General features: G+C 43.7%; 11 protein-coding genes across 13 annotated transcripts; 4 read left to right on the top strand and 7 right to left on the bottom strand.

Moving 5' to 3' along the window:
- The first annotated feature begins 12,366 nt into the window (after positions 1 to 12,366).
- lrig3 (leucine-rich repeats and immunoglobulin-like domains 3) lies at positions 12,367 to 32,983 on the top strand. Its single transcript, XM_076076162.1, has 19 exons — positions 12,367 to 13,946; positions 17,916 to 17,987; positions 18,085 to 18,159; positions 23,962 to 24,096; positions 24,246 to 24,389; positions 24,695 to 24,838; positions 24,932 to 25,075; positions 25,872 to 26,015; positions 28,297 to 28,377; positions 28,484 to 28,555; positions 29,042 to 29,113; positions 29,493 to 29,656; positions 30,008 to 30,343; positions 30,432 to 30,713; positions 30,871 to 31,347; positions 31,483 to 31,641; positions 31,737 to 31,877; positions 32,036 to 32,290; positions 32,381 to 32,983. The coding sequence occupies exons 1-19, from the start codon at positions 13,738 to 13,740 to the stop codon at positions 32,608 to 32,610; spliced, it is 3,336 nt and encodes a 1,111-aa protein (XP_075932277.1). The 5' UTR covers positions 12,367 to 13,737; the 3' UTR covers positions 32,611 to 32,983.
- A 20,463-nt stretch (positions 32,984 to 53,446) lies between these two features.
- atp23 (ATP23 metallopeptidase and ATP synthase assembly factor homolog) lies at positions 53,447 to 56,277 on the bottom strand. Its single transcript, XM_076076081.1, has 6 exons — positions 55,876 to 56,277; positions 55,577 to 55,622; positions 55,081 to 55,162; positions 54,840 to 54,977; positions 54,252 to 54,335; positions 53,447 to 54,156 (listed from the first exon to the last, which is right to left on the bottom strand). Exons 1-6 carry the CDS (start codon positions 56,039 to 56,041, stop codon positions 53,953 to 53,955), a joined length of 720 nt encoding a protein of 239 aa, XP_075932196.1. The 5' UTR covers positions 56,042 to 56,277; the 3' UTR covers positions 53,447 to 53,952.
- A 306-nt stretch (positions 56,278 to 56,583) lies between these two features.
- On the top strand, positions 56,584 to 61,749 carry rpap3 (RNA polymerase II associated protein 3). The gene is made up of 17 exons (XM_076076080.1): positions 56,584 to 56,740; positions 56,955 to 57,116; positions 57,203 to 57,373; positions 57,463 to 57,573; positions 57,665 to 57,792; positions 57,942 to 58,063; positions 58,147 to 58,217; positions 58,303 to 58,437; positions 58,620 to 58,747; positions 58,843 to 58,964; positions 59,150 to 59,220; positions 59,391 to 59,483; positions 59,826 to 60,025; positions 60,150 to 60,339; positions 60,678 to 60,775; positions 60,881 to 60,981; positions 61,083 to 61,749. Exons 2-17 carry the CDS (start codon positions 56,964 to 56,966, stop codon positions 61,166 to 61,168), a joined length of 1,980 nt encoding a protein of 659 aa, XP_075932195.1. The 5' UTR covers positions 56,584 to 56,740; positions 56,955 to 56,963; the 3' UTR covers positions 61,169 to 61,749.
- A 166-nt stretch (positions 61,750 to 61,915) lies between these two features.
- Positions 61,916 to 67,632, bottom strand: LOC142932024 (cell adhesion molecule CEACAM5-like). The gene is made up of 13 exons (XM_076076216.1): positions 66,814 to 67,632; positions 66,615 to 66,665; positions 66,223 to 66,471; positions 65,870 to 66,136; positions 65,453 to 65,749; positions 65,090 to 65,359; positions 64,566 to 64,814; positions 64,212 to 64,481; positions 63,690 to 63,935; positions 63,139 to 63,456; positions 62,775 to 63,050; positions 62,412 to 62,660; positions 61,916 to 62,326 (listed from the first exon to the last, which is right to left on the bottom strand). Exons 1-13 carry the CDS (start codon positions 66,863 to 66,865, stop codon positions 62,304 to 62,306), a joined length of 2,817 nt encoding a protein of 938 aa, XP_075932331.1. The 5' UTR covers positions 66,866 to 67,632; the 3' UTR covers positions 61,916 to 62,303.
- A 1,483-nt stretch (positions 67,633 to 69,115) lies between these two features.
- On the bottom strand, positions 69,116 to 71,949 carry LOC142931988 (uncharacterized). The gene is made up of 5 exons (XM_076076172.1): positions 70,476 to 71,949; positions 70,049 to 70,303; positions 69,640 to 69,897; positions 69,286 to 69,534; positions 69,116 to 69,204 (listed from the first exon to the last, which is right to left on the bottom strand). The coding sequence occupies exons 1-5, from the start codon at positions 70,591 to 70,593 to the stop codon at positions 69,116 to 69,118; spliced, it is 969 nt and encodes a 322-aa protein (XP_075932287.1). The 5' UTR covers positions 70,594 to 71,949.
- A 715-nt stretch (positions 71,950 to 72,664) lies between these two features.
- mapk12b (mitogen-activated protein kinase 12b) lies at positions 72,665 to 76,794 on the bottom strand. 2 transcript variants are annotated; one of them, XM_076076171.1, is made up of 12 exons: positions 76,428 to 76,794; positions 75,470 to 75,599; positions 75,227 to 75,285; positions 75,033 to 75,144; positions 74,807 to 74,836; positions 74,463 to 74,510; positions 74,233 to 74,347; positions 74,059 to 74,130; positions 73,799 to 73,878; positions 73,424 to 73,502; positions 73,169 to 73,342; positions 72,665 to 72,899 (listed from the first exon to the last, which is right to left on the bottom strand). In XM_076076171.1, exons 1-12 carry the CDS (start codon positions 76,544 to 76,546, stop codon positions 72,835 to 72,837), a joined length of 1,083 nt encoding a protein of 360 aa, XP_075932286.1. In that variant the 5' UTR covers positions 76,547 to 76,794; the 3' UTR covers positions 72,665 to 72,834. The 2 variants fall into 2 exon arrangements, with proteins under 2 accessions (XP_075932286.1, XP_075932285.1); XM_076076170.1 differs by having other exon boundaries at positions 74,059 to 74,347.
- A 1,432-nt stretch (positions 76,795 to 78,226) lies between these two features.
- Positions 78,227 to 91,425, bottom strand: mapk11 (mitogen-activated protein kinase 11). The gene is made up of 12 exons (XM_076076180.1): positions 91,171 to 91,425; positions 85,549 to 85,678; positions 85,401 to 85,459; positions 85,105 to 85,216; positions 83,916 to 83,945; positions 83,444 to 83,491; positions 83,240 to 83,354; positions 83,077 to 83,148; positions 82,602 to 82,681; positions 82,310 to 82,388; positions 81,963 to 82,136; positions 78,227 to 80,817 (listed from the first exon to the last, which is right to left on the bottom strand). The coding sequence occupies exons 1-12, from the start codon at positions 91,281 to 91,283 to the stop codon at positions 80,744 to 80,746; spliced, it is 1,086 nt and encodes a 361-aa protein (XP_075932295.1). The 5' UTR covers positions 91,284 to 91,425; the 3' UTR covers positions 78,227 to 80,743.
- A 2,964-nt stretch (positions 91,426 to 94,389) lies between these two features.
- LOC142931991 (FYVE, RhoGEF and PH domain-containing protein 4-like) lies at positions 94,390 to 102,322 on the top strand. 2 transcript variants are annotated; one of them, XM_076076177.1, is made up of 16 exons: positions 94,390 to 94,613; positions 96,246 to 96,359; positions 96,551 to 97,082; positions 97,198 to 97,678; positions 97,914 to 98,059; positions 98,562 to 98,718; positions 98,810 to 98,948; positions 99,132 to 99,217; positions 99,525 to 99,668; positions 99,920 to 100,092; positions 100,427 to 100,457; positions 100,543 to 100,638; positions 100,738 to 100,863; positions 100,978 to 101,121; positions 101,209 to 101,346; positions 101,780 to 102,322. In XM_076076177.1, exons 1-16 carry the CDS (start codon positions 94,487 to 94,489, stop codon positions 102,077 to 102,079), a joined length of 2,934 nt encoding a protein of 977 aa, XP_075932292.1. In that variant the 5' UTR covers positions 94,390 to 94,486; the 3' UTR covers positions 102,080 to 102,322. The 2 variants fall into 2 exon arrangements, with proteins under 2 accessions (XP_075932292.1, XP_075932293.1); XM_076076178.1 differs by having other exon boundaries at positions 94,391 to 94,613; positions 99,132 to 99,190; positions 100,555 to 100,638.
- LOC142931992 (DENN domain-containing protein 11-like) lies at positions 102,024 to 111,734 on the bottom strand. The gene is made up of 9 exons (XM_076076179.1): positions 110,935 to 111,734; positions 108,902 to 109,001; positions 108,493 to 108,651; positions 106,339 to 106,495; positions 106,105 to 106,243; positions 105,667 to 105,798; positions 105,377 to 105,527; positions 104,818 to 104,886; positions 102,024 to 104,479 (listed from the first exon to the last, which is right to left on the bottom strand). Exons 1-9 carry the CDS (start codon positions 111,335 to 111,337, stop codon positions 104,284 to 104,286), a joined length of 1,506 nt encoding a protein of 501 aa, XP_075932294.1. The 5' UTR covers positions 111,338 to 111,734; the 3' UTR covers positions 102,024 to 104,283.
- A 26-nt stretch (positions 111,735 to 111,760) lies between these two features.
- On the top strand, positions 111,761 to 116,287 carry arl1 (ADP-ribosylation factor-like 1). Its single transcript, XM_076076181.1, has 6 exons — positions 111,761 to 112,038; positions 112,812 to 112,949; positions 114,188 to 114,269; positions 114,487 to 114,598; positions 115,412 to 115,590; positions 115,923 to 116,287. Exons 1-6 carry the CDS (start codon positions 112,035 to 112,037, stop codon positions 115,951 to 115,953), a joined length of 546 nt encoding a protein of 181 aa, XP_075932296.1. The 5' UTR covers positions 111,761 to 112,034; the 3' UTR covers positions 115,954 to 116,287.
- Positions 116,288 to 118,717: 2,430 nt separating this feature from the next.
- utp20 (UTP20 small subunit processome component) lies at positions 118,718 to 137,945 on the bottom strand. Its single transcript, XM_076076174.1, has 61 exons — positions 137,765 to 137,945; positions 137,392 to 137,472; positions 137,224 to 137,290; positions 136,987 to 137,119; positions 136,703 to 136,891; positions 136,497 to 136,578; positions 136,251 to 136,388; positions 135,953 to 136,108; positions 135,689 to 135,841; positions 135,448 to 135,582; positions 135,287 to 135,364; positions 135,002 to 135,180; positions 134,707 to 134,871; positions 134,366 to 134,454; positions 133,826 to 133,931; positions 133,486 to 133,636; positions 133,334 to 133,396; positions 133,073 to 133,240; positions 132,871 to 132,947; positions 132,589 to 132,668; positions 132,208 to 132,466; positions 131,918 to 132,103; positions 131,668 to 131,758; positions 131,440 to 131,525; positions 130,742 to 130,867; positions 129,672 to 129,838; positions 128,904 to 129,112; positions 128,521 to 128,664; positions 128,354 to 128,433; positions 127,997 to 128,232; positions 127,725 to 127,869; positions 127,511 to 127,598; positions 127,109 to 127,252; positions 126,929 to 126,982; positions 126,685 to 126,837; positions 126,431 to 126,586; positions 126,201 to 126,341; positions 125,963 to 126,100; positions 125,733 to 125,872; positions 125,512 to 125,594; positions 125,089 to 125,417; positions 124,856 to 124,995; positions 124,562 to 124,718; positions 124,370 to 124,468; positions 124,053 to 124,220; positions 123,757 to 123,923; positions 123,508 to 123,655; positions 123,288 to 123,404; positions 122,965 to 123,135; positions 122,582 to 122,713; positions 122,351 to 122,461; positions 122,100 to 122,249; positions 121,814 to 121,996; positions 121,514 to 121,645; positions 121,296 to 121,428; positions 120,877 to 121,058; positions 120,699 to 120,770; positions 120,327 to 120,605; positions 119,568 to 119,694; positions 119,295 to 119,440; positions 118,718 to 119,207 (listed from the first exon to the last, which is right to left on the bottom strand). The coding sequence occupies exons 1-61, from the start codon at positions 137,813 to 137,815 to the stop codon at positions 119,061 to 119,063; spliced, it is 8,457 nt and encodes a 2,818-aa protein (XP_075932289.1). The 5' UTR covers positions 137,816 to 137,945; the 3' UTR covers positions 118,718 to 119,060.
- Positions 137,946 to 139,013: the final 1,068 nt, after the last annotated feature.

Genomic DNA, 139,013 nt, shown 5'->3' with positions numbered 1-139,013 from the left:
TATCCTGCTCCAATCAAAGGTGTTACGTGTCAAGAAATGTCATACTTGTGCACATTATGACCAGGGATAGGCTCTAAAAGCGATTTTTATAAATGCTTTTTTTATATTTCATCTTGACTAAGAGCACCATGGTCATTAGTAATTCAACATCTTGCCAAACATGCTTGGACTGCCAAGGCTGTCAGTTGCTGCAGCAGCATTTTGCCTGTAATCATGCTCAATCCTGAAGTTTTCCTTCCTGATGGGGTTTTTACTAAATATCGCATCAACAAACAAGAGTTCAGGTGTTCATCTCTGAAAATGGAGCGACCAAACAGACTGGAAAACCTGCAGTGAATTTCTTTCTACATTTTCTATGTCTCAGTGTTTTTTTCTTAACTTTTTTCCCCCCCATGTAAACACAATGATTAGTCTCACATGGTGCACTACTCTGTCCTAAAACAGCTCTTTACACAACAATAACACATTTTTAGGATAGCTTTAACCCTGGTAATGTCATCATCACTGTATGTTTTTACTCTCAAATATTTAATGTTTAACTTTCCTTGGTAGCCGGCCTGTATAGACTCCCAGAACAGACAGAATGTAGTAAAAGGTTATCAGACAAGTCAAAAATATATAACTGAATACGTCAATAAAAGCCCGGTGTCTGTGCACTTTGTGAGACTTTGTTAGCGTTAGCTTCCTGGCTAAAAATGTGTTCGCTGAATTTACTGCTACGACAGTAGCAGCACAGTATTTGGATGATTAACATTAGGCCACATGCACTAGCCGGTGTAGCTTAATGAAGTTAGCTTCAGCTAGGTAGCTAGCTGAAAATGCTATCGTGGTGGGTGTGTTTAGCCACCATTGTTTGATTGTATAACTTAAAATATTAATGCATTCAGTTGCATTTTTGACTTGTGTGATAGGCCACCACATTTAGTCTATGCCTCTTGACCGTACATTTTGTAAAACCAGATGAATCACTATCAGATTAAACATCTGTTTAATATTGACTTCTTTCAATACATATGTACAATCTCTGCAGTACCAAACAAATCCATGAGGGCTACACAGCACTTTCATCTCAGCAAAAAGCATGCACTGCTGCTGGTGAGAATTCACATGATCCCTCACAGTTTGAAAGTGTCAACGAAAAGCTCCCAGGTCGTGGATAAAAACACAAACAGTGCAGCTCAGATTATGGAAGCACGGCGCTCCCAAAGTCCCACCAGAAACTCCAGACAAGCCAGCACCGTTGAGCTAGAGGTGCGGCTCGCAAGAGAAATATGTTTTTAGTCTCACAACAGAGTATAGATGAGACTCGAAGGGATTTAGGGTGAACATGATCCGTGAGATAAATGTACAAAAAATAATCTGAATCCAAACACTGCTGTTGTTTTATGAACATTTGTGTTAACATTGAAACTGCTTCACAATTTCACAATGTCTCCTCTGATTTTGATGGGACATCTATTGTGTTAATACTTATTTTTATATTTCTCTAAGTTTTAAATATCCAAACAATTCGACAGCAGCTTGCTGACATGAGGCTATAACCCAACAACCATCTGTGTTTGCTTGTCTGATCGGCTCCCTCTGTCACCTCAGCCTCCTCAGTTTGTATTGTTGATACAACTAAGAATAATATTCATGTGTTTGACTTAAATAAATACGAATCGTAAAGACAAGTTACTGTCAACTAAAATGCAAACACAGTTGTCACACAGGTGTCGTGATTTACAGTAACGAGCTAGTGTGCTCGTTAAATGTCAGAGGCAAAGTGGGCGCAAGTCTCAGCACATTCCAATGGACATGAAACAGTCCTCCGATATATTGTTCATACATGTGAAGTTGTCAATCTTCACTACGCCTCAAAGTCCAGTGAAAGTCAAGTTCGTCTTGCGATTTTGCAGCGCGAAAAATGAGACAAGGACAACACATCGATAGGGATCCACTGGTGGACATGATATGTCCCACCAGCAGGGGGCGGTGTGGGGAATACATTCTAAGGGTCACAAATGAGGTTGTCCTTCAATTAATTCCTTTCAGAGGGCAGAAGACTTTTTCACTTAGGCCCAATCTCAATCTCCACCCTCACGGACTCACAGAGTTTGAGGCGCGCTCCCCCAAAGTCCGTGAGGGTTTAGTTCTGTCCCACTGTCAAATCGTTGAGTGTTTGATTCTCTCGCAGACATTTTGAGCCCTTTATGAACCCTTTCCATAAATCAGCATTAGTTGCAGACTTTGCCCAAGGAAATTACCCACAATTCATTGCAATGGGATGTTAAACACGGGCTAACCAGTGGAAGCATGGATACGTAAAAAAAAAAAAAAAAAAAGAGCACAGCACATGTTTGTACAGCATGTCATATTTAATTTACACAGAAACTAAGAAATTAAGGATTAAAGATGGAACAAAAAGAACACATAAAATCAGAGGATATTTATTTATTCATCAAATATTTAATTTCGTCATTGAAGCTGTTTCGACAAAAACAACTAAATATATTATTGGGAATTACCTCTGAACTTGTGAGGAAAGAGCCTGGAAGATGATCAAATCAGGGAGTAAAAGTATAAAATAAATACCCACAACTGTAGATCATAATTATTGACATTGATATGTTGCAGCAAAGTGCTGGCCCATTGGTATTTAAACCATTTCAAGCTCTTACAGTCTCTCACACTCAACCATTTACCAGGTCACGTCAGTAAATCCTTGAGGGTTCAGGGTTTAAGGCCTTAGGGGGAGACATTGGGATTTGACCTTATTCTCACCAAAGAACACCTTTCCCAAAATATCTGCTGGTTTCATCAGGTGAAATGTGCAAAAGAGACTCAAAGCAACTGAAACAAATCATTTAATGCGAGGTGACAGTGTAACAGTGGAGACTGGACAGAGAACGTTACAGTACTAAATATAAATGTTCAGCAGCCAGCACCGCTTTGTTTGAGTCCAATGAAACACCACAGCCGCCTGCCATTAATATTCATACAGGACATTTACTGTAAGTGCACCCTGCGGAACCCTAGGATCTATTTTTACACATTCTTGTTGTGTGGATGAGCTTGTTCAAGGACGGCAGATATGTGAAACTAAACTATAACAATGAGATTTGTTTTTGCATTTTATAAACATTTGATACATTTTGAATTATAGTATAGTTGTCCTTGTATTTATGAAGTTATAGAGCTACAACACTTGCATTAGAGGAAACAGGTGCACTTCTCCTGCAGTGAATTCATTTTTATCGATGTTAATCTTTATGATTTCTGGTTACAGCTTATTGATTTGCAAAAGCTGCTGATGCGCTTTGATGTGAAGCCTTCAGCAAGGACAAATCGTGAAATCAACAATTGCACCTGCACACCAGCGAAATTATCCAAGAAAAAAGATTAAAAAAGAAAGAAAAACTGAAAAGAACAATGAAAACAAAGGTGAGGAAAAGGGGGGTAAAAAATGTCAATATTATTTATATTTGTCTCCTTTTCATTTCTATAAGAACGTGGGACGATTGGGAATATTATTTATTTTTATTCTGTTCAGAAACATCTGTAGAGTGTAAGTCTAAGTCATCATGAAACCACTGACTCCTGTCAAAGACCCACACTGAACCCTTTTTCATGGACACTTCCTCTCTCCATGATGACAGCAATGCAGGTAAATCACATGAGGAGATTTAGATAAAGCAAAGAGGGGTCCTGGAGCTCTGAGTGAATGCAGACGGGGAAACAAATTCCTCTCCACTTTCTCTACCTCTAGAGGTCACTATGCACCAGAAATCACCCTCACACACTGGTGGGAAGAGCAGGGCCCTGTTCTGATATCATCACATCACCTCTCACATCGTAACTCCTCCTCTGTGTCGGCTGGTGTTTAAGTTAACAGCCTGCGTTCCTCATTTAAGGCCGTATTTAAACCCGTGTGACTGATGAGACCATCGAAGGAAGAAGCTCTCTCCACACCTCGGTGTTTACCTCTCCTGACAGCTTGTTTCCACCAAGCCGGCGAAGACCCCGGCTGTTTGGGTCAGAGGGGCTGCAGCCCGGAGGAGGGCCGCATTCTCACCTCAACACCTCCCTCTGGTGTGGGGGTGAGGCGGTGAGGAGACATCCAACAGCTGTATCCATAGACACCCTCCATCTGTCTCATGCTGCTTTTCACATCCATGTGCCGCCACAAACCTCTGTTGTATTTAGTCCACTTTTCATAAAGATGTCAACTACTCCAAGCAAGACAAAAGAGTTGAGACTCGCAGTTCCTTCTTGGCGTTGGAAACAGTTGCTGACAAGACAATCTCGCCCAAAAGTCTGTTGGACAAAGCCTAGCTAGCTGTTTCCCCTTTGTTTCCTATCTGTATGTTATGCTAAGCTATGCTAACCAGTAGCTGGCTGTAGTTTCATATTTAGCTTACAGATACAAGAGTGATATCGATCTTTATAACTCTTGGCAAGACAAATAAACACATTTCCCAAAACACATGGGGCTGTGGTACGGAAGACAAAGAGGGACTCAACCATTTACTGCCATATTAAGTGATTAACAAGCAATGGTGAACTGGGAGGGGCTTAATTGAGAATTGAGTGAAAATGTCAACATGTCTTTGTTTCATTTTGGCAGCATTCTGCATAATTTTGCCTTGTAAACAAGCATACATTTGATTTTTTTTGGTGTGTTCTGCCAGATTTCCAAGTGTTCCTATACGTACTTGCTGCAGAAACTAATGTTGGCAGGTACTTTGGAAAAAAACATGCAGTCATTTTGAAGTGATGTATAGGCTTCATGCAGCAATATGCAAAGACTTGTCAGTGATTGGTCTTAAGTATCTAACCCTCTCCCACAAAATTAGGTTCCTATACAACTGAACTGCATTTTTAATTACGTTTCGAGGGAAACGTGTTTTCTCACGGATTACGGTCGCAGTTTTGGATAGTTTGAAACACATGGTTAACTTTGTTAATAGACACAAAACAAACGCTGCAACTAAATTTTGTCAGGTTTAGGCAACAAAACTACTTTGTTGGGTTCGTTGGTTTGGCTTAAAATTACTACAAAATTTAACAAAACAGAAATGCCATGATGCCTAAAATATCATGTGACGGGTTTTGTTGTCCTATATTTATTTAGAGCGTCATAGTCTGAAGTTTACGGGCACCGGTATTGGGAGGTGGGAGTGAGAATGTGTTACATTAATACTACAATGAAGGGATACTTTTAGTGGTAACAGTGTATTGTTCATTGATTGCCTGAAACACTTTTTAACAGGGATCTACCAGACTCCAATAGCACATTCTAAGAAATAAAACTGCCTCTTGATTATCGTTTGAACATTGCTTGTGTTTTTTGTTGCTAACACGTCGCGGGAGGACATATTAGATGAATATTGATCCCATCGTTGTTAGTTATTTAATTGAAGCGTAACTGGAGGGAAGAAAAAACTGAAGGAAGGTTGAATTAAAATACTTTTTTTGAGTGTAGAAAAATATTCTCTTGTTGCCTTCACACTGCTTCCATATTTTTTAGCACTACAAGGAATATAACAGAATATCAAAGAAAGACATATACCCTCCCCTACACAGCCCTTTTCTTTCAGGTGGTCGAGCAGGTATCTCCTGCCGCTCCGGAAACAAAGAGCTCAAGCCTGAGTGCCGCGCTTCGTCGGTCACCGAACAATAGGTCAGGATGCAGAAACAGGGGAGGAGGAGGGGGGGGGAGCCTTCAGGAGACAAGCAGCGGGAGGTTTGTGGGGGAGACAGGTTGGGTGAGGGGCTGGCTAGGTGGAGTCCCTGTGGTGCTGCAGAGATGCTCCCCCCCCCTGATTACCTGAATGCTGAGCACACACACCACTAATAATCAGGCTGATTGAGTCTGCCCTGGCAGTTGGAGGGGTGTTGCCCAATCACAACTAATAATGTCAACCACTTGTTGTTTGTGTAAAGTTTCAAAGTTGAATTATCGATCCATTCAGGGCCGCTCAGAGTCCAACATATCTATTCACGAGACATTTTCAAGTGCATATAAGTGATTTGATGTCGGTGTTACATAAGACTTTCAGAAATGTGTGTAAAAGTGACCTCCCTGGATTAAAACAACCAGCAGTCTGGTGACGCTCGGCCCAACGTGTCCCGCTCTAACTGAAAACACTTTCGCCCCCACAGGCTTTCTCCCCCGTTATCTCCCATTAGAAATGTTCACTTCCTCTCTAGTCCATTCAAAATGAGTCACCTATTAACCACACATTGTTTTGAGCAATGACCCCTTTTAACCCATCATTGACCTGACGGCTATGCGGTTTAATCTGACATGCGTTCTTTGAAATGCTAATGTAACGAGCCCCTCTCATGCATTAGCATCATAGTGCTGACATACCAAAGCAGGCCTCTGTTCCCTTTACACCTCCGGCCAGCAGGTGAAGAGGATCACACAGGCTTTGGATAGTGTGTTGACTTTTTCTAACAGGATTCATTTCGCTCTTTTGCCCTGAGGCTGTTGATGAACAAGTTATCGGGATGAAATGTGTGACCCTCAGTCTTACTTGTGTACCCACCACGTGGACCAAACATTGGCCTCTCCTTGAATAACTCATATGATGGAGATTCCTTCCAGACAAACCTGCATTCATATTTGTGTTCGCTCATGATGAATTTCATTTTGTCTTTGAGAGGTAGAGATGTATTTTGTGTTAGCCCAAAGCAGAATAAGGGACACTGCAGCGTCTCTCTTGTGCAACATCTATTAAACAAAACCTCATTTGAATCCAACCTTCCTTCTTCTCTGCAGTTAGGCTTCAATTAGCTTGTATAATTAAAGATCATATCAATATTTATAAAATATATTATTATTATATTAATAAAGGCCTTGAGATATCTTAGTTGGTGGTCTGTTGATGTCCATAAGGTTTGATTTCTGCAAACAGAAAAAAAGTTAAATATGCTGGTGCGTCCTTCCAACCACCCCCACTGTTTGAACAGCTGGGCTTTCTTTATCACCGCTGTGGACCCACCGCTGATTCTTCCTGGCAGGAGGAGCATGGGAGGTGAGTTAAGTGTAGGTGGGGGGTCTAGGGGGGGGGGTTGGAGGCTCTCAGCAGGAAGGAGGTCTGGAGTGACTGCTGCCTTGTTTGGCAGAACACCAACGGAGTCAGGAGAGAAGCGACGCACACAAGAGTCTGATTAAAAGGTCTCTCTAGGAGATCGTGTCCTCTGGAGTTGGATAACCGTGACGCTAATAGAGCAGCCTGAGATATAATAGTCAAAAATAGAAAAACATGTAACGAAGAAAATGCTAACGAGGTTCCAAGGATACAAAGGCGCATCCTCTTCATCTAGAAGATCTGCTGAAGTGGACAAGTGAAGGATTCCGGCCAGAGGAATAAACACAGCATTAGCACACGTATTTGCTGGTCTTTTCTTACCTTTTTTTGACCAGTAAAAATAAGTTTGCACCATGTTCTTTTCGTCCACTGCACCGTACGGGCCCTGATTAGTATCTCTCTCCATGTGTGCCAATGAGGGGGGGAAGTGCAAAAGGCTGACAGGGAAGTTAAATTGGATATTGAACTGACTTGTCTGCATCTCGGTCAGACGGGTTGTTATTGGATAAAAAAAGCACGCCAGTCTAACAAATACAGGAAAACTATGTTACAAATGAGGTGCAATTTCACCTCAGGGGGGAAGATAATTACAATCAATACCAACATCAGGCAAATTGTCCAATTTACGCTGACCTTGAATCCAAGGTGAATGCATATATGCTGGGTTTGCTGTTGTTTTTCCACATTTAGATAACTGATATTGATGTCAGCAATGATTTCCGTATCAGGAGTGAAATGGCCTTTTACACTCAAGAGCGAGATTGTCAAGCTCAGGATTAGGAACCTGCTCCAAATCACCAAAAAAACTGGGTCTCTCTTGCTTGGTTTCCAGGCAGTGTGTGTGTGTTTTTTGGGGGGGGGGGGGGGGATTATGGGGTGAAAGGACACATGTTGACAAATCGTATGGCCATCAGTCTGGGCCACCACACTCCGTGCCAAAGTCAGTCGTCCCATTACTTACGAGAGGCAGGCATCCTAACCGAGCGCCACACACTGCCTCATTTATCCCCACTGACCGGTTCACACAGCAGACATTTTGTTTCGGGCTCCGGGACTTGTAATTGGCAGCGGCCACACAACGCAGACCTTAACACGGGCCACTTTGGAGCCTCTCAGCCACCCGTCAACATCAACCTCACACAGGCTCAGCCTCGACAACACATACACTGTTCTGACGTTTAAATGCCCCTGTGTTGGGCAGCGAGGACATGAATGTGGCTCGACACCTGGAATGAACCTCAACGCAGAACGGCACAAAGATCCTCTCCTCCTCAGACATGATGCACATGTACTTAAAGTAATAACCCCAACTGTTTTATGTTTCTGGTTTGTTTTGAATTAATAGCCAGACCTCCATCCCATTAAACTCATGGAGCTTGGGATAAGATCAAGTTCAACAGTCAGTAAGAAAAAAAAGCAGAGACACAGCAGATTGTTACAATAATAGAAGATTAGGCAACAGTTCTTTTACAACCAACTGCTCTGTTGCAGCTCTCAAACTTGCTGACAAAAGAAATGGCCACCTCAGCAACCCCAAAAGTTTCATTAACCAAATTCCTCCACAATATTTTCTCTAGACCTCCTGTGAGAAGTTGACGTGGCAGCAGACAGTATACATGAGATTAGTGTGAAATAAACGGAAGAAGAACTGGGCTGTTACCTGCATGAACAGATTTTCTTGGCCACTAAACACAACACAATACTGTCAAATAATCATCTTCTAAAGTTGATAAGTTGAACGTGTGAGCAAAAATCAGCATTAGCATTCTTTTGGAGCATTTTTTGTTTCTGGTCATGCAAGTCCAATCACATAACCTTCGGCCTCTGTTTTGGGAAGCATCTGCTTTCTGGCTGCAACATCTTCCACTATGTTCACTAGCTAGTTGCTAACTTTGTCTCTCCGTTGTTTGGAGCTGGGTGGGGAGCTGTAAAATTGGGTTGATGAGAGCTGTGAGACTCAACCAAAACAGTCAAGTTGTGGGCCGTAAAAACCAAAAGAATCAGCTTAAAGACGTTAAAACGCTCCATAAAGCTGAGAGGAACTGCAGAGTTGGGTGATAATATTTTGCTTGTCCGGCCCCTTTCATGTTGTACATATTAATTTCATCCATTGTTAATATGAAAATATTGATTGGAGCAGCTTTAACATGAGTAGCTTTGGCTCAACCAACAAAGAAAAGAGCCACCTATAGAAGCCAAAGCTAAATCAATGGAAAATCTAGCAGAGGTCACAATTTAATGTCACATTTACCTTTCATGAATGAATAACTGTCTCAAAATTGAAAATCAATGCATGGAATGGTTTCTATTCCCCGCTATTCCGCCTTTTTATATAAGCAATATCCATAGAAAACACATATGCACACACAGACATACCTTCCATGCCACTCTGTTTGACTGTATGTTGTTACTGGCAGAGAGTGGTACCTGGAGCGATGATGGGTAGGCATTTTTCAGCACCGTTACTATTCTGAGTATAATATCTGGCGGCCAGCCACGCGCAGCATTAGCGGCCCCGGCGAGCTCACTGCCAACATCTGTACATCCTTCACGCGGGCTGCAGAGGTTCTGGCGCTGCTACTCGTCTGATGGAACAACTCACAGCTCCACATACCTCTAAACCATCCTCCAAACTGTCTGAGGGTGGGGGTGGAGGGCAGTGAGGGGCACGGGAGGTGTTTCACAGCCAGAAAAACATCTATCGTGCAGGCGTCGCCGTGACCAAACAAATCAGCGACGGCTAGAAAATATGATTTCACCGAGAGAGGAATGTGAGAGCTGAGGCACAGCGGCTGCACACTGTATACGCTGTGCAGAGAGAGGGCATTAACGGGATCAGTGCCGTCGGTTGTGGGGACGATTCTAGGGGCCCACAGCTGGCGAGAGCTGATGCGAAAGGCCCTTTAGGTGCTCGGCAGACTTTTCAGGTTGTTCAGAACTTTAAAGGATGAAAATAAAAGTAATAAACAAGTTGATTCGAGACAGCAAAACGAACTCAACCTGTCTGATTTCTTGCCACTTACTTCAAGAAGGGATTTTCTCCTTGGTCTCTAGATTAAACAACTTGTCAAGCTAGAGGGAAGCGTCGTTGCTGTCTGGAGTTGGTTTCCAGCGTGAGGCCTCGGCAGAGGAGACCACGAGGAAGCAATCAGCCCATCGATGAGTGGGCCTGTTGGGACGGTGCGATCCCCCCATCTGCTCCCCCAAAGTCCTGCAGGAGTCTGCAGGGATCTAATCAATCACTACGACATCCCATTCCTGCCCCAGATACCTGCTAAGTTTGTGTTTTTGTTTGCTTTTCCCCCGCTGAGAAGTCCGCACACTGTGGGCGCTGAAAAAAAACGCCAGACTCCTCAAGGAAAAGTAGGCTAGTATCGGTTGTGTTGGTCAGCTGAGTCGAGTGGGACATTTTCTCTGCGGTCAGATGTTCATTTGATTTCATTATGTTTCTGCCAGTTTGTTATAGATGAGCCAATTGGAATCACGCCACGTGGCTCTTATGTTAAATTGAATCATTTGTTCAAATTAAATTAAACGGCTCCTCGCACTAATAAGTTCATATTAATGATGTAACAGACCATAACGTGCAGTAAGTGGAAATAAAGTTTTCATTATTTTTCAGGAGGATAAAGTTAAATCAGGACGTACACGTTCTGTCTCGTAAGTATAGAATCGATACTCTGTTCAACGGCCCAGTTCTTTTCTGGCACAATCCAATTTATTGACACCTTTTAATTAAAAAATCAGGATAAAAGCAAATGGAGCAGCAGGAAAATGTTGCATGCTGTGTTTTGCCATTAGAAACTGCTTAATAGCTGCTGGAACAGGCATAAACAATGTTAAATAAAACAATTGTTATTTTTAATGTTGGAAAATCTTTTACCAAGAATAATTTGTGTATGCAGCATTTTATGTATAAGCAGTATGGGGGCAGGGGGGGTCTTTCCTTTTGTAGTTGCCCCATTTGCCCTTTGGTTTTTTGAATACACAAAGTAGTTGGCTACCTGACCAGAGGATAACCCGAACCTTTGAGCAGCTGTTACAGAGGCAATAAAACATTAACAAGACAATGTTAAAAAGCTTATCACCAATCCGCTGCACTGTAAGAGCAAAGAAACAGCCTCACACCAAATCAATTCAGTCTACTGACGTGTATTTACTCAAAATGATGTCTGGTACTGATGGATGGTGCATTAAATAGATGTTTATTGTCAACCCAACAACCAACCACAACATTAATTCGTTAATGGTGATCAGAATGACTGGAAAATACATTAAACAACACAACACGTGTAGAAGTGTTCACACCAAAATGTTGGCCTACTTGCGAAATGTAGAAAGTAAACTGCAAAGTGCCGCAGATATTTTATAAATACACCATGCAAAATATTTATTTTACCGAAGTTGTCAGATGTAGTGGAGTAAAGGAAAGGTTTCACAAATGTAGCACTGGTACTTTGAAAGAGAAGAACTAACAAACAAAACTTGTGTTACCGTGCTAGGATAGTGCTATAGATATTCTACAGAAAGCTAATTGGATAAAGTCCACACATCTGACATTACACTTGTTTAAATGCTGTTCAATAAGGATGTACACTGGGAAGTTTCACAAAAACACAACAATATACCTCAAATTACAAAACATGCTAAATGAACAAATGACGTCTGTCAGCGCCATCAGACTAGCTTGTGATGCTACAGTGACCTCTTGGCCAGTGCTGCAGATATTAGCAACCAATTTGCATCAGGCTGTTTGGTAGAAACTAGCTGTAGCTGGTACTAAGAACTTATCAAGGAATAACCACCTGGAGCAACCAAACTGCAGATTACTGTTTCCCTTCATGCTTGAAAATGTCATCTCATGCGGTTGTTGACCGCACACCTCAACATATCGGTCCCCATGCTGAGAGCGATACAGATACACACATTTAATGAATACAGAGCTGAGTATATAAGATAAGCCACTTTTTCTCTCCGCGTCCTATTAAAGTGTTTTGTGAATATACAAAGTGACTCTTTGACATTTATTTCTTGTTCAGTTAGCATTAAGCTCAGTCTGACTTTCATCTGTGTGTCAACAGATTAATGAGCTTGTGTCTTCACTGTGAAGAGGAAGTGCCAGCGGACAGTGAAAGTCTGACCTAGGTCAACAGGAAATTGTTGAACACGTTGCCTGGGGGGGGGGGACTCGGCACATCTGCCTGGCCATGAATATCCCGTGAAGGGCCTTTTAATGTGGAAATGAAAGAAGAACACACAGCCTTTTACATTGCAAATGAGAAAATATCAATTGGCTTTCAAGTGTGGAATATCAATTAAAGCCTCTGTTAGTGACTTTGCCTTTAAGGTGAATGAGGTTGTTTTGTGTCCTACAGCAAGGTGGAAGTTGGCCTTCTATCCAATTAGCACTGCATGAATTATGTGCACACTGATTCCTGGTGGGAGAATATTTGGATTTCAAGAGCAATCAAGAGTAGTAATGGAAGAGGTACTCAGATGTTTTACTTGTGCAAAACTAACAAGACTTCGATGGAAAATACTCTTTTGCAAGTAGAGTCAAAACGATCTGTTGGCAGAAAATTCACCGGCAGCTATTTGGGTTTAATCTTTTAATCGTTGCTTTTTTTTTTTTTTAATAGCCTGGTTCCAGCTCCTACGTGTGTTAGTTTTCTTCAACCTCTTTGATAATAGACTGAATATTTGGGAGTTTTACAAACAAAACATGCAATTGTAATGTGTCAGTTTTAGCACTATAGGAAATTATTTTTACTGTTATCAGACATGGACCAAACCATTTATTTAAAAAAAAATCATTGTTAGTTGCTGCCCTAAAGTCCTACATTCCAAATGTTCCATAAATATTAGTATTATAGGGGTTATAATTCAAATGTAAGAACATTATACATTTAAATCAAAATGTGTTGAGTTATTGGCATATTAAAATGTAAGCAGTAATGTTGTAGCTGGTTAAAGTGGAGCTGATTGTGAATGAACATTGTGTTGGGGAACTTGTAGTAAGCCATGCGCCTACTGTTTCTGCTACAGTAAAATCTTACACACAGCAATTTTAAAGGGGACTTTAAATCAGTTAGAAACTAAAACAGGATGCTTTTCTTTTAACATCTTCACATTTTTAATTTCCCCTGACAACAGCTATGTGGATGAGCACATAGCGTGTTTAATGTAAAACTCTAAATCTGGAAAGAAAACAGTAATTTGCCTTTTTTTTTTTTTACTTACACATTGTCCTGCCTGGTAAAAACCTGCAGGATTGAGAGGCGGCAGCATGGAGGGACTACATGTCCCATGCACCCCTGTGGTCCCTCCCCCCGCATACCTCTGGTGTGTGCTCACGCTGCGCTGTGTGGGGATCCTGCACAGCACAAGTTGCCCCAACAGCAGCAGCAGCGAGGCGCACCGCACCAAAAATAAAAGTTTCTCCACCGGAATGGGCAAGTTTCAGAAGACCGCTTTTCTTTTAAATTCCACATCTACGATCCTCAGAACAACAAGGGATTGGATATAACTGTTGATCACCCGCACCAGATTTTGGGATTAGTTTTTTTTGGTGATTTCTCACTTTTTGTTTTTTTGGGGGGGATTGGTTGCGCTTCATCTGAAGAGAAAACTCAAGAGGGGTGTTCTCTTGTGTGTGGCCATGGGAGGGGAAATGTGTTCCCCGACGCAGGCTCGCAGTTTTGCGAGGTTCTCCGTGGTTTTCCTGCTGGTTCTGAGGCTACAGTGCGGATCTGCTGCTCACACAAGGACGTGTCCCCCTCCCTGCGTGTGCGTCGGGGAGCTTTTGGACTGCAGTCGGCTGAAAAGGGGCCACCTTCCAGACAAGATCCCGGAATGGACAGTTCAACTGTGAGTCCAGTTTAAAGGGCCTTTGCGTGCCATAACACCGTGATGTATAACGCGTTTTATTTATTTTTAATTCATTGGTTAATTGCTTGGAAGATATTCTCACACCTCTGCACTTTGTGGGACGCATTGCTTATCTGTTTCCCTTCGGCACCGATGGGATGATCCACATTCCTGTAGTGGTAAAAAGGGAATGGCTTGTAAACAGTGTTGCATGAGAAACAAAAATTGGCAACTTATTTGAATCTAGATCCGATCCAGTCAGTTAATTCTGCACAGCTTTTCCTCCCTCACCTGAAGGTACAGAAAGAAGAATCTGCTCAAGAGTATGTGGCCAACAAATCTACCCTGTTTATCCGACTTAACACCCAGTCATGAATCTATGAATGTGTCTCAATGGGTTTTATTGATCACATTGGTCCTTGCAGCAGCATGTCAGGGTCCTCGAGGCCAACAGGGGAGCCCAAGCAGCCTTTCAGTGTGTGTTTTTTACACATCAAAGTGCAATTGTCAGTCCCTGCTAACCTCCCCATTAACGTGTAAATACTTCTGAATAAATCTCCCAGGTGCCTGCAGGTGGGGGCTTTGAAAGTCAGGCGGTCTCATATATCACTGTAGGGTACAGGTAGTAGTAATGGTGCTACTAGCAGTGTTTTTGTAGTAATTACAACACTATTTGGCTAGAAGTTGTCAGTCTGTCTCCCACGTAGCGCGTACACAATTGCAACTAATAGACACCCATAATGTTTATAATGGTCTTGACAGTGTGGTTTACGTCCACGTTTGCATTCCCAAAGGATTGGCGTCAGATCAGTCTTCAGGTTCCAGCTTCGCACACCTCCAGGCCTTCAAAAGCCATCAATCAGATGCAGTCTGTGTGCAGCCTTGGACTGCTTCCTTGAGTAATGTCTCCATTACTCTCCTGTTTGCCTTCTGGCTCCACAAGATGAGATGAGGCTGAGCTCGGCCTGTTGAAGCAGAAAAACACCAAACACAACTTTTAATGGCATGTTCCTCGGTGTGTTCTCCTTTACAGATAATTATGCGTACTTTTTTTTATTGCCCTGCGTTAAGCTGCAGTACTTGATATTTATCGCCCTGTGTTCGGCTGTTGGAGCTCTTGATTCAGTGCCTTGTCGAAGCCGCTGCCCCGCTGTAGAATTTGAGTTTTTCTCTCTTTCACAAATGTGCTGCTCTGGAAACTTGACATTGCCAGAGAAAACAGACCCAGCCTGAGCCTCATAACCAAGGCCGGCCTTCCAAAGAAAATGAAAAAAAAAAAAAAAGTTCTGGGGGGAAAAATTCTTTTCACTCTAGCATGCTAATTTACGAGTGGCTCTCCAGCACATCTTAAATCCCTTAAACTGCCCGACCCTTTGTTTTCCAGCACCCCATTATTTCTGCTGAATTAGCAACTCCAGAGCCAGCGATGGTACTGATTAAGGAGGAGCTTGTAGGATTAGTTCGAAACAAGCTCGCAGAAAGAAAAGGGGGAAGGAGAAAGTAGGAAGGAGAAGAGCTAGAAGAAGTGGGATCAAGTCATGAGTATCTGGGAGGTTGTTGGGGGGGGGGGGAAATAGGCAACACATTTTTATCTCGCCTCACTTTTTTAAGTTTGAGAATGAGACACGACTGTAGTTTTAACTTAAAAACATTATGTGCATTAATCTAAATCCATGGAGAAGTCAAATGAAACACAAATTTCTCTCTGGAGTCTGTAAACACAGACTCCCTTGAGACTTTAGTGAGCATTTATCAGAGGAATGCTGTTGTTTTTTTTACAGCTACAGAACATCTATTTGGCCAGGTATCACTAGTGCTCAGTAATAAAGACGGGAAGTAAGTTAGGAAGTAGATTTAGCGCCACGTTAGCTAACATACCCGGGTTGGAGCTACCAAGCATACCTGTGTCATAAACAATATGTGTACTAAGGGTAAACCGGTACACCATTTAATTTTGTAATAATTATAGAGCTCTTCAATTCATAGAATGACACGAAACGAGGACACTTCTTACTTTTGAAGAAAAAACATCACACCTCTGGAGGTGTAGGCTATAGCCTACGAACTCCCTTATTAAGACTTTAATGTTCCAGATATTTTCTGAGGATTTTTGGACAAAATATTTTTGGACAAAATATTTTATTTGACCGGGTAACACTAATGACCAGGAGCAAAGTACTTTGCTAATGCTTATTTTTGGTGAAAAAAATTGTAGCTAGCAAGCTAAAGTCTGTCACACTGGCCTCCGTAAATCACAAATGTCACGGCCTCTAATGGAAACAACATGAGAACCACCGCCTCTATTCAGATTTCTGCAAACGTTCGCTCTTTTGCATTCAAACTTTTGGCTAACGTTAACTCACGTCTTTGGCTTCAGCCACAAAGAGAGACATTTACGTCCCATTATCGTAATCTAAAACGTTACTGACAGCTCTAGTGACCTAAAGAAGTGGCTCATTTATTCACTTTTCAGTCTTTGATAAGAAAGCGGTGCTGCGCATTTTCACCCGGCCAGCAGATACAGACCGGAGCCTGTACGCAGCCCTGCGTGTTATCTTGCTCCGCTCAGAGCCCGCTTTGTGAGGGAAGTGGAAGTGTCAGAGCTACTTAGGGTTTATCTAGGGGGAGTATGATAGGACACCTTTCCCATATGGCCCCCAGCGCTGGAACTCCAGCAACAAAAACAACAACACACAGCTCCATGCTTGGAAAGAAAAGCAGCAGGGGGGGGGAGTAAAACTCTGGTTGAGTGGTTTATGAAACTTTCCACCAAAGGACAAAAACAGGCCCCAGAATTTTCGACAGGGGTGTTTCAGACGTATGAAAGGCGTCCCTCTCGCTTTTTTCCCGGCATTGTGAATACATTACCAGTTGATAGGTTCTTCCCCTCCTCCCAGAGCTCCTTGATGGATTCCAGATGAGGGAGGTAAGGAGGAGGAAGGGTAGAGGGTGAGGGGGTGTAAAAAAAAAAAGTGTCTGGCACCGCAGCGTTGATCGTGCGCGGCAGCGTCAATAACTCCACCACTTTATGGCGCACGAGGCCCCGCTTGCCAGACTCCTTGAGCTGCTTTTTAGGCTGCTTTTCAAAACAGACAGCAAAACCAAAAACAAGAGATCCCCCCCCCCAGTGAGCTGCGGCCAAGACTGCTTCAGTCCAAGGCCAGGCGTTGTGTGAAATAGACAGAAACTAAAACCCGCTGTCAATGAAAAACACATGTTTAAAATCTGTTAGATTTGCTTGGAAGTTCAGACACCAGAGAAGAGATCTGGTCCAAACATCGGCCAGTGCTGAAACCTCGACTCCTCGACTTTTTATCGACTTCCCTCGCCAGGTTTCGGCCTCCTTTCAGCACAAAGAGAATCTCGCCGCGCAATAACTTATCAGCTTGTCTGTTTTGGCTCTGCTTCTCAGCGGAGGTCTGGATATGAAGCGAGCTGTTTTGGCATCCATGAGGTTCTCTTCTGTGTTAGAAAGGAAGGGATGAAAAGTTTGTTTTGGACTTTTTCATTTGCAAGAAAATGACTTTAATCAGTCTGGTGCCGGTTCAGTAGTTCATCCTGAAGTGACATGTCTCCAGTTTGAATTCAGTGACACCCAGTCTCAGAAACAGATTAATAAAGTCCATTTAGAACCAGATGAACTACGTAGTTTGAAATTTGTTGAAAACAAAGATGGCGGACAGTTTCTTAGTTGATATCTGAAATCTCCTGCTTGTGACAGTATGGCAGCAATACATCTTATTCTTGCTCACTTTTTCTGACCATTCTGTTTCATTTAATCTCCATCAGGTTTAATTACAGTGACTTTTCTGTGATGCATGCCCTCTGTTCACAGTGTCGAGGCACAATAGCACAGAGAATTTCTATGTAATTACGTTTACAAATGGAAGACTACAGCAGCTGAGAAACAGAGTCCATGGTGTATACTTTACCCTTAATTTTTGCCTCTTTTTCTTTTTCCCCTCACAGGGACCTGAGCCATAACAAATTGCAGGTGCTTGACGGCACTTTGTTTTCCAAACTACAACATCTAAGTGAAATGTGAGTACGCCTTGTGTTCTCAGCACTCTCTCCAAACAGCCTCCATCACTGTCCTGCATGTGGAAAAAAACTGTCTCTTTTTCCTCAATGTGCACAGAAAGCTGAACCACAATGACCTGGACGCAATACCTGATTTGGGCCCGTATGCTTCGAACATCACAACGCTCATTCTGTAAGTAAAACCTTTTCTTGAAGTTTCTATGAACGCTTCTCACTTCAGCCTGGTCTGGAGGATAATCCTCTGCCAGAGTTGTCGTTGCTGGTTAAAGTAGTGAGCTGGGAAGTGGTCCCCCCCCCCCCCCCCCCCCCCACACACACTTTTTCCCTTTGGAGAGCAAACCCTTTTGGCTGATCCGGTTCCCAGACTGGGCAGTCTGAGACATGGCAGCCAGCCCCAGACGGGTCACGTGGGCGAAGACAAATACCATCAACAGAAATGGAAATGTTTTGTTTGGTGGCTGCTGCTGCTGTTGGTGTATTTTTAAACCTGGGGGCAGCGACGTAACGTCATGTGAAAATCCAAATTTGGTGATTTTTTTTATGTGGATGGATTGCAGGTTTCTGTGTGGCCTTTTGTAAACAAGCATCCACGAGCTCCCTGAAAATGTAACCATCATGTGATCTCGGCACATCACTTAAAAGAAGCCAATTAATCCCAGTTTTTGTGTTAATGTGCAGCAGAAACATGAACCAGCAGTGTCTGATACTGTGAGATTATTCATGGGGAAGAAAACCTTTTGACATGTCAGATTTGGTCATGCTCAGACTCTAACTAGAAGATGCCTTGGTATTTTGTTGTGCAATACGTGCTTTCGCAAGAACCCCAGATATTAGTGTGTGAAACCTCAACAATTTGATTTGCTTTCTGTGGCGTGTCTCTCCAAAAACAACGACTAACGTTAAGTTATTGTGTAAGAATGTATCCGTCTCCCGGCTCGATGAGGCGTATTCCTCATCAAGCCCCAACACGACTCTCCGCGGCAGCCACAGGGCACGCCAATTTGTTTGCACGTTTATTGCCGGAGTGTCACTTCCAGCTATAAGTTTCAGCTCAGGACAATGAGCGGGGGTGTTTGCTTTACCTAAGGCAAGCTCTTTGCACCTTAGAAATCATATATGACTGCTTTATTTGAGGGTTGTTTTGTGTATTTCTTGATGTAAGTTTTCCTACTGCATGCGGTTACTCGGATTTTATTCGATTTAAAAATGGATTTGTTCCACTGGCCCAAGAAAAAAGATCATTTTTTCATTATTTGTTCCACATATCACCTGGTGTGAATGGCCGCATTGTTACCTTAATGGTTAGAAAGAGGTCAGCGGTTCATCTGCCACTGCTGCTTTGTTATGCTGCCCATGTTCCCTTGAGCAACTCTGGATTAAATTGCAGAGTTCCTGCACAAACAAATCCAGACTTTGTCCAAACCATAATGTCTTTATATGATTTGTTGTTCAGTTTGGTTCACCCAAAGTCGTGTCAGTCATGTTAACTCTCCCTGAACATGCTCCAGATAAATACAAAAATGTTTTTGTAAACGGAGAACTTCGAGTTACAGAATAAAATCCAACACACTTATTCATCTCAAGATTTTCCTATTTTAAAATAAGATGTCTTATTGTATACTCTCCCTCGGGATTGGACATTTTACAAACAAACATTTATCAGTAAAATGAATTGTTGCTAATAAACTACATTTGTACCATTTTGTTGAACCACGCTCACTGTGGCCACAATTGATAATCTAGTATCTAGTGTAACATAGTAAACACTAAAATGTAGTGTAACAGAAGCACAAGTAGTCACCAAAGTGGCTCAGTAATGTCAGATAAACAGAAATATCCACCTAAACTTTGCTAACATCAGCTTACATTAGCTTACATTTGCCACCATTTGCTTCTGGTCGTACCAGACCAAGTAAGGCAGTAAGCAGCAAAACACCTGAGTGTATTGAACTAAATTAGGGTGTGTTTTTATCAGAAATACAAGAAGTTGATAAAATTAGGAATACTAATAGTTTGCGTCACCATAGCTAATGCTAATTTATTTACCTTCCTGAGTTTTAAATAGGCATTCTAGCTAATAGCTACAAGCTAGTAAGCAACAGTTTCTCATGGTATCCCTCCAAATAATTAGCTAATTCCATGGTCTCTTTTGATAAAAAAGATATGACTGACATCCATAATTATATATTGTAAGTTATGCTTACACTGCCCTTTTGTGGAGGGATCACATTTAAATATACAGAACTATGGTTAGGCCTATGAGCTGCTTTCATTTTAAACATCAGTATCCCTCACAAACCTAAAAAAAAGGCAGCACATTGTGAATCCATTAAACTGCTGTCGGTTAGTGAAGTCAGGAGCATAATTTATTTCAAATTAGTCAGAGCAATATGAAGAAACGGAGCACACACAAAGAAGAAATTCAAATTCACACTTGCTCTCTCACTCACACCGAGTGTGTCGGCCGCCCTCCTCCTTCAGGTTAGGTTTGCGCAGTGTGATTTTTCCATAATTTCTCTCCCTCCTTCAGTTCCTCCGTACTGGGAGGGTAGTAAAGAGGAGGGGAAAAAAAGACCTCGGGGTATCGAATACCACTTATTCAAACAGCCAGTCAGACATCGCGGCAGCTCTTGCCGACTCCTTTGACCTCGCAGCTCCGAGTGAAAACAAACGGCAATAACCCTGCAGCTGGTAGTAATTGAGTCGTGATCATCTTAATTAATTGAACAATTTCCCAGGAATTTATGGAGGGGGTAAACCCCGCCGCCACTAAATCCCTCTGCCTGTGTTCAGGGGGGGTTCAACAAATGACCTGGAGATTCCAGGTCTGATTAGGTGAACCTCTTGGTATGTCTACGGAAATGAGAGCCTTGTTGAAGATGAGAGTTACGAACCAAAACAGCAGCGATTATAGTAATAATCCGTGACATTTTCATAATAGATATATGGGCGATGGGGATTCAGCAACGGCTGCAACCAACGAAGAGTTTCATAAATCTGTTGGTTGTTTTTGATCTTTGATTTTTGATAAAGCAACAGAAAGTTTAATTTATTCTACAGAGCAGACACGCAACAGTAAAGCGGGCTTAGCGACAAAGAAAGGACACATTTTCATAAATCAGAATGCAAAATGTATGTATGAACTTACACAGCATTCATAATTTGAAGTTGCGCACTACAGAAACACATTGACACATCAAGAATTCTACAGCTCCCCTGTCATTTTGTGCGAAGGGCCCTGCAGCCCTGCTTCTCTCTCTGCTCCGACTGCGAGCCGACGAGTTCAGATGATCAGCGATCTGAGTGAGATATACAGTATGTGTGCAGAGTTTAATATGGCGTCTCAACAGCGATCGCAGCCCTGGTTTTCATTACAGGCGCCACTGCAGAGAGAGGGAGTCATCAGATGGCTTCTCAAAACTCTGTTCTTTTTCCAATAGGAAATACCACACACGAACGCACCACCACACATATGCACACACACACACACACACACACACACACTATGAGCGAGACGGTTTTAGAAAAAGCGACTTTCCATTTAAAGAACTTCCCCGATTAAAAGCATTCGATTTTGCTCTGTGCTTCGCTGGAAACACAAATCAACAACAACAACAACAAAAAACTTCTCCATCATGGATCAAAAAAAGGCTTTACCCTCTAACATTTTAGATATTCAAGTTCTAATGAGGTCTGGAAAGTCTGGGAACATGTGCAGATAATGAGTTTTTAGTTAGTTATCCAAAAACAAGAGTGTTACACTGACTTTATGTCATGCATAGGAATCGTTTTGTGTGGTTGTAATCAGAGCAGCGCAACAGCATTGATTTTTCCCGCCTCAGTTTAATAATGAGTACGCATTCTATCAATACTTGTAAAGCCTTGGGCTGTTATTGACACATGGCCCGCCCTCTATTGACTTCCACTAACTGCAGCAAAGCCCTGCAACCACAGTTGTAATGGCACTATAATCACGTTATCCGATAGCGAAGTGAATGCACACATTTCAAGTGTGTGTGTCATTGAAGTGTACAATGTCGGGGCCTGTTTGTGCGTGGAGGAGACCGAGGAGCACTCATTGAGCTGTTGTGGGGACGAGAGGGGGAAAAGGAAATGAGTTCGCAATTGTCTGGCCGTGCAGTCACACAGAGTTCATGGCTGACTACAGAAGAGTGCTGCAGAATAGCCGTAACGAATCGGAGAGGGCTCATAGGATTATGGAATAATAACGTGGCCAGATTTCTGATACCAACTCGAACTCCGGGGTCTGTCTCCTCGTCCTCACAGACAGGAAGTGTGCAGCAAGCCCCTCTCGCTCCGTGGCTTTACTCCCCCCCCCACACACACACACCCGAGAGAAACTGGAAAGACTGGTTCTTTCCCACCAGGCGGCCTCCCCTCTCTCAGCGACCAGTCGGGGGAACATGAAAACCGAGATACAGGTGGTGTGCGGCGCTTTTGTCTGGGACCTGGGGGCCGTGGTGCGTGGAAGGCCCTCTGCAAATCTCCAAACAAAAGAGAGCTGCCTGTGCGCCGTTTCTTCACTGCAGACAACGATCTGTATTGTACTGTCTCCGCGTAGTGACTGAGCACCGAAAACTTTCTGAGTATTTAGTTTAGAGAGATGATGTCAGGGGAAGGTGGCACGATAAGGGAAAAGGCCCTGCATGCCTGCAAACCAAAAGGGCATGGTGCAATTTCCATTGTGCAAGGCATGCTGGCTGGTCCGTGTTCATACACTAAACTCCATGTAACAATATAACAATTTAATCTAGCAATGATTTGATTTTAAACTCTTCTAGTGCATCAGAAAGAGTTTTATTCCGGCGTTGCCCAAACTGCCATCCGTCTTGTGTCTTAGTCGACTCGTGAATCCTCCCCTCTGTGCGTTGGATTCAGAAGATTGCCAAAAGGTGACACAGACTTTCCAGATGGGGAACCCGGTTTACGAGATACGTGCCCTGAGAGCATTCAGTGTGTGTGGGGGAAACGGGTCACCAAGTTCTCTCGGTGTTACCTCACAGGGAAGTAGGTGAGACAGCTCCGTTTCACAGCAGCGTGGTGCCGCGCTGTCTCTCTGCCTGAGGTGGATGAAATGAGTATAAGACCTGAGAGGTGTGTGTCAATAGACGGGTACCTGATTTTGCATATATTCATTAATTATAGAAATAGGAAACCGGTAGTCAATCGATAAATCGTCTAAATGTTTCATGACAGCTGCTGCTCTCGTGAAGCCTGTCCTCGATGTTGTTTTTTCAAGGGGCTGCTGGAAAAGTGAATCAGAAATACTAACAGCTCTCTGGTCAGTAAGGTGTAGCTGGAGGGGGGGGGAACTGTAACCATCGCAATGAATACTGAAAACGAGGCCTGTAGTCTGGTGCATTGGAGGGAATTCCTGCCCCCCCCACCCCTCACTCTCTCTCTCTCTCTCTACTGCCGAGTCTCATACACAAAGAGGGCACTGTACGGGCTCTGTTTATAACTAAGCAGTCCCTGCACTGCAATTTAGGAGGCGTGCAGCTCAGGAAATTGCTGGCCTCTGCCGAGGCATGCTTTCACTGAGGGAATGGTATTCATCAGCCAAGTAATTGGCAGGTTACCTTTTTAAATACCTTGTTGGTAATTACCTTATAAACAAAATCACACATCGCTAAACCGAAAGGTTGTTTGGACTTGGTTTGAAGAGCTCGCAACATTGATCATACCGAGCAATTTGTAGGCATACCTGGAAATATGCATGCAACATCAGCAAAAAAAAAAAAAAAAAAAGTACGACTGTGTTGCACGCTGGGTGGTAAATTGCAGCTTTACAAGCGCGTGAGAGTTTTCCTTCTTTCTTTTTTTTTTTAATACCACACACTAATTGAGGGACTTGACTGTTTGCATATCTGGAAACATGACACCAGTGTGCGCCGCTAGTCCAAACACACAGTATTTTTGTCATTTATTGGAGCGACGGTGTCTGTATTTTCAGAGCAAACAACAGGATCACCAGGATCTCTGTGGAGCAGCTCAGGCCCTTCCTCGCCCTGGAAACGCTCGACCTCAGCAACAACAACATCGTGGAAGTAAAGGCCAGCTCCTTCCCCGCTCTGCCTCTCAAGAACCTGTGAGTGTCTCCAGTTCTGTTTGTGCGTGTTGAACATTCAAAATGCACAAGTGGGTCTGAATGGTGGGAAAAGCCCAAAAGTGTATGCATGTTTCTGTGGTTGCAATACGGCTTTTATTGTGTCTCCTAAATGAATCTTTCTCTCTCAGGTTCCTCAACAACAACCGTATCTCATCACTGGAGACGGGCTGCTTCACCAACCTCTCTAGCAGCCTGCAGGTTCTTCGGCTCAACCGCAACCGCATCTCCACCATCCCGGCGAAGCTCTTCCAGCTGCCCAACCTCCAACACCTGTAAATTTACAATTTACAAACATTGCTTAATTTCCTCGCTATCTCTCTTCCATGGCAAGGCTTTCTCTGATTGGCTGACAACTGACTACTATATCTGTATGCCAGTATATCTAATTTGCTCATATATTGGCATTTTTGGAAAAATGGCTGTCGGCCAGTTGGTGTTATTTTGTGAGTTCCAACATGGTCTTTATGCTATATGTTTTAGGGTACTGTTACATTATACAATACATTGTAAAGTATCTGTATGTTTTCCTTGCTTGTGCTTGTGCGCTTACTCGTCTGTCTGTGTGTGTGTGTTTCAGGGAGCTGAGCAGGAACCGCGTCCGCAGGGTGGAGGGCCTGACGTTCCACGGCCTGCACGCTCTTCGCTCCCTGAAGATGCAGAGAAACGGCCTCAGCCGCCTGATGGACGGGGCCTTCTGGGGCCTCGGCAACATGGAAGTCCTGTAAGCAAAGTCTAGTGCGATGTGCATCGAGTTCTGTACCTCCAAATGTGTCATAAGGTCTCATTGTGTGTGTGTGTGTGTGTGGGCCTGCAGGCAGCTGGACTACAACAACCTGACGGAGGTGAGTAAAGGCTGGCTGTACGGCCTGCTGACTCTGCAGCAGCTCCACCTCGGCCACAACGCCATCAGCAGGATCCGACCCGACGCCTGGGAGTTCTGCCAGAAACTCAGCGAGCTGTGAGTCCACCTCTCCCCCCCCCCCCCCTCCCTCTCATTATTCCCTCCTCACTTTCCATTCACACTCTGAACTCCCAACACTTCTCTGTGTCGCCCTATCCTCCCCTCTGGCACTCCCGCCTGCCCTTCCTCCCACTCCAGTTCCTCTTGTCGCCGACCCCCCCCCCCCCCACCACCACACACACACACACACACACACACACACACAGACAAAGCAGCATCTCTTATGCTCTGCAAGTGAGTGCCAACATTAAGCCAACATGTTACACACCCCTTTGCCTCCTCTCTTTTCTCCCGTCACTTGAACCAACACACCGGCCTCCGGAAGTCCCTCTTCTTCTTCTTCTTCTTCTTATTGGAAATTCCATTATTAGTCGCAGTCTTTCTCTGCGTCAAACACTACGTTACCCACAAACGTCTGCGATCTACCCCCTCATCAACACACATTCCTGGAAGCAGATTGAATGTCCTTTGTTGTGGCTCTTGTTTACAGCAGCGGTCAGTTCAGTGTTTGCAGTGTCTGGAGTGTTTTTCACAGATAGGTTGTTGTTCTCCCCCCCCCCCCCCCCCACCCACCCCGTGTTTCTCTCGCTCTTATCCCACAAAGCTGAGAGTAAACAACCCGCCTGTTGGCTGGCTGGACTTGCTCAGCTATTTGATTTGTTCTCATCTAAGTTTACTCAAAAAAACACATTTGTTTCCCGAGTTCTGTTTTGTTGCATAAATTGATCTCCTCAAACTCGTACAAAACAAGTTGAAATCACAATTTTACATGTTTTTGTTGTCTGTCCTACAGCGACCTCTCCGTCAACCATCTGTCCAGACTGGAGGAGTCCAGCTTCGTAGGCCTCAGCGTGCTGGACGAGCTCCACATCGGAAACAACCGCGTGAGCTTCATTGCAGACGGGGCTTTTCGCGGCCTCTCCAACTTGCAGATGCTGTGAGTTAAATTCAAAAGTTTCATACAAAAATACTGTGCAAAAGGTTTCCCCAATGTTTTTGTCGTGTTTGACTCTGAAGTGACTCGTCTTTTCAATGTGAAGTCAAATAGACTGAATGTAGTCAGTTTTAAACTCACACCTAAACATCTAGGCAATAAATACGGAACCAAAAATCTGATCTCAACTCTGGAAAGAGCTTTTTCATTTTATTACAAACAGAGGACATATCATTTTTTTTACTTTTAACAGATCAAGACTGGCAGTCTGTTTGCTAGTTTTTGTGCTAATCTCAGCTAATCCTGTCTCAAGTCTAGCTCCGAAAAAGGGAATAAGCCCAAATCTTAAAATGTCAAACTATTCCTTTCAGTAGATACTTTGTGTGATTCAGTGTTTCAGCTATCTATAACATTTAATGCAAGTACAAGTCCCTAAAAAAAGTAAGTGCGATCACCCCACCCCCCATCCCCACCCTCTTTAAAGCCCCCTCAACCATCAATCCGCTGCCTGAGAGGAAATATCCTGCCTGATTTGTTTTGGGGATGTGAAATAGATTACTGTGTTGAGGTCTCTCCACACACATAAAAAAAAAAAAAAAAAACTCCGAGAGGCATAACCCCGACCTCAACAACCCCCCCATCTCTCCCCTTCCTCCGCCCGACCCCCCTCTCCCACACCCACATACACCCATCCCCCCCTTTCCCACAGAGGGGCTCCGTAACATTTCCCCTGGTTGGGATTTTTTTTTTTTAACTGGAACCAAATGTAAGCTTCACTGCTGAGGTCACCGTAGGGCAGGTGTGCAGCTAGGTGGACATGGATAGCTTCAGGGCTTCAAATCTACCACCCCCTCCCATACACACACACACACACACACACACACACACACACCCTTCCTCAATCTCAATCAGCCATAACCAGGCAGGTCGAGGAGGAAAATAGCAGTTTGAAAGCATTATAGCAGCTGAGGGATCAAAGGAGGCAATTTCTCTGCGAAATTCTTGGCTTTTAGAGATTTAGCACTCAAATGCTGTGTATGAAGTTGCTTGGTGTATTTTTATAGCAGTTATATAATGTGTCCATATTTTTTCAGCCGTCACAATTTTGAGTTTGATAGCGGAAGATGTTTCGGGCAACGTGAACCATAATCGTCAGGTTCAGTCACTCAAAATCAAACAGCAAGAGCTTTTTCTTGTAGAGCCGCTAAGAAAATCCATTAAAGTAAAGGCAGAGAGACTAATTTCCGTTTGCTGGTTGCACCAGCAAGTTTAAACTTAGTAAAAAGTTACATTATACTGTATCTATCTATTTATGTAACACTAAATTGAAACACACAAACTGGTTCTTGCGAAGAGATTATTTTTTACTAAATATTTACCGTCTGCCAGATGTGACTGTTAGCAAACTGAACCCGCTAGCAAAACATACGTTAGCTTCCTCGCTGTTTGACGCATCAAGGATGAAGAGTAAAAGAGGTTGATGGTTAAGCTAGCCAAATTAACTATGAATTTATGGAGAAAAATTGTATTTTAGAGTTAATTGTAAGATGTTAGTTGGCCAACCTCCCGTCTACTCTTTACTCTAAACGAAGCTAACGTTAGCTTTGTTAGTTGCTTCAGTTAGCTTCACGAACCTTGCAGTTCCTGGGTGTAAATATTTAGAATTAACTATTCTCTATTTAAAAATGGGTTTGTGTGGTTTCATTTTAGTGATGTGTAAACCGGCAGTTAGTTAACACTTAAGTTATAACTTGGCAAATATTAAGGAGCAATGCTCTGCAGGTTTACATATTCATGAAAATAGCTGTCACTGTTGAGGTAATGTGATTAGAGTTCACAAAAAGCAGAGGGTTTAGCAACAGAAATCTAACTCTTTTTCACAGAAAGACCCATAGAAATATAAAATATCACAGATGTTAGTTGGAGGATCTGTGGCTACACTTTTGAGGGTAACTCATACATATTTGAATTGCATGCAGAGTATATTTATCCCCTCAAATTAAGTTTAAAATGCAGCACACATGTTATATTGCAGCATTTCCTTGTAAACTAGTTCTACACAACACAGAAAAAAGCCATTGCAGACTTTTAAAAGCGCCGCAAAGTCCAGGCAGAAACTTCCTGTAAGGCATGGAGCCGCTTTGAATATAATTTGAAAGTCTCGAACATCTCCCCCCTCACAAGAAATGTAAAGCCGCATAAAGTTTTATTACCATCGCAAGTGCAGTTGTTTTCTGGGTGTGGATTTTTTACAAGGTGGTCTGTCTTTGTTTTCTTCGGAAAGGGATCTCCAAAATAATGAAATCTCCTGGCCCATTGAAGACATGAATGGCCCTTTCTCTGCTCTGGACAAGCTGAAAAAACTGTGAGTTCACTATTGACGTTAACATGATGTTTCAGCCTGGACCGGGTGACTTTATGGAACATGAAGCAAAAGTTTGAAATTGATTAGAATCTTGTCTTTTTCCCAGATTTCTCCAGGGTAACCAGATCCGCTCGGTGACCAAGAAGTCTTTCTCAGGCCTGGACGCGCTGCAGCACCTGTGAGTCGGCCTCGAGTTTCACTGATTGTTTCCATAAGTCCGAGCTGTAAACTAAGCAGGGTGAATCACACGGAGACACACAGGCTGTTTGTTAGAGCCGTACACCCAAACTGTCTTCTCCCATTCCTCCGCTTTGATGTGGAATGGAGAAAAAAAACTCCAGCATTAGTATCTTTACATGTGTGCCAGACTATATCGATCACCAAGGCAAGTGGAGTGAACTCTCTGTGTATGTGTGTGTGTGCACAACAGCTGCATTTGATTCTAATTAGAGTTTTTTCCCAGCCGCTGCCAGAGCTCAAAGCAGCCCAGAGTTAGGCCTCTCTTGATTAACACAGCAAACTGCTGCCCAGAGTTTTATTGTTCTGGAGCCCAGACTTTTTTCTCCCCCCTCTCGATTGAAGTTTTTGTAGCCTTCACTCTATACGGCTGATGTACGCAGAAAAAAGCTGCCATCTTACCAGTCCTAATTTCTTTTCTCCTCAGAGATTTGAGCAACAACGCCATCATGTCCATCCAGGCGAACGCCTTCTCTCAGATGAAGAACCTGCAGGAGCTGTAAGTATGAGCATGTTTAAGGACGGCTTTAGTTAGTCTTTCAGTGTTTATGTGGGACAGAGCACCAGGTGAGACTCATTATGGTCTGCTGGGAAAGCCAGCACCAAACAGCGCTTGCTTCAGTGTTATTAACGGCTTCACAGGTTCCTTTGTCTCCTTCAAACTACAGGATAGTGTCTGGTATAAAGCCATGCAATGGAATTTTTTAATTTTTCCAAAATGATTGCGACTTAACGTGTCATGGCGTTGAGCTGAACACACCTTCCTCTGTAGATTCCTCTCAAGACGAAAATCACTGAAAACCAACCATTTAAAAGTGATATTTCTATGTGAATTAAGTTTTTTTTTTTTTTTTTTTTGGTATCTTCTCTCCTGGCAGGCGTCTGAACACCTCCAGCCTCTTGTGCGACTGCCAGCTGAAGTGGCTTCCCGTCTGGGTGGCAGAACAAACCTTCTTGCCCTGCGTCAACGCCAGCTGCGCCCACCCACAGATGCTGAAGGGCAGGAGCGTGTTCGCCGTCGGACAAGAGGAGTTTGTGTGTGGTAAGTGATGCATTCACTTGGAGTAACACCTTTACACACACACACTCACACAGGTTTTCCATTTACGAGCTGACCCAGATTGTTCAGTATTTTCCTCCCCGGCTCCTGGTCAAGCTAATGAGCCTTGTGAAGAGAACGCTATGGAAATGTCCTAGGTGAAGTTTTCAGCTTTCCTCGTTACCATAATAGAGATCTACTGAGGACATATTTCAGTTCAGTTTTTCCCCTTTCAGATCTGCCATCAAAACCCCCCCAAAAAATGCACCAGACATGGCTAAATAGCCGTTTCCAGACCTGAACACATACGTTTTATACAGGCATTTAAAATTCTCCCTTTTGTTATCTTCCCAGACGACTTCCCAAAGCCTCAAATCACCGTACAGCCGGAGACCCAGTCGGCACTCAAGGGTACCAACGTGACGTTCGTCTGCTCGGCGGCCAGCTCCAGTGACTCGCCCATGACCTTCGCCTGGAAGAAAGACAACGAGGTCCTGAACGACGCGGAGATCCACAACCAGGCCCACTTGCGGGTGCAGGGAGGCACGGGGGGCGAGACGGAGGTGACGGAGTATACAACCACCATGGAGCTACGTAATGTGGAGTTCTCCAGCGAGGGGAAGTACCAGTGCGTCATCTCCAACCACTTTGGATCGTCCTATTCCACTAAGGCCAGACTCACTGTCAACAGTAAGTTTGGGATGGGAGAAGCCAATTGGTTGGTTGGTTGATCAAATTCTTAAAAGATTCTAATATAATGTCGTTATCTCATTTCCAGTGCTCCCTTCCTTCACCAAGATGCCAATGGACTTGAGTATCCGTGCTGGAGCAACAGCCAGGCTGGAATGTGCCGCCGTTGGTCACCCTTCCCCTCAGATCGCCTGGCAGAAAGACGGAGGTACCGACTTCCCTGCCGCCCGCGAGCGCCGTATGCACGTCATGCCGGAGGACGACGTGTTTTTCATAGTGGACGTCAAGACCGAGGACATCGGCGTTTATAGCTGCACGGCTCAGAACACAGCTGGAGCCATTTCTGCAAACGCTACGCTTACTGTGCTAGGTGAGGAGCGGCACTTTCGGGGCAAAAAGGAACTCTTTGTTTCGAGCTTCGATTTTAAGTTGAAAAGTAGACTGTACGTTCATGAATCATTCTGATATTTTTGGTTCCTTGTCACACTAACTTCTATTCTATTCTGCTGCTGTGGTCCTCCTTTCAGAAACACCTTCCTTCTTGCGGCCCCTCATGGATCGCACTGTGGCCAAGGGCGAGACCGCCGTCCTCCAGTGCATAGCTGGCGGCAGCCCTCCCCCGAGGCTGAACTGGACCAAAGACAACAGCCCCCTAGTACTGACCGAGCGCCACTTCTTCGCAGCCGCCAACCAGCTCCTCATCGTCGTCGACGCTGCGGAGGCAGACGCCGGGAAGTACACTTGCGAGATGTCCAACGCGCTGGGCACAGAGAGGGGCAACGTTCGGCTGGCGGTCATACCAAATCCCAACTGTGACTCCGGAGTGCAGGGCGGCGGGGGAGTCGGCATGGTGAGCGGGGCCGGATCGGACGGCGACGGGTGGACCACAGTGGGAATCGTCATCATAGCTGTGGTGTGCTGTGTGGTGGGCACTTCGCTGGTGTGGGTGGTCATCATCTATCACACCCGGCGACGCAATGAGGACTGCAGCGTCACCAACACAGGTCGGTGCATGATGGTTGTTGGAGTTTAGCCTTCATTTTATCAGGGTCAACAAAGGGTTCCCTGAAGAAGTATCACCGAATCTGTTCATAGAAAATGAAAGTGTGTGACATAACTTTATGTCCTTGCGCTCCCAGATGAGACCAACCTGCCCGCCGACATCCCCAGCTACCTGTCCTCCCAGGGAACGCTCTCCGACAGACAGGACGGCTACATCCCATCAGAGAGCGGCAGCAGCCATCAGTATATGGCTTCGTCACTTAGCGGCTTCTACCTGCAGCCTAAAGACATGAACGGTAAAACACCTGGCCTTTTCTTCTTTGTCCTTAAATTGAATCACTTTGCAGAGTCACGTTTTTCTTACACGATACGGTTCCTTCAACCCATACAGGTTTCTGTCAGCTTGATACAGGAAGTGAAACAGACATGGAGGCAGCCATCGATCCTCTGCTCTGCCATTATCAAGGTCCCATCGGCTCACTGCTTCGCCGAGAGAACATGTACTCCGCTGACCCGTCAGAAGTCTTCACAGGTCTGTATAATACTTCCATTAAATAGAAAATGTTACTCTTTGACTGTTATTGATGTAGAACATTATATAACATATTATATTTGAAGTACAGTCATCATTATCTTTCTCACTCTCTAAAGGAACTAATATTTCCCTTTTTTTTTTTTTTTTACATTCAGGCTGTTCCATCGATCAAAAGCCCGTCTGCATCGACTCCTACAGCGGCAGCCTGACCAACTCTAAAATGAGGGACTACTTCCTGTCTGAGCATTTTGACCTCTGCTCCTCCTCGGTCCTGATGCAGCTTCCCAACGCCAGTCTCCACCACGGCCCCCCTCCCCAGCAGAGTGACCGCCGGCCATCTGCGGAGGAGGTAGAAGCCAACGACTACGGGATGCCTCACGAGTGTCTTTCCCCCTCCAACAACTTCATGGGTAGGTCTTAAGTCGATCGTTTTTTCCCCGAACTTTTCCGGATGTTCTCTGTACGTTGGTCTGACTTGTCATTGCCCCGTTCTCTCTCAGGAACATTTGGGAAGGCTCCTTGGAGGCCTAATAAGGACTTTTACCCGGGCTTCCCCCCGCCGTTGGTGACGCATAATGGGATTACTCTGCACCAGAACCCCTACGCCGCTCCGGACGCCGATTCCGACCTGGAGGAGAACATTCTCATCAAGGACTCGGCCTCCGACCGGAGCGACAGCGTTTATGAGCAGCCGTTTGACAGCAGCAGAACGGATCACTTAGCTGAGTGACTCATGAAGAGGACGACCAAAAAAAGAAAACTTCTACCTCACTGAATGGACACTTTTGCAATAAAAGACTCCTGAAATGTGCAACGAGTGAATGTAACGGACAATTATGATGTTCCCAGAGAAAAGTAAAAAGGAGCATATTAGCAGCTGTTCGTCAAGGACGCAGCTTCAGCTAAATAATATAGATGAATATATACATTTTTTTATATAAAGTTTATTATATTTTGTAAATTGTATATAAACAGATTCCATTATTTTTGCTTACCTTTTTGTGTACGAGTATTTTGCAGCCCTGCCTATTCAGTTATTCTAGCTTTGAATGAAGCAAATGTTTTGCACATATGTAAACAATAAAACAAAAAAACACCTTTAATGTGTGCTGCTGCATTCACTCAAGAGCTCCGAGTCTTGATGTTAACCGTCTTCATCGTGCAGGACGTGTGTTTGAGATTTCGAGGACGCGGTGCTGCTGGTGGTGGGTGTTGAACGCTGGCCTTCTAGAGCAGAACCACAGACCGCCAAGGACGCCTCAGGTCTGTCATCAGTCAGGCCCCCCCACCAAGAGAGCGAGACAGAGACAGAGAGGATGTTTAACTGTTTGCTATCACAATCTGGTTCCATGTAGTAGTAATGTAGTAGTAGCTGAGAGATCGGTATTAAGCGTACTGGTAATTATAGTATTAAAATGCAGTAGTAGTAGTAATAGTAGGTGCAGTGGCAATATTTGATATTTTAATATGTGCTCAGAATTTCCAAGTCTGTCTTAGAAATAAGTAATAATACCATGCTCACATGCCCATATGTACGCTGGAACTATTACTCCAGCTATGATTCACCGCCATTGTGAATAAGACGACTGCAATCGCTATCATTAATAATGACGCTCTTAATTAAATGCTACTTAAATTATTATATGTAATTCATGTTTAACCCACAAATTGCTGGTTGTTAGAACAATATAGCTCAAACTTAACTCTCTCTCTGTTTGCCGGATGACTCATCCCCTCTTCCTCCCTCCCCCCCCCCCCCCCCCCCCCCCCCCAGGCCTTCTCGCCTGGTGGTTTGTTGATTCGGGCCTCTCCTCTCCAACACGGGGGGAAAAAGGTGTGCTTGTGCGCCGGGACTAGCTGTTGAAACTTGCACTTGGAAAGCGCCCTGCGGCTCCCTGCCGGCCACAGTGGAGTTTATTTACGAAATGGCAGATTCCCGATGGTGGTGCCAGCAGTTTGGATGGGGATTTATCCAGATCCCCATCCAAAGGCGGCAGTTTCAGTCTTGCATTTAATCTGGCAGCGTGAAGAGAACTGGAGTGAAAAAAGTAGTAAAATTAACTTTTTGTTATAATCATATGCAACCTAAAGGTCTGTGTCAGTTTGTGTCTGGAAATGCTGATGATGAGATTTGCTTTTGTAAGACGTGTTATTTCGCTCCCATCCTTCTGGCTGACTAATGTTTAAGTACACCTGGTTGTTGGCTACGCTGCGCCGGTTTCTATGCCTTTACCCCACTGTAAAGGAATGAGGAGGTTTGTTGGAAGTCTTGCCAATTCTTTGAGGAGGCTGCGATTAAGACAAGATGGTGGAGCCACACACACACACACATATCCAAACACCTGGGAAACAGCTGCTGCTGCTGCTAATGCTGAGGCAACATTCAAGCACCAGTCCACGTCTGCCTAATAATGTTATCCCAGTGTGAAGTCGTGTCTGGTTAGAGCAGAAACCATGTCTGACAAACCGGATCTTCCAGGACGGATAAGTGAGGCCGGGGAGTGCTGCTTGATAAACTCAGTGTGGTGATAGATGTCAGACCAGAAGAGACAGAGTTGCTTTCAATAGTCATAGTGTTTGAGAAAAAAGTCAACATACAAAACACTTCATCGCTATGGAACACATTGTCAGCAATCCACGATGCCTTTCTTGCTACTGCTGATAATTAGCTAAATGCGGAGGACAGGATATTAAAACATTATAGTTGATTTCTTGGACACTTGGCACAACACTGACATGACACAACTTTATCACGGTAACATTGCTAACATGTTAGCAAACAGTGGCTTATTTACACATAAAGCACGGATGGGGCAACGTAGCATTCATTTGAAGTTGTGTCTCTGGCCACCTGGTGAATTTACTCTCCTTTTAGCTCTGTTTTTGGTCTCCACCAACTCCTGGGGGAAACATTTGTCTCTTTCACTGCTACTGGTTCAACCTGATCACTCTTTTAGGTGTGCCATAAAACCAAAACAATGAGCTGAAAGACGTTGAAATGTTACGTAGAACTGAGATGCATGGCAGAGTCTGGTGATGATTCTCTATTGGTTCACAGTCATTTGATCCATTTGAAATAGAAAAACATTTATTATAGCAACTTTAAGCATTTTATAAACTATGTTAAATGAAAAACGAAGGCTTCTTTTAGATGAAAAATATTGTTAGAAGGGACTTTGAGATCCATTTCTACACCCACAGAGAATAAAGGAATATGGACCAGACAGGGTTTTTTTTTTTTTTTTAGTGGAGGCATACTCTCGCTCTTCATCAACTAAACTCACACATGTTTTACAGGAGTTGCCAATAGACATGAAGACAATCTCTGGCTCAAGCAGATGTAGGCCTGGCAGGTTGAGGGAAAACAGATAAAGTGCTATGTTTTATTACAAAATTACTCCTGTATTCCTGGATGACTCCTGAAATCTCCTGGATTGTGTTTTGTTGGACATTTTTAACCATGTAACAACATCTGGGGGGATTTTTCCTTCAACTGCTTTGCTCAAGGTCACTTACTTGCAACTGTGGGTAGAGAGTTTCTTCCTCCTTTAGAGTTTAGCAGCTGGAGTGGTGGATTCAAACGCTCTTCTCAACAATACATGATTCCCTGTTTTGTAGGCAAGGTTTGACACTTAACTAAATTCTGCATGTTACAATTAAGCGGGTGGATGTAATTCCCCTCAGAATGGTTTATTTACTCTTGAAGGAAAGTCTCTGAAATTGCTGCAACCAAAAAACAATTTGTGGCCTAGCAAGCGACTGAGGCGTTTCCACTTTTTAAAAGGCGCTGTGGAGCCTGCAGTCTCCTGCCGAGTCTGCAACAAGCGACATACTACACATTTCCAGTCGGGGGGGAAAAACAAAACACCGGCCAGATTGCAGAATAATTTCCCCTCTTTGATTCCGCGTCCAGAAGAAATGAGACAGGAAGTTGACAATTCCTCCAGACCACCAATGACCCCCTGGTTCTCAGATCAGCGTCTAATCTACATCGTCTGACCCCGGAGTGTTAGCAGTCAGACACTGATCCAGGGTCAGCTCCCCAGGCCTTCTCTGCTCTCCACACCCCAGGGACCGAGCCAAGAAAATGAATTTAGCATGCCACGGTCTTATCTCACTGCCAGACACTCTGGATTTTGTAGCTAATTTGCCTTCAATATTGCCAGATGTGGTGACATGCAGACAGATGTTTATTATATTAAATAGCTAAAGGCGGCTTGCAGAAATTATTATTCCTCTGTGACGAAGCTCAGGAAATCAGCTGGAGGACGGGTGTCTGACTTTTAGGACCACTGGGCTCGTTTCTACATTAGATATGCTTTGTCAATGCTAAAATATACACATTTAAAAAATGAGGGGACCCCAGCTTTCGGTATGCGAGGTCACACTCACTTTGGGTCCGACTTTCAAACTGTTGACAAGACAAATCCAACAAGATTTGTGTTGTGTTGCTGTCGCGGGTGGTTTTTCCCTCTCTCCCTGGAGGATCATTTTAGGTTTCCCTCTTATGTGACAAAACATTTCGATCATTCACAGATTATCTTCAAGCTCGGTGAGAATCTTTTGACCATATCGAATCACAGCACCGGCATTCGCCTGGCGCAAACACCAGCTGAAGCCGACCTCAGCTCGGAAATGCCGAGCTGCAGAAATACCACGGTCATATAATACGTTCACACGAGTTGCCATCAGTGTGAATCCCAGCACGGACTCCATAAAACCCCATCAGACCCCATCAGACCCCATCAGACCCCATCAGACCATCTCTTTTCAATCTCCAATCCAGTCAGGGCTCTTTGTATGATTAAAAGCATATACAATGGCTTTGCATCTTGCAGATGTTGCCATAAATCACTGGTTGGCCCTGCCTCTGCAACTGGCTGCCTGACAAATGTTCCACAATAACTGGGGCCCCCACCCCACCCTTCCAGTAAAAGAGAGGAAAAAAGGAAAAGGGGTGAAAGAGAAAGGGGGGGGAAAAGCCTGGAATTTCTACCCGGCTGCTTGTAACTCTCTCAGGACTATTGTAAAGTCTCAGCCATGTCAGCACAGGTGGAAACCTGAGGGGTCATAAAACCAGAAAGAAAAAAAGACCCGCCCACTCCAGGCTTTCTCTTTCCCAACAATGTCTTGAACTCCCCGCTGTTCCGGCTAGCCCTCCACTGTGACTAATTCCACACAAATCTAAAGAGCTAAATCAGTCAGGCTGCTTGTGTGTCTGTGGTCGGCAATAACCGACACCCCCAAGCCTGTAAAAGACACTACCATAATGGCTGAGACCGAAACCGGGCTGTGAATCACAGTCTGTGAGGCATTGGAGGAAGATGCTGTCTGTAGGCACTTTCCAAATCTCAAATCTTCAGCCTTGTACTTTCAAAGGTTTTACACTGATACTGAGAGGAAAGCCAATTAAGAATAGTTGAACCGGACAGTTGGAGTCCAATTTTCCCTTTTCTGCAGGTTATGTCAGCATGTAGAGACTGATTTGAGGGATGGCGGCTGCGATGACATTCCACATCTATAGAAAAGGCTCTGGCAGTGTGGCCTCGTTGAAGGCCAACATACATTAAAAGTAAAGTCCAGGCACTTTTAAAAGGGTGTGACATTTTGCGAAACAAACGCTTTCTTTCTTTTGAAAGATGAGAATATTAAACCACTCCGTTACTTGTTGTAAAGTATGAAGCTATGTTAACCATGTTAACAAGCTATAGTAGCTCATTTAGTCTCTCTGTTGTTTGGTTCTGGACAGTTAGTGAGTGGGTTTATTAGGGTTTTTCTTCCACTAAAAACAGTGAAAGAACCAGCAGAAAAAGCAGAGAAGCTTGGAGACAGAACCAAAACAGTCAATTTGCGGGTTTCAAAACCAAAACAATGAGCTGAAAGACGATAAAATGCTCCGTAGAGGATAAAGGAACTGCACATTTGGGAGATAATTCTCTGTGGGTTTAACACTCTGAGCGAAACTCGTTTGATCCATTGTTAGTATAAAAAAATATATATTGGTGCAGCTTTAATAGTCTTTGTCGTTGTCTAGGCTACTGGACTTTTCCCTGGGTGTACATAGATTACATTATGTCTGACAAAGTTGGGTTCATACTGCATTTTCCAGGCGGCTTTTGAGATTTGGGGTATTTGGTGATGTGTATTTTGATGGGTAGGTGTTAGGTGTGAGGCCTTGAGGTGATGAGAGTTAGAGATTTATGAGCATAGACAACAAAACTGCCAGAGGCTAAGCTGTTTCCCTGCACCTGGGACTCTTAGCCATTCCTTTTTTTTTAACGCTTACAGCTTTACTTATTATATCTCAAATATGTATTTTCAGGAATGCACACTAAGTCAGAACTGCTAGCAGCACATAACCTACATTGAGCAAACCTGCCTATGGTTCCAGTGTCAAGCACCTCACAAGTAATCCCAAACAAATTGCCAATAAGGAGAAAATTAATTGTTGTCTGTCTTTAGTCAAACACTCAGGATGTGTCCAGGCTGGTGGAGGGTGGACACCCTCGGGGATTTTTTTACGAGCCACAAGAGGTCGAAAAACGAGGAAAGGTGACCCTGCGAGTTTAGTTTAAACTCCAGGTGGTTTCCGGTCTTCCTGTCAACACTATCTGTCGCTCCTGCCTCGTTGCATTCCTTCACTGTATGCAAAGAGAGCTGTGACATGGTGGCTGGTGCTGCTGGCAGCCTGCATTGATCTTGTCAATTATTTCGAGCCCATTTCACAGTGTCTGGAAATCTCTGTCAGAGTGGATACGAACAGAGACATGCACAGATAGCAACACAAGGGAAGATACATTACATGAAAACAGACGAATGAAGGTCCACGAACGAGAATATCCTAAACTTATGTGAAGTAAAAGCAATCTAATAAAAAGAAAGGCTGCCTTTGTGATTAAATATTTGTGAGCAGCGCATTTTCATAAATGCACAGTATTGTGTTGCAGCATGTCCAAAACCTGCACTGTGACTCAAATCGACATCATGCTATTAGCATGTGGGCTCTTGCTCTATCCATTAAGATGCTGTTCATGCTGTTGGTTATCATGGTCTCTCATCTTTTTCTTACTGGCTACAGGAAACCTGGTTTTCCAGAGAGCAACTTTACGCTCCCACGCCAAAAATATCTGTATAAATGCTGCTAACTTTAGTTAATATTAGCCACAATACAACTGGTCATACCAGACCAAGTAGGGCAGCAAAACTGTGTATACTGAACCAAGTACGGGTGCGTTTTGTTAATTGTGAACTAAACTTTTTATTTTTAAGATGAATAATGTGTTATTTCCTCCTTCAAAGGTTCCATAGTCTCACTGTAAGTCTTCTTCCTCTCAGGCTGACACTCACGTCTCAAAGACAATTCTTGAACTAAAGATGGAGCGCATAACTCCACACAATTCATGGTTCTCCATTGACTTTGAACTGCGTGGATGTGCCTGATTGTCACTTTAGTCTGCTAGCAAACAACAGAAAAATGCCTAAAAGCTACTGTGTGATGGGATGCACTACTAACACAGTAAAGAACCCAAAACTACGATTTTTTATAAGCTGCTGAACCCAAACAAATGTGCCTTTGAGAGACCAAACTGAGCGGTAATATGGCAAACCTGTGGGATCCTGACACTCACTATGCCTTTAACTATAACTATAACTTTTAGTTATCAACTGCACGCCTGGTAGACAAAGGGTGCTAAAATAATCCTTTGACATGCTGAAATCGGACGCTTTTACAGGCATTTTGTTCGCGTTTCAGCCCTTGGTTGCGTACCGGGGCGTCTCTGGTGGTCAGATTACGCAGGTGCTCCGTCTCTGTATCAGTAGACATTACACACTTCGGGCAGCAGCTGGTGAAAGCTAGATATAAATGATTGCACAAAACTCCATGTGGAGGAAAACTGCAGAGCAAACAGTGATAGCAAATATAAAGACTGAGTGGCCTAAAAATGTCACTGACAACATTTGCAACAGTAGAATGTTGACCAGTCTATCAGTCATCAGTTTCCACATGACCTTTGACCTCCTGGAGAATCAACACTTCAGACGCTCCTGGGTCAAACACGCTGGCACTGAGTGCGTGCTTGACCCCAGACTATGAGCCAAGAGACCCCCTCCACTCACAAATACATCAAAACCTGTCTGTTTAACACCTCTGTTTAACCAATCATCTCTTTTTAAACAGCAATATTGATAAGTTAGAAATCCCAGTTAGCAAATATTTAGTTTAGCTTTCCAATTTTACACTTTTTAAATGTCAAAATGGGTAAAAATGAAACCATTAAACCATTTTTAAACATAACAGGAGTTCAGCTGAAAACAGATGCAAAGTCAGATGTCTTTGTTGGACAATTAAAGTGCATTTACGTATTATTTGAACACTTAATATGAAAATATAGTTTCTCATTCATGGGGGATAAAGAGGATGGGATTGTGGTGTTTTGTTTTTTTTAATTTTCGGAGCCCACCACCCGCCCCACCCCACCAAACTCAGTTTTCAAAAGGCGTGAGTGATGCAGTGCCTAGGAATGATGGGAAAAGCCTCGCACTGACAACGAGCAAACAAACACTAAAGGTTTTTAATTTCAGGCCAAGCCTGCTGTCGACAGCTCGAACAAATGAAAGCAAAGGAAGGAATGAGGACGGATGGGGGGTGGGGGTGGGGAACGGATAGGAGAAAGCCTAACACGACACAACGCTAATCGAGCCTCTTTCTTTAAAAAGAAGAAATATCTTCCACCTTTTGTTGATGCTGAGAGCTCTTTGTAGACCCAATCTGATAACAGGGTGTGAGTGTTTTCATAAGTGAACCACTATTTGTTGAGACCCAGAGCCGCCAAATGGTGTTTGTGAAACCTGCTGTGCTGAATCTCACTAAGGGACGTAACGCTTCCAAACAAAAGTTTCACCTTGGACTGATTATTAGCCTACATCTCGAAGGGATTTTTCGATAGCTTCTCAGGGAATGAATGTTTGGACCGCCACAGTTTATATGTTGGCTGGAATGTCATAGCAATTAACTCATACTTTCTTCATGTGTGCCAGTCATTAATGAGTACAACATGGCCGGCCCCTCCACATGAGATGAATTCAATCTTGGCTTTTTTTTTTTTCTCATGTGGATCCAGCATTTGGGGCATTTAAACTCAAACGCATACAGACAAAGATTAAAATAGCCATGTACAAACAAAAAATGCTTTTTTGTGTGTTTAATAGCCACAAGAAAAGCCAGATTTTGCGTCTCTGTAAGTAAAAAGAGGTCCATACGCGTCTGCCTTTCCAACCTGGTGTGTGACAATCAAACTGCCCAGTACCGTCACACACAGTGAACCCTGCGAGCGTGTTCTGGCAGGCAGTGTTGTGCAAACAAGCGCTGCTTTTTAGAACAACTGAGCTGTAGAATATTTATTGTTTGGTTAAGGTTTCAGTGAGAAATTACGACTTTAGTAGGCGGCATAGGAGCAGCTCGGTGAGGGGGATTTCCCACTTTTCCCCTCAGACCAGCGCCGTCTGAGCCTGATCCATGCACTGAAAGACTGCAGTTTGGATGGATAGTTTGTCTTTGGATGATTCGCTTTGAAAATCAAAGCAGCTATAAAAAAAAAGAATATTTGCTTTTGAAAGCTGTACTGATATGTTTGGTTTGAAGTCGCTGATAGATGATATTTGGTGCATTACATGAGTTTTATTGCCAGAGTTTTATTTTTGTCAGAGTGGTAAAGCCTCTGAAATCACACTGACAAAGTATCATCATTAAAGGGCTCATCTTGTAGGAGGTCAATTCATTCATTTTTAATTGTCAATGTATGATAGACTATAACCTGCTCCACTAAAGACACATGGTTTGTCGACAATTAGACAGGAGTCGATGGTTCAAATTCCTCTGTTGCGTATCGTACCGTTAGCGATGTAGCTTTACTAGCTAGCATGCTCGGAGAACTACTGTGACTGACGGGGAGCTTGCATCTACCCAGCTGACTAGCCTTTTAGTGGTTAGCTAGCTGTTAGCTGTGCCACTCTCTGGTGTGACCGGCTGCTGGTGTCAGCCAATCAGAGACTGGTTCAGAATTCACCGTGTGTGACTGTGACAGAGAACACGAGGTGGATGTTATAGGCAGCGCGATTGCATAAACAGCCAAAGGAATGGCGCGCATCCACACGAGTTGAAAATATTTCAACTTGAGCTAAAAGCTTTTCTTTTGTATCCACAAAACAGCATTAAGAATACAATTCTAAGCCGAGCGTTCTAAAAACCAAACACAACAACAGAATAATAGTAACACGTAGGCTGCACACACAATTTTGCAGCTGTTGAACTCTGGGATGTTTAAGTTCGCTTGATTGAAACCAGTTTAAATAACTGAATAAAATATTAAAACTTCATATCAAAGCAGAACATCATGACTGATATTTAACGGCCCTATACATCAGTCTAACTCTGCTAAAAAAAAAAGTGCTGAGAAATACAAAAATAATCCCTCGCAGGCTTTGACATGTGCTCGCGGGCCCACCCAGAAGAGTTACTGCAGCCATTTTTTCTTTTTTCATAAGATATTTTATCATCGGCTCTGTTGTGCTGAAAACGTACACACGTCCTCCCACACTGACTCAGCGAGCTCCAGATGGAAAACGGAGAGCCATCTCCCCCCCCCCCCCCCCCCAGCGCCAGGACAGGCATCTTTATGCTCTCTTCATAACAAAGATTTTCAAATGTTTTCCAGACTGGATGTCTTGGCACCGTCAGTTCAGTTTGTGAAACATAAATAACACTCCGCCAGGCGGGCAAGGGGGGGGGGGCTCCGGCTGCCCCCCTGATCAGGACAGGGGGACATTCAAATGTCGCTCTTGTTTGCTGAAAATATCCAGATGTTTTTTACGACGTAGCTTCGTTCAAAGTTTGTACGCTTTAGAGCCTTTATAATATTCCTACGCTAAAGTGTGTCTCCAGGGTAATATTTGTGAATTGTGGGGCTATAAACTCCAATCACAGCCAAGCATCAATGAAAAGGGTCATCCGATACGGTAAAGTCAAGGTACGGGTGGGAAAGGAAAAGAGGGACAGAAAGAGAAGGAGGAGAGAAGGCCTGGAGAGGCTACATCTATCCTGGCCTGAATTACTATCATTATTGTAATGACTCTGTAATGTTTTCTTTCCTGGACCAGTAATTGTTACCAAGCCCGCTGTTCAGAGGTGCAGGTGGACAAATTGCTGCCGAGCATTACTTTCCATCATAGCGAAGGAGAGCATAAACAACGTTTCCACCATGCAGGCCTCAAACAGGACTTTTCCCTCACTCCATCGAACTGTTTGGCATTCATGGCTATTTCACTCTCCAAACTATGATCAACAAAGACACATTTTCAAGCACGAAAACAAAGAGGTCTGATAGATTTTGTGCTCCTGTGAAACTACTTGTATATTCCTCAAACCTCCTCTCTTCTGCAGGTAAAAGTCTGATAATATAGTATTTGTAGTACTTGCGGTACTTGTGTAAAATCTATTACAGAATCATTAAAGATCTTTGTTAATATGGAAAGAATGCAGACTTTTCCTTCAAATTCTGCCATTCTCCCCCAACCCCCCCGCTCTCCAGCTCTCCACATGAGGCACAGTTTTGTTGTATCTGAATGTATTGACCCTTTTAAACTTCCACGGCCCATATAACCCATATGCACCCCCGCCCACCACCACCTGCGGCAAACTGTCCATGACTCTTAAAACCAGCCAGATGTTGCTTTGCGTCTGAGATTCCTCTGCTGTTTCATGACAAGGACTCGCAGGATTGAAGCAAATTAGTTTGCTGATGTGATGTTTCTTTATTTAATCAATGCACAAATGATGTTTCATTAAACTGGTCTCATTAGTGAAGTGTTGGAAAGAAAGAACTGGTCATTGTATAAGAAGCCTAGGAACAGTTGCAAAGAAAATCTCCATCATATTTCTAATAAAGTGTCGTTTTATTGTCCTCAACATGAATTGTCTACTTCCACTTTGGTTTGACAGTTCCTACATTTCCCAGAATGCCTTTCAACTACCCCCCCAGCGAACATGTCTGGGCTTATTGCTCTCAGCATTTTTAGAAGTGGGAGGAGAAAACGATGACAGCCGCACTACGCACATCAGTAGAGCAAGATTTTAAAGTAACCAGTAAAGTTATTGTCACGCCTCCTCACTCAGAACTCCACCGGTCTTGTGCTCGCACTGCAATTTGGTCTATTTTACTCTACTGTTGTTGTACAAATTGATCTTCAATGACTGTCTTGGTCCGTGCAAACTGGTAATGGTGTAATGCAGTCTCATCCAAGGTCTTCAAAGAACTTGCTACATGCCATGTTCAGACATTAATGTGACTCTGTTTGTTTTTTTTCCCACCAGCGACTTTCTTTTCGGTCCCAGATGGTCCTCCGTTGAGTTCTTAAAAGTCCTTGCAGGCGAACGTACATCAAAAGGCGAATTCCACATCTTTTGAAAGTGTTGTAGGCCTAATTACCAGAGTGAAAGCAGCACATATGTGGCACACACTGCATCAATCATACAGCAACACCTGATTTTAATCGTCTCGCCATAGCTACAGCGGCCGTCTTGACACCCACAAAACTGCCTAAAAGGGGAAGAGTGGGATATTAAAAACTCTTCATTTTGAAAGAAAAAGGCTCGACGGCGACCGGCTCTCATTGTTTTTAATGAAATGACAAAACACCCTCTCGTGAGTGCAATGTTATAACTCTCTTCCCCGCAGCGAGTCTGAATAATGGAGCCGACATCACATAAAAACACGTCTTTCTTTAGCACCACAAATAAAAAACACAAAAATGTAATTTAGCTTTAGGGGAATTCTGCATTCTCAGACTTGACCACAATAAAATGGTTTTCAACCACAGAAATTGTGATGTTTCTGCATTGCAATTATTAGAAAATACCTGTTTAAGTCTTGTCTCTGGCCACTTTATGAATGTGAATCCACTATTCAATCTCTTTTAACTCTGTTTTTGGTCTCCGCCAACTCTTGAGGGAAATATCTGTCTCTTTAGCTGCTAAACGCTCAACTATACTCAACAGCTAGTCACTAACTTTGCCTGTTTCCTGTTTGGTGCTGGGCAGAGATACTGTGCAGTGGATTTTTAGAGCATTTGGACCAGTGTCCAAAAAAGCCAGATGGAACTGGAGAGTCGGGCGTTATATTATTCTCCCTTTTAACATTATAGATAGTCTTTTCATACATTGTGACAATAGAAATATAGAGTAGAGCAGCTTTCATTTTTTTTTATTGGATCTAACGGCTCAATTTATGATAGTACGTAGTCATTTTGGTCTGACATTTCTTTTTTCTGTTATAATTGTATAAGAGAAAAGCTCTTTTTTCCCAATCCATCTCTGTTTCTGGGCTTGGTAACGATCCGGATCAGCTCCTTGCTGTCACTTAAACTTTCTCTATCTGAGTGTTCATCCCTTATGACATTGTTAAAGCGCTCCTCTTGGCATTCACATGGATTTGGCATGCCGGGCATCATGCACATATGTTATCACGCAGGCTCCCGGCTTATTGTTTTTGGGCCCGCTCCCACCACTGAGCCTCACCATGCTGCATGGGACATGTTTCTGGTCAGTGACTCATGCAGCATGTTGAACCACGTGAAACCACAGCTCTGTGCCCCTGTGTTAGTCTGCCAGGAGGCCTACAGTACTGTCGGAGCATGCCTTACAAGCCGTTTCCATGCTCTCTCAGCGACCAAACTTGCAAACAGCTGCGTTTTCCATCAGAAGTGGTTTCTGGAGAGGTGTTTTTTTTTCTACCCCTGTCTTCCTGAGGGGGGTTACAGGATCTGGGGGATTGGGAGGCAGGGTTGCAGATAAAAGTGAGATGTGCCTCGGACTCAGCGGTACGGTCCATGCACACGTTTATTAGCAACAAAATCTTGAATCACGCAGACAGAAGATTTACTGCGTGTGGAGGCAACTTAAAAAAGGTCGCCATGTCCTGTGGGGCAAACCCAATCAGAGTGTTTTCTTTAACTAATGAACTGTGGGATGAGCCACTTAAGACTCACATTTAGAATAAATACTTTTAGTGAGAAATGTTTCGTCTCGTTCTGACTTCAATTCAGTCTTAAATGTGCTCAGTTTGTTAACTTAATGGGGGCTTTAAAAAGAAAGCACATCATTAATTCTACTGTACTGCCACACCTCCAATATGCTGTGTGTGTGTGTGTGTATTCACTCCATCACACAAGCACAAGTTGAAGTTCAATTTGTGTTTACATTGCGATACAATTTCTGAGCTTTATATACACGTTAATAAATTGGATTGAGGCCGGTGTAATGTAAAGTTTTACCCATAGGGCTGCTTGTGTGAAACAGGAAGCAGCATCAGAGCGACCTCTAGTGGTTCCATACACACATCCAGTTTGGATTTGGGGAGGGGAAGCTGATAGTTTCACCAAAGTGAAGTACCCAAGCTTGGAATTTAAACCCAGGACCGATTCTCAAATGGAAAAATATGCAGCGACAGACATGCCGATGTGCATTTGGCCATATTCAGTTACTAGACTTAGAATATTATATTTTTGTGTGGTTGCAATGACCTGACAAGACTGATTTTCATACACGCTTGCACATGTTTTGCATTGGCGAATTTGGAGATCTGAAGGGAGTCTGACTGGGCCCTCTTTGCAAGCCGACTTCTTTTGTAATAGCAAACAACTCTCTTTGTTCAACTCACCAAAGTCACCAAAGTTCACTAGAGGATCAATGTGTTTCTTTCGCTTGACTATGTGAGATAAATAGAGTGTGTTCAGGTTATACTCTCTGTATGTTTTCTTTAAGTTTACTCTTTAATTACCCGCAGGCTCAGGCTGCGGAAAGTCCCCGATCCAGTGGCTGATCAATAGTGCCGGGCGCGATGTTAAAAGCTGGATAGCGACTGATCCTGCCTGGCCCCGCCGCCGTCTAATGAGTGTGATGTGCAGTGAAGATGCGGGGTCAAGCCGTGCTCACCCTCCTGGATAACGAACCCCATGCTGAGGTAGAGCCGACGCAGGTTAACTCGGGGGAAAAGATAATTAGACAGATTGCTGCGAGAGTTGAAGATGCATTCTCGTTTAGATTTAAAGTAGTGCTCTGATGATCAATGGCAACACTGTGACATTAGTTTGTTAACGGTCTTGCTTCTCTCAGGACCCAAACACTTGCTTGGTACCCTGAATCAAATATGGCGTGACCAACACCGCTAACCTGTCCGATTAACCATGTGCTTGTGCATCATGTGACCTTTGTTTATAACTTGGTCTGCTTGTTACTGAACAGTACCAAAAATGCAATGAACTAAATGTCACCGGACTGATTTTGGCAAAAGAAAGTCGAACGGAGGTGTAATTGTAGCAAAGTCTTCACATCTGTGTTGCTCAAGGACACCCTGGCAGTTTAAGGGACCAAACCCTTGACCTTCCAGTAACAGGACAGTTGGGCTATTTCTACTCTACTGGGCTGTTTCCCACTCTGCTGTCCCAATTCCTTTCTACTGTGTCAGAGACAGGCAAATGTCAGCAGAATATGGCATCAATCCTCCCCTCGCACAGGTCCTCAGTGAAGACGCGGTAATCCCTCTGGTTGTGGGCGTTCAGGTTCAGCTGCTCTGCCGCGGACAGAACTCAACCGTGACAAAGCCACCAGATTGGAGGACAGTTATCTGCACTCGCCAGGAGACGGGACGAGAGGTCAAAGCAAATTGGCTCACCAGAGAGGGGAGTCGACCCTTCAGGCAATCTCCCGCTCCTCCCTTCAATGAATTGGAAGTCCCACCGGCCGCCCGCTCGGCTCGGAGAAAGGCCGGATGCATCTCGCAAATGGGGCGGAGAGGAGGATGAGGTGATCCTCCGATGTCCTTGGAGTTTCGAATGATAAAGAATTAAAAGGGAGCAGAGATTTCGGTCTTAGATGACTTCACAGGGCTGCAGGACTCGAGACAAATCTCCAGACCACTTCTCTGACCTCTTGGTCTATTAAAAACAGATTCCTTCTTGGTAGTGTGTTTTTTGTTTTTTCCTCTTCCATGTTGAACATAACTGACTCTTACGACAAAGGTTATAGTTTTGGATCAGATCCATCTTGATCCATGTTAAAACCCTTTTCTTAAAGCTGCACTAATCAATATTTTGACACAGAAAATCCTCCCAAAACTCTGCAGATTCCCCTCAACTCTACGGAGCGTTTTAGCATCTTTCAGCTCAGTGTTTTGGTGTCACGGCCCACAACTTTACTGTTTCGGTTCCGTCTCACAGTTCTCATCAACCTTATTTCGTGCCGCAGCAGGAAGCTGTTTTCAGAAAAAGAAACCCGCTGATGAACCCGCTGTCTGCACCAAACAGCAGACTGAGAAAGTTAGCAACTAGCCGGTGAACGGGTAGCAGCTTAAAAGACAAATGTTTCCTTCAGGAGTTTGTTTTGAGACCAAAACAAAGCTAAAAGGAGCAAGAATACATGCGTCAAGTTTAAACATTAATGCTAATGTTGCTCAATGTCTGCTGGATGAGTAAACAGGCAATTATCAGCTAACGCGTGTGCCATCAACGCCGTGTTTACATTTGTTGTGCTGCTTAGTGATCAGTTAATGCAGGTTTAAGCGATCCAGATCTGTTACGTCAACTAGGGCTAATATATATAAATAGTTTTCATCTTAAACTGTGTGTGCCAGCACAAACATCACTTGTGGGAGAAACCAAAGTGAGTCAAGGTTAATTAGCCACATATCCACTCCTAAACATAGGTTAATACTGGATTGGTGATGCTCGCTGCACTTTATTCTTCTCTTTTCTGTCATCTTGTTATATTCTTTTCTCTTCCCCTCTGTTTGGTTCTATTCTATCTCTTCTCCTTGCTTCACAGTTTACTTGTGTTTGTGACAGTTTTTCTGTTGTACTTTCTCGACATATCCCTCAGCTTTCAATTCAGTCTACAGAGTTTTATTAAATTGTACTTCTAAATTACTTGTCAAGGTTAGCAGAGCTGGCTGTTAGAATTTATTAATGAGGCCGCACCTTTAGGGAGAGCTAATAAAAAAGAAAATCAGCCCTGCTCTTACCCCGGGACATTGTCCAGCGGTTGTTATGTTAATCACTTAGGCCTAATTAATACCATGCATATCATTAGCAAAATGGGGATTCAAATGCCAGCATGCTTTAATTACTGTTGTAGAAGTCATCTACATATCTGCAGTGAAAGGTAGCCGTCTGCCAGTGCTAATTTACTTGAACCCTTCTCATCTGTGCTGCATAATGAGAAAATGACACGTAGACGTTTCCAGAAATAGAGGAGAAAACAAACAGCTTGGTAGTGTAATCTCATGACATCATCGTATTTAACAACATTGACATCACCTGATTGGCCTACACGTGTTTCAGAGATTGTATGACTGACCATGCAAAACCTGTTCTCAACTCTTCCACAGGATGTTTAGCAGTATCAAGATGATCCACTGTGTGTGTGTGTGTCTCAGGGGGATTTCCTGATATAATCTCCTGTCCTTTCAGTCCTAATAAACGTCATTCAGTGTGCCACCCACAAATCCCTCGACTTACTGCAGTTATTGAGACGTGGGAAAAGGGCACACAACGAACTCACCACCTCCTTCCTTTTCTGTTTGACTTTAAATGACTGAAAACACCACGACCCCGTGTTGTAGAACGGCAATGAATTAACCTTGAACCTGAGATGCATGAAATACACAAAATGACATTAGACATGCCATATCATGCCATATCACTAACTCATGCCATATCACTAACTCTCCTGTAGTTTCAGATTCCACCACTCCCTCCTGCTCTGCAGCAACCCTGTTCCCGCCATTCGCCTCACCTGAGCCTCTCCCCCCACCTCCCCACCTGCATCTCATTCCCTTATTAGTCCCTAATGCTTCCAGCTTCACTTTTCCTCTGCCCTTTGTCTCAAGTCCTTACAGTAATATTTGGGATTTATCAGGACTCTGGACTTCATTTCCAAGACTTGAGGCTTACTGGTAGGTTACAAAATAGTTAACTTTAGTCTTTCTTTCTATTTTTTTTGATTTGCAGTCAACCAACCAAATACTCAGGTTATAGATGTCCTTGCTTTGAGAGAGCCGTGCCAAAAGGTTGCGTTTAAATTACACAAAATTTTACAAATACCAAGATGATCTCTGCCAACTTTAAACAGCTCCTTAATTAATCCTCAACTTGCACACATAATTAATTGATATACATGCCCCCCCCCGCTGCAGTCTCAAACAGTGCTTCCCTGCTGGGGAAGTTAATTGTCAGGTTAGAAGGTTCGCCTCCAGAGGATTTGTGCTGTGAATTATAATGATTTCAACTTTTTCTTCCACAGTCAGTGTCGCTAGTGTTAACTACATAATTAATTATGTATCGCATCCCAAAGTATCACATGCACTGTATTATGCACAATAGATGCGATCTGTTGGCAGTTATGGATAGAAAAAAGTAGGAATATTCATTATTTTATGATGTAAACAAGGATATTGTTTCATATTTCATAATCCTATACTCTGTTGATAATTTGATATTTTTGTGTAAATAAAGTTTTACTAAGAGATAACCTCCCTGATGCCCACACACTGCCCATGATAACATACCCTCTACTGTGACCCAATGTGCAAGGAAGCATACATCCAGTACATAAAGTTGGATAGATATTTATATATATATTGTATGCCTATTACAAGTATTGTCTTCTTCATTTTGTCTTTTTTCATGTTCTTCCACTCCTCATTCTGGATATGTATCCTCACATACCTGTGTTCAGATGTGCTGTCGCCTGATAAAACAAGGTTCACGGCGGCCATCTTTAGAGACGCACTCTTGTCCTCAATCAGCTGAATAAGATTGTTCTCCTCGGGCTACAGAACAGGCGACTGGACTCAATATATTTTCTTTGTTCAAGTGTTTCCCCAGAGTGCTTGAGATGGGATAGAAAAATTACCACCTTGGCCAAAGGATGCCATGTCAACCAGCGTTTCCCCAGGTCGGCTCACGTTCATTCCAAAGTCATCCAAGACATTGAGAAGTAAATGTGTGTGTCAAACATCTTTTCCCCAAAGCTCATCACTTTCATTTTATTCTGAAAATATGTACTGTGCAGAAACATTCATGGTCTTCCTTATAAAAAAAAGGGCCAGAAATACGTATCTCTCTGTACAGCTAAATAATTCAGCAGTTTCTCATTATCAACTCCACCCCCGTGAAGAGCAGACACCTTAAAACTTCACAAAGGCATGTGGGTGTCTTCGCACTCCATCGCCTCTCCGCGCTACAACTAAATCTGGCATTATTCTAATTAATGAGACAAGTTCATTAGTGCTCTCGGGGTTAATGTGTTGTCCTACAGCAGATTAGTGAAGGGAATTCAGTGTTGCTGGAGCATCCTAATTAGATCACAGTGGGTGCAGCCTGCTTGAATAGATGGAATAATGAAAGTCGTCACTCTTCGCAGCGGCAACTTCATTACTGCGCCCTAGCGCTGCTCATAGAAGGCCCAACGTTCACCTGGAAATGGATTAAATTATATGTATCAATAAAGCAGTACCAGCTCTTTCTTGCTTTGGATTGGATGTCCTGATGATGAGGATTAGTGGCACCAACTGCCATCCAAAGGACTGAGATGGTACTGCAGACATGAATGAGGAAAATTAAACTGCCCCTCAACACTAAATGGCAATACACCAGATGGAAATTTGCTCATGTCAAATGGATGGAAGTGGAGGAATAGTGCTTTAACTACATTCTTACTATATGTCTTTGCTTCAACATGCTGCTTTTTTGGCAGCAGTCTCTGTATACTGCTGCGTACACACATCTTATTTTACTTTAAATCTGGACTAATCTGTATGTTTGTATTTATGGAGGAAATGACTGTAATGTGAGACCCACAGAAGTTAGCTAGTTGCTAATCGAAGTTAGCCACCAGCTGGTAAACATAGTGAAGTATCTCGCAGCTAAAGACAGAGATGTTCCCTCAGCAGTTGGTAGAGACCAAAATAGAGCTAAAAGGAAAGTTAATATCAGACTTGCATTCGTTATATGGCCTGAAACACGACTTTAAATGTGCTAGGTGTCTGCTAATAAGCAACTGTTTGCTAACATGTTGCCCGTAAGACCTTTATAAGTTGATGTGTATTTACGCTTTGTTGCACTTAAATTTGTCTTCAAAATATAGGCCTACTTTACTAAATTGTTAAGCAGAGAGAGTAGCATAATTAAGCTGGCAGTATAGCTATCACTGAGGTTGCATCCTTTGTAGTTTTTAACAACTCAGCAATTAAGCAATTTGGGGATGGGATAACATTTACATGGCGGTTATTTTAAAGTGACAGTGTGTAGGCAGAAATAGAATATAATAAGTATGTATGTTTTCTTGCATGTATAATCACCTAAAAATAAGAATAGTTATGTTTACGTTATCTTAGCATGTGTTGTTTATGTCTACATATGGAGTGAGTCCAGCCGCCATGTTTCTACAGTAGCCCAGAAGGGTCAAACCAAACGCTGGCTCTAGATAGGGCCACTTGCGCTTTCTTGTCAGCTACCGTAGTTTCCCTACTCGCTTGGCATACGGGAGAAGTTTCATTTGGTTGCAAACTCATCGCTAGATGTTACCTGTAACTGCTTTGATTCCAGTATTTTTACGTTGAATATATTTGTGAGATTTAAATGCGAGTTTATTTCAAGGTCTTGGACTCCGGTCTATGGTATTCCTTAAATCCTGACCTGAACTCAGTACAAGAGCATGAAATAAGCCAATTTACAATCTTGTTCCACATGTCTAATTGTATCAAATGTGTTTAGTAGCTGGCATTTGATATGTGGACAATTCCAGCAGTCAGTCTTTTGTTTAGTATGATTTATTTATTTAGCCTACTTGAGTGTATGACTGCACAAATCCAAATATCATTCCCTTTTTTGTTTTCTTGTTTGTCTCACATTAATCCCACTGCCTCGAAGCGGTTTTTTATCATTTTCTGTTAAGCTTCTAAAATTAACCTAATCTTCTTTGCACGTCATCCCACCCACTCGCCTTGTCCTTCGAGCTCATCTCCCGTTTTTGTAGTGTTTTCTAAGAGGAGAATGTTGAGATAAGTGGCATATAACACTCCAAAAGCAGACACAGCCAGTGTCTTTGTGATTACAATGCAGAGGGTGTTGTCTTTGAGATAGGGAGAAGAGGAGGAGGAGGAATGGAGGGGGATTATGAGGCTAATTCCCTTATAACTTTTCCCTCATTAATCTCTGTGGAGGGATACGAGATCCTTTAAATGCTAATGCCTAATAAAGATGTCAGCGGTGACATTTTACAGTTGCGGCGCAGATGTGAACAAAGTTGACCGTGTTGTTGTGGAAGAACTTTTCTATCTTTACTTATATTACTTGCCTCACATGTTAATTTGAAGAATTCTCTCTTAGGATTAGACATAAAAGGTGTTATAATCAGCAATGCGCATACTTATGCTTCTTTGGCAAGTCACAAAGTCAAACATTTTGCACCAACGTTGAACGTAACACCCCCCCCTTGTCCTCACAAACAACTCTTTCCAGAGGAATCAAACTTTAATTCAAACACAAGTTGATTTGGTTTAATTTAAGCACAATCTGCTCTATTTACAAGAAATGAGTGGAGGTCAATGTGGCAACAAGATGAAGAACAAATACATCCTCATTTGTCAGCAAAGGACCTTCACAGCAAACACTGACGGACAAAAATCAAATCCTGTATTTCTTTAAAAGCACCCATTGGTCAAATAAAAACAAATGGCAAATAAGTCACTGGGACCTCATCTAATAATTCACACCTTACAATCCCTTTATACAGAATTAGTATAAAAACAATTAAGGTAGAACATGAAATGTACTCTTCCGCATTCTTTTCCTTTCCAAGGACAAATCATTATCCAAATATCCCTACTGAGGGGATTTGAACGTTGACAGTCATTCTGTTGAGGCTTCTATACTGAGCAGGGCCCTGATGCCGCCGAGCGTTTGTCAGCGTCACCGCCAGTCACAGCACCCTTGGGAGTTAAACGAGAACAGGTCGACACTAAAGGTTTGCATAATATCGATCTCTGTTCTCATAATCTCTGTTGGCGAACCCAGCGTCCTTCTTGCCGTGCGGGATTCGTCCAAACGGCGTGTGGTCGTTGAAACACGTGTCGAAGACCTCGTCCACTATTTTCTCCGCCTCCTGTCGGCTGATTTTCCTCACAGCTAGGATGGAGCGAAGGGCGCGGCCTCTGACGCACGCCTGTCCCGAGGGAAAAAACACGATCACAGTGTTAAGACTACAGACACAGCCCTGATACCTGCCAGCAAAAGTCACATTTATCCCAGCGCGGGTACCTGATGATGCTGCTTGAAGCCAAAGTTGAATCTGGAGACTTCGTTGCTAAAGGAGCAGTCTTCACTGAGGTTAGCTGCCCGTATCTGACATAATGACACAAAAAAAGTCTTGTGTGAGCAAGCAAACGCAAATTTTAGGCAGGATAATAACTTTTTTTATTGAAATTCTAATGAAAACATGGGCACATCATTTTCTAACTCACAACAAAACAGTGTACGGAGAAAATGAGATGTGGATGAATGAGATTTATCACAACCCCTTTCCCAGGTCTCAGTCAAATGTGGATACATTGTGGATACATTGTGTTTATGAGGGAACATATCAAAGACTGAAAGAAAACTGCATTCTCCAAGTGATTTCAAGGGACCTTAAGGTTAAGAGTAAACACACACTAGAGCACCAAATGTGTATCAATCCGCTGATGAAAATAGTCCCTAAAGAAAGAGACTACAATGGCATCAGTACGCATTTTTGACTGGTGATTCGTGACAAAAGTAACAATGCCGAAGATTGTAAGACACAGCTGAAACTGAATCACACCAATGTTTACACTGCACATACAGTACATACAACATATTGTCGCTCACCTCAGAACAGGCCAGATGTCTTAAGTTGTCGAACCAGTCCACGTGGGCCCGACAGTGGTCGAAGGCGTGGATGAGCTCATGCGTGACCACTCGGTTCATGTGGGACTGCTGGTGGATGTTGTTCTGACACAAAACAATCTGCGAGCAAAATGCAAAGCTCATTATTGGTGAGCAGTCGCTTTCTCTTAACGCCATCAGAACTGGCTTTTATCTCCATCAATGCCAAGACCCTCTTTCTTACTTGAGAGGACGCCGCGTCAAAGCCACCGCTGACTGACCCGTCACAGTCCTCACAGGAGAAATGTCGGTCTTTCAACACTTTGCTGCGTTGAGAGGAGAAAATAGTCATCTTAATTTGTTTTCTTTTGTGTAACAGTTACAGCTTTAAAGTACCCAGAATTACCCAATATTAACTAGATATTGCAATTAAACATGAAACATATTTCAATGTTTGTGCATGCATGTAGTAGATGCTCAAAACACAAACGATTAAAGGACACATTCAATTTAATTTGAGAGAAATCCTTATTATTCATTCATTAGTCATTATGATAATTATTACTTACAAACTACCACATGTTTATTATTATTAAATAGATAGTAATAACATTAGTAGCATTTGCAAAACTATAATCTGATAAACTATAAGTCCCAGGCTTTTTGCTGGGTTATGAGCTTTACAGTGGAAGGTAATAAACAAAAGAAACACACTTATTTCATTTTTAAATCAAACATACCATCCTGAGCTTTTCATGGCACTGAGGAGGAGTTTGGCATACGGACCTCAGAGAAGCAGAGAGAGAACAGTTAGAGCTGAATGTATGAGGCATTCACTGACAGAAACCAGTGCTAGCGAGACTAGCTAATGCTACACGATGCTACTATTCTGACAGCGTGGCTATAATGTCAACATTGCACGGGTATTTGAAATCACTAACACATTTGACAGCAACCTCTTAGTCAGACATGATATCCGCTGTTCCCTGCTGACATGACATTCCCTCTTAAGGGCTAACAAGCTCGCTACAACACTCACTAGTTTCCGTCGCGAACTGCAGCATGACCTGGCACTTGTGGTTGAACGTGAACAGGCTCTCTGTGAGCGACCTGCCCTTGTATTTTGCCGAGTTTCTCTCCGGGAATAAGTCGTATCCATATTCCTCCTCTTGTTTAGGCTGCTCCATTGTGAGAAATGCTAGCATCAGTTTAGCTACCACTAGCTAGCTAGCAGGAGAGGTCATCAATGTTTGGTAGATCACGTGGTCCCAAGAGGTCAAAGGTAAATTAATGGGAATATGTATTTGTAATCTGATTGTTCTCATACAAAACAAGTCAGGAAATAAAATTCACTTCAATGTAATATAAAAATACATTTAAATTATTTTTGTTCCCCCAACGCAGTTTAGTTGGAGATATAGAGAAGTATAGATCATCTATTCGGAACGTGTAGGCAGGTCGTTACCTCCTAGCGCAATGCGTGGACCAAAGCCAAAAGCGAGCCACCAAACAGTAGACAGTCATGGGGGGGGGGGCACATAATCCAAACCGAGGGCTGCACCAGTTAATAATATGATAAAACCACAAACATGCCAACGTCCTTTGACCACGAATCAAACCGATAACTGTGTCATGTGCAGCTTTCTTTTCGGTCGGTTGTTTGCGGACTTTTACAAACTGACACCTGAGTAAAATGTTATTGTAATAAATGATCGGTTGCGCGGTTGTAACATAGACGATCTTTGGCCCAGTCTCAGCAGCGCAAAGGCTGCTGGTACCCAGGTGTCATGGCTCCGAACGTAAACAGAAAGCTATGAATAACGACACATTTTGTTGTATTATTTAGCCAAAATAACTGCAGCTACATTTTAACTGTACCTATCAGCCGGAAAAACAAGTGCCAGGTATTTTACAATCTTCAAATAGCTACATTATCTCTTACATTTTCTTTATTTGCTCTAATTGTTTGGTATTTTTGCTAGCTAGCTAGCTGCTAGCCGCGCAAAAGCATGACAATGTGATGCTCGTGTTTTCCTCTTGACTGCAACACCGACTTCAATACTACAACTACAGCAACAAATGTTAAGAGTTTCTCTCAAACAAATGTCTGTTTCACAGGAAAAAAACATGTCCGGGGGAAACAAAGCCATTGAGTTACAGCTTCAGGTGCGGCAAAATGCGGAGGATCTGCATAGCTTCATGGCGGACCTGGAGAGCTGGGAGACAGACATAAAGAAGAAGGACGATGAGCTGAGGACGGGAGGACTTCAGGAGGCCCAGGTTTGTCGCTGTTGTACACATCTCAGAAGTAGCCAATGTTCTGGGCTATCTTCAGGTGTCAGTAGTGTGTTGTCTCTTTGTTGTAGAAGACGCTCCCTCCTGTGCGCAACAAAGACTACAAAACAAAGATGAGGGAAAGGAAGAAGAAGAAGAAGAAGAAGGAGCCAACGGGCGGAGGCGACGCAAAGGCTGAGGAGCCCAAGGAAGACTCAAGGATAAAGGCATACGACTATAGATCGTGGGACAAGTTTGACGTGGTAGCTAATGTATTCTTAAAAAATGCACTCAACATGATCGGTGAGGTCATGGAGTAGTTGACTAAAGATGAATGCTTCTCTGATCGCAGGACAAAGCTCTGTCCGAGATGGATAAGGAGGAAAGTCCTGCAGAGTCAAATGAGTCCGACTGCGAGGAAGCGACAGCTGATCAAGAGAAAGCGCTGTCTGAAAGAGAAAAGGTAAACACTGTATGAGAAGTACTGCAATAAAACAAACCCAAGAGAAGAAAAAGTTACCGTTTCCTAAAGCAGATTATACTTTGATGTTCAGGGTAACGCGTTTTTCAAGGATGGGAAGTACGACGATGCTGTCGAGTGTTACACCAGAGGGATGGCTGCAGATCCTTACAACCCTGTGCTTCCCACAAACCGAGCCACCTCCTTCTTCAGACTCAAAAAGTAAGCGGCGTAGGTTAAGAGGCTGCTGTATTGCACTATAAACGATGGTTTAAGTGTTTTTTCAATACATGTAATAACATTAGGAGGATGTGTGGTTTAGAAAGAGGTTTTGTTCCCCTGTAAATTATCAACAACTTTTTTCCTTGCAGGTATGCTGTGGCAGAGTCCGACTGCAACTTGGCGATAGCTCTGGACAGCAACTACTTCAAAGCGTATGCACGGAGAGGAGCAGCACGCTTTGCACTGAAGAAATATGACTCTGCTTTAGAAGGTGACAAACTGTCTAACTGGGTTAGAGAACATCTGTTTAACTTGAGCGCGCTGAGATAACAACACAAATCTGTTTCTGAACAGATTATGAGACTGTTCTCAAGCTTGACCCCGGGAACGGGGAAGCAGAGAATGAAGTGAAAACAATCAAAGAGGTGAGTGGGAAAGGTTTGGGGGGGTTAGCCTATTTTACCAAGTTGTCTCCTCTTTTATTTCCTCTCTTTCCTTGGCTGCTTTCAGACTCTCAGTCATCAGGCACCAGCCGCCCCGAGTGGAGCCCCACAGACACAGGAGGCTCCCACAGCCGACCCTGAGCAGCAGAGACTGATGGAGGAGCAGCAGAGACGACAGGAGGCGGCTGTACAGAAAGACAGAGTAAGCTGTGGTTTAGTGTTTGCCATTTTATTTGCCACTTTTTTAGCTTTTCTAGCTGTGGTTAAGAAGCGTGCAAAGGTGGCCTATAAGGGCAACATTTGAGAACATGCAAAAGAGTGAGGTGTTCTCAACTCAAGCTGTTTATATGGAAATATATGGAGTTTTCCAAATGTGCCTTTCAGGGGAACGCCTATTTCAAAGAGGGGAAGTATGAAGCGGCTGTTGAGTGCTACAGCAGAGGCATGGAGGCGGACAGCATGAACGTCCTGCTGCCCGCCAACAGAGCCATGGCCTTCCTCAAGCTGGAGAAGTAAGCCCCCGAATTTCTTTCTCCAGCACACTTTTGTTTATTAGAGTGAAAAGGTGATCAGACATACCATTGTTTGTTTTCTCTGTTTGCTGCAGGTATAAGGACGCAGAGGAGGACTGCACCAAAGCCATTTCTCTGGACATCACTTACTCCAAGGCTTTCGCCCGTCGTGCCACCGCCAGAGTGGCTTTAGGGAAACTGGAGGAGGCCAAACAAGGTGCTGAATAGAACAGCACTGTCCTTCAAAGGCCAACCGCAGCAACTACATTTTGTCTGTTTTCTTTAACCGTCTGGAAGACCAAAAAGGGATTTGCCAGCAAATTGCACTGAAATAATATGAACATGAATCATTGTTATTGACTGTTAAGTTGCATATAAACATATTATGTGTGTGTGTTACAGATTTTCAAGAGGTGTTGAAGCTGGAACCAGGGAACAAGCAGGCCCTGAATGAGCTCCAGAAACTCCAGATTGTATGTTTTAAGATCCTCTTAGAGACTGAAGTTTATTCCCCTTCTGTGTTTTAAGTCCCTCACGTTATGAGAACAGGCATCAGCAGAGATGCTTGAATTCGGTCTGACTTTATTAGGTTTGATCTTCCACAGACTTCACTTCTGTTTTCTTGATGTCATTCTGTTGTCAGGACGTAACCTCCAGCGGCCTTCTCCAGACACCAGACGGCACACAGAGGAGAACCGTTCAGCCACTAGACAAACCAACACATCTGCGGTCAACGGTGAGTTTTTTCCCCTCAGTGCAGAAGTCTTTTTAGATGCAAATACATTCTGTGCTACACCGAAGGTAGTAAAGGCAGAGATCAGTGGACAGGTCTGGTGCTAAAAACACTGATGTGATCTAAATCAATTTGTTGATTGACATAAAGTTAATCTTTAATATCATTGACTCTCATTAGTTAACTTTTGGAAGTTTATTCCTCATGTATACCACATGCTTTAGCATTATTTGCCCAGCAGGTGGCATGTAGAGTGGACATCTGGATTCTGTAACGTTCATCTCGTGGTATCTTGATCTGGATCGTTTGGCATTTGACTGATTCTGAACATCCGCTGCTCTTCAGAAACCTCTGAGGAGGATCGATATCGAGGAAGTGAGCGGCGAGGCGACGGTGTCCGAGGTGGAGTCGGGTGGGTCCAAGTTCTTTGTCCAGGAGGCGCCGAAGGAGGCTGAGGATGAATCGTCTCCGCTGTCGACGTCACCCATCGCGAAGATGATCAAGATTGAGGAGATAGCAGAACTCCCCTCGCACACGTCTGACCAGTCAGTGGCGCCGCCTCTCTCCTGTGTTACATTTCATTTCTGTCTGTAAAGCACAGAACGTGGTAGTCATTTGTGGAGTGATTATTCTCGGCCTGTAAACAGATGTTTTGCCTCTGTTCCCCAGACTCCCTGTGAGCAGGCAGACCAAACAGCCGGCGCAGAGGGAAGCCGTTCATCCTCCTGAACCGTCGCCAGCCAGCCCCCCCACCTCGACAGGAGCAGACCCGCCTCCTCCGCCCACCAGCAGCTTCCAGCTGGAGGCCGACCTCCGCACGATCGGAAACCAGCCCGAAGTCATCTACAGATATCTGAGGGTGAGCTGCGTGTTTGTAGAATACAAATAAATCATTTACTGGTGACACGGTCATATTTGCATGTTCAGACAGTATATACTGTCAGCACAGCGTTGGTATTGACATATGCAGATTAAGCCAAGTCTCCTGTCTAAGAGCTCTGAGTGCAGTGGAATGGATGTTTATTGATAATTCTTTTATGCTTTTCATGATTCAATACTACTAGATACAATATCTGTGATGAATTCCACACACACACATATTGGTGCTCGACGCAGCCTGAATGTCAGGGTCATCCTGCATTATTTACGTCTCACTGAAGTTAAAAGTCGTCCTTGTTTTTTGTTCTCGTCTCGCAGCAAATCAAACCCGAGGCGTTCACAAGCATTTTCCGCAACTCCCTTGAACCCGACATTCTCAATCAGCTCCTGAGGACACTGCACGGTTTCTATATCAAGTGAGTTTTTAAAGATGCGTCTAGAAGATCTGGCTTTCTGTCCAGCCCCTCCCCTTTATGCATGTAGTATAGTGTGCACCGCGCATTAACAGCAGTCTCGTGCAGGAACGAAGCAGCCGCCGTCACGCTGGAGATCCTCAGCAGCCTGGCGAGTGTCAGGCGCTTCGACATGGCTGTCATGTTCCTGTCGTCCCCGGAGAAGAAAGGTGGAGTCTCCTTGACGTGCCGTTTGCGGTTGACTGATACTTTTCACCCACTCATTCAGTCATATTGATGATGTGCTGTACTACTTTTCTCCCCCCCCCAGTGCTTAAAGAACTGTTTGACTTCCTTCACCAAGCGGAGCTGGAGGGATCATCTGTCGCAGCGTTACAGAAGAAGTACGGTGTGTGACGCCGTGAGCTCTATAGACTTTAAACCACAGGACTACATAATTTTCAAAGCCAAAGGAACAATGTTGTTATATTCTACCACTGAATAAACTTACATTCAATTCACTTTGATTCAGTTGAACTGCTGTGTTATGGAAATACAACGTTGTCTACTTTCTAAAGTCAGAAATTCACAAATTGTTGATTGTAATTCTGACTTCAGTGCATTTTAGAGTTAAAGACGGAGTGTAGAATCCTGTTCCTTATGCAAAAGCTAATGTCATCAATCATCTTACTTGAAAAAATCTGCAATGTTACTGTGTAGGTGTTTAACCATTTACTGTTTTCCATAAATGTATCAGCATGCAAACCTGAAACAACTAGGCGATCATACCCCTACCAGAAGGGACGTTCCATTAACAGGAAGTGGGAGTTTCCAACTTCCCAATATTTTTTGAATGCAGCGCAAGTATTGGTTGGTCTCTGTGAGCCCTGTTTGAATGTTCGTCCCGTTCTAAACCGGCTCAGTTTGACCGTCGAGAACTCTGTTCTGCAAGTACACATTTTAAATCAACAACAATTAAAGGTGTATTTTGTAATGTGTGTGTGTGTGTGTGTGTGTGTGTGTGTGTGTGTGGGGGGGGGGGGGGGGGGGTGGGCTGTTGTTGATAATCACCACTGCAGGTAAAAATTGTTTTGAAATCAGTGTTGCGTTATCTCAGATGTGTCACACGGTGATGAATTGGCACTGGGTAATCAGAAAAAGTACAGAGGTTCATTGTTTATTAAGCATAATAGTGCATAGTGTTTGGCAAGACAAATGTAAACATCATGAAAGAAAATAAGATTAGCTTTGTGTAATTAAAACCCCCCAAAAGTTATTACTCAAGCACACATCATCATTTCTTTATAGCTGTCTAATCTTGTTTCAGGGTCACAAAGAGGTTGGACCCTGTTAGGGAAACGCCCTATTCAAGGTCGCCAGTCCATCACAGTCAGAGTACACAATGCTTGAGCAAATACAGCCGTACGGGCACAGAGAGTGTCATTAATAACAAGATTAACAAACTACAACTTTGCGCTCCGCTGTGTGCCGAGCATTTAGCAGATCAGAAGAATGTATAGTTGAAGAATGAGTGCAGTGTTCTTCCAGTGTTTCAACATCCGCACCAGTGAGGATCTACAGGGAAAAGAGCATAAATCAGAGTCGGATAACGGTTTTAAACTTTGTCTAAATCCTCTCAAATCCTCCAGCGACAGCCTACCTGAGACACTGACTGTCACGTTGACCGTCGCCGTCTCCCCGGTGAATGTGTTCTCAGCCTGGCAGCTGATGGACTCTTTGGAGACTTGGCGGTTCACGGTGATGTCAATCACGCTACCCGCCATCGTCTGCCCGTACACGGTCCACTTGAAGCTGCAGGAAGGAGAGCAGTCGGCCGAGCAAACGAAGCTCGCCGTGACCCCGATTTCAAGATCCCTCGGTCCGGTGATGACCACATACGTCGGTCCGTCTGTAAGAGAAGAGCCACAAAAAACCGACTCAAACAGGCGTCGAGATGCAGAAGAAGTCCATCGATCTTTTGAAGGGGAATCATTTCTTACTTCAACCCCTGATATTTGCTTACCAGGCACCTCCACTTCGGTCACAGCGGAGCTGTTTTGCCCCGTCACCGGGTTGGATGCCATGCAGGAGAGGGCGGCCGCGTACGGAGGTATTACAGGTGTGAAGGATATGGAGGCATTTGTAGACAGTACCGCGCCTTCGTAAAACCAGGTGATGAGGCAGACGGGGAAGCAGTCGGTTGCACATCGCAGCTCTGTTGTGGATCCAGCCTGAACCAACATCACCTCTCCCACCGGCCCTTCGTTGGGTTTCTCAATGAGCACCTCATTTGGCCCGTCTGGGTGTTTTAAGACAACTTATTGAATACTAAGTACTGATGAATGAGGCCACAAGCACACTGAGATCCCCGACCCTGGTATACTCACAGTTTACTTGCATCAGGTAGCCGACAGACAGGGTGGGGGTTCCACCCACAACTATCGCCACCAGCGTGTTGTCGTGGATGGTGCGGTTCTCCCCCTCCACTACCAGACACTGGTACAACCCATCGTCCTCTCGCAAGAGAAAACTGAAGGTGACCGTGGTGTTGTCAGGGGAGAAGTGCACCCTCTCATACGCTGGCATTTGCCGTTGGTTCTTGAGCCAGCTAATGTCGGCGGGTTGCTGAGGGCCAAGGCACTGCAGAGAGAAAGGCTTGCCTGCAACCGGCGGGGCCTGGGAGGTGGGCCGCACTGAGAATGGGTCTGTGCAGAGAGAATATTCAAATATCAAGTGACGGCAAAAGCGATGAATAATAACTATGGCCACAAGGCTCTTACAGTATATCACGGTGGCGGACTGTCTGAGGGGCTCCTGCAGCATGCCAGGGGGCCATTTATCATGTATCTACCACAGGGGAAGCCAGAGTCCACCGGTGCCGTAACACATTGCTCAAACCAATGAAAAGAAATCTGTGGGAGCAATATCGTGGACTCACCGGTGACGGTGAGGTTCATAGTGGCGGTGATGGTGGCGTTAGATAAAGTGTTCGTCGCCTCACAGGTCAGAGGCTCGATTTTAGAGTAGTCGCTAATAGTGAGATCCAGCCGATCGTTCTCGAAAGGCTTCCCCATGAACGTCCAAGTGAAATCACAGGACGGAGTGCAGTCGGCGAAGCACTCGTATGTGTACTGTTTTCCTATTGCCACTGCGCTGTCTCCGGTGATGGTGATGTTGGATAAACCTACAGATGGAGATGACAAGAAGACATTTGAAGGTATTGTGCTCAATCCTCTACTTCAAATGATCCAGGAGGTGGATTTGTGGTACAACATTTACAGATGCATTCTACCACATGAGCGTAGTCAAAATGCAATTAAGGAGTAAAAGCAGTGTCTCATAAGTGCTTCTAAACTTCCCCGTTCTTTAGCTTCAATTTGACCTTTAAACGATACTCTGGATGTTACTCGTGTTTGTTGCTTATTTGTTGTTCTCATTCGAGGTAAGTTCTTTCACATACTCGCCAATTGCAGCTGCAGGGACTTCTCGATGTCGAGATGTGAGACGGTTTCCTGAGCCTTACACGTCACAATTACATCTGAGAGGAAATTGTTAGCAGGCAGAGTGACAGAAAGGGTGCTGCCTTGTGCAGTAATGAGCGTCTCCCCCATCCAGGTAACGAGCCACGAGAAGCTGCAGGAGGGGTGGCAGTCGGCCGAGCAGGTCAAGTTGGATGTAACTCCTGCAGTCAGGAAGGCTGGACCGCTGACATGTATATTTGTTGGTCCGACTGAAAAGTTGGAAATTAGTTTAAGGCATTCCTCTTAAACAAAAAAAACCTGAGTTTGAATTCATTCTTTATTTTTTAAATTACCAATCACTTGCAGCATCTTTTGGGTGGTGACTGATGTTTCCGTAGCGGGATTGACTGCCGTGCAGGCCAGGTTCAGCGTTGGCGCCGGATCCACCAGCTGCAAGCTCAGCTTCGGGCCCTGAGAGGTCTCCTTACCCCAGGTCCAGCTGAACTGGCATGTCGGGTAGCAGCTGGCTGAGCACTGGAACTCATACGGCATTCCCAAAGTCATTACGTCGACCCCGCTGATCACCACTGAGGACGGCCCATCTGCGGTCGGAGATGGGAGAGACAGACAGACTCGTATGGGGCTTGCAAGGTTTCATAATTACTTTCAGGCATTTTATTTATTGCATGCGTTTATTTAATTGAATTGTGGGATAGGCATTTCTATATTGTTACTAGGAGCTCGAGCTAGAGTGGGAGGTCAGTAGTTGGACTTGGCATTGGACATTTAATTCAAAGAGCAGCGATCATCGGATCACCAGATCTACAGCTACACTTCTCAAAACTGCTCAGCTGTGACGACCCTTGTGTATACTCACAGTTGACTTGCATCTTGTAGCCAACAGACTGGATGAGGGGCCCCCCCTGTGCCACCACACATTGGTATAAACCGTCATCGGCCTGCAGGAGAGGACCGAAGGTCATCGTGACGTTGTCAGGGGTGAAATGCACTCTGCCAGAGGCTGGCATTGGCTGTTTGTTCTTCAGCCATGTGATGGAGGCTGGGTTCTGAGAGCCATCACACTGCAGGGAGAAAGACTTGCCTGCCACTGGCAGGTCCTTGGAGGTGGGATTCACCGAGATGGGGTCTGCACAGGGAGAATGAACATGGAAGACATGATGTGATTAACTAAAACCAATTTTATTTTTTTCATAAAAAAATCAAAGTGCCGCAGGCTCACCAATGACAGTTAGGTTCACCGTGGAGTTGAGACTGGCGTGAGATATAGAGTTTGTTGCCACACAGGTCAGAGGCTCAATTTTAGAGTAGTCGCTTAAAGTGATCTCAAAGTAACTGGCAAACTTTTTCTTGTCCCCCTCATGCAAGATGGGTATCTCTATTCGGTCTCCCTGGTAAGTCGTCCCCATGTACTTCCACGTAAAGCTGCAGGTTGGGATGCATGCCGCGATGCATGTGAATGTGTACGTTTGTCCCATCGTCACTGTGGTGTCACCTTCTATGCTAATGCCAGATACACCTAAAGAAGGAGTTTCAGAACAAGGAGTTTGAATGTATTGTGCTCATTTTACAAAAAAAAAAATATATATATATGCAATATAACAGGTGGGGTTGATTTCCATTCAGCTCTTTCACATACTTGCCACCGGCAGCGTCAGAGTCGTAGAGATGTAGAGATGTGAGACGGTGTCCTCAGCCTCACACGTCAGACTTTCAGAGATGATGGTGCTGGTATATGGACTGAAAGACACGGTGTCGCCTTCGAAAGTTTGGAGTGTCTCCCCATACCAGGAAATAGTCCACCTGTAGCTGCAGGATGGGTAGCAGCTGGCCAAGCAGCTGAAGTTGGATTTAACTCCTGAAGTCAGAAAGGTTGGACCGCTGATCCGTATGTCCGATGGCCCAGCTGCAAAGTTTGGAAATAGATTTGGTTGAAGGAAGTGCCGCTTAGAGAACCCATGAATTCGACTTCACTTTGGTCATCACTCATACCCGTCACTTGCATCGTCTTTTGGACAGATGCTGACTTCCCTGTTGCCGGGTTGACCACTGTGCAGGTCAGGGTCTCCGTTGGCTTCGTGTGCAGGAGCTGCAGGCTCAGCACGGGCCCCTGAGTGGTCACATTACCCCTGGTCCAGCTGTACTTGCAGCCCGGGAAGCACAAGGCCTTGCACTGGAAATAATATGGGATTCCCACTGTCACCACACTGACCCCATCGATCTCCAATGAAGACGGCCCGTCTGCAATAGGACACACGAGGATGCACATTTCTTCCGATTCAAAAATATTCAAGGGAAATGAAGCCTGTGTGTTAAGAGTCAGAAAAGAGCAAAGAAAGTAAACATTTGCTGATGCGTGAGAATCACAATTAAAAGGATCTTACATGGGTTTTCCCCCATGGTTCCATCCTCCCCTGTGTCACTTGTAGAAAAACCTTGGTTATGAGAGAAGAGAATACATTAACATTAATCGATTTCCAGTCGCTCATACAACACAGAAGAATTTTCAGTAAAGAATGTCTGAATTAATGAGCATTTAACTGCCGAGATGCTGATTGACGCGAGCAGGGCGGCCTCTCTTACCTGTTAAACAGGTGAGCAACAGCAGCAGCAGACCGGCTGAGTGATGATCCATGATGCTGCAGACAATCCCAACAACTATCCACACTCTTATAACCACCCACACTCTTATAAGGCATGGGGGAGAAAAGGCCTTGCCCACTGTTATCACCCGCTAATTACAAAACACAGACAATAAATGACCTCCATGTTACTGGCAAAGGAGGGCAGCATGTAGCTTTATTAGCTGGCTCTATTCTCTGCAGAGGGCGTGCATGCGGCCGACGTGTTGTGTGGTTTTGTCTTTTGTGGGTTGGCGGTTTCTTTTGTACCTGCCTCAGGCCAGGCCATGTGGCTCCGTCACTTTTTCATTTCTGCCTGCGGTTGCAGATGTAAAGACTCTAAACTCGATTAACTCCAGCGGCCTGACAGATCTGATATGTTTTTGGTGTTTTCTTCGGGGTTCTGTTAATGTACTATCATTACTTTATTTTTATAGTTTGAAATTGTTTAACACGAGTTGCACCCTAAGATATACATGATAGTAATAGTTGCAATAATTGCAACTACAATTATTTCAAATCTATTAGAGGCAAAACTTTTAAATGTTTCTCCCAAACTGTCTCTCGGATATTAGAGAAAACTTTCCCCAATAAACAAAAAGGTTGATTATATTTACATTTCAATTACTGCCAGAGTCCCTATACCTTCTCTCCTACCATGACCTCATCAAAAGGTGTAAATCAAACCTCAGAAATGAAATCGCAGATGATTTACAGGACATCTTTGTTTGATCAAAGCACTAAGGAGTACACACCACAGTGAGGCACTTCAGAAAGTGTCCGTCAGTGGACCGATATGAACCCTGGGTGTGTCTTTAAACTGTCACTGCTGTTTGCCGACATGAGATTACAGCAAAACGTGGTCCGTGTGGGGAGGTATTGCGCTGACCTTCCATTTAGATTACATTTCGACACACACAAATTTCCCTGTAACGTCAATGTGCCTCATCTGGTTGGAAATGAGCCGACCCGTTGAGTGTGATTACACCACTTCTCACCACAGATCTCAGTGGTATTCCATCACCATCCAACCTGCAGGTGGAGCCACGGCTGAATCACGACCATCAAGACCATCTGATCCTTTTGACATCCACACAAGAGTTCCAGTTTAAAGCCTCTACACACACCTACACAGGTGTTTTTTCACTTATTGTGTGATTATGACTCACATCTCCCTCACCCTCCTTATTATACTCCTTGTTAGAATGACAGCTTTATGACTTGTTATTAATTCTTTAGGTTTATTGGCTTTAGGTCATTTCCAGCAAAGCTCCACCCACCAACCTGAGCAGAAGCCCTGACTGAAAACACCTGAGTCTGGTCCCGTATGGAAACCACTACAATGACATTTTGATGCAACAAAGAGATGTTGAAAGAAAGCGTCACACACATATTCATGCTGGGGACCCCACCAGATTTCTGGAATCTGTATATTCTTATTATATTTAACAAATATATATTTTATGATTGTTTTTCTTTAATAATATATGTATGAGTCAAACATATTCTTCTATTTGTGTCATAGACCTCTCCCTATGGTATCGGTTTCTTCCCTGCTGTTACACATCTGGAGCGAGCCCCCTATAGGAAGAGGACATGTTGGCTTGAAGGCGTGTTGCTGAAGTGGGTTAGCACAGCATAAATGTGTGAAAATGAAATGCAATTAGCTATAAACGCTTCATTTTATTTGAAAGATGTAGGCACAGTTAGTAGTACCAGCTATAGGTAGTAGCCATCCTTCTTTCCGGTTATTTAGCCCTCCGGCTCCCTAGCTAGTCGTGACTTGTAATAGCACAATATGATTAGATTAGATATTAGATGATTAGATATGTTGATCCAGTTATTGAGATACAAAAATGGATTTAGTAACATTTTAAGAATCTTGGCTTGTGTGGCGCCCCAAATTGTACATATGGATACTGAAGAAAAGGTCTGAGTCTTGTGGTTCAAGTCATCATTGCATTTTATTAATTTATAGACATCAACATTTCACACACTTGGATATTGAAGTGCTTTTCCACACCTCTCACTGGAAAGTTCAAACAGGGTTCGGCCTCCTGTTGACCTGCCACACCAATGGAGAGAAGAAAGCAGCGTGATGAAACTACCGGTCCATGAGTCAATAACTCTGCACAGCTCAAACACAATTCTTCATCACAAATTCATTCACGGCAAGAAAGATCTGACGGACAGAGACAAAGACGGAGAAAGAAAGAGGGGAGTTATGTAATAATTCCCCCTGCTACATTAGTAAGCCTCACCTGTCACAGTGGCCAGGCAGCAGAAATGATGAAGGCCAGCAGCAGCACAGCCCAGGCCTCTTCAGGACGAGCGGACAGGTTCCGATCTGACCCTGGGCACGAGAAAAGAAACCGGTTCAAGTAACCGCGCACGGCATTGAGAGGATGTACGATGATGCATGTTTAAACCCTACGTGCTAGTTGTACTGTCTTTGAGGCTGTGGCGGTCCTCTTTGAAGCGATGTTCTGAGCCTCGCACTTGAGTGTGACCGATTTCAGCGGATGATCCACCGTCATCTCGATCACGTTGCCCCTCACGGTCTGACCGTTCACAGACGACACGTAGCGACAAGAGGGCAGGCATTCAGCGGTGCACACAAACCTGTACTTTTCTGCAATTTCTATCACGTCGGGGCCTTTGATCTGAACCTTGGATGGACCAGCTGAAAGAAAGATAGTGAGGAGAGGTCAGAAAAAGCTAATACCTGGTTCAAAAACTGCAAATGTACTTATTAATAAAATAATAGTAGTGAAACTCGTTCACTTACATATCACAGCTATGTTTTGAATAGCGACGACAAACAGCCCGGACACGCTGTTGGTGGCTTTGCACATGAGACGTTTGGAGCTGTCCATCTCCTGAGGAGTGATAGACATAACATTCCCCTGACCACTTATCCACGGGCCTTTATCTGTCTTCCAGGCGTAGGCACAAGATGGCCGACAGTAGGAGTAGCAACTGTAGGTGTGGCTCACCGATGGATGCATCAGATCAGGGCCTGAGATGGAAACATTGGCAGGTCCGGCTAAGGTGTGAGGAAGACAAATGTACGAGTCATTAGAAAGCAAAGGCGTTCACAAAGCGCAGAAGTTGTGAATATGCTGTATAGGTTAATTACACAGACGCCAACTCTAACATCATCTCATTCAGAAATAAAGAAATCAGCTGTCACTTACCTAACACTTGCAGTTGCTTTGTTGTCGTGGCGTTCAGCCCTGTGCCGTTACTTGTAACTGCACACGTCACCGTTAGGGCCTCCGCCCAGCTGTTAATAGTGAAGGTTAACACGTTTCCCTGACCCTGGGCACTCTGTCCATCCAAAGACATAGAAAAAGTACATGCTCGGCAGTCGGTGTCGCACTCAACGCTGCTCGGCACACCCACAGTCACGTAGTCCGGACCGACAATTGTACAGTTGATTTTCTCTCCGTCTGAAAATGACACCAGTCACGATTACCACTGTGATCTAGAGACAGGATCCACTTCTCTGTATCGTAATCATACATTTATTGTGGTTTTTTGTTAGTTTCTGGAGGTTCAAATGAATACAGATAGCATCTTTGATATAGGTTTTATTGTTTATTTGAATGTAAAATCACTCACTCTCATTGTCGTCCTCTAGTTCAGGTTTCTCTCCATCTGTAGACAGTGCTGGCTGAAGGCCTACACGGCCAATGAAAACATATTCACGGTTATCTAAAACATTAGCATTAGGTGTCATTGTCCGTTTTTGGCTTTGGAAATGCTACTTTGACTAAACAATCCCAACTCGAGTCCACTTCCAGCTTTTTATTCCAGAGCTTTCAATCGAATCACAGAGTCTTCATCAGCGGAAATAGTGGGTTGTTTTGTCAAATTGCTGTTTCGAAATGTCAAGAATGAACTCAAACGCGGACGCAAAGTCATAAAAGGGCCGTGGAAGAAATAATTAGCTACTCGGCTTGCAAGCCAACAGGTTCATCCCAATAACAGCGGCCATTTTACACGTTCTTCATCAGCAGGTGGTGTGATATGGTTGAAAGGTCACCCAAAAGCTAACAAGTGGACCTTTGAGTTATTTTTGTCAAATATCTTGTTCGAATTGAACAAAAAAAGCTGTGGTGGAAGAAGTATCACACCAATTAATTAAGAAAAAATAACTTATAATTTGCAAGTAATAAAATGCACCCTCTCTTACGCTCAAGCATTTTGCTGCTGCACCTTTACACGGTCTGACCAGTAGCATGCAGTAGTTTGTCTAATGATAGCTCACGTTTGCCTACTTTACTGACATAACTCTTCTATAATTAAAACATGGGCTTGCATTACACCAGTGTTAAAGTGCCATTTGACATGTAAGAAAGAGTATTAAGAATGTGTGTATTAAATCATTGGATTAGAAGTAGCACTTTACTGTTGTAGCTGGTTGAGGCGGAGCTAATTGTGACTACATTAAATAGTGTTGTGTAATTCTACAGCAATACCTCACGTTTTAAAAGCTGATCTTTTTTACAATCTTCATCTTTCAAGTAGCTTTCAAATATATGAAATGGAGTAGAAAGTTTAATATTTACTTCTGACATGTCGAGGACCAGAAGCATAAAGTAACTTGAAATGGAAAACTTAAGTAAAGTACCTGAAAAGTTTACTGTAGTTCATGATCCATTACATTTATAAAGGATATTATACACAAAGTAAAGAGTTTTCCAAATAAAAACACAGAAAACTAAAGTTTTCCCTCCAGCTGTTAAAATCAGCACTTACACACTGAGCCAATGACCACATTATCACAACTAAAAATCAACTCTTCCACTGGTACTTTTGTCAGAAGGGAAATCCTTGTATTACCCGCCAGAAACAGCAGCAAGAGAAGTCTTCTGAGATTTGAGCGTCCTCCGTATTTTCTAGATATGACGGTATTATCCATTGTCCCGTACGAATCTCAGGTGTACGGCCACCAGGAAATAGACAGCCAGCCACTGCACAAGTCAGTCAGTCAACACCCTAACACCCTAACCCGGCAAACAGCTCTTATCAGAGAGAGCCGAGAAGAAACATATCTGCCTTCTTAGTCACTCTAATGGCAAATCCATTGCTGTCTTAATTGATGGCAGATCAAACCCCGTAGAGGGTGACATTTTGCAGATTTTACTCAGCAACAAATAAGAACTATTTACTGGTGAATGTTGGGTCAGTTTTCCAGATGAGATAGATGGTTACAGAGCTACACTCCCGTCTTCGGGCCTCTGGCTCAGAGTCAGTTTAAGGGAGAGTTTTGGAGATTGTAGGATGGTTTAATGGTGAGGAGATTGACCCAAATATGGAAATATTACAGGTCTGATCACTGTAAAAAGGAACTTGTCCCAGACAAATAGGGATTTCATATTGGAAAACACATACGCACAACGAAATGTAACATGGCATCATCTTATTCCAGCTACAGAATAAACACCTAAAATAAAATGTTGGAATTATTCCTTTATGTTGGCCCTGTTTTCATTGACTATTTTAAACATCCTTACATGAAGAGAAATGGTTTATGCTCCCTGCAGTGGTTCATATGATGGTGTGTGTGACAACATTATCCACTTCTGCATTCCCAGCATTTACCTTGGTACTGTACAAAAGGTGACCTCGCCCTTTGTTCCCGAAATACATCCATTATCAGACTAAATTATCAAAATGCAAACAGACAAATTAAAAAGAAAACTGCCACATAATGGATTTACTGACCTCAAGGAGCAGTAGCTTTATGAATTTGAACATGTCGCCTATGGTTGATGGATAAATAATCAGACACACAAACACACAGCTGAGCCTCTTAACAACTGAGCATATCACATTTACTGAAACTTTAACAAACTAATCATATTATTACTTCTACACAAACACAGTCAAAGTCAACAAGAATTTTTTTTTTGGTGCAGATTTGTATGTGTACGCAATGTGTGTACGTGTGCACAATGTGTGTACGTGTGTGCTCTTAAAGTGACGTCTCTCTGGAGTCCCTGGGCGGCCTGAAGGTCAGTATCTCTGTGAAAGTGTGACCTGCACAAACAGAAAAGAGAGGATTACACATCAGCCATTCTAAATCAAGAGTCCGTCCTACTTTCATATCAGAGTTCAACACTTATCAAACTGCTTTTCCTCCCCTGTTATTTCTCCTTTTGCATATTAAGTAAATGGCCCCTTCTGTGTATCGTTACACAGAAGCGTCACGTACCATCAAAGATCTGCAGTGACCTCCTCTGGCAAACAGCAGGTACTGTAACTACACCGAGTATGACCTGCGAATGAACATAACTAACGTTTCTTACGTTTCCACTGGTCCAGCGGCAGGTCCGTGTTGTCCATGGTCTGATCATAAGGCAGCGCCTCAGTCTCCTCCTCGGCCTCTCTGTACTCGCTGAAGAAAGGCAGGTCGAGCGCCTCCGAGGCACTCACCCTCCGCTCCGGGTCCAGGAGCAGCATCTTTTCCAGGACGCACACCGCTGCGTGGCACACATACATGTCAAGGTCAGCACAACTGGGTTTGACGCCGCCGACACCCGGCTAAAGTGTACTGTACGTACCATTTGAGCTAGCTTTGGAGAAAAGGGAGTGCAAGTCTTTTTTTGGCACTTTTGGCAGACTTCTGATGTAGTTTTTGGCCTGTCAAGAGAGGAGGTGGAGAGAAAGAGGATGACAAAGGTTGGTGTGCTAAGGGACTTTTTTATAAGTCAGAGAGAAGATGGGTATGGACAAGATTTTGTTGTGATACTTATTGTCTTTCTATTGACCATTTCATAGCAAAAGGTTTAAACCAAACACTCAGTATTAGAAAGCATTGTAACAACTAGCTCTCTGAGGTTTGAGTGAGTAAACTTTGAACTACCAGCTTTCAACTTTACAGTGAGTGCATCTAGTGTATCTTAAGCGTGTCAGTCCGACCCCAGGGCACGACTTACGTCTTGGCTCTGTAGCTTCACAACAAAGTCAGCCGCTGGGGTTCCTGTAATCTTCATGATTTCTCTGAGCTGGTCCAGGTCTGGCAGTAGCTGTGGTCAAGAATCATCCGTTGCATGGATTTTTTACCTTTCAAGTATGAGCTTTCTTGTATAATGCTTTAGTGTAAACATGTACAGACAGTGAAAACAGGAAAATAGGTAATTAAATGATTTAATGATTAAGACAAAACCAGGCCGGTGTTGATGACAGTCAAGGATACGATCACTTCCTTTGAACAGCGGCTTCCCCAGCAGCATCTCTGCCATGATACAACCTGCCGACCAAATATCCACTGCAACAAGAGAGAAAAGCGTCAGCTCTCTCGTCGTGAAACGGGGTCTCTTCGCCTTTTTTTCCTCCATTCCCGTTGACACAAAATGTGACGAGGGTTTACCAGTTTGTGTGTAGTGCATCCAGTTGAGGATAACCTCGGGCGCTCGGTACCAGCGTGTCACGACGTAGCCGGTCATTTCCGTGTCGGCCTGCCTTGCCAGGCCGAAATCAAGAATCTAAAGCAGGCGGGGGGGGGGGGGGGGGGGAGAAAGAAAAGCAGAGTTGTTGCATTGAAATGTTTAGGTGTGTGGGATGTTCACATTAAAACAACTTCATGTTAAGTTAGAGTACCTTTAGCTCACAGTCCGGGTTGATGGCTAAATTTCCAGGTTTAAGGTCCTGGAGAACAAGATCAAAAGAATAGTTATACATAGAAGTCATCAGAATGCTTTGGGGCAAACATCTGTTATATGTTAACACCTAGAGAGTTTCAGGTAACAAAGTAAAATATTTTATAATGAAATCATCAACATAAAATGAAACAGACAGCGTATAAATCTGTTTAGAAAGGCATGGAAATAAGCGCACAAAGCAAAGCTCCCTGTGTGGGAATCAGGATGAATGGGATCGAGTGTGGAAAAGAGCAAGAGCCCCACCCCCAAAGCTCATAGTCTGAAAGGTCAAAGGTCACGCACCCTGTGAATGATCCCTGCAGAGTGGATATACTGAGGAGAGAGGAGACACAGACACCATCAGCAACTTGAGCTCAACTCGCGAAAAACAAGTTTATGACCCTTACTTGGAGGACACGTGGTAACCACACTTACACATATTTACACTGCTCTAACAGAAACTGTGTGGATGCTGGTGAATGTAACTAATGAGTAACGTGCATGTATCCGCGTAGGCAGCGGTTTTCACCTTGAGTCCTCTCAGCATCTGATAGACGAGGAACTGCACCCTGTCCTCTGACAATCTCTCCATCTTCATCAGCTTGCCGAGGTCAGTGCCCATGAACGGCATCACCAGGTAACTGCAGGGATGAGAGAGGAGGAGTCGGATCACTCCAGAGGAAAAACAACCCGTTTTATAGGCGGCAGCGCTCGAGAACTTACAAGTCACGCAAGCGGTCCAATGCGATCTCAGCAGTGAAAACGTCCAGCAGCCCAATGACCTGATCAGGAGAAATTAAAGCAAAAATAAGATAAAAATAGCTGTCTTTCCCCCTTCAACCTGTCTTATCGGCTTCCTGCTGCCGTCCTATTCCCCTTGTTGAAAAAAACCCCAACAACACACAAGATGCATTGTGCAACTTTAAAATACTTCTCCCTCTTTTGTCTTTCGGAGCGCGTTCTTACGTTTTCGTGCTTCATGTGTTTGAGGAGTCGCAGCTCCCTGTAGGCCCTTTTGGCAAAAAGTTTAGACTGGAAGGGCCGATGGAGTTTCTTGATGGCCACCTGGGTCCCCATCCGGCGGTCCCATGCTGAACTGAAACAGACACGTACATAGGTATCTTATGTAATTCAAAAAAAGAAAGCTTGTGCGGGTTCAATTTCACCAACAAAAACTCAATTGTTGTGTCCAAATTCCATCACTTAAGATGTTTTTCCCGGCAGACATTTGAACATATCTAAATCCACCAAGTGTAATTAATAGCATCTAAATGGAACAGTGCCCCATTAAGGATATGAATTACACCTTTGCCTTTTCTTGCTAGGACAAGAGACAATGTCTGCTGTCTGTTTGTGACTAAAGACAATGCAGTGGTGCATTCTATGTACACTTAATTCGGGCTCTTTGACTTCTTTCAAACAATGAGACTGGGGGGTGGTGCTCTTTGTTGACCCTCGTCCATACAACACAATGCACAGAGAGGCCCTGCAGAGCCAGCTGGTGATACTGCTGACCAACATATCCCACAGCAGCAGCACTGCTGCTGCAGGAATAGCACTAGATTACGCAAGTGAAAGTATTGAGGTAAAAATCTACTTATGTAAGGGTGACTCATTAAATGGTCTAACATGGTACTTTTTTAATGTATGTGTGTTGTTTGTTTCTAATGCATTGGGAATAGGGTCCGTTTCTGTTGATTTCTTTACATATAATACTTAAAATACTACTATAATAAATACTTAGACAGGGCCACCACTCAGTGCTGAATGCAAAAATTCTGAAAATACAAAAGGAGGTGTTTTTGGATGAGAATGCATTTGGTAAATTCATTGAATAATCCGACATAGCATAAACCCTACGGTCAATCAGCTGACATCAAAATTCAACCAAGACTCTGATCGGTAAAGCCGATGTCTCACTTACCACACCGTCCCATAGGCTCCTGTTCCGACCTGCTTCAGGTCCCGGTACCTCTCGGGAACCTCCCACGCGGTTCTGTTTACCTCCTGTCGGTAGTATCCCGTCCTGGCCCGCACAGCCATACCGCACCGACTAGACGAGGCTGAGGTCAGGATGTGGGTCCGCTCATGTAAACAAACTGAGGTTTTTATTTGTTTTTATTTCCAAACGACCAAGACTCGCTGTCCGTCCCGCAGAGAAGACTTTGGTGCGGCGCAAATTCCTCCAGCGGACCCCTTGAGCGCTTTGCGGGGTAGCCACCCCCAACACATACACACACACACACACACACACACACACCCGGACACACAAACACACACACACACAGACATTGTTGGTCATGGCTCCTGGTCGCCAGGGCAGTATATGGGTGTGTCTACAATGTGGGGGAAAAGCCACAAAACATCTGCCCACCCTAAGGTTCACGTTATAGGCCTACCGTATAATACTCCTGTAATATCCCTAGAATGACATGCATGCAGAGATGGCAAACTAGCCTGTAACTTTGCATTAATGATCATCATAGAATGCCATTAAAAATGTGTCCAGATTGCTTAATAATCTGTTTAAATGTATTGATTAGATTGATTATAATGATGTTGTTTTTATTTCCTGTGGTGTCATCGCAATATTACTATATACTTGACGGGACTATACTATAGCATATATTATATTTTGCCATGCTATACTATAATATATTATTATATTCTATACTATGTACCATATATATGTATATATATATATATATATATATATATATATATATATATATATATATATATATATATATATATATATATATATATACATATATATATATAATATGCTATTCTACATTACACTATTCCAAACTAATCTTTACTACATTATTCTGTGCTATACTATTCTAATCTCATTTGCTGCTATGCTATGCGATGCTATTCTATACTACACTTTACTATACTATTCTAGACTATATGCTATGCTGTGATATACTATAGTATACTCTTGTATTCTAGATTATTCAATGCTATACTCTACTACTGTATTATGCTTTACCATACTGACTGGACTATGGCATAGACTATATTTTTCCATTCTTTTCTGTAATACTATACTATACTATCCTATATTATGCTGCTTTACTATATACCGTATTATTCTATACCATACTGTTCTAGACTATAGTATTCTAGTCTTTTATATACTATCTACTATACTATACTATTAACTGGAGTTAACTAGACTAGACTGTACTATACTATTCTGTACTATACTATTCTATTCTATATTTGGACAACCAACTGTATGTGTCCATATGTCACCCCATATGTCACCCCAAAGCCAAGGATAACAATATGCTGCTACAACAGCCTCCACTTTTCTAAGAAGGCTTATCTACAAGTTTTTGGAGCCTGGCTGACCGTTGGCCTGGTTCGCAGTTGGCGTTCCAATTCATCCCATAGATGTTGGTTGAGGTTGAGGTCAGGGCTCTGTGAAGGGCAGCTATGTTCATTCTCAACAGACTGGAATAACTAATGAAACTTGCTTCAGGCAACAGGAAAGGGCCTTTCCCAAACTGTTGCCATAAAGGTGGAAACACGCAATTCACACTTGACATAATTCACTTAATTGGAACAAGGGAAACAATGCTAAAAAATAATTTCCATCCCAAAAGTAGGCCTATGTGGACGGGGGTGTCACAACTTTTGTCCATGTTGTACATCAAAACGACTTAATGTTGCAGAGAATGTATGAGACAAGAAAAGTACTGACAAACAGAGTTACGAGAACAGATGTTGTTTATTCTGTTGAAGACTTGCCAAGTCATGTTACCTGTTGATGATGAATGAGAAAATAATCTGAATCATTTAAAATTGACAGTTGACATTCAGTTTAATGATTTGAAACTCATGGCTACCGTTGAATCACATGCCACCATGTATTCAAAAGACACACCTAACTTGTAACATACATATGGTATACATATACATTCGATTTGCAGTTTGCTTTTCAAATCCACCCCATATACAACATCCACATAAGCACATAACACTTTAACATTCAGAGCTCTAACACGTTGACGTGACTGAGATTGACAGGTTTGATTCACTTGGACTGTAAATTCAATATTTTACATCCAGTGTTAATAGACGACTGGCACAAAAGGCTACTTGTAGCACTCCAGTGACAACCATTACAGGGAAAAAGTAGCTAAGAGTGGGTTTCCTTTCTTGTGTTCTACAAAATGTATATTTTAGTTGTACTAATGTTTCTTTTAGGCAGAAATAGTCTCATTGGTTTGGTTAGACTTGAGTGGGACAAGCCATAGAACCACAGTTTAACTTGCGTGAAGGAATACACACAACATATAAAATACAATTGATCTTAACCTAGTTGGCTAACCATGCTAGCTAGGCTAGTTAGCTAGGGTTTCTTCTTATTCCGTTCATCTCATATCTGCAGCGAACCATGTGTAGCTTATACTCCATACAGTAGTTATACTAGTATGTTAGTATTTCAGCTAGCATAGGTTACAATCAAAGCTAGCTTGTAGCTCTTTAGCTAACCATAAATAGCTACAAGTGCTGCTACTTGGCATTAGAGGGTCAGGTTCTAGAAAACTTATATCTGCTTTACACCTGCTATCCAACTTGTGTCCAGATAGTAGGCCTATACATATTAAGTGTGAGAATGCATTTGCAGCAGTCAGATATAAACTGTATTTATTTGTGCTCCTGAACTATGAGCCTTTAAGCTCCTAATACATACAGTCTGTGTTTATCTCCCAACATTTCAACTGGCATCAGTCAATGAACCCTTCACTTTGACCTTCAGCGTTAAGCTGGAAAACCTGTTGGCTCTGCACACTGTGGGTTAACACAAGCAGGTTATTCCTAAAAATGTGTTCGAATTAAAACTCCAGTCTGCTGCAAGATGAGTGACACAATGTCAGTGAGGAAGCCAGTCGTTTGTTGCGATAATCTGAATATGGATTGAGCTCATGCTGCTTATACAAATGTTACATTGTGAGGGCGTCCAAATCTTGCAATAAGCTACAAAGTTCACTGTTACTGAAATACCCACAAGTGAGGTAAAGAACATCCTCAGTGCTGTTATACTATGGTCACTAATGAATGTGCACACCCTGCATCATGAAAACAAAAAAGAAAATGAGGAAACATGGGAGGCTTTATGGGAGTGTTTGACCGTGTCATTACTTGCATGGAGCTGGGTGATGTATTATTATCCACCATGATTTCTAAGAGCTTACAAAATGCCTGTAAACCTTTTATCGTAAACACAAACCAGGGCTGTAAAAGACTACTATGGAAACCTGATGGGGCGCTGCCAAAGCCAACAGGTGACCAGATATCAGCAATCCGCTGAAACTGTATATGACAAGCGAGGTCGCACTGTAAACACAGACCTTCAACACAGTCATGCTGCTCCAGCTTTGGCATGTATTAATTACCTTGGTAATTAATAGCACAGTTGGTGTTTACTACTCTGTAAGCAATAGAGGATGACTCTCATCTGAGGAAGAACCTTCGTTTTTCTTTGCTTTTGTATAATTTTTTTTACAGCACTTTTAATATAAAGATATAACAGATTGAAAGTTGGTCACATGTCCTGGTAATGCCTCTCTCTGACCCTCAGGCTGCTTTTATAGCAGTGTGGCATATGCAATAAGCAGTCTTAATGGTTATATAATACAATACCAGTAATATTTTGGAGTAATAAAATGCACAAAAATCATGCAGTAGTATGCAGGCTAAATGCTAAGCTGCTCTTGTGACATGACGTGGCATCGCCGCAAGCCTTTAAACATGAATTCCATATATGAAAGCACTGACTGCTTATGGTATTTGTCATGACGAGGGACCAGATGTCGTTGCTTTGGAAATCCTAGTGTGCGTTTTTTGTTTTTTTCTTCCTTCGATACCTTTCTACACAGTTCAGTTCCGTGAAGTTGCTTCCTCGTATGAATCATCACGCCCTCTGCGATCCCTGCCGTTGAATGGTTCCTCATTTTACCCTCACTGAGCGGAAACATAAGAGGAAGCAACTTTGTGGACTGGGAGGCTCCTTCTATCGGATTCTAAAATGCTCCCTGTAAGTTGCAATGTGTGCATCTGATCCTGTGGAGACCGTCCTGCCCCGCTGCACAAATAAACCCATGACAGGCAATCAAACACAGTCACGCTGAGCAGAGGGAATGCAGAGTTTTCTTCCTTCTTCCAATCATTGAGTACTTGGTCCTTATGCAGGGTAAGGGTTGAGGCAGAGCTGAAAGAGGCTTACTGCTCCACCTGAAGGCTACCGGTCTTGCTGCCGGATGCTTTGACGCAGTTCACCTCTTCAAATACCAACTCTAAGCACACACATGAGAGAGAAATAAAGCGAAAAAAATAATGTTAGGAGTTCTGTTTACGATTTGTTTAAAGGCATAAAACACTTCCTTCAAGTTTCATTGTCACAACACAGGATACTTTCATATGTAAACCAAGAGTCCTCTGGTGCAAGCTTTGATTCGGTGCCTTTATAATCGTGCTTGTTCAGCTTGGTACACTGGTCTATCAAAGAAACTCAAAATAAGAATGCAAAGCATGCAGAAAATATCCACCATGACTCACATCGGCTCTGAGCCATTTCACAAACCGTAAAACTCCCTGCAGAAATGAAACGTAATCATATTCATGATGTTAGAAATGGCATCTTTAAATATCTCAAATATTACTTTGGTGGTGTAGTACGCATTCTTGCAACAGCCATGCAAGCTTAAAATCAGCAAAAGCTCTGCAGCTCGAAGCTCACTTTGGATCTGTGGCGTCAATTTGTGCAACTTCCTCCTCTGCAAATCAAAAACTGCCCTTCTAAAATTGTTAATGAAGCAAAGTGAGTGCATTTGTTTGAAAGAAATTGAAAAGTAGACCATATCTGTACATTTTAAATGGCCATTTGTAAGCTGAAAACAAGGCAACACATTCTTACTCCTAACCGTCAAATACCGACACTTGGTCAGTGCCCCTAAGCTTCAAACTATGACGATGTAGGTACCCCTCTAGCGTCAGTTCTGGACATGGCAGGGACAGCGTGTCAGTTTCCACTCGTTACATGCATAGTGTCTTTTCAAATTAACCACTTAGGTTTATAAAAAGAATGTGGTTAACTTAACTGAATCTCATGATTATCGAGTGACTAACGATTCATGTGACTAACAACTCACGTGACAACATGTCAGCGTTTACTTTTAGTTTCGCACAGGACACGGACGGCGGTCTCCTGGACAAAAGGTCCCGTGTTTGTTCGACTCATCGGCTTCCTCCATCATCCACCCTGTGTGGACTATCTCACTCTTTAAACTACGGAAGTTTCTCTGCCTGGTGCGTCGGACGTTGAGAGGCCACTGACCAAGCGTCGGTCTGAGTTGGGAGTGAGACCGAGTTGATCAAGGACAACAGTGGAAATAAGCGTTTCATTGCTCTAGTCTATACACTGTTATAAATCATATATCACCTTTCCATTCTTCTAGAGTTCGGTCTTTACTCTCCAGCGTTTGGTCGTAAGGCGGGGCCTCTGGCTCGTCGTCTGGATCGTGGTACTGTGAGAAGTAAGGGTGGGACAGAGCCTCGCTGGCCGAGATCCTCCCATCACAGTCCAGAACCAGCATACGCTTCAGTAGATCGACGGCTAACAAGAGACAGAACCAGACAGAGAGGTTAGAGACAAAGCTTGAAACCCAAAGGGCCAAACCCGTATAACTGGATTACTCATTTGCGATATGCAGAGAACAACTTGAGCCATTCGAAGCCTTTCAATTGAATTTAAGAAGTTGATAATACAATCCGTGGTGCATCACTCACCCAGTGGATTTGCTCCTCTAAAGATCTTCTCCAGGTCCTGCTGGGGCATGAAGGGCAGAGATTGGATGTACTTCTGTGCCTGCAAATAGAGACCAGTGTTCAACTCTTGTGACAATGTGGATGATTTGTTAGTGATCAATCACCCCAACACCACACTTATTGACTACTCAATCAACAGCCTTGTCAATGGAGTGACAAATCAATCAGAGCAGGTTGCCTGCGTCGGTGGAAGCAATATTACATCAGATCTATTTTTCCCAACCACCCCTCAATTCATTCTTCCCTCTCTCACATGTTCAGAGCAGATCTTCTTTAACAGGTCGGGCGTCGGAGTCCCAACCACCTCCATGATTCTCTTCAGCTGGTCAATATCTTAGTGCAGGAGGGGTTAAGGGCAGTAAGGACTTGACCCGTCATATTATCTTGTCTCGTAGGAAAACGCAGAAACTCTACTTGCTGAGCTCTGCTGAGCGTTCTTTTCTAGTCAGCGTCCCACAAAGATCAGTAAATCAAACTTGTTTTGGCTCTGCTCTTAAGACACAGAATACAACAACTTAGATAATTCAGCCTTTTGTGGTCGCTCCCATTCATTCCCCACTTCTCTCTGTCGACACACCTCCCCTTCCAAAAGGCCCGGGATTGTAATGCAAATCCACAAGAGGTCTGCGTCCACAGTGCACATTAAAGAGGTAATGGAAGGTTAATGCTAAGAGGGGAAAACAAGCTGCAAATAGCAGTGGGCCTTTCGCCATGCTGATAAAGGATACAGTCAGTGCCAGGAAAAAGGACTTTTCCCTTCAGCAGCTCTCCCATAATGCATCCCACGGACCAAATATCAACTGGAACAGAAGACAGAGGTTTAATCCTTTAACTGAGTTTGTGTTTGAAAAAAAAAGCTTATTAAATGTCTATAGTTTGGTGGCATTTTACCATTCTGATTGTAGTGCATCCAGTTCAGCATGATCTCCGGCGCTCGATACCAGCGAGTCGCCACATACCCTGTCATCTCGTCGTCTGTCTGTCTGGCCAATCCGAAGTCAAGGATCTGCAGGACAGGAGGACAGTTCTTTTAATTTATGGAGTTCATAGATTGGGGTGAAGGATTCGCAGGTTTAAACTGAAGATCAGTCTTACCCTCAGCTCGCAGTCCTCATTTACTGCCACATTACTTGGCTTGAGGTCCTGGGAAAAGATAGTAGATCAGACAAAAGAAGGACAGAAACATGATTCAAAGGAGGATGTGTCTGCAGAGAGAGGGATGTATATTAATATAAAAACAGCATAAACCCCTGAGTTTGGAATCTATTTTTGGCCATTTTAACTACATTTGCACAGAGAACACTCATACAGATTCATCTTAAGCATACCAAACAAAAATACTAGAATATTTCCAGTTCAATAAATGTTTCAGCTGTCTAAAACAGTTCAGTGTAAACTCAAGTAAGAGCTGGAACAAGATTTGTCCAACCTCATAGCTACGTTAGGGGTGATACAAGGGGAAAGCTGTATGTTTCTTTTTATTTAAGACCAGGTTATGCTGTTATGGGGTTTTCTTTTCAAACTTTATGGGCAAACACGACAAGAAGGGCAAAGAGAAGGCACTCACTCTGTGAATCAATCCTGCTGAATGGATGTACTGTTCGACAGGCGGAGGGGTGTAGCAGGAGGATGGGGGAGGAGAGAGGGGACATAAAGGGAGACAGGGGTCAACAGTGCAGTTCACCATATTAGCCCCGGTCTAAAGGGAGACTGCTTTTGTCTGTCCCATGGTAACCGTGAAGGCCGAACAGGCGGCCCTGCCGGCTGCTGGATTGATTCAGTGTAAACATGCACAGAATCCACAAAGAATAACAATGTCAAACTCAATATAAATATAGCAAGTGTTGGTTCAATGTAGACTGGGGTGTCCAAATTGTGACAGAAAGGCTGCTGACAGGCGGCACTCACTGTAAGCATTGTATACCAGTGATTCTCAACCAGCACTTGCCAAGGGATACATGGAAAAATTGTAGCTCAACAAATATTTAAAGAAAATATAGAAATTTTAATTTGATATAGTCTGCTGTAACACATAAACATTGAGAGCGTCTGAAGAAAACTAGTAAGCAAGAGAGCGGAGGAGTCTCTAGACAGTTAGCTTAAAGTAATGGATAAATGGTTTGCAAATTGGTAGACAGATGGCAAATTTATAGCAACGTAAACATCAATCTCGCAAACCATCTGCTATCGGTCTGACGATGATTTAGCCTCTGGGGGCAACAGCTAATATTTCTGCGGTTCCGGCGTAGCCAGCAGATTTCGAGTTAACAAATATCCAGAACAAGAATTCTTCTTGTTGAATGGAGTTGGAGTTGAGAGACCAGATTGAATCATAAGTAGCGAGTTTACAGCTAATTTTAAACCAATCAAATTTCGTTCCACCTCTTTCGCTCTCCAGATGGACTGTTTGCCTGCTCAACCGTGATTGATCAATACTACTCGGCCTCCAATACCAAAATCTCGTCCTGTTACCTACAGATTCTGCATTCCTATGCAGATATCTATCTATAGAGATTACCTAAACATTGACAATTCAATAAAGAAAATATATATATAATAATATCCACAACATACAGTTTGAAATCAATTTATTGGACCATGACAGGGAGAGTCCATGGAGGGGTACCACTTCTGTCAGGGCTGTGTGGTGCATCAGACAAAAGCGGTTGGGAATCACTGGTGCATTATTTGCATGCTAACTCATATATCATGCATGCATGGCATACAAGCGGGTGTATCACGATGCTGCGAATTACCTTGAGGCCGCGTAGAAGCTGGTAAATTAAGAACTGCACATGCTCGTCTGACAACCTCTGGAATTTAACGATGTTGTTGAGGTCTGCGCCCATCAGGTTAGACACCAGGTAGCTGGAGACGGGGAGAGCGCATGAGTGAAGGAGGGCTTGGGAGGTGTCAGTAGAGGAGAACACAGTGATGCCTATAATCCCCAAGGATCGCCTCCACCACTGCCACCCTGCCCTCTAATAACGTTGCATTTTTGCTGAAAGGTGGACATGGCTCGCAGTATAACATGAAGGGACAAAAGACTTACAGTTCGTTGAAGTCCTCTAACGCTGCAGCTGGTGTGAAGACGTCCAGCAGTCCTATTACCTGCGGAGACAGAGACAGAGCTGATCAATAACAGAGCGGAAACATGCAGAGTCTGCCCATCTCTGGGTATTTTCACGAGGAGCACTAACATTCTCGTGTTTCATGTGCTTGAGCAGCCTGAGTTCCCGGTACGAGCGGCGGCTGTGGATCAGGGACTGAAAAGGCCGGGACAGCTTCTTCACCGCAACCTTCTGCCGTGAGACGACGTCATACGCCGAGCTAGAGAGAGAGAAAACGGGGAGAAATAAAGTCTGTATGGTAATTATGACGCTACAGCCAGGGGACAGTTAGCTTAGCTTAGCATAAAGACTGGAAACGGAGGGACAGCTATAGGCTGGCTCTTCCCAAGGCTTAGAGAATCCACCTACCACCACATGTTAAGCCGACTCAGCAACATGTTACTACATCTTGTTTGTTTAATCGGTACAAAATGTGTCAAAACGATTATTTGTGGTATAATGTGTCAATTAATGTGTCAATTTCTTGGCGTCTTCTTCCTTAGATTTTGTTACTTTTGGAAAGGAGGTAGGCCAGCTGTTTCGCCGTTTCCTGTCATCACAAGCTAAGTCTCGAGGCTAAGTCTCGAGGCAACAACAAAAAAACGTCAAACTGCCGTTTTCTGCAGAAACTAAACAAATGAGATACAATGTGTTCATTTGTGAGCTTTAGAAGTGCTTTTTGCTTATTTTGGACATAGCCAGGCCAGTTGTTTCCCCCAGTCTTTATTCCCTATCATTCCCCAAAATGCTAAACTATTCTTCAAACCTGGTATCAGCTGATGATCCTGAGAGTATATATTAGTGATCAATGATTGAGGGGAAGACAGACTGACTAATGCAGAAAGAGGGGGAGATGGTGAAAGAGGATGTGGTGGAACAAGAGAGATGCGGATGTCAGATATTGTAAAAGTGCGGTGGTTTTATTTCATCTGCCTCTTTTGAAATGTAAATGTCTTTCCACACATCGAACGCTGAGCCCTGCTGCTGCTTCTGGTGCCGCTGCCTTTGTGGTGCCAATGTCTTTTCAGTCCTGCCGGCTTTTCAACACTCTCAGTAGTGTAATAATACAGCCAACAGAGGAACAGACAAACTGCCAAACAGGAAGGAAACACGGGGGAGAATTGTGAAACGCTGCGTAGCAATGAAGAAACAGAGCAAGAAGTGAAACACTGACTGGAAAAAGTGGACACTTCAAGTTGAGTGAAAAGAAGATTCATACTGTACATTTATATGTAGAACTGACTCGATGCACGGGTATAAACTCTATTATTTGGACTATACCAATAGTTCATCTGACTGATGTTTGGATCAGTTAAAGGGAAAATCTCCTACTGAAGTTCATCTTAACGTGTGAGGGCCACTTCAGGAATTCCTCAGTAATGAGGTGTACTTTTTAAAAGACCAAACCCACCAGCTCAGCTTAAACCTGAGCTTCCCTTATCCCTTGACTACCTTGTTTGACAGCTTTTTGCAGCAAAATACTTGACATGTAGTATTCAGCTGTCATTTTTAGTTGAGGGCGGGCTGTGGAGACAGTGACACTGTATATTAAAATGCAATATAATGAGGGTTTTTTTATGGTGAAAAAACAACCTGTAAGCCACAACTGCTCAGTGAAAACCCACCTTGTCTTGCTGCACAGCACTTTTATTCTATTGTGGGTGCGATTACTGACTCTTCAGCAGTGGATTACTCTTCAAGTGCTGCTCAGTGACAGTAGAAAGAAGCCAACAACCTAACCTTGAATTTCTTTTATTCCTGACAACCTGCAAAAAAATTCAGTCCACAGCAGGAACAGGATGTGGTCTTCGTTAGACAGTGCCCACCTAATGATGCATGTCTCCTGTTTCTTTTCCTTCTTCCCCAGTATGAAACTCCCTGTAAATATGACAGTATCATTTCATGGTGACCTGTAATGCTTACATGCACGAGTAAACAACACTCTTGCACGGTTGTGTGCATTCCATGTGTCTTGCGATCCCCTGCTGCCGGTCCGGATGTCCCCGCCGGGCTTAAGCCAGGACGGCAAGCCGGTCTCCTCCGTCTCTGACATGAACCAGGCCTCTCTGCCTCACACATACCTTCCTCCCTTCCATACATGGGTCTGCCTGCACTGCTGTCAGCGCACAGGGCCCAGCCAAGGCATCGATTTCTCTCATCTTCTTTTGTCTCTGTTTTTGTTTTTGTTAGTGGGTTATATCCGAGCTCTTAACGCACTGACAGTTTCAGAAAGGAAGAGGGGGAAGGGGCAGCTAATAACCAATGTGTTTTCATGTACATGTTCTGGTCTTATCAGTTAACGTGATTCATTCTGATTAAATCAAGAGTAAAACCTACATGGTTGCATCTATTTAAATGGGGGGAGGGTATTGACTGTTGCAAGTGAAGAAGAAATTATAATTTATTCTATAGATTATTGTCCACAGGGTCTGTTTTTTGCATCCAATTTAATGCATTACCATTTATCCAGGAGCCAAGACAAGATACATCTCATATATCTGTATGCTGAATATTAAGCCACGGGCCAGCAGCTTGTTAGCTTAGTTTAGCATAAAGACTGTAAAATAGCAAATCACAACCTCAATCTAGTTTTCTGCGACAATCTGACAAAATGAAGCAGTCATGTTTTATTCACAGCTATCCAAATGAGAGGCTGCGTGCCAGAGTTCCGGTCTACTGAACAGATGTTACATTTGGTGACATGAAATGAAAGCAGCCTTGTTCTCGACCGGGCCAAAATTGGCCCACTTTTTGTCTCCAGAAGCAGAAAAGAGAATATTTGGGATGGGATGAGGGCTTGACGGCGGAACACTGAGAAGACAATGAGCCTGGATTAGGCTGGGGATATCACAGCGTTCAGTCCTCCAAACTTTTTGTCTCATGACTTATCAAAATTCAAGAGGCACAGCGTGTTAAATTATTAAACAGGCTTTGCATTTCTGACTCCTCTCTCTAGTGTCTGCGCTTTGCAGCTCTGAAACCTTACTAATACTCCCTTACACTTGCTGTGTTATCCTCTTTCTAAACTCTACGACGTCTTTCGGTTCCCCGTCTCCCACGGGCGACCAGGGTGTAAATTCTTCATCTTCAGCTGTAATGGATTATATGAGCTTGTCGGATCCTTGACCTCAGGCCTGCGGCCTCAAGAGGGTTCACCGGGAGATAGATGATGAGAGCCGTTTTCACTGTGCATCTCAAGAGGTAGACTGTGGGACGATCCTAACCCCCCATAACGACACATGCATACATATGTCGTGTTCTGAACCCCCCCCATCCCCCAGCCGCTTGAGAAAAGTTCCTGACAATGGCTGGAGATCGACAGGGCAATGATGCCGGGTGGTATGTGTGTGTGGAGGAATGCCCTTTGTGTGTGTGTGTATCATTTGAGAAAGAGTTTCAGTAAGATGGAGGCATTTCACCAGTGATCATCATGCTGTCTGTGTGATGGCTTAAAACAGGAGGAGAAAATCACCTGCTAGTCTGCGTCTATACCACTTCAAGGTCTGATGACGATTCCAAAGACACCAGACACATAGAGAACACATCACTTCCTGTGCGGCAGGACAGAACTTCCAGACACCAAGGCTTTAGAGCAGTGATTCCCAACCAGGGATGGTAGCTGAATTAACTTGACGGTTCAATTGTATGAAAATATATTCACTTTTATATATATTAACAGTGTTAAAAAACAGTCCTATTCATGATCCTATTATGAAATCAGAAAAGTTCCCGAATAGCGAATGCCACATTGCTTTATGGCAACGTTATTCTATTTCGTCACCAAAGACACAGCTTCATGTTCCATCGAATGAACGCTTTGATAACGCTGCACACGCCTTCGTGGCACGGGACTCCTAAATGGGAATCAAACCTCAACCGTGGCAGTTCATTTCTCCAAAAAATGCCAAATGCAAATAATCTTCCTGAGGGCGAATGAAACAGCTGAAAGCAAATTCGTCACCCGGCTCTCTACTTTTATTTTTTTACTTCTGTGCTATTCTGAGCTTTGAAGCTGCAATATCGGCAAGATGTTTACGCACAAAATACTCCTGCGGGGGCCTGAATCGTAAATTGGGGCCCCAGCAGACAAGCACATTCAGAAAGTGTCTTAATTAACATCTGTCTTGACAGGAAGTCAGCTGTGAGGATATAAGCTCTTTTCTGAGGATGCAGCCGAAGGCAATGAGAGCTTCGGGCTGAACAGGCCAGCATGTAAGCTTCAGGTCTTGCCTCTACTGTAGTGTTTGTGATCTGACAATCACCAAATCCTAAAATAAATGATCCCAGGAAGGTGGAAGTAGAGCAATCCTGTCCTGCCAAAGTGAGAATAAAGATGCAGTTTATTCATCTCAAAATGTTCAGTGTTAGTTAGCGATGCTTCTTCACTATACACAGAGGAAGCCCAAGAAAACGACGAATCCAAACTTTACAACCTATTCCAGAGTGTCTCCTAAACAGCACAGAGTGCTCCATCTGGAGAAATGTTGACTCGCCAACATTCTCCTCTCTCATCCTCCTGGTACAAAGCATCACAGGATTTGGACCTCATACAGCGTGGCAAAGCTGGCCCACATTTTTCTTTCTTTTTCTCATAGTCTGAAAAAGGCTCAATTGGGCATATTGAGTCAGGGGGCGTCGTCAACGACTGAATTTACTGCGCAGGTGACAGGACAAAGCTTTTAACGAGGATTCTTCGTCATCTATAAAGCGTCTTATAAATTGTTCGGTTGTGTCTCAATCGGTTCTCCTTCAAAGATGTTCAGGCCGGTTACATCTCGCTGCCGTCAGGGAGCTGCCAACATCCAAACATCTTATTCATGTTCTGAAAATGTGATCATCCCACTCGGATCAGCCGCCCAAACCGTTCGCTCCACATTTCCTTATAGGTAACCGTCCGCCTGCTATTACGGCTTAATTAATATCGACTGTCAGGAGGAGGTTATCACCATGACACATCGCCATGGCAACGAGAAACCCACCAGCTGACACGAAATTGGCTTCAAAATTTAAGCAGCTGCATGTTGCAGGAGTGGAAATATCTGCATCCACACACAGTGTCATGCAGAGAGGAGACATGTGTATGACATATGTGAGATGATCATGCATGCATGCATGATGCACCTGTTAAGGCTTCAAGGTGTCAGACTGCATCATGTTTATGCACTGAGAGCAGCTGGGCCCAGGTTTTCCCTTTCCAGATGTGGCATGCATCTTTAGAGTCCCAGGACAGTAGCCTCTGCAGGGTCCTTAGAGGTGTGTGTGTGTGTGTGTGTGTGTGTGTGTGTGTGTGTGTGCGTGTGTGCGTGTGTGTGTGTGCGTGCGTGTGTGTGTGTGTGTGTATGTGTGTATGCGTGTGTGTGTGCGTGTGTGTCGTGTCTTAATATATGTCTGACAGCAGTAGGCTACACAGAAAGAAATCATATTAATTTGCATATTGAAACAATACTATTATTTTATGTTTTTTCTAGACCGTTGATACCGAAGCAGCATAGGAAATGGGATAATAATATCAATAATAATAATAATACGCTCGCAATAAAATTAATTAACAACAATAAAACCCCAAACAATCAGTTTCCACAAGCTCCTTCATCTCCCACACGGCCGACACACACGCATCGCTATGCTGATGCATCATGACCGATGTACGGCCAATGTTGTGGCTGAGCAGCCTCGCCCCTCCGCCCGCCCTGCACATACACACACACTCACCACACCGAGCCGTAGGCTCCGGAGCCCACAGGCGTCAGGTTCTGGTACCGCTCCGGAACCTCCCACACAGTCTTGTTCAGCTCCTGCTGGTAGAATCCTGGTCTGGCGGACATTTCTCCGAGCCGGCTACGGAAAGGAAAGGAGTGAGCCGAACAGGAAGAGGAAGAATGTAAATGAAGGGGGGTGGGAGATAACGGTAGATGGGACCGGAGGCTCGGGCCGCCGTCTGCTGCCTGAGCCGAGCTGCTTTATCTCACACAGCCTAGCTCTCTCTCTCTCTCTCTCTCTCTCTCTCTCTCTCTCTCTCTCTCTCTCGGTACCCTCCCTGTTGCTGAAGTAAATAGAATAGAATAGAATATTAAAGCTGAAGCCTAAATTATAGGCCAATATGTAACATTAATGAGTTGTAATGTGAGGAACTGTTGAGCAAAAAAATGAATGCAAAACAAAGCCTAAAAAAAATGATGATCATGATGTAAGTACATGACTGTCATCTGGTGGCGAACATCTGCTAGTGCAAGAGGCGTCAAGAGCAGCACCAATGTATTATAATTAACTTTCCAACGACAACTTGAACTCTCGCACATCCTCTTCAGAGGCTGCTCTGTCTATCTGAGAGAGATTCTGATGAATGGATGTGAAAGTCGTTCTTCAGTCAGGATGGCCGAGCGGTCTAAGGCGCTGCGTTCAGGTCGCAGTCTCCCCTGGAGGCGTGGGTTCGAATCCCACTTCTGACATGCATTCATTTTCACAGCTGAATATCAAAATTGCGACTATATTATCGAACGATGGCAGCCATTGCTACCAAGAAAAATGACTAAGGTACGAATAAAGTAGAAATACATAAATGTTGATATAATAAACACATTCCTATATAACTGTCAGTATTTCCTACCTCATCATCTTACAGAAATATATAAATAAATGATCATGTATTTATTATCAACTTTCAACTTTATTTATTTCTGCATTTATTTATAATTGTATTAATTCATACCTTCATTTATTTTTGTATTTATTTCACCATTCATTCATTCTTTCATTTATTTATTTTTGCATTTATTTATTCCTGTATTTACACATTTATTTATGAATTTATTGGTACTCAAATCCTTTTCAGTCATCCAAACACAACATAAGCTCTTGTCATTAACTATATTCCCTCATTGTTAGCGAAGTCTTTTGAAACAAAGGACTTTAGTTACCTCATCTTGTCTTTGAACGCATCATTAGCTAGCCATGTTCTTTGGCGTGTTGTGTGCTCACCTGTCCATCCAGTCCTTCTGAAAAACCAGCAAGGCTCCAGGTTAGAAATGCACTGTCTCGGGTATGCTTGTATATTACAAAATATTACAAATTACAAATATGAATTTATTATTTTATTGATTACTTGATTACTAAAATATTGATTATGAGGTGATAAACAAATGCTTGTTAAAGCTAGAGTCAGCTATTGTTAGCTAAGTTAGTTGCACTAACCTTATTTCTCGTGTTCTATGTAAAATAGCCCTAATAGCATACATTGTGAGACATTCGTCCACAACTGGTGTAATATCGAAAACGGCCATCAGATGTCGCCATCTCAACACTAAATGGCGCCCTCATTAAACTAGTCAGCATGAACTGACCCTAATTACATTATTATATGGTATTATATAATATCACGTCATGTTATTCCTCCTTTATAACTATAAATAGGAATAATTCTCACATGTGGTCTGATATTTTACCATAAAGCTCACCCAGCACACGGACGATGCCAATGCTCAGCAGGTGTTTCTTGCAGCGTAAACCAGCAAAGGCCATTTCTTTTGACACTTGAACAGCTTGTTCCTGAAGATTTCCACAGTTCAGAGGTTGTTTTATTAATCGGGTGTTGTTTCTGAATCCAGCACTTTGTTTGTGAGTTGAAGAGTCACTTTCCAACAGTTCAGCGATCAGGTGCAGAATGAAATGACATCCACTATACGTTAATATTAAACATTTTATGTTATGTATTATTTTATTTAATGCGAACAGTTGCCCATTTATATTTCAGTTATTGTATTTATTGATTAACACAACATTTCCGTAGGTTATAAACGGAAACATATGTTGAAGAATGATTTTTAATTTCACTCATAATTCTTCAAGAAAAATGCAAACTGGTTCCAGCTCCACAAATTTATGAATTTTCTCGGAAGAAAACCATAAGGAATTTGAAAACGTCACCTTAGGTCTCATAGGATGTGTGATGGGGACCTTTTCACTATTCTTTGAGTCGGCCTAAATGAGTCTATTCAAACTAAAATTCACTCTATTAGTCACTAAATGAATGATTGACTAATCGGAGAAATAATCTGCAGATTAATGAATGAAAATAAGATGTAATTGCAGCCCTAGACCTTTTCTTTTATACATTCTTTATTTTCACTGTTTTGGGAATAATTTCTGTTTAATTTAAAGAATTTTCATTTAATGTACTGTAAGGTTATTACTACACCTGCAGCTAACAGCTGTTTTTGTAATTGAATAATCTTACGATAATTTTCTCAATTAGTCAATCAGTTGTTTGGTCTATATAATGTCATGAAAGTGATATAAATATCACATTTTCCAGGATCCCATGGTGACATCTCAAACTCAAATATACTCAGTTTGCAAATATATAAAATATATACAATCTTGATATCGGGCGCATTTCTTTCTTGACAGAAAGAAACAAAAACATTACTAATTTATTTATTGTGTTAGTTGACTAATTTATTGATCGGCACTGATTATTGTTATTGTATTTATTATTTTTATTATTACAGTTGCATAGAAATATAACATTACTGAAATAACTAATTAAATGACAGTAATTATTCAAATACATGTATTCATTCATTTTGTGTATACCAATATTTACGTAACTTTTTTTAAATTAAATTATTTATTCATTTATTTAGATTTATCTATTTATTTTAAATAATAGTAGTTTCAATTCCTGCATTATTTATTTGTTTTAGCCTTTTAATGCTTTTATTAATTTGTTCATTGAGAAATTAGTCGTTTTTCCTTCTCCATAACCCTTCAATCTATGTGATCCCTTGACAATGTGAAAACTGACTGCGCGCCAGCGGATTGGTCAGAGCCTCCGGTGGGCTTGTCAGAGGGCGCGTGGGGATTTAATTTAGAGGCGGGGCTTCTCAAACAGCTGGAGAAATATGCATGATTAAGCACGTGAAATATTGAACACAGTGGTGCGTCGCTCCCCCTCTCTCCTTCCGGTACAATTTGCCGTCTTCTGAAACAAACAGCGGGCTTAAGGTGGAACTGAAGCGTCTTCGTAGCAATGTTTGACCTGAAGAAGAGGAATAGTTTGACTCTGAACTGCAGAGCCAAGACGGAGGAGTTCAGAAGAGTGGCGGTCAGGCGGAAGGTCAAAGGTGCTGCGATGGACTGCCTCTCTTCACACACAGGTGAAGTACCTTCTTTATTTAATTAAAAATAAATGTGCTATTGCTGTAGTTACTATGGATGGGCTGGTTTTAGTGGAGTTTGTGGCAAAAATAAATAAATTGATATGTGGTTATTGTTTGGTAACACGGTCAAAATATAATCAGTATATTTTCTAATATATCAGGAAATTGTCTGTGTTCACACCAGCCAGATGAACCAGATTACTGCAGTGTAAGAGGGGGCCAAGGGCATCAACACCGTGCCTGTCTTACATCAGTATATGCTATTTTAGTTGAGTTCACTTGGTGTGTATGCATGTTTGTTTGTTTTTTATAATCACAACTGAGAGGCTAGAAATTGATAGATTAGTGCTTTTGGATTCAGTTCAAAGATAGTTAAAAAATATTGAAGGAGTAGTTCCATATTCGTTACTTTTGCCTGTTAAATATAAAGCTCCAGCTGGCTAGCTTAGCTTAGCACAAATACTAGACACAGAAAACAAAAAGGCGTGTTGTTGAACTATTCTTGTAAGAATTAGAATCAATCATCTGGCTACCTGGAAATGTGGCTACCACGGTAACTTAGTTAATGCACACAACATTTTTATTCAACAGTATCTATTCACTCTAACTTAGTTGTTCTAAAAGGAACAACTCAAATGTTATAGACTTTTGAATATGTTTAAAAGCAGTTACCCATAGTCTTCCATATACATCTGTCTCTTTGTAGTGTTCTCTCAGGTTAGGGGAAACGAGAGAAGTGAGAAAGCAGAAGTACTACAGTGTTGAGAAAGTAGGCTTCTTGCCCTCACCACATGATCAACAAATCTGTTACACTTCAGTGAAGCCAGGAGTGAACAGCAAAGCTTTACTTTGTTATACAAGTTATGGATAATCTTGCATGAGTTTGGATGTAGACAGCAGGTAAGAAAACAAAGAGATGCACAATGTGAAAGTAGTTATTTGTTGTGAAGTAAGGATGCCAGTCAAACAGATTTTAAAGAGTATAGTGAAACATGCATACTACTTGTTTTTCTTCTTGAGGAAATGTGTTGGATCAAATACAAAACCAGTGTAATCCTTTTTTTTTTGATTCTGGACAAAAAGTAATCCTTACCTGGGACATTGTGTACTTCATAATTTAAACTAAATTTAGTCTTCAGTCCAAGATTGAACTTGTTAATTGTTATAAATGAAACGCAAGAGAAAGAGAAAGTTTGTATGCGTGCGGAAGAAACACTTGAGCAATACAACCAAGAGATTAGCAACAGCAAGGTGAGCGTGAGGTCCTTTTTCCATGTGCATGTGTGATATTTGTTAGTAGTTGAAGGCTCGGGAGGAACAAGACCTCTGAATCATCCACTCAGAAATGGTGTATGCAGTTTCCAAGGACTCAGCAAAATAAGTCTTTAAAGTTGAAAAGTAGTAAATTGTAGTCAAGATTCTAAAGTGGAAAACAACGATTTTGCAGAGATTTTGATTTTTTCCACTTGAAATGTTGGCACCGAATGAATTGACCTTTTTTATATTTTAAATAGTTCACCCTGTAGGAGCCTCAGTAAAGTGTGAAATAAGTACGGTATATGGAAGCCATTGTCATGCAGTGTGGGGGAAATCTGCATGGTTAAAATAGTGACTGTGTATTTCTTTTAGAGGTGAGCAGTGGGGTGTGCGGCTCGTACAGCTGTGGCAGCGCTTGTGACAGAGTCTGTGGATCCAAACCAAACTCTAAACCTGGTGCAGAGGAAGACAACGAAAGACCACATGGTAGGCTGAAGTCCTGTATCCTAAATGCATCAGATGAAAAACAAATGCAAGTCTGTTACTTCAAGTTATTTATTAAATCCCTCGTTATTCTTTGAGATCACGTCATGTCTTACCTGAATGTTTTCGTGGACTATACTGGACCTGCATCTCCAATCATAAATTAGCCAACTGTGCCGTCTATGTCTTTGTAGTGCCTTCTAAATCGGCTCACCTCCAGAGCAAGGCAGGACACGCTCCAGCCCACAGTCAACAAGTGAACGGCACAGAGCAAGACCAGAGTCTGAAAAGAGGTGATGGAGTTTCTGTTTCCTGTGTCAGCCCAGCACAGAATTGTCTAGGCTCCGCTAGTCCAATTAGTGGAGGATGGAACTTTTTGTTGAATGGAGTCTCTGCCGCACATACACAGGGGATTCCACACATGACAAGCAGTCCACTTTTAGGATCTCCAAGTCCAGGCAAAGTAGGCATTCAGAGCTGTAGCCTATTGGGAGTAGAAGGGCACAGTCCTGCTACATTGTCCCCAAGGAACCACAGCCCTCTCAGTGGATTACTGAAGACCCCCAGCCCTTTGCAGGGGAGAATCAAGAGCCACAGCCTCTCCAATAAATCTAAATCCTGGCTTGGACTGCACAGAATCCCAAGCAGCAACATGGAGGGGAAAAAGAAGAGAGCGGGAAAATCTTTGAGCGTGTCTGACTTGATTGTTTACTTGGACGAGAGCAGGTTGGATTTTTAATTTGGTCGGTTTCTGCACCATGATTACCTAAATAACTTCCTGTAGCATTGATTGCATTATATAGAATCCAATCACTTATGAATATGACTTTTATTTTTGCAGGATTCCCACTGAAAACGTTGAACGCTTTCCACTGGCACCGCTGCAATCCCCCAGCTGCACCGGGTCAGACATCGCCCTCATAGCACCAGTTCACCATAGACTCAGTCACGCCAAAAGTGAAGCCCATCTGTCAAGCAACGGCAAAGGGCATTCCCCGGGACAAATGAATGGCATAGTGCAGGGGGGAGTTTGCACAGCAGTGAATGGACTGGGAATAAATGATAGCATGGAAGAAGACAAGATACCAGCAAGACATGGCTCCAAGTCTTCCTGCCTGTGGAACGAGGCTACTGGAACGACAGAAGATGGCAGGATTCAGGAGGAGTCTAACGGTGAACAAAATGATGATGAGATGAGAAAGGAGAGAGTAGGAAGCGAGCCAAAAGATGACGAGAACCAAGAGCAGAAGTTGTACAAGATAGCCAATGAACTCCTGCAGACAGAGAGAGCCTACGTGGCTCGTCTCCACCTGCTCGACCAGGTCAGTGTGATAATCTATTCGTGGCTTCTTCCACGAAATCAACCAGAGCCACTTAATTTTATCATTGGATACAACATGCTCCTTTAGGTTAGCATAGTTCTTGTTGGTATGAAGGAAATGGCAGGGATTTCCTTTATCGCCACGTTCTCAACAGACTTGTCTTTATTTACATTCCTTTTAGGGTGAAGTGTAAAATGAATTTGAGTCCGTCATGACTCTCTAACTTCCTCCACAGGTGTTCTGCTCACGCTTAACGGAGGAGGCAGGCGGCGGCTCGTTTCCTCCCGACGTGATAAGAAATATCTTCTCCAACATTTCCTCCATCTACTCCTTCCACAGCCAGTTCCTGCTACCTGACCTGGAGAACTGCATCAGCCACTGGTGAGTGTTCACTTCATAGACACAGCAAGATTAAGTCCCGTCATGCCCATTACTATAGTGTAAAAGTAGCTATTTAAAGGTCAACTTGCTATGTGACAACTGAAATTATTTGGTCCACTATTATAAATGACAACAGCTCCTCAAAGGTACACACTGTCATTGTTTAGGAGTTTCCTGATCATGCCACAGCTGTCAGTGGTAGCAGGATGAATCTATTTGTTAAGGCAAGATGGTAGACTGTTCTTGGCCAGTTGAAGCAATCACCTGACCCCAACTGAACATACTGAAGGCAACAAACAAGCAAGTCCAGAGTACAGCTGTGGCAGAGGCTCGTAGTTGACGTCAGGACTTGCTACCAAAACACTAAATATGAAGGCTTACATCTCTCAAATTATTTTCTGTCTCCTTAATTTGGGAAACTGTACAAACTCAACACTTTACCCTCGAAGTCATTTCTTATTAGTTACATCTTATTAGTTGGACCTTCTTCCACCAAATCTAGGTGTGAGAGCCCAGGCCTGGGTAGTGTTCTGCTTCAACACGCACCCTTCCTGAGGATGTATGCCGACTACATCAGGAACTTTGACCAGGCCATGGAGCTGGTGAGGAGCTGGAGTGAACGCTCCTCTGTCTTCAGAAATATCATCCTGGACATACAGGTAAAGCATACTCGGGTAAGTTTATTCCTATATGCATCTGAAAGTACGGTTCTCTGAACGGGATGTTGTGCACGTGTGGTCCTGTGTTTAGAGTCAGGAGGTGTGCGGCAGCCTGACCCTGCAGCACCACATGTTGGAACCAGTCCAGCGGGTTCCACGTTATGAGATGCTCCTCAGGGATTACCTGAAGAAGCTGCCCAGGGAAAACTCAGATTATGATCTTGCTCACAGTACGTATGCTGTACCATTATTACTAGTTTAATTGTTCAGTCTACCGATATCCTTGCTGTGAGAATACTTGTTCGATTTCTTTATGGTTCCTCTTTTCCCTCATAAAGGTCCAGTCTGTCTCTGATGGGTCGTTATGTCTTTAATCAGCAGAATGAACCTCTTCCCTTTGTCTCCTCCCGCAGAATCCTTGCAGATCATTTCCATGGCAGCCACCCACTCGAACAGCGCCATCCACAAGGCTGTACGTTACAATGTCACACCACATCATGTACGATATCATCACGGTCAGACAACGCATTATATTGTCAGAAGTGATCCTGATATTGTGATTTTGATCCATCTATTGTTGTGTTTTTTAAAAATCTGGATTATATAATTTGGAATGCCACAGCTGTATAGCTAGGATTTATATTTACTGGATGATTTTGACATCAAAGTTGTATGCTTTTACTGCATGCTCTTGTAATGACATTTTGACAGAAATAAATGAAATCCAGTTTTATCAATATGCCAGACAAAATTGCTGATTGTGTGCCGACGGATGTGTTTTAGCGTTTCTCTTGCTTTCCCTGTAGGAGAGCCGGAAGCGGCTGCTGGAGATCTTTGAGATGGTTGGAGAGGAGGAGGTGATCAACCCGACCAACGAGTTCCTCAGGGAAGGACGTCTGCTCAAGCTTGCTGCCAGGAACACATCCGCCATGGAGAGGCACCTGTTCCTGGTTAGAAACAGACAAACTACATCTCTGGGCATTTTTGGACCGACAACGATCCATAATCTGCCAAGAACCTTTTGACTGTTCATATCTACCCCTCGAACATCTGTCTTTACCTTTCTATCATAGGGTTTTATTTTTAAACTTCACTTTTTCTAAGTCACTCAAGAGATGAATGCCATAAAATGTGACTCTAATTTGGATCGCAGTTCATAAAAGGAACCTTGTAGATCACGGTTTATAACTTTCCTCCACAGTTCAACAACTTTCTGCTGTGCTGCACTCCTAAGTTCAGCCTAGTTGGGCAGCGTTTTACTGTCCGCTGCAGGATCGGAGTGGATGGCATGCAGGTGCAGCAGACCACCAATGAAGACCACTCGCACACCTTCCAGGTCTCTGGAAAGGAGAGGACCCTTGAACTGCAGGCCAGGTGTGTGTGTGTGTGTGTGTGTGTGTGTGTGTGTGTGTGTGTGTGTGTGTGTGTGTGTGTGTGTGTGTGTGTGTGTGTGTGTGTGTGTGTGTGCGTAGTTTAAGTGGGCGGGTTCATACCAGTTGAGCTGCTTTTGGTTTTTCTTTGACGGTAGACTCGCCTGCCTGTCAATGTGTTAGACAACACATCTACATGTTCTAGTTGGAAAGTAGATGTGTTTGATTTCATGTTTAATGACTCAACATATTGTAGTCTGTGAACATAATCTTTAGTGATTTAAAATGTTAATTACAGAAAGTGCATCAAATGTGTAATTGTTTTTTGTTTATTCAAGCTCCGAACAAGACCGAGATGAGTGGATAAAGGTACTGGGGTATTTCCATGTAGTGTTTTGTGCAAAATATTAAACATGCCATGAATTAGGAAAAATATTCAAAAAAATGTAACAAGTTTTATTTCCAGGTAATTCAGGAAGCCATTGATGTTTTCCTGAAGAATCATCAAACCTTCAAATTGGCTTTTAAGGAGCTAATAGTAGAAGAATCAGTAAGTTTGATCATATTTCAGAAATATTATAATAGTAGTAGTAATAATAATATATTCAGAAACTCATCCAGCTGGTGTGTGTGTGTGTGTGTTTTACAGACGGAGGAACTCGGCCGACGGGCCCCTCGCTGGATCAGGGACAACGAGGTGACCCTGTGTATGAAATGCAAGGAACCTTTCAACCCACTCACCAGGAGACGACATCACTGCAGAGCCTGCGGCTGCGTGAGTGACGTGAAGTGGCAGCTTTGTACTGAACACACAATACAGGCGAAAGCTCTTTTTTTTTGTTGTTTTTTTAAGGACACGATAGCAGTGACGGTTTCTCTGCTCCCCTAGGTGGTGTGCGGGAAGTGTTCAGACAACAAAGCGGCTTTAGAGTATGACGGCAACAAGCTGAACAAAGTGTGCAAAGTCTGCTACTCCATCCTGTCGGCTCAGAGAGGAGAGAAGGTGGAGGGAAAGAAGAGAAGGATACTGGAGGTGAGCCTTGTGTGTCAGTCTTTTTAGGAGCATCAAATACAACATAACATGGATCTAAGTCTTTATACGCATTGTGTTTTCTCTCAGTCGGAGATTCCAATCTACAGTGACTACGTGATGTGTGGCTTCCTGCTGTATGGTGACAACCCAAAGACCTGGCAACAGATGTGGTCTGTTGTCACCCGGTCTGAACCTGTGCTCCTCCACCTGTACACAGCCCCACAGGTAGGGATCTCTGTGATGAAGAATAATGTGACAATGTTACTATTGCATTTTATACACAAAAATACACAATGTCCCACAACCAGTACAGCATGAGACATGCGTTCTATTATATTATATTCAATCTAGAGGCCTGACTTTAAAATTGAAGTTTTAAAATATTTTTACCAGATTGAGCCATGTTCTCATGTGCGCTCTATAGGGCAAGTACATGCTGTGTTCCTGGTTTCCTGCAGAAAACAATGCATCAAAATCAATGTTGGTGCTAATCATCTACAAAATATCTAAACAATCCCCCAAGTAGTTGGTACACAGAAACTAATTCAATTGTGTAAACTAACTGACATATGAAGGGTTAAATATCCCGCACAGCTTAAGCCTTTGTATCCACCGCCTGCTTCTCTGTCCCTGTCCTTCATCCACTCCTTATCTCCAGGATGTGAAGCCCCTATCCAGTATACCGCTACTGGGCTATAGTGTGGAGGATTCCCCGCAGAAGCTCCAGGGTCATCCTTGTTTCTATTTAAGACAATCCAAAACCACCCACACTTTCTCCTGCGATGGCTTGGACCTCAAACAAAGCTGGCTGAACGTCCTGAAGGCTGCGGTGACCGGCAGGCAGTACGACTTCAACACCGATGACTCCAGATGGAGCATTACTGGTAGTTTCAGTGATGGAAGCGTGAGTACTGGTGAGGAATTTCTCATCATTGGCAACAATGAAAAGAACTCCTGAATGCTTGAGATCAGGCACTTATGGAAAGTACACGAACACACAACAACAGACCAAGTTCCATTGATGTTAAAGACGGTAGCGTTGAAATAAACATTTAATAAAATGAGTAAATTCAGGAATGTAAAGGTTGTTATTGACAATATTCAGACTGAAAACTGTGACTCCCTTAACGGTGGCGATGCACTTTATTTCTGAAATGTTTTTTTACGGTAAAGTAAATAAAGTGAAGGTGTTTTAACATGAGTCGGACTATCCCTTCACCTACAAGGATGCTTGCTTCAGCTTTGTACAACGTAGTCTAAGGTGCCATGCCATGTGGCGTGAGAAATAGCTCGAGGTTGTTTTTCTCACAGCGGACACACGATTGCATGAGGAGTTCAGTGATACAGAGGCTCTGTGGGATCATATTTGTCTTATAAAACACATTCAACTGACCCCATTTCTTCACAGATACAGCAATTGAATATTTACACTCAAAAACGATAAACAGCTAAAGAAAGTCTAAATAACACATTTAACAGAATAAACGATCAGCGTAAAATATAAAACGACACAATAACATTGTGTCGTTTGTGTGCAGTAACCAAATCACCGGGTTAGCTTCTGCGATATGTTTCAATGGGGAAGAAAAAAAGTTTCTTTTTCAGATTGACTTATTTCAATAGAATTTGTCGTCTTTTTTTTTTTTTTTTCCAGCGCATGTATTTTCACATTGCAGTGATGTAATGATGGTTAGTCCAAAATACATACCCACAGACTGACAATGGTGAAGAAAGTCGAGCAGCTTAAAGCTTTTATTTTTCACAGACAAAAAACATGACTCCATGTTAATGCTAATGTCTCTTTTTCAATTAGGGGCCATTCTTCGCTACTTCACTAGCCATTCAAATTGTAACAATCCAAAATCAGATTAATGCAGCTTTGATGTTCTCACTTCCTTTCCGAATAACCAAGAACCTTGTTTCTTTTATGTCACTTATGCGCTACATGATGTTACTTCTCTACTGACGAAGCCGAAAGCATATGCTGCTGTGCTTCACAATGTACGGAGCGTAAATAGTTCTAGTGTTGCGTCTTAACCGATTCTCTATGCTGCAGATGGGAGCTGTTAAATAACCAACTCGGTGTCTCTGAATTGAGAGGATCATCTGAAGTTGTGAACTGGCCCACTGAAGGCCCGTCTCTGTGTTGATGCTAGAGCTGCAAACACAACTGGACATCTGAGAAAAGCATTCAAGACTAAACTGGCTCTTTGTGTAACCACTGCAGGCCCAGCGGACAGCGCCGCTGCAAATAAAGCCACTTCAAGTAGCCTCTATGTCCACGTGGACGTCTCACCTTTTCCTGTTCGACATCATTAGAAAATCTGATTTGGTCTTTAAAGTAATTTGTCTTTACATTAAATGACAAACTCCTCAATTTGTCGCACCACGTGCCAGTGAAACAGCTGTGCTTGCAGACATGGCTCCTGAAGACGAGGGTGGTTGGACGTGCTCGTAGTGAGTTCGATTTCAAGTAAGGAGGCCCTTACTTGAGGCCTCGGACATAGAAGCTTAAAAATGAGATGTTTGAATCCAGCGCTTGATACAAGGAAAGCAACACTGGCAGAGAGGCGGACCCCATATCACACATATGCTAAACACACTATACATAAAGGAGTATTTACAGAACGGCTACCTCTCTTTTTCTCTTTCATACCTCAGTCCTTGGTACAAGTTTTGTTCGCTGAATATCCACAAATCACTGGCTTCATCTTGGAAAAAGTCTCTCGCTCTCTGTCCGAGTACAGTTCAGGCCACTTTAGTGTTGATTAATCGTCATGGACCTGCCATCCATGGCATTCAAACACGGCTCAGTGCTGAAATACTGCAGCTGTATCCGATCCAGAGAATCGCTTTTAATCAGCCGAGGGCAAGTAATCCATCCTAAGCCTCCGTGAGAATGTATCCAAGTAGAATTGACAACATTACTCTTGGTGATAATACATGAAGATGATTGTTGCTCTTTCCAGCAGGTTGTGAGGGTGAACAAAAGAAGCACAGGGCTATATACAACAACAAAAAAGTTCTTCCAGAGAAATTCCAAACGGTCCTGAAGACTCCAAGAAGCCAGTAGTGCAGCACTTGACGTTAGCTTGAGGCGAATCAACCCCCTTTTTAAAACCAGCACTGATAAAAGGCGGAAAGCCAGCTGTCCATGATCTCTCAACTGCAGCACAGCTGCTCCGACACCAGCAGGGTGTCGTAGCCATAGATCTCCAGCAGGTGGAGCAGGAAGAGCCTGTCTCCATGAGGATCCAGACCCATGGCCCTCACGCTCTCCTGGGTCAGCGTGGGATCGGGGCTCCCTGCCACCTCGCCGAGGGTCTGGAAAATCCTGTTGTTCTGCTCCAGGAAAAACCTGGAGAAATCATCATTTAGAAAGAAGGGTGAGTAGATCTACATGGCTCTTCACCCAGCTCCACAAATACAATACTTGATACAAAACATCTATAAAGCTGACTTTTCCCCTTTTTGTTTTGTCCCCCTTGTGTGCCCTTTGTGAGATTTGTTCCCTGCAGTTACTGTGAGAGGAGGAGAAAGGGCGGGAGATTCTGTCAGCCTCATTACCTCTTTGATTCAATTGTTCTAAGCTGCCACTGTGCTGACCGTTCTCATGAAAAGAGATCTGCTCTGCTTACTGTGGTTAATCAGAGTTTTCACTCCACTGGCTGGTTAAATGAATAATGTTGTACTTACAGGATAAAGAGATCCTCTTCACTGGACACGCAGTCACCATTCTCCTCCTGGGAGTACAGCAACATCTGCCTGCACACACACACACACACACACACACTTTATTTCTAGCTGTTCCTTTAAAAACCTGCAAGAGACTGTGCACAATCTGTGATGTATACCAACATATGTATTGCCTGCTTGTGGTACACGTTGTGCAAGCAGCTCACAAATGTATACATTAAAAAACAAAGTCTTAAATAATTGACAAACAGGTGTGCACTGTAGTTTTTATCAAATGTTACTCAACAGGATGAAATGCTGTGCATTAGTTGGGGACTATTTTCAGCCACAGATGCCACATTTTGATGGATTTACAGCAGCAGGACGGTGTATAGTGTGATTGACTCAAAATAAGTGACAGTGGCCATGTTCATCGTGATGAGGGAACAAGTCATCAGGTGCTACAGTGTGGCTCACTGATGCATTTTAGTAGATTAAATTAGTCGATAGGTCTGGCCTTAAATTCCCAATCTGGTAATGAAGTAAAAGCGGTAGTCCTGGTTTTGGTGGTGTCCCCTACCTCTGTTCAGTGAGTTTGCGATATTTCTCCCTGTCGGCGTTGCTGAGGCGGAGCAGAGGCTTCAGGCCGTCCCTGTAGGTCTTTACATTCTGATTGTCTACATACACATCATACAGATCCTTCTTCTCCTCAAAGATCTTCTCCGTTGTACCTAAGCATACAAACACACACACAGGACCTCTAAGATTTGAGATGCCATTCGTACCTGCAGTAGATGTATGTTAGACCAACTAGTCCTTTTTCAGTGGGGCTTTTCACAAATGTTGAACATGCTTCGAGCATCCACTTACACGCCACGTAGGAGAGCTCGTTCTCCAGGGCGCTGATGTCGGCCACGTTAACGTAGAAGAAGGGGCGGAACTCGGGCACAGCCTCGCCGATCCCGGGGATGGAGATGTTTGCCAGGCAACAGCAGCAGTACACTGAGAGGGAGGAGCGGGTGGAGGGTGAGATTAGCAAAATGAATGCACGAGTGTGGGAGGGATGGAGAGCGACGTAGGATGTGAATGAGTGCATGACATGTGGGCTGTCCAACACTGATGCAGCTGGAGAGAAACTGCATGTGCGCTGATGTAAAATGCCCAGACTCAATACAATAAAATAAGACAGTTTCCGCAGTGTGTGTGTGTGTGTGTGTGTGAGCTCTTCAAAAAGTAAAATCATGAAAATGAACTCCCAAAATGTCAAAATACTAATTTACACTTCTATTGAAATGAATACATTCTCACCTCTGTAGCAGACCACGCCCACGGGTGGAGGGGAGAAGATGAGGATGCGTCTGCGGAGGAGAGCCAGTTTCCACAGCACCATGATCTGCTCCCCAAAGAAGCGGATGAACTGGGACATGCAGCCTGCAGGGTGGGTGATCTGGTCCACGGGTATTCAAACACAGAGGCGCACAAGGGTACTGAGTCACACAGTGTGAAAAACACCAGCTGTAGAAGTGTGAATGTCCTTTCTACCTTCATCTCAGGGTGCATGCAGTGGTTGATAGCTGCTCCCCAGGCATTGGCTGGACATGAAGTGACAGCACCATCACCACTGGGGGGCATAAGTGCTCTCTTGTCCTCATAGAAGGCCTCCAGGGGAGAGTAGTGGCCTGGGGCCTGAAGCTGGAGCCTGTGGCGGGGGATGAAAAAAAGAAGACGACATTCAGTGAATCATTAAATATTTTCACAAATTCGCTTTTTACTTTTAGGAAAACCTACAATCACAATACAGTTTCAGTTACATTCAGATGTGTATGAATGTATTTTTACCTGTTCAGCAGTTTGATTATTTAGACTCATAGAGTATGTGGGTTTCTTGGCACCTGAACCTGGTCTTGATTGTAGACTCAACCTCTCTTAAAGTAGAATATTATCTGATCGTGACTGACTCTCACTATTCTATTCATCTGGGATTAAATCACTTTTTAATAATATTGTATTTATAGTTTTCCCATCATATCACAAAGCAACAAAATCATAAAAACAAAACCGTACAACCTGATACCCACATCCATCTATTTCCTCACCTAAAAAAAGAAGTCATATAAAATATATAAAAGATAATTCCTGCAGCAGTCTGTTATGATACAATACATTATCAAATTATAAATGATTCTATTCAGCTCATTGCTTGATTTCACGCATGAGGTTTTAATCTTAAAATCTTTAAGTTTGCCATTTTTTGTCTGGCAAGCAGTCTAAAACTCAAAGATATTCAATTTACATTAACATAAAATAGAGAAAAGCAGCAAATCCTCACATTTGAGAAACCAGAACCAGCAAATGTTTGACATGTTTGCTTGATAATTGCTTATCAAAAGTAATGCAAACAAGCTTTCAGTCTGCATGCAAGCAGTTTTCTTTAATGTGTCAGCTACTGTACAACCGGTTATATACACATATATGTATGTATATATATATATATATTTAAGGCTGCAATTATTCTATGCCAAGACACATCTCCATCTTATCATTACTATCCTTATTAGCATCCTTAGCATGTCCCTGCAAAGCTGATGAGTTCTGTTAGCTGCAAGTGCCAAGAGAGGACACATAACAGGTCAGAAATAGAGGGAAGGAGGGATAGAGAAAAGAAAGGGGGAGCGTATCCACACATTCTTAAATATCTTAACCACCTCATGACCAACACTGGGCCCTTTATATAACTGCCAAGGCAGTCAGCAGATGGGGTATCTGGAGCGAGCTATGTGGGTAATGATGAGTAAGGAGCGTGACCGCAGCATGACTGGAGGCCAGGCGAGTCTGGCAGTGTGGGAACGGGAGAGGGGAGAGAGAGAGAGAGAGAGGGGGACAGAATATAGAGAGAGCTGTGCTCAAAGACAGAGTGTGACATCGGTGTGACAAATCTAGGGATGAAACACCGAAGTTCACGGCCCTGTACACAGCAGCAACATTATTAATGGGGAGTTTTTTTTCAGGATAATGGAAGTGTAGCGCTGTTGAGGGAGAGAAAACGGGAGTCACGGAAAGTGTGAGAGTTTTCTATTTGAGATGAGGGAAAAGAGAGAAGAAGAGGAACTAGGCTGAGGAGGGTCATAAAGGCCCACGAGCGGCCCCTAGTGGCCATATGCGAACTTACCTGTGGACTCATATTGCCATACTTGAAACCTTTTACTACTAATAATAGTAATAGTAGTGGTAGTAGTGTCTTGGGACAAACTCTTAGAGGCAAAAAAAATAATAACTTGTAATAGACTTTGTTAATCAATTAATCATTTTAAGTCCTTAAGCAAAAAATCTAATAAAAAATACATGATCCAGCTTCTTAAAATTAGGTTTTTTGCTTCTGTTCTATGAACTAATAGACACTTAAAATTTAAATCTCAACTTCTAAGCCAACAGGGGAAGTCCTTAAAAGTGTGCTGAAAACATGGAAAGCATCTAATTCCACAATCTCCTGAGAAAGATTGTGTTCGGTGATAAAACTCCAGAACTGCTACTAAATGTATCTTTGGGATTTGAAGCGCCGGTTGGATGAACCGAGCTATTTTAAGTTGTCACTTTGTGACTGTTTGCATTTTTCACTATTTTGTGACACTGACGTTTTTCTGAAGTCTTTAGTTCAGTGAACGCAACGGCTCCTGCCCAGCAGATCGCTCCTCTTACCTAACCTGGTGCTCCAGAAAGCTCATGTAGCGGTAGAGCAGGGTGTAGGAAGGAGACAGGATCCCCACCGACTTCATCCTCGCCCCCCTCTCCACCGCGCTCTCCACCGCCATGTTGGCAAAGCAGGCGAGGCCAAAGTAGGAGCCCTTCCGGAAGTAGCTGTGGATGGACGGAGGGGAGAGAGGGAGACAGGCGAAGCCATGAGTCATGAAAAGCAAAGGCTCTGCCAGATGGCTGGACTTCTTCTTCTTTTTTTTTTTTTTGCCAGGCAACACTTTGTGTCGCTCTGTCCTGCCAGGAGGAAGACATGGGGCCGCATCCTAATACAGAAAATGAGCTTCCTCCCCTTGGTAATGTCCTACAGGATGTAATAAGAAGGTGAACAACTTCCTCTCCTGATCGCGCTTACATGAAGTCTGTGGTGACCCGGTGGGAGCCGCTGGCGATGGCCTTGAACTCCACTCCTTCCAGGTCCATGTCTTTGGGCAGACACCACTCCAGCATGTTTCCTGTCACACCCACACAACAGAGAGATTAGATGAAGCACCAGACGGTAAATATACGATCACCATTTCATTTCATGCTCATGACACCACAGTGACACAGACCGACTGACGCTCGAGGGGCAGCTGAGCAAATACGGTCTGATAGGAGGTGGTTTCCAATGTAATCATTAGCTACACTTAACAGTCAGTGGAATCTTTTTGCCGATAGCGTGAGTTCCATTCTTCAGATTGGGCCTACAGGTCTGTATCATCCACCTGCAGCTGAACACATGAAAATATGCTCTAGTACCACTTTGACAGCAGTTATTGACTTAAAGTATTTAGCTTTAAGTACCGTGCAGTGCAAAGTGCCTATCAAAGCTATTTCCTGTACGGACAGACCAGTAGTAAAAGGCCCCTAGAGACACCACATTATTCTGTCACGATATATTTTACATCCCATTTGAAGCACAAAGTCAGAATGCTTTGTGATGTATCATGTGGCTCCTTGATGCTTGACTAAATTCTGTAAGAAATTCTCAAATTATGATTCACTCCTTCAGCCTTATGCCACATTATTATAGGTGAAGTATTAAAATGAATCCTAATCCTCTACTTGCTCTGGTTCACTCAGTAGACTCAGAAATTAACGAGGAAATATTTAGGTTTCATTTGTTCACTTAAAAAAAAGGAACCGTCGGCGTGTCTTAATGACATTGTTGCATGTTTAACCTTCGTTTCTTCCCCCATTTCCTGTCACTTCTCTGCTATATTTTAATATATTTGAATATGAAATCTGCCAGACACCCTTTTCTGCCACAATAACACCCTTAAAAAAAACAACTTGCACCAGGTAAGTATACTTACCTGGTGCAAGTTGTTTTTCTAACCCTATAGGCACATAAACTACACCTGAAGTGTTTTTGGGTGCATTGCGCCTCTTCAGGTAAAGCAGAAGTGGAGCTTTTCATCTTGCCAACACTCTGACACAACATTCACATGTTGTTGTGATGTGGAAGCGGGTATATTTTAACATAAGAGTGGCCTTTTAGAGTGCACAAACTAGATGTTTTGGTGTGAGCACTGAACCATGGCTCTGTGCAATTTGTTACACACTGTTTCATCTTGTATAATTAAATAATATACTGATGTTTTTCTCAACAGGTACACATATAATGACGCACCACAGCCAACTCTATTAATATATCAATATATTTGATATTATAGATCTTCCTACTGTATTTTCTGTAAATATATACCGTATTTTTCCTATTTGTCAAAGCTCCAATTAGACTGTGTCACATGGTGGTGGAGGAGTACTGCTATTAGTGACCCTTCCACTAAGCGAATATTTTAAAAGTATTGTCATAATCTGTTATAATTCCACTCTTTTCTCCTGGTCTCGTGTCAATCTGACGTGCTGCATAATCATACAGCACCTGCAGCTCCACCCTGCAGGGAATCTCCTCTGTCGCAAGCAAGCCACGTTCCCCCTGTCATGTTGAACCGTCTCATTTTAGGATTCTTAAATTGATGAGCCCTCTACGAAGTAACCTGATCGGCTGCTTTTTCACAGGGGCTCAGCCTGTCTTCAACGTACCCCTCATTAAAAATGTATAGAGCTGCTCTGCAGAAACAGCCGGGTGATTGATTTCCATCACATAACTCATCCTGACTTGTCTTGTTAGGCGAGAGGTGGCTTTTAATAATGTTAATAATGTCTCTAAACGTGTTTGCCGGGTCAGCAAAGGCCACACCTGTAGGAGAAGGTTCTGCAGACTTGGTAAAAACACGCGCTCTTCATTTTGGGCGTCAGACACAATATTGCTTGCATTAGACGAGTCAGGCTTCATCTGTTTTTATCTCTTCCTGGCTATGAACGTGATCCCTTCCCTTCATTTTGTCGGCAGTTTAATGTAGTAATGATAATTCCATGTTGGTGTAGTTGATGTCCCACCTGATCTGGTATTGAACGCAACCACAAAGACCGACACAATCTGGTCCTTTTCCTCCCATTTCACCATCCTGTCTTGCAGGGATAGCTCCATCGATCCTGAATCCGAGAGATGATCCTCGTTGTTGGAATGCAGGGCTTCATCCTCGCCCGTCGGGTCGCTGGAGGTCGCGGGTGGGGCGCTGCAGCCGTCTGCGTTGGATACAGACCTGCTGTGAGTGGGACCCCCTGGACCGCTGCTCCACCCAAGCCCCGGCGCGGAGCATCCTGATGGGGCACGGCTGTTGGAGGGGCTCGCCAGTCGCTCCTTGGTGTGTACCGACGCCGGTGCCGCTCCGCTGGGCTTCTCCGCGGACGGAACCTCCTCCCAGTCCAGCAGAGGGGCTCGGTCCGACCGCTCCACCATCCTGTCGGCGGTCCCGCCTCGTCAGCCTCACAGATTGTAAATGATGTCTCAGCCAACGGGCACCAGGTCCATATGCTGATAATTATAGCTTAAAGCAATTTCCGCATTATAAAGTTATTCTTTACTGCTCAGAACGGTTGCATTTTGCATCAAATTAATGTTGCGCGTAGCAGCGTTCACATCTGTCTTTTATAATCTTTCTTGTCTGAGGTGGTCATAAATGTGATGCTGTTTGGAGAGGGCAACTCCTTCGTCTGATGTGCGTTGCATTCAAAACAATTCACCCGTTACTGTCACCTTCCCTTTAACAGAGAATAGCTATTGAACACTTGGGAACAGGATACCGTTTTGGCTTCTTGAACGTACCCTGTACCACAGCGTCGAGCTGAATCTTTCTTTCACGAGCAGCACTTTCGATGAAGATATTTATGTTTTTATTAAGCACATTCAAGTGTTTGAATCTAAAAGACTGTTAATGTGTTAACTGTATTATTATTATTGTTAAAACCTATTCGTTGCTATTTGTTAATTTTATAGTTAACCATCCTTTTTTTTTAAATGTGTCGAATGCTGCGAAACAAAACAAACTCGAGGCGAGAGTTGGCGACATAGTTCAGCGACACGTCAACCACACGGAAGAAGGTGCCTCTCCAGCCTGCCACAGAACTGCTGATTGAAGGACCGTAGTCTTATCGAAATGGGTCAGTATTTTAACTATTGGTCAACGAAATATGTATTTGACCTTTGAGTACCTATAACCTACATGCGTATGAATAACTAGACAACGGTTTATCGCTGTTTTGTATCTGCCTGCTTCGTTTAAGGCGCAGTGCGACTGTCGCCTGCTAGCTAACGTTAGATAGCTATTTACTGGTGTATTTATGGTGTTTTGGTGTGGACAGCTCCTTAACGTTTTGTCTCCAAGCTATTCAGGCTAACTGTTTTATAATATCCACAAAGACATAAGAGAAAAGCAGGTCAACTTGCAGTCTTCAGTGAATTCAGTCATGCCATAACGTCAGTAGCTAAGCTAACCATAGCTAACCTGCTTAACCACCTGAGTAATACTGACAGTGATCAGGCCCTTGTCATGCAAATCGTGAGACAACAGGATACAAACAATCTAATTCATTCACGTTGAATTCAGCCTCATATTTTGGGACTTACGTTTATCCGTTTCTGTAATCCTCGTAGAAGATAAAGTAACCATTATGTTAGCAGGTGATTTAACTATTGTATGTTTAGTATTTGAGTTATTAAGTTATTGCAAAGTCAAAAAGGTTGACTAATGCCCACCATTGGTAAATAGAGCCCAACGTGATGCATTACACCAAACGTATCCAAAGTATTTAATCTGTGATGAATGTGAAGCAAGCAAAGTTTGCTGTTTTTATTTGTACATTTTCTATCCATCTGCTATTCAAGAGCTACTTTTCTCAGCATTAATTTCTTCTTCTGTTGGACCATTCTGTAGGTGGTTTCTTCTCTAGTCTCTTCTCGGGCCTGTTTGGCACCAGGGAGATGAGGATCCTGATCCTGGGTTTGGACGGAGCAGGAAAAACAACCATTCTGTACCGGCTGCAGGTTGGAGAAGTGGTCACCACAATCCCCAGTATGTACTGGTTTGATTCTATTTCTTTATTTCCATACTTACACGGTGTTCTCCTTACACAACATCCTTAGATTCATACCGGCTTAACACTCGGTTTGTAAACACAGGCAACCGGTCTGGTCAACATTCTTCTCTTTGACTGGAGAGAAGCTAATAAAGAAATCAAGCTTCACAGGATTTAATTGAATTGATTACATCTGATAGAGTATGTGCAGCACTGTTTGGGAGGACATTTGGATAAGTCTCTTAATGGTCATTTCCTCGCTCCTCACTTGAACCGGAAGTTGTTCTGTGCCGCCATATTGACGGCCGTCCCAAAGCTCTTATTTCTGATCTGAGGAGCGAGGAGGGATCTCCGAGGAGCCATGAGCGAGGACGCACGAGAACAGTCTTCCAGGAAGTGTTTTAACGGCCGACACGCCCCCTCATTGTTCATCAGTTATGTGATTGGACGCTGCAGCCGATCGGACTGATATTTCCCTCAAAAACTTTTGTCATGGATACAATTAAAGTCAGAGAGAGCTTTTTACATCATTCATCATCATTTCATTCAGTCACGTGAGGCTGATCATTCCTGAGTGTCGGGTTTGATGAGTTTTATCATTTAAGTTTAACCTGAAACATGGAGCCTAATAAATTAATGCCAGTGTTCAAGAGAAACCATAATCATATTCTGGGTTAATTAATAATGACGTCACAATTTCAAAACGTACAGACGCAAATAATTCATAAATAAATTAATCGCATTCCGTCGGTAGAAATCGATCCTGCTCCTATAAACAGGACACAGTTTGTTAAAGAGGTAACAGGCTACAGAGAGAACACACCTCTACAGTGATGATTACTGTGTCTTTATTAGTATTAATAGTTACTATTATTAAGTACAGTGATCATGTGAACAGACAAACTTCTCAAAAGTCTCTCCAGCTGTTAAAGTCGACTGACAGCTGATCAAGCTGTGATCAGCGGCCGCCGTCATCAGAAACAGACGTCGCTTCACGTGACGCTTTAGAGGAAAGGACGTCTCATGTCCTCGTTTCCTCTCTCCTCGCATGGTTTCCTTGCGTCTCTCCATGCATCCCTGGTGGGAGGGACTAAAACGCAAGTGAGGGAAACGGGGATGCAATTAAGAGACTTGGGATGTACCCGTAGTCACAGTACTCCAGACAAGATGGTGGTATTAATCGGGCTCATATTCTCTGCTCTGATTGTGTCCATTTGGATTTCTCTCCGCACAGCAATCGGCTTCAATGTTGAGACGGTCACATACAAAAATCTGAAGTTCCAGGTCTGGGATCTGGGCGGACAGACGAGTATCAGGTAGGTTGTAAGTGGCAGGTGTTGGTTCTGCTGTGGAGCTCCAGGGAGTGATTGTGTGGACGTCTATGTATGTCGACCACGGACATAGCTCTCAGCATCTTTGAGATAGCTTCTTTATAGCTTCTATAAACACAATATTTTAACCCGTCTTCATTCTTGCATCTCGCTCACTCACTCTTTGATGGACCTTCTCGTCTCCTCTCTCTCTCCCTCACAGGCCTTACTGGCGATGTTATTACTCGAACACCGATGCAGTCATCTACGTCGTGGACAGCAGCGACCGCGACAGGATGGGCATCTCAAAGTCTGAGTTGGTGGCCATGTTGGAGGTGAGTGGGCTTATTCTCAACTATAACGTGAACACATTGAACCATGTCAGATGTGAGGAGATTTCATTACAAGCTCCACCCGTCATGCTAACGGCAGAGCTGATGGGATGTGTAACACTTTGTCCAGATGGGAACTATTCAACAATTATTAGGTACATTTCCATGACATCGAATGTCCGCAAAGGATCAATTCTAGTCCTTGTGAGAATACCCTCACTTCTCCTCTACTGCCACCATGAGGTCACATTATCCATTTGTCCAAAACTAGACCGTAACAGGATATTGTTTAAGTATTTGTTAGATGTGCTTATAAATTGGTGTATTTAAGCTTAAACTGTGAGCAAATAAAATAGTTTGACTCTTATAAGAAACAGGAAATATGAGTACTTAATGTGGAAATCGATTACCACAGAATTTATAACGTGTCATAACTTTTAGTTTTGTTGATTTTTGTAGGTTAACAAAATTCAATTTTACAATAGTCAAAAAATATAATTACATTTTGTTTAGGTTGCTCGGGTCAAAACCATCTTGCTGCTTAAACTGCATTTGTCGAATCCAAATGCCAATATTCAAAATTAACAATTCAAATTTTGTACATCTGGGACGCTTTGTTTTTGATGTTTTCTGGAAATTTCAGAGAGCAAAACTAAAACCAGATAAAGTCGGTTATAAAATGAGTGGTAGTTCAATTTGTATAAGTACTTCAGGGTGGTTAACCTGTGTTTTGCTTCCATTACAGATACTTTTAGCGGCCACATGACAAATCTCTGTCTCTCTCTACATACTTTTGTGACCTTGTGTTTTCTCCAGGAGGAAGAGCTGAAGAAAGCCATCCTGGTGGTATTTGCAAATAAACAGGATATGGACCAGGCCATGACGCCCGCTGAGGTGGCCAACTCGTTGGGCCTTCCCGCCCTCAAAGACAGGAAATGGCAGATCTTCAAGACCTCGGCCACAAAGGGCACAGGTCTTGATCTGGCAATGGAATGGTAGGTTTCACCATACTTACTATATAGAGAAGTGATAGAAACGGGAGTAAAGTAACATTAAATAGGTGTGAAGTAGGAAGAAGTCAACATCCCATTAGATGTCTGCTGTGGTGAGAGAAATGAGTTATGTTTGTATTCATCCAGAAACACATTTGTATTTATCATATTTCTCAGTCAACGGTGAGCACACCAGCCATGTTAAAGCAAAAGACAACGTGGAGAGCTCGTCAAGAAGCTCATCACACTACGCATGCTCTTCAGTATTGGTTGATTTTGCACAACATGTTATCTTTGTGTTTAGGCTGAATTCTATTTGCTCTCTGTCCCTGTAGGCTGGTGGAATCCCTGAAGAGCCGGCAGTAAAGGCTCCCACCCTTTCTGTACATACTGCTGACCTCTGACCCTTCGGTATGAGTGACCTTTCCCTGAATCCCACTTTCCTTTGGACCTCCCCGATTGCACTCCTCCCCACCTCCAACCCGCCTGAAGCCTTGGCCAAGCCCTTCCAATTCCTAACGCCAACGCCTTTCAAGTCTGGGACTTACAAGTGAAGGCTGCAGTAACGTCTGGACTGGGCACACACACGCCCAATGCTGGTGGCACAAGTGAGGGTTTAAAAGAGCTGTACCGCTCGAGTGATGGACAAGTTAGTATCTACATTGTTGTGTTTTGGAAATGCAAAGAAAATCCTCAACGTGTTAAAAAGACGTGTTAAATGTTGCTAATTGTATGAAGTGTCAACACTGAAATGCACTACCATGGATTACGAGAAGTCTGTAAATACGGCTCCTTGGAAAGCCCGTCCAGTCCGATCCTCTGGAGCGATCTTGAAGCCAGAAGATGATCCGTAGTCGATGGGCACCCATGTGAGCAAGGTGCAATGACGATCCACCGGGAGGCACAGACGGCACCAGAGGTTCCACAGTACAAATGTCAGTCCTGCTCCTGAACTACCGGAGATGAAGACGCGTCATCACTGAGAAGCAACTGCTCGATTGCCAACTCATTGGACCATTTTTGATCTTATGCTGGACTTGCCATACCTCTCTGTGTACAATCGGCCGGCTTGTAGAAAATGTTCATTTATTTTTGGAAATTGAAAATTTGGCCTCAATCAGTGGGAAAAAAGAAGTACAACACATCCACTATGTGTCCTCCGGCCAAGTGTTACTGCAGCCTGGGCTGTTTTTGTACTATATAATCAGGCAGATACATGGATTTCTATGGTTTTTCTTCCTCCTGTTCATTTGTGTTCTCTTTTTAAAAGATAATTTAGTAGGTAAAGCCTTTTCTCTTTGAAATTCTTGAATGCATCTTTGGCACATTAGTCATTTAGTTACTGAACACTAACTGCTCAAAGTTTTATGGTTGCATATTTATATCTGCTTGTACAGTGAAAATGATTCTCAGTAAAGATTGCTATCGGTGATTGTACCATTCTGTGTTCGAGACGGTTTGATTTTCAAAACTGAGGGAACAGAATTTGGATGATCTCTAAAAATGACGTCTTTTTTGATAACAAGTTGTACATTCAACTGCACGGGATATAAATCTGAGGATAATTCTACATTTGGCAGCACATTGGAGTGACGACACAGCCGAACTCTAAAAATGGGCAAAGAGGTGGAGCGCTGGTGGAGCGGAGTCGGGCCCCGGGTGACACAGCAGAGCAGAAAGCTAGCGGCCAGCAACCTGAGACATCACCCACCTCTCTGCGGGCTCTATGGGGACTGACTTGCTTTTGGAGCCAGCCTCAAGTGACCATTTAAAGAACTGCAGTCTTAAGCTTCAACGTGACCTGCAGGAGAGAACTAGAATAACTGCCTCTTGGTTGTTTGCCTCCACCAAACAGTCATGTAGTTTACATCCAAAGTCCCTTCATCGTTTATCTTATTAGACATTTGTGTGAAATGGTCATAATTACCATGATCTTGGTCCACCAAATCAGAATCGTTCAATCCTTGAGTCAAAGTGGACGTTTGTAGTTTGTCAGTACAGTATGTCATGAAATGTCAACGGTTTGTAAATAATTTAATATATCATAACAAGTCATAGTACACTGATGTAAATCATCCAATAGTATAGTTAATACAAATGTAAAAATACAGTCAAATCAATAAGTCGGTACCATTAAAAAGTCATGAGTGTCAAAGAATGATAGTATATTTAGTAAAAGGCATGCTATAGTATTTCATAAAAAGTTACATCATGTCAAAAATGTATTAGTATGTCACAAAAAAGTTTGCATTGTTTGTCATAAAAACAATGTAGCATGTAATAAGGACGTCATAAAAAAGTCAGTATAGTATATGAAGAAAAATAAAGACATAGGAAACAATAGTATACTGTCATAAAAAATACCACAGTATAGTATTTCATAAAAATGTCAATTTGTGATAAAAACTTCCATAGTATTGTTCGTTATAAAAAAAGTAATTATGTATAAAATCGCCATAGGAAGAGTATACTATGTTAAAAAGTGATGGTATAGAATGTGTAAAACAGTCAGAGTATAGTATGTCAAAGTATAGTATGTGGATATATGATGTCAACAAAAGTCATTAAAAGTGAATGTATAGTATGTAAAGTCATAGTACGTTGAAAAAACTCAAGCTAAAGTGTGTCGGAAAAAGTAATTGGGCCTCGGCCACAAAGGGCACAGGTCTTGATCTGGTGGGTTTTACCATACTTACTATATAGAGAAGTGATAGGAGTAAAATATTAAATAGGTGTGAAGTAGGAAGAAGTCAACATCCCATTAGATGTCTGCTTTGGTGAGAGAAATGAGTTATGTTTATATTCATCCAGAAACACATTTGTATTTATCATATTTCTCAGTCAACAGTGAGCACACCAGCCATGTTAAAGCAAAACTACTGGACCCCCCCCCCCCCCCCCCCGAGTACACTCCTCCCCACCTGAAGCCTTGGCCAAGCCCTCCCAATTCCTTTGGCCCGTTAGTCACTTAGTCACTGAACACTAACTGTGTGCTTGATGTTTCATGGTTGCATGTTTATATCTGCTTGTACAGTGACAATGAGTCGCAGGAGAGGTCGCTACCAGTGATTCTACTATTCTGTGTTTAAGATGGTTTGATTTTCAAAATTGTGAGACCAGAACACGAACGATCAGTAAAAATGTCTCATCCTTTTAATTACAAAAAGTACGTTTAACTGCACAGGATAGTCTACACTTTGTTCACCGCCGGAAAATAAAACCTTTAGTTCCTATGAACTGATGTAAGCAATGCAGAGACATCCTGCCGTGAAACAGCAGTTACATGATATCTCATTTTTAAAAATCTTATGTAAGATCCCGAAGTGAGACTTGTCTCTGAATCTGCAGCCAGTTAACCCACAAGAGCATGGCCATGTCCAGCTAAAGCACAGGAGTCACCTTCCTGGGTTAACTGGCCCAGCTTTCGATCCCACCTACAGTCCTCGATAAACCGAAGTAGCCGCCAACTTGGCTCACTGCACCATGGCCAGGTCTTTGAGCCGTTGCCTCTTGGCTTTATATCCGGGCCGGAGGAACTCGATCTTCCTCTTCTTGGCTTCAATTTTGTTCCTGTGCTTCTTGAGTTTCTTCTTGGCTGCGATTTCTGGGTTCGCCACCGCCTGGGAAAAACAGAAGACAAATACATTGATTGGTAGGAAGGAAGTTGGCACTTTGTGCGTTAGTGAATGTGTTTTTGGTCATCGTACCTGCATGGCTCTGTGTCGTTTGCGTGCAGTTCGCCTCTGTGAAAACTCCTTCTGGACAGCAGAGAAGGCCAGAGAGAATCTCTCCAGCCCCACGTGTCTCTTCAGCAGCTCGATCAGCTCCTGTGCCAGGTTCTTCAGGGTGGGATCTGGACATAGAGAAAGATGTTTGTAGGAAGTCTGAGGTTTATTTCACCGATACATGACAGGTTAGGAACTCTGGACAAAGACATGTTTCGGCTTTTTTTGTTTTAAAGACAGGTTAGGAGCAGGTACCTTGGTCTGCATAGGTGCTGTCCAGCTCCCTGTAGAGCGGAGTGATGAGAGTGGTCAGATAGGGGCCGAGGCGTTCCTTCCCCAGGTCCATGGCCATCGCTCCCAGGAACTTGAACACACACGTCCTCTGTGGCAGTGCAGAGAGTGGAGGGAAAGAAAAGGGAATTATTTTACAACCGAGACAATGGACAGATCGTTTTCAAAGTTAGAATTTGACAGTTCTGGTTTATGTTGTCACAGATGGTAATTAAGGACTTGAGAAATCATAATTATCTACTAGAAAATGTACCCATATAATTATTTCAATGTGATAAATACATGTTGGTACCCTGCAATGAGATTGGATTTAAAGAAGGAAGACAAGGCTCTTTGGTTTATAGCAATCAGAGGACGTGTCTGAAGTTAACCAGGGAAACTATTAGCTTCTTTGGGTGCCTATCATTATGCTAACTAATGCTTCCTCATGGAGAGAGGAGGGTTCTGGAGGAGCGTTGTGAGTGAGTGTATCCTAAGCAGAAGCGGTGTGACGTATAAATGGAGCAATTCCATGTAACACAGTTTGAAGAAACCGACTTGTCTAAGACTGACGCAATGACATCAAGGGTTTCTCATTTAGCATTTTTGGCTCCTCTGTCCTCGTGTCTCTTCCTGGCATCCATCTCTCACATCCTCGCTGTGAGGAGTTAAGGGGCGAGGAAGAGACGCGAGTGAGGGAAGCAAAGAGACACGTTAGCATAATGAACAGCGCCCGATGTGTACCTTCAGGGGAACTTTGGGAGTGTATGCTGCCTCTCTCTTGGCCATCAGTGACAGTTTCTTTATCAACCACAGCAGGGAAGGAGGACGATCCTCCTTGTCATCTTCCTCCCCTTCCTCCTCCTCCTCCTCTTCCTTTTCATCTTCTTCTTCCCCCTCTGCTTCTTTCTCCTCCCTCTGCTCCTCCTCCGCCTTTTCCACTTCTTCCTGAGTGGGAGTGACGTCAGACTCGGAAGAAAGGAGGTAGATCACCTTGCCGACGAACAGCAGGTTCTTGATCACCTGTGGGCGGAGCAGAAAATGTCTGTCAATCAAATCTCATTCGAATTTAGATTTGACAAAACTTCCCGGTGTGTTGTGGTGGAGTTTAGGCACCTGCTCTCCTGACGCTATGTCTAGGAACTTGGACTGTAGCTGATGGCAGAACGATAACGCCAACTCTCTCATCTGTTGTCAAATGTCACGAAGAAGGCAGAAAAAAAAAAAAAAGAGTTCAAATAATGAGAAGAACATGCAGAAATCTGATCACAGCTGAAAAAAACCGAGTGCTCACCTTCTTGTCCAGGCTGCTGGTGATAAAGGCTGTGGCTGGAGACTGAGGTGAAGCATCTCCCTCTCCTCTCCATGCAGCGACCAGCTGCTCTGCCTGATGGGCTGCGAACAGCTGACCAAAAAGCTGCGAGGCAGTCAGCCACACCCAGCAGTGAGGGTAGCGCAGGTGGGCTTCAATGTGACCTGCAGGATGAAAACTACAGTTACCGACTCGTGGTCGTATGCCTCCGCCAAACAGTCAAGTTGCAGTTTGCATCCGTGTCTGTCCAAAATGTCATCACTTCATAATTCTTTCCTATTAGACATTTGTGTGAAATTGTCACAAAGGAGGCACAAAAAAAACATCTTCCTGTAATATGTGGCATAAAATATCATTACAATTGAGCGAGTGTGTGTGTGGAATGTGTGTCGGCCCTTTACCCCAGATACTACAGAGTGTGTCGTGAGGCTTGCTGAGCTCCAGCAGGCCGCAGTGTTTGCTCAGTTTGGTGATGAGAGTCAGAAAACTGAACAACAGCCTGTCTGCTCCTCTCTCATCCTGCTCCTCCTCGATCTGAAAGACACAAGAGGGTTAAGATGCTTCCCTTTCCTCGGGCTTCAAACGTGTGGCCAAAGACAGTGTGAATGCGTCGCCTCACGTCTTCGTATTTGGCAGGGTTTATCTCTTTCTCCAGCAGAGGCAGCAGGTCGACCATGCGACGGGCGAACTTCTCCTCCTCCAGCTCCACGTACAGACCACAAACCTGAGCCCCGAGACGCCGCAGGCTGGCCTGGGAGGGCAGGACGGGGCGGTTAGAGGTTTGAATGAGATCTTATTCAAAATCATTTAGGACCAACATACCAAAGCAAGAAACTAATATTACAAAATACAAAAAAAAACAGCTGATTTGAATTCACTGTGTATAATTGTTGCCCTACAAGCGTGAGTGTATGCGTACCTTTTCTGCATTCAGCCAGGTGTTGACGAGGGAGAACAGGTTGTTCTGGTGGTTCACGTCCAGCTTGGTCAGCAGGGTCTTGATGGCCATGGTGGCCATTTTCTTACAGCGTGTTGAGTCATCGTTGACCACGACCAGGGCCAGCGGGGCGAAGAACAAGCCGCTGTACTTCAACAGCAGCTCCTGAGCGGGAAAATGAGGAAGTACGGAAAGTGCTCTGGGTTAATAACACTGTGATTTTTCACTGTCGGACTGAAGATTATTGACCACATGCAGATGTGCGCACCTGAGGGAACGTCTGGAAGATGTAGGCCAGCATCTCCAGCACAGACTCCCTGCCTGTGTCGTGCTCGTAGTGCAGCTGGGCCACCACGAAGTCCAGGTGCCCTCTCAGCTTCCTCCCCAGAGGGTAGTCCAGCAGGTATTTTAGATAGATCTGCAAAACATGGACACTGGCTGAACAAAAGATTTTCCTGAACACCATTTTGTCATTCGGTATAAAGCAACGAGAAGACATGTTCTTTTACGTGCGAGTACCTGTCGACAGTGGATTCTGATCATTCCATTGCTGCCGGTTACGGAAAGCTTGGCCACTTTTCTCATCACCTGCTCCATCTCTGGAACAATGAGCTTCCTGGACAGAATTGCCTGAAGGAGACAGATACACATATGAATACATAGCTCAGGGGGCCGCACATCCTGGAAGAATTTGGCCTGAAGCTTTTTGCACAGCACCACAAACACTCGGGTCAACATCTGGCCGGCTACCTTCAGCAGGCCGAAGGCCGTGGCCTGGCGAGACTGGTCGTAGATGTCTTCCTCGGCATATCCCAGCAGCACTTGTAGTTGCGTCTCTGAAATCTGGTTGTTTTTGACATTCTTCACCAGTATGGTGATGGCCTGAGAGACAAACGGACAGAATCAACATGAAGCAGTTTTATCTTCTATTTTTTCACTTTTTATAATTTAGTTCTTTCCCTTTCAAAAGTACCATACTATTCCAGAAAGCTGCTTTCATATTACAGGAACCTCAATACTTCTTTGTTATGTTTTAGCTACAAAACTAAAGGGAATGTTCCTCCGACTGACGGATGGTCTCACCCGTCTATCTTCAGGTGTGTGCATGCATGCGTGTTTATTATTTGTGGTACCTTGAAGCAGTTCTGGACGAGGTGGAAGTTCTCCCCGCGGGCGGCTCCGGCCTTGGAGTAATCCTTCAGCAGGACAAAGAGCTGCTTGGTCATCTGGTCGGCGTTCTGCTCCACTGCTGGCAGAGGGAACTTCAACAGCCAAGTGAACGCCACCAGAGCCTCTGTGATCACCTGGGAGGGAGGAGAGACGGAGGAAGAGGGTGGAGGATAGTGGAGATAGTACAAGTTACAATCTCAGATATGGGAATGTGTGTTTCGATTGACCGATGATGCTCAAAGTTAGGGGTGATAAAAGCACCCATGTAACCATAAAACGCTAGTACCTTGACGTGCATGGAGTCGAGGCAGTCGAGCATCAGCGGTACGAAAGGATCCAGCATCTCCAGAGCCGAGGCGTCGGACGACGTCACTTTGGACTTCTTTAGACTCAGGTGGAGCAGCTGAGAAACAGGCGGACACACATGATGGCAAACGCTTCAGAAAAACAAAACAAAGCTATTACATGATAGAATCGTAGCTTGGGTAGTTTTTTCCAATGTGCACCTTGAGGCCAGCGTCCACCAGGATGTACATGTTGGTTCGGCTGCTGACCAGAGCTTTCTGACCTCCTCTCTTCGGAGTCGGGGGCAGGAGCAGGCAGCTGGGAGGGGGCAGTCTGGGGTCTGGAGGAGGCTTGGCTGAGGCTTTGTCTCTACACACACACACACGCACATATACAGTGTCATACATGGCAGGTGGATATAAGCATTAAAGTGATTTACTGTACATTGATGTGAGCTTGTGTGTGTGTACCGGTCTCTCTTGGTAAGCAGCGGCAGGCTTTCGCTGACCAGGCCGTGGCACAGCAGTAGGATATCTTGAGAAGTCATGCCCTCATTGACGAGCAGACCCAGGACCAGTCGCCTCAGCACAGCACCCACCCGGTTACACACCTTCAGACTGCAGGAATTCTCCAGGAGCTGAAAGTCAAATTCAATGCTTTAAGTCGAGTCGCTTTTGCTTTCAAGAAAGACTATCATGTGAGTTTAAACACATAGTAATTCTTATACAGCTAAGCAGGTCTTTTTCTATATCCCCTCCCCCCTCACCTCCTTCAGTGGCAATAGGAACTTGGTGACGCTCTCCTTGCTGCAAAAGTGGGCCAGCAGCTCGTAGGAGTCCATGCTCTTGCTGTGCCGAGCCTCCATCAGCTTGGAGACGATCCCCTTCACCTCCTTCTCCTCGGCCACGGGCCCGAACAGCTCGTTGTTAAAGATCTGACCATGAAGAGGGAGATGAACTGTGACTGTATGTCCAAAAACACAAATCTAGAGTAAACATCAAAAATATAATAATAACTGCTGAGCCATCTTTATCATTTGACATAACGGCGTCTATGAGGGTTTGTGTTGTGAAGCGTTCTTACGTCGATTAGCATGTTCATGCATGGGTCCAGGTCCCCACTCTTCAGGGTTGGACTGAGGACTGACAGCAGCTGGTATACTGTGAATGTTAGCACGTGGACCTGGGTAGAGGGGAGCACATACAGATATCATTAAGACTTTCAAAGACACGTCTGACTATGCTTTAATGGTTGTGTCCATGTGTGCGCTCCTACCTGGTAGCCCTTGGCCAGCACCCCCTGCATCTCTTTGAGCAGGTACTGCAGGTACCTGAAGCCTAAAGTCTCGATGATCTTCACCAGAGTTCCCCTCGCCACGTCGCGGACCTCCTGGAAACGGTTCCTCAGCACCACACACACCTTGATCAGGATCCTGGACAACACACACAAATATTTAGCAGCAAAAAGACGCGCAACACTAAAATGTAATTTAAAACAAACTAGTGTACACAACAATATTAAGGAGTCCCATATATATGATCACAAAAAGGTTTCAGCACAGCAGCATACCCAGGCAGGTTGGCGTCCATGATGTTTGGAGGAAGAGTCTGCATCACTTTGACCATGGCGAAGGCTATCGGTATCCTCGCCACCTCCTCTTCCTTCACATCCTTCGACTTCACTGCCTTGTGCTCATCGTCACGCTTTATCTGAACCAAACACAAACACACTTCCACTATTATACCGCTGCTTAGAGCTTTCAGAACGGATTAAGACTGTATTTGTGTGCGGGCGCGTCTTACCTTTGCAGTGAGACACTTGTGCAGGCGAGGCAGCACGCTGTTGCTAACGGTCTGCTGGATGCCGCGGATCAGAGACTCCAGCTCCTCTGTGCTCTGAGGCAGCCCGGTGGCTACTGCGAAGGGTTTAGGAGCCGCCGGCTTCTTGGCTTCAGAGGCTGCTCCTTCTTTAGAGGCGACGGGCTTTCCTCCGCTGGTGGTGTCCGTCTCCATGGGGACATCGGTTGGAGTGGTCTTACCGTCGACCTCCATTGCCTCCTCATCATCGCTTGCGTCCGATTCGTCGGCTGCAGCTGGCTCCTCATCCTCAGCGTCGACTGCAACACCCTCAGCTTGATAAAGATAAAGGGGTTTAATCAATAAGACGCATTATGACATTTATACGACTTTGTATTTGTTTTAAAGCAGTCTGAGTTGAGAACTCACCCTCTCTGGCCTTGGCTGCTTCCATTTCTCTGCTGAGGGTCTGATGGTCAAAATGGAAAGCCTCCAGGACGGTGACCAGCAAACTGGAGTTATAGTGGTACAACACAAGGGAGAAAAGGAAAGGAGGGAGCCTTAGTACAGAGTGAACCAAACACTTTATGTTAAATGCAAAAGGTCATTGAAAAGCAATGCAATGGTTTAAAAACAGTAAAAAAATCTACCTAACAGCCAGTTTCTGCTCGGTCTGTCCTGTCTGCAGGATGTGGACGAAGTGTTTGAGGTAGTAGAGGTACTTGGACCAGGTCAGCCTGCGGCACACGGCGCCCACAATCTCCACCGACGCTAATATCATGTTCTCATGCTGCAGTGTGAGAGGAGAGTCAGACACACAAACTAATAAACAAAACGCGTGCAGTTTTCCCTCAAAGCTTTAAATATACGTGTGAGTCACCTTCTGCATCTTCTCATCTAGCAGGGCGGTCATGGCGTACGGCATGATGTAATTCTGGAGAGAGCGAGGCGTCATCACCACCTGGCCCTCGGTCAGCTGCTTGGCCAGCTTCCTCAGGGCACGACCACGACGGTGGATCTAAACGGGAAGAATCAAAACACACAGTTTGTGTCCAACAGTCAGATAACAAAAGGAAGCAAGGAGGTAGAGGAATGAGTATTCACGGCTGCTCTCTTACCTGGATGTGCTTCATGTGCTCAAAGAAGTCAGACTCAAGGTCATTGTAGTTGGTGAGCTGCACCAGGTCTCTGAACTCTTTCTTGGAGGGAAAGGTCTTCACCAGGCAGGCCAGCACTGTGGTGTATTCATGCTGCACACTCTAAAGGGGGAGAAGGAGAGAGAGCGTAACTCTTGATACAGCTGGTATCGCAGCAGAAATATGGTGGGGGGGGGGGGGCGAGTTCCTACGTCTGTCTTGCTGCGCAGCCCCTTTTGTAAAGCGTCCAGGATGGTGTGGTGTACGATGTCCTTGAAGAGCTGTTCTCCAGCACCGACCGCCGCCAGCTGGGTGATCACTGCAGACAGACACAAGGTGGCGTTGTCTCCCAGCGACATGTCACCAATCTGGAGGGTGCAAGGGAGGGGAGAAGATAATCAAAGCTATTGAAGTAGTGAAGTGGAGTTCATTTAGACGAGTATATGTGTACCATACATCTGCTTACCTCAAAGGTGTGGAAGCAGTTGTGCATGACGGTGTAGATGTAGTCCAGGTCCAGAGTCGTCATGTCTTTGACCCGCCTGGAGGCGTCTTGGAAAGCCGCCAGACGCACGTCAAAGTAGACCTCGTCCAAGTGTCGACTGTCGAATGCGTTGAGCTGGAGACGGCGAGCAGGAAACAACGAGTGTTTTCTCACCGGTTGGTTTTCTCACCGGTTGCGAATGTGTGAATGTAATAAATGATCTTACCTTTGTTGCTAAATCAGTGATGTACGAGAGAGAGGGCTCCAGATCTGACAGAGTCTGAAAGCAGAGCAGCAAAGGCAGATTAAGAGGGAGGAAGATTATTATAGAATTTCGAACATCTACATTTCGTACAAAGAGGCTTCATACACATTATGTATATTATTGTTAGGTTCTCTGCCGTACCTGGAAGACATTGGTGAGGGCCTGCCTGGGCAGCTTGTTGTGAATGACGGAGAAGAGTTTGCTGAGCGGCCGCAGGAAGGCGGATGGCTGCACACACTGTCGCAGCAGGTTCTGCATCGTGGCCAGGATGTCGATTTCCGTCTCCTGAAACAAACACGCAGCAAGGTCATTCGTGTGCAGCATGAAGATGTACAATCTATTACAAAGAACTCCAAACTTTGTCCTGCGTTGACCACCGCCATCACTTAACCCTTTCATAACTTAAATCAGTTAAGAGGTAGAGGTAGCTGGAGGTGGTACACAGCCTTGGAGGCAGAAAGCTCTTGATTACAATGAAAGCTTTCTGCACCATAACATTTCAAAAAGAAAAGAAAACAGACTAAAGTAAGCAGTGAGTCTCACTTGAGGATTGTGGCCTTTCTGGAGGTAGGGCAGCAACAAGCTGATGAGCACCGAGCTCTGCTCCTTGTCGCTCACAAATCGACTGACCCTGAAGGAGAAAACAACAAGTTTGATGAGGCGACTGCATATAGTATATTTTTAAGAGATACATCTTACATAAAGTAAAACAGAAAAAAACTCTACTGTGTGTTTCTCGTCCAAATAAAACACGTACTTGGAGAGGATGTTGAGCTCTTTGGCCACCTGTGCCCTGAACTTCTTCTTCTTGAGTCGGTCTGTGTTGCGTACGACTCCGCTGAGGTACCGCAGCAGGGTGGATACGTGAGGCAGCAGCACTCTGGAGCCCTGACTCAATGAGTCTGGAGGACATACAAAAACATGCACAGTTAACTTTGTCCAGCAGTGACAACTAGCCAAACATTGGAATTAGAAGACATATGTATTCAGCATATATATTAAGGACAAAATAAGGCAAACTCTGCTAACCTGCAGTGATAAGACCGCCCTCTTTAGGCTGCGGGAACACACAGCCGTTGACGCTCAGCTCTGTCTCAGCCTCTCCGGCAACAAAGTCTTCAGTGGTTGCTAGAGACTCAGCAATGTCCATCACCACTCCGATGGACACTGGGGAAGCTTTCTTGGCTGAGAGGAGGGCGAAGACGTTAAAGAGGACATCACACTCCGGCTGGTTCGGCCTCCGCTTGGCCAAGAGGGGGAAGTACCTGAGACGGACAAAAAAACAACAACGTTGTACTTCCTTAAACTCACTCTGGATGACAACTGGTATTAAGTGATGAAGATGTTCTGGTGGATAGATGAGACAGAAGAGAGGAAAAGTCGAACCTGGCATTTTTGCACCACACATGGATGAGTTTCAGCAGAGGGGTGGGGGAGTACGTGCTCTCTGTAGGGAGACGGCACACCTGCACAAACAGAAATGTAAACCAGACATGTAGGGACGAAAAAAACAACAACAACATAATAACACTGAACTTGTTTGCAACACGTACCTGAGGCCAGACCACAGCCTGAAAGACAGCATCCAGCTCGTCTGCACTGAAGTTGTAGGAGTCGAAGCCTTCAAAAAAGTCTTGGATCCTCAGGATGCCGAGTTGCCTCAGGTTCTTCAGAGGACTGATGCAACCTGCACGCAGCTGCAGAGAATATAGGAAGACGCTGAGAAACCAGGACACTGACATCACTAGATCCAGGGGATCACATACAGTAATACAGCAGCTGTACCTGAACAGCTTCAACCTATTCAATGTGCTACTTTTGAGTTGCTCTCAAGTTGTCTTGGTAATTTATGCTTTCTAAGAAAATACCAGTTATCTGATCATTACAAATGCGTTTAAAGAAATGAACAAATGTCATCGGTCCCTATCCAGATTACCTGGTCCCTGTTGTCCAGGACGAGGGACACAGAGGCGGTGACACACAGCAGGATCTGCAGCACCTTGGGCAGGTAGATGTGGATGAGGTGGCCCAGTTTCTGGATCACCACATTGATGATGTTCAGCAGGCTGTGCTGCCGGCCCAGCGGCAGGACGGCACCCACGTCAGTCTCAGCTAATGCTTTCTCCACTGCTGCCAGGCAGGAACCTGAGGACAGAAAGATTGACTCTGGAATTCATAAAATGCAAAATATTGAATAAAGTATGACGTAAAAATACCTCACATCTTTCAAACTTACTTTATATATTTTTATGTGGATCATCTACACATTTAAGCACTAAGGGCGAGGGGCTCTACTCGTTAGAAGAACTTGGAAATATACTTCTCAAATATCATCTTAGTTATGCACGGAGGATTTTCAATCTTAATGGGGTTGATACTCAACTAGAACAAAATAAGTAGTCTGTCATGTAGACTTAGAAAGTATTCAGACCATCAATCGGTTGAATAAAATGATGGTTTGAGGTTTAAATACACGACTTTATAAACACGCCACAAGAGTTATTATAATGCTTTGTTAAATCAAAAACTGCAATCAAATTTAGAAGTTTCCCCTGAAGGTTTAACTTCAGACATATTAACATATCAGGGAAAATATAGAGCCTGCACATCTGCAATTGAAAACAGTTTATTTAAATATGCTGAACCTGGAATCATGCTCAGCATATCTAAACAGTAGAACTTTTGGATGCAGACAGAGTCTTACCTTGACTGTGATGGCAGACGGGCTCCAGCAGCAGGTCGATGAATATTCCCAGCTCCTCGGGTTGGCAACCTGCCAGGAAACGCAGGATAATGGAGGACCGGGTGGCGGCGCTCGCCTTCCCCTGAAACTTACTGCCTGCTTTGCTGCGCAGACGGCCGAACAGGATCCTGTGTAATAAACAGCAAACATAAGGCTGGTGATTGAGACATCAAATCAAAGCTGTGGTTACTCTGAACAAAGCTAGGGTACATTATTAACGGGGGAAAACACAAAACTAATGAACAAGGCCTCCTATAGTTGTTGTGGGCCAAGTAATTAAAAACCAGAGGAAATTCACTGTTTCAATCATTTATGAATGAACAAGTCTACTGATCATGCCTGAGGCTTTTTAAATGACTAGAAAATGTTGGCATCGGGCTGCCAGCAGCCGTAGAAACAGCTGATTCCATGTAAACCACTGAAGAAATGAAACACAGAACCAATATCATAAAAAGAAAGTCAACAATGGAAGTGTGGGAGACAGACTGGCGTGGGACAGAGAATCTGTAGAAGCACATTCCTCTGCTTTCTGGCAGATAAAAAGTCTTCTTAACTAATATGTAACCCATCAGTGTGCTTTTATAGTTCAATACAAATACTCATATTTTGAGAAGTGGTTCAAGAAATGGTTTGACATTTGAAGAAATACACTTATTTACTTTCTTACCACTCTCCTGTCTGTCGGTTCAATATGAAGCTACAGCCAGGAGACGTTAGCTTAAAGACTGGAAACAGATAGCCTGGCTGTCCAGGTTTAAAAAAATCCTTCAAGCTACACTCAGCGGTCTTCATCTTGACATTTTTCTATAGATTTAACGAAACAGTTATAATGTGTTCATCAATTAGAGGTGCTGGATAGCGGACGTTGTTACCATTGGACCAGGTTTACTGTTTCCAGTCTTTATGCTAAGCTAAGCTGTACAGACATGAGTGTTATCATTCCTCTCATCTTCCCAATATGTCAAACTATTCCTATTTACGGAAGCTAACAAAACAAATGGAAAAACGTACTTTGCCACACACACACGTACCTCATGAGCAAAGGGATGAGTCTGGCTCTGTGTGAAGCATCAATCACTCCCGTCTCCTCAGAAATGTTGAAATGGACAATCTCCTCTTTGAAGTGTCTGTCGTCGAGTAGCTTCTCAAGATTCTCCCTGCACGCACACGCGCACGCACACGCACACACACACACACACACACACACACACACACACGGTCAAAACTCATCACCCCTGCAGCCAGAATGGTTCAATGACTTATTTGCAAGATAGATACTCAGATCTTGGGATTAAAAAAAAAAAAAAACTCCTAATTGCCCATAATGTAGCCTCATAATAATACCATGTGTATTTAATAACCACATAATAAGATATGGATTACAAACGGCATACGCTGCTGTCATCCTGAACATCGAGTCACACACAATCATCTGTAACGGTACACTTCCTCAGAAACACACATCTGTCTGCAGGTAGGCTGCCTGGAGGTTCAGTGAGCGGATGGCTTGATAACAGACAATAGCGGGCATGGTGTTAGGCAGAGTCAGCGACGAGCTGGACGTTAACATTCCTCCGCCTGTAACCATAGAGGGGACGAGAGCTCTGATTCCTATCGAACACGCTCACAATGACCTCATTGAGGGAAAGAAAGAAAGGCAGATTGTTGCTTCAAGAGATGTATTACTGTATATTTGCTCTCCCGTCCATCTCTACAGTAGTTTTCTTACTTGTACGGTACGATGTTGGAGTCTTTGTATGTGAGAACACATTCCAGTGCCACTCGCTGGATCTGCTGGTCCTGATGGCAGAGCAACTGAAAACAAAGAGAAACCCATCATGCACGTCCCAAACATCATATCCAGAGCAAAATGGTGATATTTAGCGATATTTGGGTCCCAGTATCAAGCAGCTGTAATGTTGGGATAGCTTTAAGATGTGTGAGGCGTCGGGGTTACCTGGTTATACAGCTCACTGAGGCTGCTCTCCAGGTAGAGAGAGCGAGGGTTGGTGAATTTGGTGAATAGCTTCAGATGGACAATCAGCTGTCTGGAAAAACAAAGAGAACCACACAAGGCTCAGTTCAACTTACTAACTATATAACACCAGTACAGGTTTACTGGTCACATAGAAACCACAAAAGAAGCCCTAATGATGTTCACGTTGACTACTTATAATAATACATTCAGCGTGATCGTGATGTCTTACTTGGCAGCGGCTCTCTTAGGAGGAGCCTTCCTCTGTTGTCTGCCTCCCTCCTCTGCCTCCTGCTCGTCGTCCACTCGCTCCTCGTCTTCCTCCACAGTCATCCCAGACTCCTCTAGGGCAGCGTCATTCACCTTCCTCAAATCCTGAGTGGGGGCCACCAGCAGGTCGGCGGGGTAATACTCATTCCTGACAACAAAACAACATCGGGGCTAGATGCTTGGACTCACTGATGACACAGATCTACAGAAAATGATTTCCTAAATATATATTAAAACACTGTGAACACTAACCTGATGAACCGGAGCAGCAGAGGGCTCAGTTCCCGGCTGCGCGGTTCCACTCTGTCGGGAAACTGGGTCATGCAGCGCCACAGCAGGCTGCGGAAGTTGGAGAAGTCCGTCCTCTCGTCGGGGTTGGAGGTCAACTTCAGCTCCTCCAGGAACAGCACCCCCACGTCCCCGCTTTCAATGACATCACAGCCCGGCTCGCCCTGAAGCTCCGACTCCTCCTCTTCATCGTCGTCCTCTTCGTCCTCCCGCAATTCTTTTTCTGTGACATGCAGAGTGTAAGATTTACTTTTTTTGTCTCATTTCCTTTGCTTGTGTAAAAGCTGACGTTGAACAAAGATTAAACTCCTGAGCGTATGAAGAAGACACAGCGGGCAGCCTTACCGGCTATCCCTGCCACCAGTTCCAGATGTTCATGGTAGATCCTCCAGAAGTCCTTGTTGTCCATCCCTCTGGCATGGGTCCTGTGAGGAGGAATTATTTATGCTCAATAAATTAAGCAGATTATTCTAACATTTATTCAGGCAATTGAGAGAACTTTTTACCAGTACGGCCTGTTAGAATAGTTAGCATTCCTCTGTTAAAAAGGGCAGTGAAATGCTAACAATCCATGGCGCTGTACCAAAAACACCAGAAGTGTGTTGTTTCAGATTCTACTATACTCACACGAGAAGTTCAATGACTGCGTCCCACAGTGGCCTGAAGTTGACGAACAGCATTGCGATGAGGTAACGCAGAGGCGCCTGAAGGAAAACGAGCACCTCTTACATTTGCATAAAGAATTCACAGGAAGTCACAGGAATAAATGATCAATTATTCGAACGAATAAAAAGAAGAAGAAACAACAGGAGGGGGGGGTCCTCTGTACCTGCTGGAAGGTGCCGGGTGGCCCCTGAGGCAGACTGCGCTGCACCAGGTCGTGTCTCAGCTTCCGGAGGTGGAGCAGCTTGTCTCTGTAGTCCTGCACCGAGGCCGGCACCAGCTCGGCCTGCAGGCACACCGCGAACACCGGCTGCACCTCCACATTCTCCTCGCCCTAGACAGAGGGGCAGACACTCAGACAAGTAAGGACACGAGCTTCTTGCTTCCTATATTTGAGTTCCATGAGAATCTGGACCGACGGTCGTACCTCGGTCTGTGGAGGGAGCTCCGCCTCGAACTGAGAGAGAATCCTCAGAGTCAGCAGGCGAATCTGAGAGAGAAAAGAACTCAGTCGTGAACTTTGTGGTAAATATACCAACATATTCATATTAGTCCCCGCTGCTGTGACTGCAGACATACCTTGGAGATGTTGGAGGAGAGGTTGGCGTGCAGCATCTGGTGGAGCTCCAGCAGTGCACTGTGGGATAGGTGCTCTGAAACGCCGCTGAGTGACAGGCGAGTGTAGTACAGGTCTGCTAGCAGCAGGGCAGACATGTCCGTGGGAAACTTCCTGGAACCGCAATGGTTAAGAGTTAAAACCCTTTCGTGGAAGTGAGGAAGAAGTTTCTTATCTCCTTCCATTCCCCTTAGAAGTGAGCCACATGTTTCTATAACAGTAACTTTCTTTCTTTTCATCCAGTTGTTACCAATCTGTTGATGAACTGAATTATTAACACAAACACATAAATGCCGTACTTACTGTAGGATTGAGTTGATCTTGTCCACAGTGACCAGTGAGAGAAGCTGGGCAGAGCCGTCCAGAGTGAGGAGGCAGCTCAGGGCCTGTCTGGCTACAAACAGACCAGCTGGAGAAGTGGTGACGGGACAGAAGCGCTTCAAGTCAGTCTCGGGAACAGAAAAAAACTTAACGCAGGATTCAAATTCTTGTTTTGTATTTTTACACTTCTTTGGGTAAACTCCAAACAGAAACAGATTTAAGAGGACTTCTTTGTGGGAATTAAAACCGTCATCCTCTTAAACGTTGTTGATGATCATCCTGTTTAGACAACTTAAATACGCATTGTTTTTAATGGTGCTTAAAGTTTTTAAAGATGTTTGTGATTACCTCTAGTCAAACAACCACAACGGCTGCTCACTGGCTCGATTCTTCCATTTAAACAATTAGTGAGATCCTTATTTTGGCACAACCGTTTTAGTTGATATGAACATTTTGCTATTCACGCTTCGGACACGTTTCATACACTGTGAACATTACAAAAGAAAACGAGGAATCACAAACCTTTTCCAAGTTCCTCTGCCTCAATCTCACACAGGAGGTGGTTTAAGAAAGCAGTCACAGCTGGAACAACACTAGCTGGAGCAATGGGCCTACAAGATGAAAGAGAAACGTAAACACAATATCAGAGCAATAAATAGAATGCATCAGTCAGACCTTTCTGCAATGCATGCATGCAAGAGAGGATGGAAGTGAGGAAGCGGGTGGAACCTCTTCACAGTAACGGTCAAGGCTCGTGCTGAAATATTCGTTAATTATGCTCTGACTTTCCATCTGAAAATCTTAGTGTATATATATGTGTGTGTGTGTGTGTGTGTGTGTGTGTGTGTGTGTGTGTGTGTTACCTGAGGTGTGGCAGAAGCACCAGGGCAGCCCAAGGCAGTGACAGGTCGGTGATGGACTGGTTCTGCTCCTCAGGAAATTGGATCAGTGACAGCACCAGCTCTGGCACCGCCGGCTGCTCTGATGTTGAACCGCTGGCCTGACCGCCCTCCTTAGTGCTGAACACTCTGCAAGAAAAAAGAAAAAAAAACACGTTTATGGAAAATAATACAAAATTCAAACACACAAGAGGATTCAGCAAAACTTGAATTAGCTTGATAAAAAATAAAATGTTTGATGTATAGTGTAGCATCTCACCCTGTGGTCTGCCCGGTGAACAGCAGAGGGTAGGTTTCAAAGGCCATGGAGCCCTCCGTGGCAGGCGGGGCTTTGGCGAGGATCAGACTGACCAGCGCGTCCAGGCCACAGTGGCGAGACAGGGGATCCCCGCAGCCAAACAACCCTGCTGTGAAACGCAACAGGCATGGGAGGAAGAGCTGGAGGAGAGGAAGGGAGAGAAAAGAAAGAGTCAGGGAGTCGCAGAGAGAAAAATAACCAAATGCAGAGGAAAATAGTGGATACATCACTCTGGTGACGACTCACCTGTTCAAATTGTTTCATGGTGAACATCTCCTTGGTGAACTCCAGTATCAGATCTTGCCCCATTGTGCTGCCAAACACCTTGTGAAGAAGACAGAGAGTCAGAGAAGCACACACCCAATGTACAGATGCTGGCTTTTTTCCTGTTTAGCACAAACACACACCTTTTGAACCGTCTCCTGGGTGAGTGCTTTTGGCAGCGTGATGTTCTCCCCGAGGAGCAGGGAGGAGGTGATCTGGAGGAGCAGACGGGAACAAGAAGCCGACAGAGACGAGCTCTGAATCAGCCTCAACACCGTCTGTGGGACAGATGATGAAAAATGATTGACTTTAAGGGGAATGACAGTTGTTATTGATGAGTTTTTGTTTAAAACAAAATCTCACAAATTCGTGTTCTCCTGTTACCTGGCAGACAGCCTCCGGCTTGGTGATCTTGGCTCCGTCCTTGTGGGACACCAGGGTGTGGAGAATGAACAGCAGCCTCTCCAGCTGCTCTGTTGCCTGCTCCGCCTCATCTCCTTTCGCCTCCACAACACTCAAGACCTCCACCACACTGACCTGTACACGGGAACACACCAACATCAGACACACGGCAGGGAAAGTAACAAAGAAAGCAATGGAGGGTGGAGAAAGGACCGATTACAGCGGATGATCGGACATCTCGCCCACCTGTAAGGACTCCCACAAAACCAGGAAGTGTTCTCTTTCAACGTGATCGGCCGCAGCCTGCGCCATGTGATCCAGAGCCTCCTTAACGGCGTCCCACGGCAGAGATACTCCCGTGTTGGTTGAGGGTCCGAGCTTACGCAAAGCTACAGGGAGAGCCTGGCGAGATAGGTGGAGAGAAAAACAACATTCGGGATTACTGTGTTGATTTTTACATGACAATGTTTCAAATTTCTTAGCAGCAAACAACTTTTAAATGCCCCCCCCCCAATGTCGCCCACTCCTTGGAAATGAAACTCACATTTGCAGCGCAGGAGTGGAACATTTTTCGGACTCCTTTGCACATTTCGAACAGCAGCTGACCTGCTCCCTCCGCCTTGTCGGGGTGCTGCTGCAGGTCTGAGAACACATGACTCAGCAGGGCATCGAGATCTGGAACCTGTGTGACACACCGAGACATCATTGAAAACTAAAAATGGCACTTTAGGGCACAAGAAAGGAAGGTACAAGTTCATGTGTGACATCCGCTCACACGCAAATGACTCACCTTTCTCATCAGAAAAGAGAAGCTCTCTGCTGCAAACTTGCGGATGTGCTCTTTCTTGTGCTCCAACAACGTGCTGTATAAACTGTGGGGTCAAAAGTAATAATAGGTGAGTGCTACAAAAGGGGGGGGGGGAAGATCCACCACGTCGGGAAAAATAATTCACCTGCGAAGCATCCACAGAGTCTGACACAATCTTATTTTCCCACCTGTAGATGTTGGTCATGTCCTTCACCATGACCCTCCACAGGTACTTGTAGAGGTAGGAGAGAGAGGTGAAAGCCCACTCCAGGACCTCTGTGTCCTTGGTGTCCAGCAGTGAGGTGATCAGAAGGTAGAAGTCGGGGAAGTGGGGGTAGAAGTCAGTCTGCAGGTCTCTGGCCAGCTGCACCACCAGGCTGGAGGATGAAAGAAAGGAGAGACACGGCTAGTACATCAGCTTGATATACAACAACAACAACTCCCTTCCTCTGGTGAACACACGACAACTTACTCCAACAGCGGCTGGTAGGCCAAACTGTTCTTGACAGCCAGGTGCGTTTTCAGACTCGCCACTATGGACTTCTGATGGAAAACCAGCATGTTGAATGACTGGCTCTGGTTGGAAACCTCTTTCAAAAATGTAGCTGTGGAGGAAAGGCATTCATTTTACAATGGCTTCAAAGTATCTTTGTTCCTACAAGTAAAAAATAAAGCAAATCCTGTGGTATGTATTATATCGTATACATACTGAAATGCTCTGTCAAGTTGAGGTCTCTCCATTTTGTCAGTCCTTCAGAGAAGTATGTTTCTACTTCCTGCGTAAAGAGCAAACAAGTCATTATCAATCAGATCCAAACAGTATAAACACAGAGTAGCTCACTCTGTAAGTGAGAGGAACCATGATGACTGCACCAACCTCTGCATACGATCCAGTCCTGTCAATACGATGGATGACATCAATGTTGACATTGGCAAGTCTTTCAGCAAAAGTGAGAAACTGAAAGAAAACACATCAGAAGAGTTAAATGTCTGCTAGAGCAGGGAGACAACCATTGAATACTGGGACTATATTGGGGGGTTTCAGGTGAAACGCCATCTTTTCCATAACGTATTAGGCTCTGCTATCCACGTGAAATCAACTACGAATCCCCGTACTTGCTTGGTCATAAGTTGCATATAATATATCAGTTAAATAAACTGTTGAAACACTAGTACAAGTGTGTTTTTATCTTCACTGTACCCCTGCGCCTCGATTAGCATCATGCTACATGAAGTTTCTGGACTCTCACCTTGTAGGTGTTCTCAGATTTGTGATACGAAGACTTGGATTTAATCTTCATCTTTGCGTCGTCGCTTGATACGTGATTATTTTATATTCCAGATGTCCTCGTGAGATTTAAACAATTCATGAAAACTACAGCTTGTTTCTTCTCTTGGCTACAACTGTTTACACACACGCCGACACCAGGGCGCCGCCATGACGAACAATGCATTGTGGGTAAATTTTTACTCCGCGTGGTGGCAGTGAAGAAAAGCGGAGAGCCAAGAGAGAAATCCTGCCTTCACTTCCGCCTTCGTTTGAGGCTTCGCGGCTACCTACACCCAGCTTCGTTTACATTTGATAACGTGAGCTAAAAAGAACCACTGACCATGAAATAATAGTTATGACCACCAGTAAAGAGCTGAAGTCTTGCCCCATTTCAAGTTAGCTCCTGTACACCTATGTCATTCAGTTGTCCTCAGTTTAATTTGATAAACTCAAGCTAAAACAACAATATTTTGTTGGCATTAAGCAGCCACAGTACATCACCTATGAGCCTTTGGCAGTTCACATACACTAATGTACAACAATGAATTGTTTTTGAGTCATTATATTGCAGGGATCTGTTTTGTATCATCTTTGAGTGAGGATTTCTGCCACACATCCATCATATAAGAAGTTAAAACCACAAACACATCACCTTTTCACCTGCACTGAAATAAATATCCACCCACTTGGATGCTTGTCGAGCAGTAAAAGTCACTCAAATCTGTTGATGATGCAGGGCGTCTGTGGCCAAAACTTAATTTGGACAAGAACTACTCAAATAGAAACGGCATTATTACACTTTTTTTTATACATTTTAGTGGTTATCTACTGTGTCAGAAAAAGAAAATTTGATTTTAAAAATGATGTCACTTGTTTACTGACTGAAAAGGTAGGCTATGTATTCCCATTAGTTAGTTTCTGTCGGATTACAGAACATGCTGATTACTGCATGTCCCAGGTCAGTTTGACCCAACAGAAACAATTAGGGATCAAAAGGGCTAAAACACCGAAAATTGTTCGATGGAACTCTTTGCTTGATTAGTTATCTTTCAGAAGTCTGTCCTTATCAGTACATACTACCCACATTTCAAAAGCAGTAAATATCACCTAGTACAGGAGAGTATTTTTTTTTTTAAATGGTTAGTCAGCAGAAACATTTGCAGGCAATTGAGAATTTTGCTTGTTTCTTTTTTTATTTTATTTTTTTAGATACACAACATAGACATGTT

This window comes from Anarhichas minor, unplaced genomic scaffold (assembly GCF_050575085.1).
Source record: "Anarhichas minor isolate MPS153535 unplaced genomic scaffold, ASM5057508v1 ptg000055l, whole genome shotgun sequence".
Taxonomy (NCBI): domain Eukaryota; kingdom Metazoa; phylum Chordata; class Actinopteri; order Perciformes; family Anarhichadidae; genus Anarhichas; species Anarhichas minor.
Note: the sequence above shows the minus strand (reverse complement) of the source record. Positions and strands in the feature narration are given on the sequence as shown.

Coding starts and splice junctions, on each gene's coding strand:
- LOC142931991 (XM_076076177.1), top strand. CDS start 94,487: ATGTTTGACCTGAAGAAGAGGAATAGTTTGACTCTGAACTGCAGAGCC. Junction 96,360..96,550: donor AGACAACGAAAGACCACATG/GTAGGCTGAAGT, acceptor ATGTCTTTGTAG/TGCCTTCTAAATCGGCTCAC. Junction 101,347..101,779: donor ACCTGTACACAGCCCCACAG/GTAGGGATCTCT, acceptor CCTTATCTCCAG/GATGTGAAGCCCCTATCCAG.
- arl1 (XM_076076181.1), top strand. Junction 114,599..115,411: donor AGTTGGTGGCCATGTTGGAG/GTGAGTGGGCTT, acceptor TGTTTTCTCCAG/GAGGAAGAGCTGAAGAAAGC. Junction 115,591..115,922: donor CTTGATCTGGCAATGGAATG/GTAGGTTTCACC, acceptor CTGTCCCTGTAG/GCTGGTGGAATCCCTGAAGA.
- LOC142931992 (XM_076076179.1), bottom strand. CDS start 111,337: ATGGTGGAGCGGTCGGACCGAGCCCCTCTGCTGGACTGGGAGGAGGTT. Junction 106,496..108,492: donor TTTCTGGAGCACCAGGTTAG/GTAAGAGGAGCG, acceptor CCCCCGCCACAG/GCTCCAGCTTCAGGCCCCAG. Junction 105,528..105,666: donor CGAGCTCTCCTACGTGGCGT/GTAAGTGGATGC, acceptor TTGTATGCTTAG/GTACAACGGAGAAGATCTTT.
- atp23 (XM_076076081.1), bottom strand. CDS start 56,041: ATGCTAGCATTTCTCACAATGGAGCAGCCTAAACAAGAGGAGGAATAT. Junction 55,163..55,576: donor GCCATGAAAAGCTCAGGATG/GTATGTTTGATT, acceptor CTCTCAACGCAG/CAAAGTGTTGAAAGACCGAC. Junction 54,978..55,080: donor TTGACGCGGCGTCCTCTCAA/GTAAGAAAGAGG, acceptor TTTTGCTCGCAG/ATTGTTTTGTGTCAGAACAA.
- LOC142932024 (XM_076076216.1), bottom strand. CDS start 66,865: ATGGATCATCACTCAGCCGGTCTGCTGCTGCTGTTGCTCACCTGTTTA. Junction 66,666..66,813: donor GTTGCTCACCTGTTTAACAG/GTAAGAGAGGCC, acceptor CTCATAACCAAG/GTTTTTCTACAAGTGACACA. Junction 64,815..65,089: donor CTACAAGATGCAAGTCAACT/GTGAGTATACAC, acceptor CTCCGACCGCAG/ATGGGCCGTCCTCAGTGGTG.
- mapk12b (XM_076076170.1), bottom strand. CDS start 76,546: ATGGCTGTGCGGGCCAGGACGGGATACTACCGACAGGAGGTAAACAGA. Junction 75,145..75,226: donor TTGGACCGCTTGCGTGACTT/GTAAGTTCTCGA, acceptor TCATCCCTGCAG/TTACCTGGTGATGCCGTTCA. Junction 73,879..74,058: donor GCTGTTCAAAGGAAGTGATC/GTATCCTTGACT, acceptor AGCTACTGCCAG/ACCTGGACCAGCTCAGAGAA.
- lrig3 (XM_076076162.1), top strand. CDS start 13,738: ATGGGAGGGGAAATGTGTTCCCCGACGCAGGCTCGCAGTTTTGCGAGG. Junction 29,114..29,492: donor ATGAAGAACCTGCAGGAGCT/GTAAGTATGAGC, acceptor CTCTCCTGGCAG/GCGTCTGAACACCTCCAGCC. Junction 31,642..31,736: donor GCAGCCTAAAGACATGAACG/GTAAAACACCTG, acceptor CAACCCATACAG/GTTTCTGTCAGCTTGATACA.
- rpap3 (XM_076076080.1), top strand. CDS start 56,964: ATGTCCGGGGGAAACAAAGCCATTGAGTTACAGCTTCAGGTGCGGCAA. Junction 57,574..57,664: donor CGCTGTCTGAAAGAGAAAAG/GTAAACACTGTA, acceptor TTTGATGTTCAG/GGTAACGCGTTTTTCAAGGA. Junction 59,484..59,825: donor CAACACATCTGCGGTCAACG/GTGAGTTTTTTC, acceptor GCTGCTCTTCAG/AAACCTCTGAGGAGGATCGA.
- LOC142931988 (XM_076076172.1), bottom strand. CDS start 70,593: ATGACACCTAATGCTAATGTTTTAGATAACCGTGAATATGTTTTCATT. Junction 70,304..70,475: donor ACTAGAGGACGACAATGAGA/GTGAGTGATTTT, acceptor TGTCATTTTCAG/ACGGAGAGAAAATCAACTGT. Junction 69,898..70,048: donor AAAGCAACTGCAAGTGTTAG/GTAAGTGACAGC, acceptor CTCACACCTTAG/CCGGACCTGCCAATGTTTCC.
- mapk11 (XM_076076180.1), bottom strand. CDS start 91,283: ATGTCCGCCAGACCAGGATTCTACCAGCAGGAGCTGAACAAGACTGTG. Junction 83,492..83,915: donor CAGCAGGATTGATTCACAGA/GTGAGTGCCTTC, acceptor ATCTTTTCCCAG/GACCTCAAGCCAAGTAATGT. Junction 80,818..81,962: donor AACTCTAGAAGAATGGAAAG/GTGATATATGAT, acceptor GTGTGTGCTTAG/AGTTGGTATTTGAAGAGGTG.
- utp20 (XM_076076174.1), bottom strand. CDS start 137,815: ATGAAGATTAAATCCAAGTCTTCGTATCACAAATCTGAGAACACCTAC. Junction 122,250..122,350: donor TCAGAATCCACTGTCGACAG/GTACTCGCACGT, acceptor CATGTTTTGCAG/ATCTATCTAAAATACCTGCT. Junction 121,997..122,099: donor TCTTCCAGACGTTCCCTCAG/GTGCGCACATCT, acceptor TTTCCCGCTCAG/GAGCTGCTGTTGAAGTACAG.